The sequence below is a fragment of the Cupressus sempervirens genome, chromosome 8, assembly GCF_028749045.1.
Source record: "Cupressus sempervirens isolate cs-2001-9-10 chromosome 8, ASM2874904v1, whole genome shotgun sequence".
Taxonomy (NCBI): domain Eukaryota; kingdom Viridiplantae; phylum Streptophyta; class Pinopsida; order Cupressales; family Cupressaceae; genus Cupressus; species Cupressus sempervirens.
In genome coordinates, this window is record NC_143125.1 from 621,622,663 (window position 1) to 621,766,841 (window position 144,179).

A 144,179-nucleotide genomic window follows, 5' to 3' on the forward strand; every position below is an offset into this window, starting at 1 on the left:
TTCCCCTAAAAATTAGAGACTAGAACAGAGACCATCTTCTCATGCAAAAGAATATTCACCCACCCAGACTCCACTCAAAATAGATGATGAAGCATCTCTAAGGGAATAGCTGAGGAAAATTAGAGGGGAAGGGGACATTGTGATTACAACTACTGATATTGAAAGAGGAGTACCTGAAGAGCCTCCCATGCCATCTTTTGATCTTACTATTGTTGACTATATAGGTAAGGAAATAAACCTTGTGATTGTATAGGCTTCCAAAAAAATTATTGATGATGAAAACTTTGTAAAGACTAGAGTCGTTGCACAATTTTTGTGGAGAAGAAACATTAGTAATTTTGAGACTAAGTGTAAATCAATAAAAGTAGAGCAACCAGATAGGTTGGACTCTAAAATTGAAGATGAAGTTAAAGCTAACTTCATGGAAGAGTTTGCACAACTAACCCCTGACGGGGGAAGGCAACATTCGAGAGACTCGCGAGTTCTAATTTTACCTGAGTGGGACATAGCCAATGCTATGATTTTTTATTCTTTCAGGAAGGAAAATGATATTCATTTTTAAATTGAGGAGGAAATCATTCAAGCACATAAAGTTTTAAAGTACAAAAATGATCGCCAAGCATTGGTGATATGGTCTATTGAGAAGAGAGACAAAACCAAGCTACAAGAATTTTCAAGTGCTAAACATACTAGTAGTCTCATTGTTTATAGAGAAAATGATGTAGATATTGAAAAGGTATCTAAAATGAGTAGGGAAATGATGGATTTTGGGGTGGTAGTTGTTGAGAAAGATAAAGGTAAATTCTTGGAATTAAATACCAAGTTTGAAGAAATATTAAAGGTATATGAGGAGAGAGGGAATAGGATACATTAGCTAGAAACTCAGGTATTGCAAATGGATAAATGGTTAGGAAAGAGAAAGTGGGAGAATTTAGCAGGCCCCAAATTACTTATCCTTATCCACCAGTGGAGCCTTCTAAATCCACTCCTCATGTTGAAATTCCAAATACTCCCCAAAGGCCCAAATTTTATACTACAGAAGACTTTGAAGAAGAAAAGAGTAAACTATGGGCGTTACAAGTGGAACTAAATGTTCAATATGAGGATAAGCTAAGGAAAGCTATCATGTATTTAGTCAATAAAATTGATTGGCCACCATTTTATGAGCAACTAACAAAGGCAATAAATGTATGGGATGAGATAAAGGCTAATGATGAAGCCTTGAAGCCAATTGTCAACAAGTGGAGTAAAAGGAGCAAAGGAATTACTCTTCTATGTTTTTCTATCATCAATTTGTCCTATGAATATATAGAAAAGACTTATGATATGACCAATGATCTCTCATAATTTGATGATAAAAGAGTTGAGTTAAAAAAGAGGATCATTAATTATCTTGACAAATATAAAAGTGTTAGTTTTGAACTCTTCCCACATGCCATTGATAAAAGGGATAAATTAAAAAATAAAGAAGAATGTGCCTAGGAATTGAATGATTTATTTTTCCTTCAAATGAATAAGGTCATAAATGAGAAAAAAAGTGCATGATAGGTAGCTACAACTGAAGAAATTGTAAAGGTGCAGTTATTTTATGATTCTTTGAGGAGAGATTTTGCTGAAATTGATAGAATTGGGGAATATGTAATTAAAAGGTAGCAGGATATTATAAGTTGTAATTGGCCAAATTACATACCTTTTAACAAGTGGATGGAAAACCTTGTCCATGCTAAACACTTAGAACTTGATGAAACTAATGATGACCTAGATGAAATTCAAATAATTGATACATCGGTACAAGTAGAAGAGGACAAGAATAAACTACTAATTTCAGCTACTAGAATCAAGGTTCAAACTAATAGTATGAAAATAAAAGAATCAGATGTAACTATAATTTTGGCAGTATGTGATGACATGGATGGAGACTCTCGAGTTGAAGTAACCCTGTGAACATCTGAGCCAAATCCATCACGTCCAGTCCCATTGGCTACATCTTCTAAGGTGTTGCAACAGCATCAAAGACAATTATGAAATCTTCAGCAATAGAAGATGTAGCAAAAAGTGGTCCCACCAAATAATATTCATGATGAAAACATTGTGTTGCACCAAATTTTGTTTTTTGTGACAATAGTAATATAAATATCTTTTATGTCTTAAGGACAGCTGTCAATTTCTCTATGCCTAAAGTTTGTTGCATCTCACACTATATAAGTGAGATTTCAAGGCTAGAAAAAGGGTCTGAGTCATTGTACAATTTTTTGTTTTACTAAGCTTTTTTCCGTCCAATTCTTGATGCAACCTTATGATGTACTTTCTTTGCAATAATTTGAGAATACATTAATGTTACAAGATTTGTAGTGTCTTATCTTGAGTTGTTTTGAGTTCTACTTTAGTTGTTATACAATTTTCAAAGAGAATTAATAAAAAGATGAACTATCCCCATATGTTTTCTTTCTGAATTTTGTCTCCATTTGTGTTACCTAGTTATCTTGAGATTACATGAGCAAATCTTGTTCAATTGAATGCAATTAGGATAAATTGTATATCATTTCACTATTTGTTTTGATTCAATGAATTAGGTAAATGCTTCAGTGAATATGACAAGATCTCTAGGTAATAGGAAGGATATATGTAAGAATGAGTTTTAGTGAGGATTGCTAATAACACTGATTGTAATGCAATCAATTAGGTCAAGAAATTGGATAGACTCTAAATCCCAATAGATCAGGCACTGATCAACTAAGTTTAGCCTATGATTGGAGAAACTATGAATAAGCATCAAGCTTGAAATTAAATTAATTTTACTTTAAAGTATGAAGACTGTCAAAGCTGGTCAGCACTTGTTTACATTTAATCTATGAGTCTTAGTTAGCTGCTATTGTCTAGAATTATTTGTAGATCTAAGAAGAATTGTGACCAATATGTTGTAAGGTGATGATTATTATTGTAAATGTTATAGAATGAATGAATTATGAATGTAATGTTAGGTTATGAATCGTTTATCCCTTAGGTGCACCCACCTTCATTTTGCAAAGCCAAAAGTGTAGAAAATCTTTCCATATTTTGTTGAAGTTGGGTCCAGATCTAAATAACATATAGTTGTTTATAGGAAGTAGCTAATCCTTAGGGTATTTGTGATCTTCATCATCTTGGTACTAAGTATTTTGTTGTGTAGTAGTGTACAAACACCAATAAAATCAACTAGTGTATATAGTTGATGAGGTACATACAGAGGATATAGAGACCAGTGATAAATTGTTAAGATGGTCTGAGAAGAGATTTGAGCACAAAGTTTTGGAGAAAGCCTCAATTGAACTTGCAATCAAGTTGGTTGAGCTTTCCAACCTTGTAATGAATTTAGAAGGAATTTTTTCAACTAATCACTCTTTATATATGAAACTTTGTAATGTAGATTTCTTCACATTGGAGAATCAAAACCCTATTGATCAGGTACAAGAAAACATGAAGGCTTGTCCTATTTCTTTGGGCAAGAATGCAAGTTCAAGCTCACATTCTTATAATAAATTGGCATATGATCAAGTAAGATTATCTGAATTGGTGGCTAAGGATAATAGCATTAGACAAATATTGATTTCAATTAAATTCATGCTAATATCTCATCTAGAGATAATTTAGAAGGAACTATCTATGGCTCAACCATAGAGAGCCTAAAGAGATCCACATCTCTCAACCATAGAGAGCCTAATTGATGTAGCTGCTCAACTAGAAATTCAAATTCAAGTCATGGAATCAGTGAGATCCAGATGGCATCAAGGACTTCAAGATATTTTGGATAATCACAAAAATTAGACAAATACCAACTAACTATTAGATTAATTAGATATTTTCTAATTAACTCTAGTCTACTTAAGCTAAATTTTAGGCATATAATAATTAATTCTTTTATTAATAATTAGTATGTAACCTAGGTTAGACCTTTTTAGGGTTTTGATCTCCTTTATAAGGACGATCTCTCTTTATAATTATTTAACTAACTCATTGTTGATTATAGCAATCTACTTTTTTGCTCATCAAGAATGTCTCATCTATGGATTTGGCAATTTCTGCCTCGACAGCTTTTGCTTCTCTCTTTCTATTACAAGTGTTTGCATGTAAGTGATTCTTAGGAGTTGTGGGTTTCTTCATGATCATCAGAGTTCACAGACAAGTATATATGTTGTATAGAAGAGTTAAGTCTTTGAAGACCGAATCACATTCTCAGTGGGACTGCTATTTTTTATATCTATTTTTGATATTTTGTAATTTTGAATGGATTTCGAAGTCATGACAAAGTATTTTTGCCACTAATTTCAAAGGTGGATATTGTTGATCTCTAAGCCTAGTTGCCTATTAGTTTCCAATACCTAGTCATTTTTAGGCAGTTGTGGTCGATTATCACTACAACCGAGTCATCTAGAGAAGGTCAAGCTACATAGACTTTTTTATATTTTATTACATGTCGATCAAGTCAAGGTTGTTGAGCACCCCAATAGAGACCGATCTAGCATACATGCTAAGTAAAATAATGGAGACTGAGCAATGTAATGTTAACTTATGTCAAGTGAGTCAATATATGCCAAGCCTATAGAAGTCAAGAGACAACATTAATGTTAGTTATGATCAAGTGTTAGAACATTCAATTGTTGAGTAAACCAATTTTGGTATATGTGTTTGTAATGGCACAAACACTTATAAAAACATTTTAGATGACTTCTATACAATATTTAAGGATTTTAGATATAGTTAAGGAGAAAATTATGCATTTTTTAAAGAGGCATTAATCCCAAGAAAGACAGTTTAACCAATCAGAAAACTAGAAGGGTTAAATGGTCAAAGGATGAATTATGCATAGTTGATTATGATCTAGAAATTTCTTTGATTGTCTATTTAAGGGATCTAAGCCTAAATTTTTATGGGAGAGTATTGGGAGCATATGTGATCTTTGTGAATGCAGAGAAGAGTGTGAAGGAGCAAACAAGCTAAGGACAAAGAAAGGAAGGTTGAGTTTGATAAGGAGATTAGACAAATAAACCTAGCAATGAAGGGCATAACAAAGAAGATCAGATAAGGACATTGAAGAGAGAAGATCCATAAACAACTTTGTGAAAGCAAACCAAAGGATCAGGTAATGATAGATTCTAACCAATGAATCAAGGAAAATCTCTTAACTTAGTGGTTTTAATAGTCGACCTTGTTTAAATCTCCTAATAGAGTGCTTACTTTTTTGAAAGTTTAAATCTATTAATAAAGGTAGACTTAATAGTCTTATATTTCTTTTAACTGAGTAGACACCTCACAGGGTAGATCATCAAAAGTGATCAAATTGTAGCCCTAACAAGCAAACTTTTTTATTGCAATAGTAAAGATTTGTGGGTCTCGTCCCCACCCCAGTTTTACCTTTAGCTTGGAGAGTTTTTGGGTTACCAAAATCTTTGTGTTATGTGTTTATATTTTCATGGATGTTATGCTTAGATAGATTTTATTTCAGCATTATAGTTTATGATTATATGGTATGAGATCTAAGATATAAGATGGATTAGGAGTGAATGTAGCTAATATGTTATATTTTTTGAGGAACTAAAAGTTTTAAAGATCCTGATCACTAGTCGCATAGAGTCACTAGGGGTTGGAATCTAGAAAGATTGTCGGGGTAACCTTAGAGTTGACTCATTCATGAAAATTCCCCATATGCATCTTAGGTTTTCTATATATTTATATTTGTATTTGTATTTGTATTTGTATTTGTATTTGTATTTGTATTTGTATTTGTATTTGTATTTGCATTTGCATTTGCATTTGCATTTGTATGTGTATCTGTATTTATATTTATATTTATATTTTTGCTTTTTTGTTTTGGGTTGCCTTTGGGATCATCTTTTCATACGAGTAGTACTACTTGTTGTAGAGAGCTTTTAGGATCCTTGCCTAGAATTTGTATTGTTGATTTTTTGGTTTGATTATCTATGTATGGATCATACATTATCTCCCATGTATGGTGGGAGTGGGAGCCTAATTAGGTGACCATGCGTTAGAAGGTAGTGACTTCTTACCATTTGGGTCCCCCTTAGATTGACACTAATATTTGAAGTTCGTTGATACAATTGTGTCATTATTCTCTTATTCTTATCCTAGAGATTTTATTCATTTGATGTATCTACATATCATGTACCTTATATCCTAAGATCCTACAAGATGATGTATTATTTATTAATGTACTTGTATTTGTTATTACATATCCTGTGACATGTGCAGTTGATGTGGTTATTTGGATGTGCTTTATTGTATCAGTTGTACTTGTGTATTTGCTTATGAGATTATTTGTTTGTTATTAATTCATCTTATGGACATTGTGCATAAAACTTTTTTAAATGTGACTCAACGTGAAGGAACCCTTGAGGAATGAAAATTTTATTTGTAATTGCTTGTGTGTACTTGATGTGTATGTGCATATTGCTTCCACACTGTTATTTTGTGTTGTATAAACTTCAAAAAAAATCAATAAAATATTGTAAAATAGTAGGTTAATTTCTCTTGGGTTCCCATGCAAGGTGTTACATGAAGTATTGAGATATTTTATATACTTAATTGTTTTATGTATTGATGTTTCTTAGGGAAAACAAGTTGGCTTTTAGGAATTATGAAACCAAAGGTTTTGAGATTTTTTTTTCTATGTGAAAATGTAATTATCATTCTTTGTATCTCAATTAGTATATCTATAGTTTTGGAGCATATTTGTGGATAATGTCACTTGTCTTGATCATTATATCATTTGACCATAAAAAGGTGATGATCATTATTGTGTTAAGTATGATCCACTTGGTCACCTTATGCTCTTTACTATGTTTGTTCTATATTTTGGATGATTGTCTTTATGGATTAGGTAATTCATGTTAGAGATGGATATTATTGATGTTTTATTATCATTGGTCTCAAGTTGTGAGATTTGGTGAATTATTATTATTATTTTGGGATATCCATTATGGGATGAATGATCTTTGGAAATGATTATATTGAGATGGACAATTGATTCTTGTATGGATGTGATATTATTTCCTTTGCTCCATTACTTAACTTCGATGATTTTCATAATTATATTTTATGACAAGCTTTTGTTACTTATCTTTGTTTTTTATTTTGATTGGAAGATTAGGGTAGGTAATCTAGGTGTGTAGAGGGGAGGTGACTTGAAAAAGGGGTTGGGGCCCTAAGTGGCTATCAGAGTAACTCATTGTAGGTTGACTTAATAAGTGATAACTAAAAATTTAGGTTGGATAAAAAATATTGATAAGATAATTATGTTCCTCACCTATGCCTTGAGTGCTAATACAAGCTAGGATGAGAGGGAAGAAGATACTTGATCGATGTCTTGTGTGCATAATTAATAAGGCTTGTTTGTATGAGAGGTTACCAATGGTAGATAGAGTCACTATGGTGTCGAAGTCCAAGGAGACTATAAATATAACCTTAGAGTTGACTAATGTGATGAAAATTCTCCATATACATATTATATTTTCTACACGCATTGGTTTCCTCTAGGACCATCTTTTTTGTATGTGTAGTGTCACTTTAAATAGAGAGATTTCAAGAGCCCTTGCCTAGGATTTGTGTTGTTGAATTCATTGGTTGTGTGGGGCATGGTGTTATCTCCTCAAAGAAATGGGAGTGAACCTTTGGTTACATGTGGTTGAGTGGTAGTGGTTCTATTACTATTGAAAATCTAATAGACTTGTAATGATGTTGGATGTTTTTGTAGCAATTATACCTTCTTGTTCATTGTTATTGTCCAAAAACTTACTCTTAGATTTTAGTTATTGTACCTTATATCATGTATCATTAGATTAGTTATGAATGTTATGATATCTCGTATTGTATTTGTTCTTGTGTTATATTACATACCTAGTGGCTTGTATAGTAAGCATTAAGTTATTGAGTATACTTTATGCTATTAGTTGTATTTATGTATTCATTTATGAGATGACATATTTAATACTGATTTATGGTTGTGAGAAATCTTGCTTAAGATTGAACTACTTAATTAAATTAACACATACAATTTTCCATTATGGAGCCCTTAAGAAATGTAATTAGTGTTGTATTACATTTATGTGTATGTCATATATTTTCAATTGTATTACTTCCACTATGGTATCATTGATGTTGCATGAAATTTTAAGGAAAAAAATATGTTCAGTAAACTTAGTAACATGTTTAGGTTAATTTCTCTTAGGTTTCCTAGTGGGGTGTTACAAACAAGTTGAATTTCTTCGTATAAAAATGAGTAACAAAATTAATCAAAAGTTTGTTGGGGGCATTGGGATTCAATTTAATCATTATTTTCCTTGATTATTTAAAAAAATTGTATGGTTGGGAATGTTTACTTTCAACCATTACAATCAAATAAAAGTCCTTTTTAACATATTCAACACCTATTTTCTTTAGCTAAGAATTTAAATATCTAACTTCATTGAAATCAAACATTCTTTCAAAATCAAAAGGATCCAAGATCATCATTTTTTCTTCTATACTAAAAGTGTTGGCAATATGTGTATATTTATAATCTTTTCCTAAATTTTACCAAATCTATTGGATCATCAATATCAACAAATCTACTATTGAGATTAAGACTTGAGGCTTTACCAATGATACCTCTAGCTTGCTCCAACTTATTTTTCCAAAACTCCTTTTTCTTTGGATGAATGAGGTTCTCCAATTTCTTTGTTCTCTATGCTCCACAAATCATTTTCTATTAAAGCATTCTTGACTGCAATATTCCAATTTGCAAAACCATTTCCATCAAAGGTAGGAAAAACTTCAATTAAAGAGCCAATGTTAGTGAAAAAAATATATCCTTCAAATTGTATTGCATAAAATGTAACAAAGGAATAAACAATAAACAACTAAAGTCTATTCCTACATATTCATGCAAACCTCAAATATGAAAGACAACATGTAAATCGTGATGACATGAAATCAAAAGAGTTTAAACCATTCAAAATAACACTAATGCAAACCTCATAAAATCACCAAGTTGTTGATGATTTCATTATTGTGGGATGTGGTTGCTCACAAATCTTGCAACATAACAATGGGCTAAATAGTGCTAATGGAGATGAGGAGAGGGTTCTCCTTTTATAGGAAATGAGATGAAACAGACGGTTGAGATTCAATGTAAAATGAAGGGCTAGGATCTCTCAGGATCAATGAGGTGTCCATGAGGTGGAGGCAAAGTGAACTCCATGTGGATTAGGGTTTTTGACTATTCAAAGGGGGAAAGATGCTCACACATGTGTGAGCAACCTTTGATGTGATGGATTACTGAGAGGTGTAAGAGGTGTGAGAAGTGTGAGGGGTGTGGGAAGTGTGAGTTTCCTCACACATGTGTGAGCACACACTTAGGACTAAAAGGGGATTTAGCAATGTGATTAGGAAAAATAAATGGGATTAAGTAGTGGGTAGGCTTAGAAGGATGAGTTAGGTTAGGAAAGTGAGGTTGGGTGAGAGTTAAAGTTAGGAGCCATGTGCTCAAATAGGATTAAATTTAATATTTAATTCCAAGTGGGATTAAAAGGGGTTAATTAAGTAAATGAAGTAATTTACTTAATTAAAGTAAATAGATTAGGATGTAAGTGGGATGAGGGGAAATAGGCTAGGATTAAATAAACCTAAATTTATTTAAGTCAAGGAAAAGTGAATGTAATTAAATAAAAGTAAATTTATTTAATTGAAGGTAGGATAAGACTACAATTAAATAAATAATAAATATCTATTTAATTGGTCAGGAAAAGGGGTATTTGTGCTCAATTGGACAATTTTAGGTGTCTACATTTTTCCCCTCTTTGATATAGCATTAGTAATGTTATATCAAAGAAAAATAAAATATAGTGGATGGAAGGATAAGACTAGTAGCATGATGTCCCAGTCATGGAAGGATGAGGAAGGATGATGAGGTTGGAATGGTATGCCCCCTCGAGAGGACATGTCGGTTAGGAGAACATAGATGTTCTCTTGAAATGGATGGGAGTATGGAAGGGAGTGGGAAATGATACGATTGATAAAGTTATGCTTCAATGGTGTGAACAACCTAAGTTTGATATTGTATTCAACACTATGCACCAAGGTATGAGGAACCAAGATGACAATGTGTCAAGTACGTGATAAAAAGGGGTCTAATACAACCATATGCCTAATGAAACCATGATAAGGAAGACCATGATTCCTTGGGATAATAGGATGCAAACACCATGATAAATGCATAAAATACTAATACATACAAGTAACAAGCAATCATGCACAATAAACCGAAAGCAAACCAACATTTGCCCGTAGTCAAGCTAAAAACTTATTAATGGATTGATTGATGATGATTGATTGAGGATGACAAAGTTAACGATAAGCACAATAGACATCCGAGGATTGGGAAGGAAACATCCCATGATGATGTTCAAATATAGTCAATGGAATATCAACTGATTGGGTCAAATTGATGAATTGATTAAGGATTGATGTACAAGATTGCAAGATTAGATTGATTGGATTAGTATTGATTGCACATTGAGATTTTTATTTTTTCTTGATGTTTTTTATTTTATGGAGATTGTGATGGATAGATTGAATTGAAATGCAAGTGGAAAAATGAACTTGGATGAGATTGGAAGAATGATGTTGATAGGACGAAGAATGATGAGAGTAGAATAGAAATTGATTTGATGTGAAAGGATTAGAAGAAGGGAAAATTAATTGAATCAGAGGATAAATGAAGTTGATTGAATTGAGTGGAAGAATTAGATTGAATGTGATATGAACGAATGTGGGATAGAAGGGATTGGGACCAATGACAAGGGAAAGCCAAGGCATGGTAAATGGAGGAAAAGCAATGTGGCTCAGTGGATGAAAGGAATGGTGAAAGGATATGAGGGGCCAAATGATATGGGATTGGAAAATACGGAGCCAAGGACCATGTTTTGATGGATTCCAAATGCCCCATACCGAGGATAGGAAAATGGAAGAAAATATGGTGGGAAAGGATGCATGAAAATAGAAAGATGGTATGAAGGCTAGCATATGGAAGAGGGAAAGGCATGTGGATGTCCAAAGCATGGATGAACAGTTTGTTATTGTACCTCTAGAATGGATCATGAGCATGGGCATGAAAGGGGAATGAATATGGGATATGGGAGGGAGGGTATGAAACAAGGATAATGATATGAAGGGTATGGATGAAATGTGGGATATGAAGTGGAGGAAAGGTATGGGATAACCAAGACCAAAGACATATGAAAGGAGTATGGAATTATATAGGAGTATGGATGGAGGATGAAGGAAATTAACATGACAAGGACTATGGGATGCAAGACATGGATAGGATGTCAAGATCAAATACATGAAAGTGGATGGAAGTATATAGCATAATGTATGGATAATGTGCAAGGGATATGTCAAATGAGCATAAATGGATGAAAGGAATAGGATAGTCAAGATCAAAGAAGGAAAAGGATGATGAACGGTAGATGGAAGTATGGAAGATATATATGGAAGTGTGGTATGGTTAGAACTTTCCCCCAGTGTAGAGTGCAAGTGGAAGAGGAAAAGTGAATGGATCGATAAGTGGAATTGGAAGGCATTGGATACATAATAGGAAAATGAAGGGAAGAATCACGCATCAAGATATATGGATGGTATCCCTTGATATATTTTTTCTTTTTTTCTTTGTTATTTTCAAGAAATTTTTACTATTTTCTCATAGATGTTGGTAGGATAGTGAATGGAGGACAGTGACTTATGAAAAAGTTTGGATTAAGGGGGTGGAGTGTTTGGGAGGAAGACATGGTTGATGGATGCTAGGTTGGAAGACTTGTGAATGAGTGGATGAAGGAAGTGGAAAGATCATCATTGACACACACCTTGAAAAGTGATGGAGAGGAAATTTTGGAGGATATGTAGGAGAAAGTTTGAATTTTGGGATATAGGAACCCAAAATGGATAAAGGAGATGATGGATTTAGGATGGTGGATTTTGGGGCATAAGGACCCAAAATGGAGTTGGAAGATGGAAGTTTGGATGATTTATGAATGAGGGAAGCCTTTGGATTAGCGAAATTGGATGCCATGTTGTACTTTTCTTTGATATTCATTACTTCATTGAGTAGCTTTGGGATCCACATGATTTTTTCACTTTTTATTTTCAGCCTTTGTGGCCTTCTAATTTTTTCTTTCTTTTGGATCACATTTTTCTTTTCTTGAACATGTCATTTAGAGGGGACATGTTGATCCTAGGATTTTTGTGGATATTTGGCTTGATTCCCTTTATCTTTGGCATCCAATTTTCTTCCCTTGGCCATGTTAGGGGTGTATGAGGATAAATGGTATAGAGAGCTTATGAATGAGATTATGGATGGTGAACATTAGAAGGAATTCAAGGATGTGTTCCTTTGTTGATATTTATTAGGAGCATGAGGGGATGAAGTGGAAAACATGGATATGGTGGATGAATGTATGTAAGGACCCAAAATGGAAGGAAGGGATGAAGGGTTTGAATGTGGAACATAAGGACCCAAAATGGATGGAAATGAGGAAGGAATGGGAATATGGATATAAGGGCCAAAAATGGACTTGGAAGATGAATGATGGGAAGCTTTAGGTTTGGAAGGAGTAATTTTGGATTTTGAAGGAGTGGAAGGCACACCAACATCTTGAGACATTATTTCTTCAATGGGATACTTATTATTTTCAACACAAGATGCGAGTCCATGTATATGGGGTTCATGAGTGGATTGGATAGGTGTGATAGGATCATGTTGAGGATTAGGATTGTAAGGGGGATCATGAGGGATAATAGGATCTTGAGATGGAGTGGGATCATGAAAGGCAAATAAAGGGGTACTTTGATCTTGTCTTAAAAGAGGATCATGTTGTGGAATGATTGGATTATGAGATGGAATAGAATCACATAATGGAGTGGAGGGAATGTGACCATGAGATGGAATGATTTGATCTTGACATGGAGAACTATTAGTGGATGGAGTGGAAGGAACTTCTTCATGAAGTGGAGGATCTACGGATGCTAAGTCTAGAGATGGAGTGGAATCGGTAATGTGTGCAGTACATGGAATGTCTTGATCTTGATGAGGAAGAGGATCATGAGATGGACTAGGAGGGATAAATGGATCTTGAGGGATAAGGGAACAATGGGATGGAGAAATGCTCAGATCTAGAGGAGAAGAGGAATCTATAGTGACATGCTTTGGAGGAAGGTCTTGAGATGGAATTGGGTGTATGGCTTTGGGTGATTGGATCACTTTATTTTGAATTTTGTACTTAGACAAGGTTTCTAGTGAGAAAAAACTATTACGAGGTGGGGATGATGTTTTCGAAGGATTAGGATTGTGTGAAGGTGGAGATATTGGTAGGGGATTGGGGTGATGGTTTTTTACATTAAGCTCAAAGTATAGGGAATTGCATGGAGGATTTAGGCTAGATGGGACATGAGGACTATGGTCTTCGAAACATGGGGGAAGAGGACATATGGCATGGAAGGTGGACTTTTTCTGTTGATTTGCTAGGCTCAAGATAGAATTCTTTAGTTCCTCAATTTCTTTGGCAATGGCATTTATGCTTGAGGCATTGTGTGGGCTATGAATGGAATCATATGTGGTTGAAGGATAATGAGGTGGATTTCCCTCGTCAAAGGTAGAAGAATAATGAACATGAGATGGATTAGAACTGGATATGAAGTTATGAGGATTGATTTGATACATAGGTTGAAAGGGAGGTATAACTCCATATTGCCTTTGAAGATCGTCAACCATTTGATTAAGCCAATTCTTATCCATAGATTAGACAAGGAGTGGTAAGAAATTTGATGATGAATGAAATATGAACTTGGGACTAGGAGCAATTTTGGACTTTGTGTTGATTTGATTTGAATTGGATTGGACTTGATATTGATTGGATTTTATTTGATTTGATTTGATATTGGATGAAGGTTTGAGATAGCTTTGATAAAAATCTTATGATATTGCAAACAAGTGAATGTGGGATTTGAATTAAAGTCTGATGTTTATGATAGTGCTCCTATGTCCAAAGTAGAAGATTTGATGCAAAGTTGAATTAGAGGAAGACGTGAATGAATGAAATTAGAAAGATTGATTATGGATGAATATGTAAATGGATTGAGTTAAGAATTGATTATAAATGACTAAATTTGACAATGAATTGGATTGAGAATCATGAGTATGAAGCATTGGATGAGGGAATTGAAGTGTGATGTGGAGTATGCACCATGACTAGGATGGAGATTAGGAATTAGATTTAATGATTAGGAAGATAAGGAAATGATTTGGACGAATAGAGATGATTAAGACTTCAATGAATGGTTTGAATGATTAAGACAAGAGATGCACGAGGGTGATGAATTTGATGGAAAGAAGAAATTATGTGGAATTGATGTAGACAAATTGACTAAGAGGACTTTAAACTAAGACTTGTTTTTGTTGTTTTCGAGATTTTTTTGATTTTTGAACTTTTATGATGTTTTTTTGGATTTTTATGTTAAATGATGTTTTGGCTTTTTCAAATTTGAGATGCAAAATCAAACAATGAAATATATACAAGACAAGTGTAGATGGTGTGTCCCCTTCAACTAGGGAGGGTTTCAAACACGAGAACGTCAAACACACCAACAATCCTATAAGGTTTCAACTAGGATGTACAAGGATCAACTAGAGGGCGTCCTCAATATATGCATGAGACCCAAATCTATAGATGAAAGAAAATAATGCCACATAGCCTAGAGGAGACAATAAACCAAATCTCCACCTTCACTTCCCAAAGGTATAAAGTTCTTTGGGGCTTAGCCAAGAGTGACAAGATTTTACTTCCAAGAGAGGTGTCTTTCGATTCACCTCTCAATTTTTATACTCTGCTAGAACACTGGAGTTGAGGTCATCCCAAGGGGTGATTAAATCCCCAAGCAGGCCTCCTAAAAAAAAGAAAAACAAGACCACTTATTTATTGTGCACTAAAGATCACCCGAAAGCATGAGAGGAGAGAATACATAAGTGGCCTCAAGGTTCAAAAGAAACTTGTTCTTTCCCAATGAAGCTTTACATTTTGTAATCTACTCTGAAGACACACGTGTTTATAGCACACAATGTTCTTTCCAACTTGACAATGTCATCAACATAAAAATCGAGAGTTCGCCAACATAAGTAAATCAAGCGTCATCAACATAAGAAAAATTGATAAGGAAAGAATCAATTCCCTTTATGCATTCAAGATTGAGTGAGTGTTCATTTTAAGCACCAAATTGAAATATGCATTGCAATGTTCGTTGATCCTTAGACATTCAAGATTGTACTATCATCCATTCCACTAAAATGTTCAATTTCCTTATGACATTCAAGATTGTGTTGAAACATTCATTCCAAATCAAAGGTGTTGTTCAATTAACTGTGCATTCAAGATTGCATTCAATTATTTTAGCTTTAACCATTCACAAGTGTGTTTGAATTTTGAATTTAAGTTCAACATGCATTCAAAGACAAGTGTTTAAGCATACAAGTTTATTCGAAAACAAATTTAAGGAAAAACCTGCAAGAAATATAGTTAGTGATTTCTAGAATTCTCCAACCTTCAATGCATGAGTGAGAAAATATCCCTACAAAACCACAAGTTAGGGCATCGAAAATGTATGAAAAACATGAAATAATCTTGCGAGAAAAATGTTAACAACAAAGTTTAGCATTTGACAAAAAAATAGGTATCTAAATAGCATCAAAATCTAATGAAACCAACACCATCATGACAGGCTCGGAATTAGCTTTTCGAAAATATTTTATTTTCTGAAAACGAAGTCTGAATGCTCAAGTTATGAGCAAAAAATTGAATGTTACTCCTTATGGGTGAGAAGAGCATGTGGGAGGCTTATGCAGTGATGATGTCAGCAACCTAGAAGCTTAAATTTGATGATTAGATGGATGTCACAAGAAAAAAAATTGTTTTAAAAAAAAAAGGAAAAATGCCCTTGCTAATGTGGAATCCACATGTGAGCTGAGTAGGTAAAGTGCCACATGGCAGCACCGAAGGAGGTCGCGTGGACGGAGGTTCAATGGTGGCCCGCAGGTGGAGGCGGACTATAGGAGGTCCGCGGGTGGAGGTGGAGGGACTCGAGTGGTGGATGAGCAGGGGAGCGCAGGTGGAGGGACAGGCGGAGGAGCAGAGGAGAGTGGGCAGAGGGACGAGCGCGAGAGGTAGGGAAAGGCTGCAAGAGGTGGGGAAGGGCGAAGCAGCAACGTGGGTGGTGGAAGGGTTGTGGGCGGTGGTGGGGAGATGCAAGGTTCAGCGGGGGAGGAGCCAGCGGCGGTGGGGGAAAGCAACGACAGTCAGTGAGTGGAAAGTAGCGGCGGGCAGCGGGGAGATACAAGGTTTCGACAACAGAGAGGAGGTTTGAGCGACAGGGAGCAGAGGCCAAGGGTTGAGCAGCAAGGAGCAACGGTTGAGGAAGATGCAAGGCCACGAGAGGAGGTTGCATCGAGTGGAGGTAGGAGCAGGGCATAGGGGCGACGCTCGCGAGCGCCGCCAGTGGTGGTGCCTACGGTGCCTACCAAAAACAAACCAATTTTTTTTTATTTTTTTTTATTTTTTTCTATTTAGGCTTTTGAGAACAGATTTTTTTAACAATTTATATATATATATATATATATATAATGCTATATATTTATATTATATATATATATATATATATATATATATATATATATATATATATATATATATATATATATATATATATATATATATATGTATGTGTGTGTGTGTGTGTGTGTGTGTGTGTGTGTGTGTGTGTGTGTGTGTGTGTGTGTGTGTGTGTGTGTGTGTGTGTGTGTGTGTGTGTGTGTGTGTGTGTGTGTGTGATCAAAAAAAAGCATAAACAAGATAAAATAAAACAAAACAAACCTTTTTTTTTTACTTATCAACAAATATAGATATTTTTTAATTTTCTATTTTCTTATTAACAAAGAAGTATATTCAATGTATATACACTTCTATAACTTGGAAATAGAGAAATAAGAAATATATAGTGTTATATATCAAAAGACTTCTCTTATGTCCTTCAAGCACAATGGTGGGCTTTTTGGCTTGATTTGAGACTCTTCACAAAATTCGATCTCCAAGTGCTTCTTCAACCTACAAGCTTGAAAACTCACAAATAAACTCAAAAACACATTAGATGGTTAGTTGAACCTGTGAAGTGAGTCCCACTGGGCATGCCAAAATGTATTGCATAAAATGTAACAAAAAAATAAACGATAAACAACTAAAGTCTATTCCTACATATTCATGCAAACCTCAAATATGGAAGACAACATGTAAATCGTGATGACATGAAATCAAAAGAGTTTAAACCATTCAAAATATCACTAATGCAAACCTCATAAAATCACCAAGTTGTTGATGATTTCATTGTTGTGGGATGTGGTTGCTCACCAATCCTGTAGCATAACAATGGGCTAAATAGTGCTTATGAAGATGAGGAGAGGGTTCTCCTTTTATAGGAAATGAGATGAAATGGACGGTTGAGATTCAATGTAAGATGAAGGGCTAGGATCTCTCAGGATCAATGAGGTGTACATGAGGTGGAGGCCAAGTGGACTCCATGTGGATTAGGGCTTTTGACCATTCAAAGGGGGAAAGATGCTCCCAAATGTGTGGGAAACCTTTGATGTGATGGATCAATGACAGGTGTAAGAGGTGTGAGAAGTGTGAGGGGTGTGGGAAGTGTGAGTTTCCTCACACGTGTGAGCACACACTTAGGATTAAAAGGGGATTTAGCAAGGTGATTAGGAAAAATAAGTGGGATTAAGTTGTGGGTAGGCTTAGAAGGATGAGTTAGGTTAGGAAAGTGAGGTTGGGTGAGGGTTAAAGTTAGGAGCCATGTGCTCAAATAGGATTAAATTTAATATTTAATTCCAAGTGAGATTAAAAGGGGTTAATTTAAAAAAATGAAGTAATTTACTTAATTAAAGTAAATGGATTAGGATGTAAGTGGGATGAGGGGAAATAAGCTAGGATTAAATAAGCCTAAATTTATTTAAATCAAGGAAAGGTGAATGTAATTAAATAAATGTAAATTTATTTAATTAAAGGTAGGATAAGACTACAATTAAATAAATAATAAATATCTATTTAATTGATCAGGAAAAGGGGTATTTGTGCTCAATTGGACAATTTTAGGTGTCCACAAATATTAAACCCACAATAATTCAACCCTATTAGAATCTCTAAACCAACTCTAGCTTTGAAACCATGTAAAAATAGGTTCAATTATAATATTAAAAAAATTATTATTATTATGAGCAGAGCAAATAAAGTATCAATAATGAATAAATATAGCTTTTGATTATATCCAACTTACATTTACTCCCTCTTTTGACAATAAATAAAGCATCTTCATGAGTACCAATTTGTAAATTTTAATCTACGATTTGTCCCTCTTTGACATTAATATTTTACAAGGCAATGCTCCTCCCAAACATGCACTAAAAATAGAATTAAGAGAGAACAAAAACTTGAGCTTACATCTATCTCAAAGTCTTAAGTTGAGAATTTAAATATGTAACTTCATTGAAATCAAGCATTTTTTTCAAAATCAGAAAGATCCAAGCTCGCCAATTTTCCTTCTATACAAAAAGAGTTGGCAATATGTGTATATTTATAGTCTTTTTCTAAATTTTACCATAATTCTATTGGGGCATCAATATCAATAAATCTTCTATTGAGATTAAGACTTAAGGCTTTACCAATAATACCTATAGTTTTCTCTAATGTGCTTTTCCAAGACTTTTTCTCTGGATGAATGAGGTTCTCCAAATTCTTTGTTCACTATGCTCCACAAAGCCTTTTCTATTAAAGCATTCTTGACTACAATATTCCAATTTTCAAAACCACTTCCATCAAAGATAGGAAAACCTTCAATTAGAGAGCCCATGTTAGTGAAAACAAATATCCTTCAAATATTAAACCCACAATAATTTAACCCTATTAGAATCTCTAAACCAACTCTAGATTTGATACCATGTAAAATAGGCCAAATTATAATGAAAAAACTAAAATAACAATTATGAACAGCGAAAATAGAGTACTCAATAATGAATAAATATAGCTTTTGGTTATATCCAAGATGCATTTACACCCCCTTTCAACAATAAATAAAGCATCTTCACGAGTACCAATTTATAAATTTCAATCTATGATTTGTTCCTCTTTGACATTAGTATTTGACAAGGCAATGCTCCTCCATACATGCACTACAAATAGAATTAAGGAGAAAACAAAACCTTGAGCTTACATCTATTTTGACGCCTACTTTCATCATTTTGCCCAAAGTAACAACATTTACCTTTTACTTCTCTAAGATCATAACATTTCTCTCTATTCATTTCCCCTTAGTAAATCAACTTGTTTGGATTACTAGAGACAACTTTACAAGGTGATGGCTTTCATTGTTGCTTTAGTCAAAATTTATAATTCATCAGTTCTCTTTCAGTCCACATTGGCTCTTCCTTCTTTATGTTAGATGTGTCTCTCCTACATTGGTGTGGTTTGAAAAGCCCATAACTATATTTATCTCTTGTCTTGTTGGCTTGTGTGGCTCTAACCCAAATGTTTGGTCTCACTCATTTGTGTTCGCGAATGGGTCTCAATCAAATCCTACATCGGCAATTTCTCTTGAGCATCTAGTTGCTTCCCCTCCGATGTCAAAAGGGTTTGTGACTATTATTTTTGATAGTCTTGCTACAATGGTAGTTGGTGTTAGTGGTCCCGCCTAAGAAGTCTAATTCTCTTGTTTCTACTCGGGCCTCCCCTTCTACTAAAATGAATGGTGTTGCTATCTCCTTTTTCCCTATTGGTGATATTTTGGTAGTTGTGGATGTTGTTTCTAAAGGTATGGTGGGGCCATTTTCCCCTTCCTCTTTTTCCTTGGCATTTGAAGGGATGTGTCCATATGTAGTGATAGTGAAATATGTTGCTAATTTCAGGGTCTTAATTTTGAAGGCAACTGAGTGAAGGCATGTGCTAATTTCTAAGCCCTTGTCCATTTAGTTGGATTTGGAAACAAAGGCAGAAATAGATCACAACTCTATTTTCCCTTGCAATAATTCAATTTGCCACTTTTGGGGATTTTGGCCTAGCCTTCCAAAGCTGCATGTCTAGATTTTACAGCATTATTAACCCCATCTCATTAGTACCATTCACATCTAAACTTGAAGGATTTTTTTGTAGCTAAACTTTAAGAATCTAAGGACAAAAATAAAATGTTGTGTGACCATTTACTCGGCTGGGAGGACATATTCGTGCTCATGATAAAGCCTCTGTATGTTTTCAACCCATCTTCTAAAACATTCAATAGGATTTTGATATGGGCTCGTTCATCTCATCTTCCTCTTCACTTGTTAGTCGACTCTCTTCTTGTGGAGGTTGGGAATGCTCTTGGGAGATTTGTTATGGTGAAAAATGATTTTTTTGATATTCTTGATTCTACCTATGGACGCATTTGTTCAAGTTGATGAAATATCAACCCCACAGCTCCAAGAATCACCTGCATGCAAACACTAGTCACAGAAAGAGAGAAGCAAAATCTATTGAGGTTGGAATTCCCAGATCCACACATGAGACATTCTTAATGAGAAAAAAGAGAAATTGTTATTATCAGAAGTGAATGAATTATTACAAAGAGATCAATCCTTATAAAGCATATCAAAACCCTAAAAGGGTGAAACCTAGGTTGCATGATAATAATTAATTAATTAATTAATTATTATATGCCTAAAGGCTTAAGAAAACTAGAGATAGTAAGTGACTTAATAATTAAATCAATAATGATTTAATTAATAAGAAAATATCTTATTGCTCTAATAGTATTATGGTTGACATTAATGTCGAAGTGGGGCTTCTTGTGGAAATCTTAATTAAATCTTGTAAAGGTTGTTGGGTCCAATCTCTAGACTACAAGGGGATTCCCTTTAGGTGTAGAATATACTACGGATGGGTCATGTGGTGGATCAATGGGGTTAGAGAAACAAAAGGTTGTTCTTGCATGGTGGAATGTTGCTTCATCTCGTCATTATACAATTGAGAAGAAGAGTTTCTCCCAGGGGGTAGTACGGATTTCCCTGCATTCTCTGACTTTTGAAAATTTGTGTGAGAACAAGGTGAGATCAAGCACAACAAGCATGGAGGCCATGTGCACTAAAATAAAGCTGGCGTTAGGAACACAATTCTAAGTTACAATTTAGGATATCACAAGAATGAGAAAAGATTTCAAAGTACTAGAAGGTTACTTATTGTGTCTTGCAAAATACTTATCTTACAATGTGGCATTGTAGGTCATGATGATAATAAATATCTCCAAATCCAAATTTTAAAATTCTTGGGCAATAGTATTTATACAACTTAACAAGAATGAAGTTAAATATGAACATATATGGAATCACAACCAATTTGATAACATGTCATTCTTGAAGGGACTTACAGACTTCAAGACACGATGAAACATAACCCTAAAATCAAAGGAAAGTAGTTGAGACACATGGTGGAATATCCCATACTAATGATAGAAAAGATTTTTTATTGACGTAGAGCCTCCAATAGGTTCGAGAGACCTAGATCTTAAGGAAAATTGCCAATATGTTTATGGGACATGTTCATATTTTTACTCTAACTATAACCATTTTCGAGTTGATGCGTTAACTTTTTATTTATCAATGGCATCCTTTGCAAGTATGTTAGTATAGAACCTTGTGTGGTCTTTTATTAGATGGTCTAAAACTATTTAGTTCTTTGGCACATTTAAATGGTTTCTAACTTTTCCCTTAGTTTAATTTGCATAAAGTACAAAACAAAAGATGTAAAAATCTATAATTATTTATTCTACTTTCATCAAACAAGGATTTAACCTTTCCTTTTTCTCATTTCAATATCTGTCTCCCAAACAATATGTTAGATATAATATAAATATATTAAATACATATTACAAAATTAGTATATCAATATAATATATTATTGATATTAATATATATTAGTATTGATTTATAATAAGTGTACTCTTATTATAACATTAAATTATTCTCATATACAGATATATTTTTTATTATATCGTTAAATCTTATTCATATTTTAATCATTTGTTCATATAAGAATGTTTTACTATTAAAAATATTTTTTTAACTATAGCATCATTATATTATTTATAAACCTATTACTAAATAAAATTACGTTTATTAGCTCATGCCATGACAACATTATATAAACTAGCAATCGCACCTAAGAGTGCAATGGGTACACCAAATAAATTTTGAAGGTCAATTATGAAAAAGATCATAACCTAAATTATAAACACAACCCTAATCTTAATCATTACATAATCCTAAACCATTAAAACCTAACTATAACTCTAAGTTTAACAAAAAAATTTAAATGTCTTCCAAAGTCTAACTCTAATTGTAACCTTACCCCTACCCCTAACCCATAATACTAAGTATGTTGTAATCCCTTATACTAACCCTAATTATAACCTTACCCTAATCTTAATTATAATCTTGTACAAACATTAAAATCTAATACAAAATAAGATTATAATCCGAACACTAAACCCAATCCTAACTCCAATAATGATATAAATCTAAATCCTTATCCTACCACTAACCCTAATTATGAATCTAAATCAAAACCCTAACCTTAATCATAATTACAACCATAATATAAACTTTAGAGAGAACCATAACCATAATCTTAAAACCAAATCCTAATAAGAATATGAGCTATGATGTAAATCTTAGCCCTAACCATAATAGTAACTATAATCCTAATCTTAAAGTCTAGAACATAATTTTAATTTTAACTTGACAATAACCTTGACCAAAATTTTAGTTCTAGCTATGATAGCAACTAAATTGTTAGAAACTTGATCACACACAATATTGCTTAATATGTACCAAAAACTATAATCAAATATAAAGAATGTTAATAAATAGTAACAAATATAAAATTATTACAATCTTTAACTTGAATTTAATAATGAAATTTTTGAATAACTAAGTTTAGATAATTAAACAATATCTAATATAGTTTGTATGCTTCCACAATTTTATTTAAAAATAGACCAAATATCATTCGTTACACCCTATTTTAAAGCAATACTTCAAAAATATAATTAAAAATAAACTATGCTTATAAAAATTAATTATATTATTCTTATTTTACACTAGATTTAAAATTATAACAAATATTTAATTCATTATATATTATATTATCTTTCATTATACTATATTTAATAATATATTTTTTACACAAATAAAAAATATATAATATTATTTTCAAAATATTTAAATCTAATAGCATTTTATACGAAATTATTTATTTTACATGATTCATTATATTTTTAAATTATTTAGTTTTCTATTAAAAAACCTAAGAAAAACCATCTAAGGTAGACTTTTTAAACATTAATCATAAATGGCGAAAATAAAATAAAATAAATGTCTAAAGAACTAAATTTAAAATTTTAATAAATGTTTAATTCATTATATATTATATTGTCTTCTATTACTCTATTTAATAAAATATAATTTTCACAAATAAAAAATATAGAATATTATTTTCAAAGTAATAAAGTGATAATATTTTATATGAAATTACTTATTTTATGTAGTTCATTATATATTTTTAAATTACTTAATTTTCTATAAAACAAAAACTAAGAAAACCATTAAATTCATTTTCTTAGGTGAGACTTAGAACATAATTTTATCCATTTATAAATTGGCCAAATAAAATCAAATAAAAATGTGTAAGGAAATGCATTACCATTTCAGAAAACTTTCGGTGGATTGCCACAAATACGTGCAATGCACTTCGGAATAGTTATTAACCACCGAAAAAAATCAATCAACGGAGAAATACATTAAGCATCCCTATTTTAAGGGAATAAACAGTCTGGATCATTTCAATCGTCTTGCGCAGTTTATAAGATAAGATAACATTGAACATTGATTTTAAATGGAAATTTTGAGACTTCAAAAAAAGGAACACCTTCAGCGTGCTAATTGCGCCGGGACCTGGAATTATTTGGCGTTTCTTATACTTAAAAACACATTTGGTACACCCACTGGCACGAACAAGCCAATTGTTGGCTTAATCCTTAATTTGTATGACATCAATTCTACACTTGTACGACATGCACAATGAATTTCGTCCTCTTAATTTACATCATCAATCGAGACAAAATAGATGAGAAAAGATCAAACATTAAAATCTAGATGACACGACCATCATTGATTATCAAGGTCCTTCCCAGATTCAGCGGTGGGCACCTCAATGAAACTGACTGGTCGATGTGCCAGATCAGACCATTGATACTAGAAATTGTGGGCTTCCTGATTTCTTCTTTTATTATTAGATCGTACTGGGCTTCCTGATTTCTTCTTTTATTATAAGATTGTATGATTGTATGGTACTTAATTTAATTCTTTGTGGTTAATGAGCCGAAAACTCAACAATGCCCATTTCAAACTACTAGTTCAATTATGTTATGCTGTTTAGTAAACCAGATGACTTATGAAAATGGTACAAAGCTGTCACTAAAAAGTTTGTTCGTTGACTTTACTGCACCTTCATTTTGGCCGTGGATGTTGATCCCTCCGAGTGCTGACAAGAGTAAGTTTACATTAGATATTTAATATCATATAACGTAAAAAAATGTTTGCGAATAATAAACTAAATGTTTATACCAGTACAATTGGTTTTATTATAATAATATTTGATCTAATAACTAATAATCAATATTAACTTTATAAATTCACAAATTATATAAAATTTCTATATCATACTAACGAATAAAAATTCGTTGTGGCAATTTATAATACATATAATTTGAACTTCTAATAAAAATACACAAACCACTATTAAGATAATATTATATGATTTGTAACATTAAAATAAATATAAATAAATTTGTACCTTGCAACTTTTATAATAACTTCAGAAATATTATTTACTGTACTTAACCACCATATCACAGGTATCTTGAATAGAGATAGCTTTTTATATTGGCTATTCATAACATTGCCATGTACAAGAGCACAATTATCACTTGCCCCAAAACCAGAATAAAGAAAGAAATAACTATTTGAAGGAAATAATATTTGAGAACATTATTATCCTACTTTTGATCCAAGGATGCAACCAACACAACTTCGACACTACATTACAATGCTTTAATTCTTTATGCAAATATCAGTCGCCTGTTGGCCAACTAATGGGCGCCAGAATGAACTTCCTCCTGCTTAATTTCTTTTTAGAAAAAGCTGATATAATGAGTCAGTAATGAAGTTTTTTTGGGCGTGAAGATCAAGGTATCCTTATAAGCTTACACATCACTATAAAGGAGAACCAAATCTTTCTTTGAACATGATGACATCTCACCATCTCACAGAGAGACAAAATTTGTAATGCGTTATGCCGCCAACCTAATTATACAATGCATCCAGTAAAGCCTCCTCAGTCGCATGCTTCAGATGACTTCCCACTAAAAGCAATAAGATTATCCAAATAAATGTTTTTAATTGTCACGAGGCATTTGTCCTTGAACTAACCTCTATATAGAATTTTAACATTGGTCCTCAATTCAACCCACCTATGATAGATTACAAGTTACCAATGTAGCAGGATTCCAAATTTTGAGTTTTCAAATTTATTTCTCAATGAATTATGAATCCGTCTGGACAAAGAGCACAAATGTATTAAGCAACCGGTAGAAAATCTTATGTGCACAGTAAGTGGTTGCCAAACGAGCCATTGGAGCCTTCAAATGAGACAACTTAAAACTCGAACTCACCATTTGCCTGTCCATACAAAACTGACAATAAGCAGCATTTATAAATCTCAAAGCATATTCATTAGCAAAATTGATCCAACCAAATACCTTGGCAAAAAGAATATCCTTGCCGTTCAAATGCATTATTCCATCCTTCAATGTACACTTCCATCTGCTTTTGGTTCTTGTAACCTGCTAAATAGAACACAAATAAAAGTAATTTTCTGATATAACACCAAACCCACTAATGAAAACTAAATCGGGTACCTTTTCTACCTTCTCAAACTGAGCAAGTACTAAATGACTAGTGCTTGGTTCCTCTCCTCCCTGATCAAGTTCATCAATTTCATCATCATCGTCCTCATTTAGTGGCGGTTCATCATCATCATTTGCTTCAGCTTTAACTTCCTTGAGAGCATCATTTATGCCAAGCGGATCTGCTCAACATCGCAGAAAAGCCTCTCATATATTAGAGGTTCAAAGAAAATAAATTCTATATAAGATAATGGCATCCTTGAATCATAAGTCTATTGCACTTTAGCCTCACCCTGATCTGTTGCTGCATTGTAGTCCTCATTTGCATCATCAGCATTTTCATCAGTACCATCAACCTGAGAAATTGTTTGAGAATTGCGCTTTGATTTGTGTCTGACAATATCTGCCTTATTTCTTGTCTGGGCATTTGCAATGCCCTTATTAAGCCTTTCATTTGACAGACCTGCATCAAGTTGTAACTGAAACCAAAACGAGTCAGAACAGTCATGAATGGCTATGCAAAACCTGTAAATTTATCTGTATAAACCACAATGACAGCAAAAATTAGTGCCAGTGATTTATAAACAAAAGGTCTAGGGGCATTTTGTAGTAAGAGGAAAGGAGAGGTGCAAACAAGTGGAAGCAAAGCATCTTGCACCAGTTCTTGCAAAAAATCATTACAAGGAATTCATTTTAACAACAGTAACATTGAATTTTGTGCTCAACTCTAGTAATCCCAACATCCCTCCTGCCTGATTTTTCTGAAAAAACAGTTCTCAATTTATTTTGTGTATCTTTACTTTTGGGAAATCGCTTTCATCAAAGAAAAGAAAATAAGGTTAAGGCTAAAGTATTCTAAATTTTTCTAATTTTGTGTTGAAATTTTGAACACTAACATAGTAGGTTGTGTTTGATGATAGCAGTACTTGCATACTATTTTTAAGACCAATCTTATATCTTTAACATAAACCAACTTGTATAAAGGTAAAGATCTTGTTTTTTGCATCACATTTATTTCTAATCTCTATGCACTATATATTTTACGTGACATTAAAAAAAATCTCTGTTTCTATAGTTAAATTTTACATTTCCTTCCAATCAGCCATAACTGTGTAGGATCCTCATCAATTTATGCTGGCTTCTCTAGCTCTACACCGTGAGCTCCTCTACTCGCCTAGATCTCAGCCTATTCCTCTTAAGGTACTGTTGAAGCTAAGTAGACGACTTCCTCTCAACACCTGAAATACCAAAGAAATGGCTAGATAGGTAGTTCACCACAAAATTCAGTTCCCTTCTGCCATAGTTGCCCTATCCATGTTGGTCTCCTCCGTATAACCCCTAAGAGTAGTAACTTTTCTCCACTAGGTACAAATGATGCCAGCCTCTCCAGTATCGTATTGCAGATGGTCCTCATGAACCCTGCATTGACATCAACAATCTATATGAGTGTAATTCTATTATGTCTTTGCACATCCCACTTGAGATTCATTGCATAGTCTATAAATGAGTGTGACTCTACCATGCCTTTGCACATCTCACTTGAGATTCTTTGCGTAGTCTATATGAGTGCGACTCTTCTATGCCTTTGCACATCCCACTTGCGATTCATTGCACATCCCACTTGAGATTCATTGCAACTCTACCATGCCTTTGCACATCTCACTTGAGGTTCATCGAAACTCTATCATGCCTTTTGCACATCTCAAATGAGATTCATTGCATAGTCTATATGAGTGTGACTCTACCATGCCTTTGCACATCCCACTTGAGATTCATTGCATAGTCTATATGAGTGTGACTCTACAATGCCTTAGCACATCCCACTTGAGATTCAATGCAAAGGAGTGTTAAGCATCTCTCATCTTTGATTAATAATTGGTTCAATTTCTCATTTTAGAATGCTAATGGCAGTAGGTTACTTCTAAATGACATCTTTTATTTATTCTAGCATAGAATCAACGCACTCGTACACCTCACCACGGATATTAGAATCGGCATCACCATATTCTAATCACCTAAAAGACTAGAGTACTGATGAAGACATCACATTTTGCATCACCTCGAGAAGCATCACTCTCCACTTCATCTTTCTCTACTTTGTCTTGGACTCAAGCCTTCGAATCCATTTTATTGCCTTAACCATTAGTTGCAATACCTTGTGCAACTCATGGCATCCTATCCAAAAGGATGAAATAGGAGGCATATTTAGTCTCAACATGTTTAAAAAATCCCTATTAGAGGTGGCAATGAAGAATGCATATATTAACATCGCTTTGAACCAACCAATCTTTTCCCATATCCTTGAGTGCATAATGCATTCCATGCACGCAACAAGGCGTCCACAAAATATGCCCATAGGTCACACCAATCACTACTTGTACCGCATTTTTGGCCCAAACTCCATTATAACATCCTTGAGAAACCAAGATGAAAATCAATATCATCATAATATGCTAAACAATCAAGCTGCCTTGAAAATACAAGGCCCTCTAAACATGTAACAATGGCATTGATGAGTGAACAACGTCTAATGTTTGTTCAACCATCCATAGTTACACTACATTCACTCATTCCTTCATTTTCTCCATAACAATGTGATCCCCCCAGTGGCACATAAGGAGGTCGTGCCCATGCTACCTTCATCTTCATTTTCCATAACAATGTGATCCCCCCAGTGGCACATAAGAAGGTCGTGCCCATGCTACCTTCATCATCGCCTCCTTATAATGAGGAGACTAAGCCAAATGGAATAAAATGCCATTGCTAAAGAAGAATTTAGCAATGGCATTATCTACTTCATCTTTCAATCATACATTGAATAATTTTGGTACTAGAACCTTATAAAAGGATAACAAGCAACATGGAATGAAATGCCATGGGCGAAGAAGAATTTTCCAATAACATCCATCATTTGCATCATCCTTCAATTGTACATTGAATAATATTGTTAGTGGATTAGGAGCATCACTTCTCATCATGTGCTTCCCCAACCTCTACCTTATGTAAAAGAAACTACCATATGTGCAATTGCCTCTGCAAAAGTAGATCCTTGCCTCTAATGATTCCTCGATCTTAGGAAAAGGGGTAAAAAAACAAGATAATGTATTGCAGTGCCTTCACCACCTAGGCCACTCCATAACTACATTTTGCTTTTACGTCTTTGGATTATTCCGCATGTTTTCCTTAAAAACAAAAGTGTGCACCCGAATGCCACAAGCTTGACTTGCAATTTCTAGTGAACTGTCTTTAGATGAGACATAGGATCAAATGGACCCTTGAAAATTTATGCCTATACTTCAAAAGGGCTTCATATTTTGTGCATGGTTAGGGGGTCTATAAGCTATAGAACCCTAACTCTAAATTGAAAAAAATGCTTCCAACTTGATGTCACTCCTCTTCTTACTCCTCCTCAATCCTCTTGCACTTCCCTCTCACTCTCATGCTAAAACTATCAGCTTCTTGTTGATTTGTTTTTGTGAGTTGGAAGTACAAGAAGTAAAATGTTTAAAGTTTGAAGGCTTAGCGCAAGGTCAATAGACCATTAGGGTTCAGCCCTATGCGTGATGATCCAAACAACTAGTTTTCAGCCATTTGGTTGTGGTAGATGCCTAGGCATTCCCCTAAGATGGTTGGACTGCATGAAGGGTGTTTCCTCTAAGTTTGCAAGTCCCTTAGATGTCCCCATACCAATATCTTGGGGTTTTGGGCGACAACACATCCCCATAGAACACTAGCACAAAGTGATTGAGTTGGATTTTCTAATGCATCTCTAGCCCGAGGGAGTCAATCTTCGTAAACAAAAATTCAAAAGGCTTCTTTACTCCTTAGCTTGAGAAAGGTAGTAGAAGATTGTGTCCATTTAAACCGTTCCTCACTCGTGAAATTGGACCCCACTTAATGATAATACCAAGGACCCCACCACTAGCTTATCGACGGATAGGAAACAACCATATTCTTACAAACCTTTGTCTACAACATGGGCATCTCGTTCACAAGTACTATCTAGATTTCAAAATTGATGCAAGATTTGTGGCATAATTGCCTACTATGGATTCCAAAAAGTCTAGTAGTTGTATCGAACGTTGTGGGGTCAAACTTTGGTGCAACATCAACCACACTTGATTCGCGAATATCTTCATAACCTTACATAACAATGTTTCTCCTCCCAAGGTCCCATAATTGACCTGCAAAGATACATTTTCCCAACTTTACATTATTTAACAATAGGAAAAACTAGGTTACATAGCAAGAACAAGAAGAAACTTCCAAACTACTAAGATCTTTATCTTATAGATGGTTTCAAAACATTCTATACATTGTAAAGATTTAGGTTCTCATACCAAATGTGTAATGAAACTTAGCAATGTCAAACAAACATGTCAAATGTCAAATGATCTAATATAATTTGAAGCTCTCCATGTGTTATGTTTGCGCTTCTCAATGCTATTTTCAATTACTTGGCCAACCAACTGGCTATAAAGCCTTCGCACGGCTTTTATAAGTAATCTTTTAGGAATAGTAGAGAAGTGGAAGGGATTGTTCATGGGTTACAAAGTTAAATTATTATAATACCCAATGCATTCTTTGAGATTTTTGAACTTTGTTTGCCTAATTGGATATAGGCACCCACCCACCATAATCTCAACCTACAATCAATCCAACAAATTAAGGTATTGCAAGTGGATTTTTGAACTTTGTTTATCCAACTAGATATAGGCACCCACCCACCATATTCTCATCCTCCAAGCAGTCCAACATACTCAAATCAATCATATCTAAACATCCCTTTCAATTTGTGTTGTAATTACTAATAAGTTTTACTCATTGGCACATAGAGAAGTGCATACAAGGATGCAAGTCTATCACAAATCACATCCTTAAAGACTCTTGATGTGGTAGTTTATCTACTTTATACAAGTGCAAATCATTGCATGTTGTAGACCCCCACACAAAATTCAACTACATAGTAACAAACTAAATAGGGGCATACCATCCGTTGGGTATATACCGTGGCAAGGCACGTACTCGTCTTTTGCAATTGCCTCTAAAAGTACCCACTTGGTGAAGCACACCATGTTCTAGCGTTGGTAAAAGTTGAAAAGGTATAACTCGCCTTATTAAATTGATCCAATTAACTTGAATATAATTTCTTAATAAGAACCAAATGTAACTTGAACATGCACAGCACTAGGTATACTTGGATAAGTTTCTTCCAATGTTTGTCCAGACATAGCAAATAGATAGTTGGGGCTAGGAAATCCAATATAATAATCGCCAAGAGAAGTTATATGCCACACTATTTTATAAGGACATTATAACCATAGGTAAAACATTTATTTAATTTAATAGAGTTAATGCGAAATAAAAGTGGTACAGGCCAGAAATGTGCTTGTAATCTCTAGTCTCTTTCCTTCCATTCACACGTCATTGAGAACAATATTTGCTGAAAAAGGATGAAAATACAGAATACTGTTAAAGCTAATACCACTTAAGTCCAAATTAATCCACAGAACCCAAGATACTTCACTGCTTCATGTAAATGTTAAACATTTTATTCTTTCCATTCATTAAATAAACATACACTAATTAAAGAAGGGAGATAAAAACCTCATTTTCCTGAACAATCTCCAAAATAAAATCTCCTGCACCATCCTGCTGTGGAATATAGCCCCCAGAAATATAGTTCGAATTGAAGTCCTCCCGTTTTCTCTTTCCAGCAGACAATGTGAAGAAGTCCTGAGTACATCAAGGGTAATTTTTAGAGCTGCATGAACACAATTTGTCATTTTTATCCACAACAGGATATGATCGCATTTCACAATTCTTAGCTGTTATATTCCACTATGTCCACACATATCTTCAGATAAATGCAGCAATACCATAGATAGCAGAAAAAAAGTTCCTCAAATTTGCAAAACTGAAGTACTAAAACACTGAATATTACTGCCGTGATCTTTCCCACAAAGAGAACAAATGATTGTTTAGGTTCTTTATAACTAGAAATAATAAAATCTACTAATTTGAATGCACAGGTGGTTTGCATTTATCAAAATTGGAAACTGTACTGGCCTGGACAAGAAATCAATAAAATCCAAAGGACATTAAAAACATTTCTAAATAAAAATATTACTAGCTAGGCTGTTCTTTTAATTTCTGCAACCACTCCAATCGAATTATTTGGTCCTACTCGTTACCAGTGGGATCAGGGATACTTCCAACAAGAAATAGATCAACGGGTTCATGCCGGTCTGCCTGAAAATCTAAGTCTATCGGAAGCTTGGTCAAAAATCCTGAAAAACTTGCTTTTCATGATTACATTGGGAATAACCCAGCTAAAGGGGGGTTATTCAGGGCAGGTGCAATGGACAATGGAGATGGAATTGCTGTTGGTTGGTTAGGACACCCTATTTCCAAAGATAAAAAAGGGACATAAGCTTTTTGTACGTCGTATATCTTAACACATGATATGTAAATAGGCTAAATTCCAAGGCCTGATGTTTGGTGTATAGAATCCACATCAAAGAAAACAAAGGCACATATAACTATGAGGGATGTAAAAGATAACTAAAAAACCAATATTGTAAATGACAAGGAAAAAGTAGTAGAAAGAAGTATTAACTAAAATAAATAAATACCCAAAATTCCTACTATCTATTGCAGGCGTAAAAAGAAAGTCATGAAATTTCTATAAATCATGAAAACATCTTCTAAAATCAGATTTATCAAGTTTGCTGTATTATGATAACAAAAAGTAATATTTTTTCTCTAATAGTAATTTGACACGCTCTTAATTGTATCGAGTATAATTTAAGCATAAGAATACTTGACACTTGGATTTATGATTATTATGCATTGCTTATGATAAAAAGTAGAATAGATTCATCATTGAAACAATTAAACTGCATTCAGTTTGACCAAGTTGCTCTCAAGATCTGTCCAGGAACTGTATTTTACCATTAGGAGGCAATGTCTAGAAGACTAGAAATACAACTATGAAAACAAGTGCACAATTGGGACAGAACAATTCCTTATTTAAGCCTTAAGAAATTTTCATGACCCTTGACATCACTGAATCTTCCTTTTGGTTCTTAATGAGCAAGATATTAACAAGCAGGGAATGTATTTGCTTTTAAAGTTCATATCAAATGTTTATAGCACCGTAAGTCTGCTTATGTAATGTGGCCACTATTTATATGATGCTGAATTTTCTTGGACCTTAATCTTCTTGAATGACATTGATAAATAAATACATTATAAACTAACGCCAGCTACTTTCTGAAAACATTCAGCTAAAGTGTACTAAGAACTGAATGAATGCAAGGCATTTCCATCTTGTAAACTCACTTCGGAATTTTCCTAATGCACTTATATGGGTGCTCTTCTGCAGTATCCATGACACAAAGCATAGATTCAAAAACTGCAAGAATAAACTCAATAGTGAAAGATGAGCAAGAATAAGCTACATGAAATAAGAAACAAGGCACCTTTAAAGGATGCAAAGGTACATCTCAAAATGATATTCTGCTAAATTAACATTACTATCCTACTCAGTATCGACTATGATACATGGGTAAAATGCATTGGTATCTCCTAACAGATATAGACAAACGTTCTACATAAACAAGGAAAACATAAAACACCAACCCAAATGTATTAGATGACACGTCTGTTTCAAAAAGCTTATTATAAAGATTATACAAAATGCTGCAGTTGAAGCTAAAAGTTAAAGCTTTCAGAATATTAGAATGAAATAAATGTCTTGGCTGAATTAAACTTTGAAAAACATACAAATGTTAAAACCCGGAAAAATCAACCTATGTCTACTCTAAACTTCATATGCTATTTTAATTTTGATTGAGTGAAAGTAGACACTACTTGCATCTACTCAAGATATTTTTTCGGCACTCTAAAGTCTAGAAGTCATTGACTGAGACGTGTTTAAAATACCTGGACTACCTTCTAAGAAAGCAAATATGTTATTGCAGGGATGTTCATGAGAAGCATCCACGTAGACTCATGAACCATGTCTCTGTGCGCTAAAAACTTCTATACATTGAAATTTTTAAGTTGTGTTTTTATTGTTTTCTCAATCCAACAAATCCTCAAAAAGACTCGCATCTCTGAAGGATTAAAATTTCACCTTTTTTGTCCTTTAATCACCCATGTCAATGAATTGATGATATAAGCAACCTACTAAGGCATGGACTTCGTCTTTAAAACATGATATATGAAATTTTTTTTTACTTCATTGACTGAGACATGTTTAAAAATCCTGGACCTCCTCCTAGAAGCAAATATGTTATTGCACGGAAATTGATGACAAGCATCCATGTAGACTCGTGAGCCATGCCTGTGTGCACTAGAAACTTCTATACATAGAAATTGTAATTTTGTCTGCTTAAGTGTTTTCTCAAACCAACAATTCCCCAAAAGGACTCGCATCTCTGAAAGATTGAAATTTCACCCATTTTGTCCTTTGATCACCCAAGTCAGTGAATTGCTGATAGAAGCATCTTCTTAAGGCATGGACGACATCTTTAAAACATGATATATGAATATTGTATTTACTTCATGCAATGTATTTGTTTGAATTTTTTTAATGTTGTGCATTATAACCTATATGGCATTTTAATATGGTGCTCATGGACTAAATTCCTCTGACGCAGATTGTTTTGGGCTGCAAATAATATATGAATATTTCATTTATTAGATGCAATGACTTTCTGATATTTGTAAATGTTGCATTATATAACCGAAGCTGCATGGATACAGATACAGATATGAAAAGCCATTAACAAAACCTCCAATATGGATGTGGCTGGATACAACCTTCATAAAAAACACATCGAAAATTGTCTATGTTATTAATGTAGATTTACATTGCTTCAAAAGCAATATAAACATCATGAATACATACATAAGTTAAATTAATAATTTACAATATGCAAAAAATAGTGGAGTTGCACTGGAAGATAGTCCAAAAATTGGGTTGCTGAAATAGGCAAACATTTCATTTGCTGTGGGTTTTAATTGATTGACATTTTTCTAAATTAAATTTAGGAAAGTTTCACATCAAAATTTAAAACGTTAAACCAAATCAGAAATTATTCAACACAGTTGGAAAATCAAAGTTTTTTTGGGATGCCTTTGATCTTAAGCTTTAGAAGCTCTGATCTGTGCTGTCTGTTGAAATCCTTTGATTTCTGCCAAGATTGAAGAAACAAATAAAAATGATGCTCCAAATTGGGAGGCTGCTGCCAATATTTCTCCTGCCGCAGATCACCCATTTGGGGCCTTTGAATGTGATGCAGGAGCATCTTGCATGGAAAAATTATTGGGGAAAAAAAAAAAAAAAATTGAAAAAAAAAAAAAAAAAATCTGGAGGAGAGAGAAAGTAACGAAAATTAGAGGAGAAATAATTAAAAATAGAAAATAGGAAAAAAGGGAAAAGAGGAATTTCTATTTTCGAGGTGCATGGGTGGCATAAATAGGAAAATAGTCGTCATACCATTAATCGAGGTGTATAGGTGGAAATTCTAGAAGGTTTTGGATAAATCATGTATTTAGTATTTGTTGGGTGCTTAGTTGTATTTGGGTGGGAATTTAATATTGATTTAAAGATAGTTGTATTTACCTTTTATCCCACATTGGTTGTGTTTGTAATGTCTTGGGGTAGAAGTGCCTATTTAAGCAAGGCTTATTATCATTTGTAATCAAGCTCAAGGAGAAGCTCGAGGAGTAGAAGCTTGAGAAGGAGAAGCTCGAGGAGTAGAAGCTTGAGAAGTAGAAGTTGTGAAAGGAGAAACTCAAGGAGAAGCTTGATATCATCTTATGGGTGTTGTAAGGATCTTCAAGTATAATAAAATTTCTTGTGAAGCATTTTTTTCATCTCTATCTTCGTATTGTTGCTTTCTTGATTGTGAGTGAGTAAGGGTGGTGTGGCCCTCTATCAGTGGTATCAGAGCAAGAGATCCTGAGTGTACAAGCAGATCACCGAAGTGTGAGGCAGTTTGTACCAGGACCTTGGTTGGGTGAAGTTTATTAGAGTGGGAGTTCCTCAGCGTGTAAATGAATCGTCAAAGCTGAGGCAGTTTGCACCAGGACCTTGGGAGGACATGCAAATTGATTGATGGATGCAAAGATGGAAGACTGAACTTGTTGAGGCATGATTGTGGAGAGCTGGTGGATTGCAAATCCATTGTCCTAGACTTGTGATGTGGTTCCTGATTGTTCGTGCGAGGTGGCAGGTTGCGATCTGACTTGCAAACAATTTGGTTGTCACAAGGAGCGTGGAAAGGATTTGTTGTAGAGGGTTTACGAAGATCTTGGGAGATGGCTCCAAGAGGATTGGACCCTAAGATGATTGCAAAAATCCATGATATAGTGGAGAGGAATTTTTCTAAAATGATTTCTCGGTTGGATGCTAGATTGGCTAATCAAGCTAAGAAGGTCAAGGTGGAAGAGGATGGTTTTGTTGATCAGATTGTGGAGTCTGATGCAGAACCTGCAGAGCAACTAGAGGTTGTTGCTGAAGATATTCCTAATGTTGTTGATGTTGGCACAGAGGTTGGTTTTCATGATCAAATGGTTGAGACTGACATGGAGATTGTGGAGCACTCGGTCGTGGATGATCTAGTTGATGTTGGTGGTGACTTGTATGTTGCAGAACACTTGGTCGTGGATGATCCAGTTGTTGGAGGTGAGTTATGTATTGCAGAGCATCTTGTTGTGAGCAATGAGGTTGCTGGTGTTGAGAGTTTGACATGTGTTGATGAAAATCTGCATGTGGCCGCTGATATGGAGTTTGTTATTGCTGGTATGTACTCACTAGTTGTTGATGTGAATGGGAGTTCGGTAATGAAGCATTATGTTCAGTTTGCTCCTGAGAGTGAGCATGCTGATTGGATGGTTGAGATTCTGGTGTTTGATAGAGTGATGCATGTGTGGAGGATTTGCATGGTGGTTTTGTTGTCCCTATTGAGGTGGAAACCTTTGGTAAAGATGAAGATGGTGGTAGATCTTTCTTTTTTTGGTGTCAAAGTGTGGGACACACTTTTCTATCTACCGGGGGAGTTTGATGCAGGAGCATCTTGCATGGAAAAATTATTGGGGAAAAAAAAAAAAAAAACCTGGAGGAGAGAGAAAGTAACGAAAATTAGAGGAGAAATAATTAAAAATAGAAAATAGGAAAAAAGGGAAAAGAGGAATTTCTATTTTCGAGGTGCATGGGTGGCATAAATAGGAAAATAGTCGTCATACCATTAATCGAGGTGTATAGGTGGAAATTCTAGAAGGTTTTGGATAAATCATGTATTTAGTATTTGTTGGGTGCTTAGTTGTATTTGGGTGGGAATTTAATATTGATTTAAAGATAGTTGTATTTACCTTTTATCCCACATTGGTTGTGTTTGTAATGTCTTGGGGTAGAAGTGCCTATTTAAGCAAGGCTTATTATCATTTGTAATCAAGCTCAAGGAGAAGCTCGAGGAGTAGAAGCTTGAGAAGTAGAAGTTGTGGAAGGAGAAACTCAAGGAGAAGCTTGATATCATCTTATGGGTGTTGTAAGGATCTTCAAGTATAATAAAATTTCTTGTGAAGCATTTTTTTCATCTCTATCTTCGTATTGTTGCTTTCTTGATTGTGAGTGAGTAAGGGTGGTGTGGCCCTCTATCAGAATGTGATCGTGTAGCGTGCAGTAACAAGATTATTGGGTCTTGGGATTCTTGATAACCAAACTTGAACACAATGTCTCTTTACAGTTTTTGAATAGCTACTGAGTGATGTATAAAGTTGTGTAATATGATTAAACTGGCCAAATTCAAAGCTGTTTTGGCTTGTTATGTGCAATGCAATGTATGGAAAGCCGATAACAGGATACTTCTGTATTTTATTATACTATTGTCAATGCTCTGATATAGATCTGCAAACTTGATGTGATTATCTATTTGAACTATTTTTAATAGAAAAGGAAAGATGTTTTGGCGTGTGTGGGTATGTAATCTGACATGTATCTGTGTCATATATGTATTTGTATCCGACATGGACATAGGAATATAAGTGCCCAGGGAGGGGAAGAGGTGTATCTGATTTCTCTAATTATTTGATCTTTTTTCTGGGTACATAAGAACTGATTTTTATAATCATAGATTGTTTTGTGCAGCAAATATTTTATTAAAATAATACTTTAGAACTAAGAAATGTACAGAAGTTAAGAAGTAATATAAAACAAAAGCATGGCTACTGAATGGGTTAAGATCTGTAGAAGTTAAATTCAATTTGTAAATGAGGGTCTGCCCTCATCTGGTACTACTCACATGTCTATAAGCGAGATTCGTAAACTAATTATTTAGCAGGAGTTTCGAGTCCCGGGCAGGTGTGGAGGTTTTCTTCACTCTATTCTTTCCTACCAGTACCCACACCAAACATTGTTGTACTTTTATTCTATTTGATTAGTAAAAAATATTACCGGCTATGGCCTCTCACCCATCAAAAAAAAAATGTACACAAGTTATATAATTTGCAATTTGAATTTTTCTAGTTTTTTAGAAAAAACTTATAGGCGTCCCATTAGAAATTCTTTTTGAAGGGTTTTATGTAACTTCTAGGCATGTCTTTTCAGCATTGTTGAATTTCCTCTATTCCATAAAAAATGTTGGTCACTAAAACACAGGATATGTTTTTTGGCCAGTCAAACTGCTTTTGCATTTTAAACAGCATAATTTGTTTAGCAATAGACAGAAATGAACCTGCAACCACCAAAAATTCAACCTAGACCAAAAGGGACACTCTTAATATGTTGCTTTTCAAACTCGGAAAGGTAAAGAAAGAAACAGCAGTAGGGTCAATAAACTAGTAGACAAAACTGAAATGGGCAGAAGTTGAAGACCAAAGAACACACAGCATCCAAAACATAAAATAACATTTCTAGATGGTCGAGAGTGTCTACCTTCCATGCTCCATCTCCAAATGAATTGGAGTAGCAAAGAAGATTGAAGTGATAAAGCATATACTTTACATGTTCAAGTTTTCTCACATAGGGTTTCTATAGAGAATTCTTGGTGTTCCGTCAATGGATGCAACTGTCAGTTTGTTGTAATGTACATATCATTATTCATAGTATGGGAAGTTGTTACAGCATTTGTTGATTCTAATACAAGTTTTTCTGCATCACGCACAGTATAATAATATATTATTACCATCTATGGTTGCATTTCAATCTCATACTAGGTACATGTTAATATTGATTTCTGCAGTATGTACATTACATTTCAATACATTGTATGTTGAATTGATAAAACAATCTATTTGAAGGCAAGTATCCAATTTATCCAATCGGACATAAATCAAGCAATTATAGAAATTTCTTGATGCGAATATAAAGCACATAAAAACCAGCATAAGTACAATAGTGTGGATTCACATTGTCCATCATGAACTGCACAATGCAGTTTATGTATGGGCAAATAAATTAATAACTTTGAACACCAAATGCAAAGACATTTTAGATTCATGATATGAGAAAGGAACTTTAGAAAAAATCCACTATATCATATACAAGTAATTGGAACTTTAGACAATATTCTCTCACATCCTATTACTAAGATGAATATAAGAGAAGTATACACGATCCATTAACTGTAGGTAATTTCATTGGTCCAACTCCATTTAACCACAAAACTAATTTCTTTATAAAGAAATCTACTGGCTGTAATTATTGGCATTCAACTAAACTGCAGCCTAGTAAAGAACTCTTAGAAATTTACCTGATTGAAATATGTAGTAGCTGCACACCCATTGGAAGGAAAACAAAATGTAAAGTAAAACCAAGATCAACCTATGCTCAAATTATCTTATCATGCTCTATAAGATTATAACACATGGTATTTTGTTTAGGTACTGTCATGGATATAGGTTTCAAATCAGATGCTGAAGTGACACCACAGAAAGCATGATAGTGATCAAACAAGGTCAAAGCCAACAGTGTACCTTCGTCATTGGCTGCTGACTGATCCCTGCATCATCTTCATCCCTACCTTCCTCATAGGCTGGCATAACACAAACAGACAATTTTTTTGGCATTTAAAGCATATTGACAGATTGAAAATCAGAAGCATCAACTTAATTTGATATATAATTACTAAACACATATGCTCCAATAGAAAGAGATTTCTAATAAACCCATATTTGGTATTGAAATAACTAATACTCACCAATATTGACATCTACACCAAGTGGTCTTTGATTTATCCAAGTAGAAGGCTGCTGCTGCAGTCATATAAGCAAATGTATTCAATAAAATGAAATCAGAACAAAGTTCCAAGATTACAGATCCCTATGAAACAGAATTCTTAAATTTCTAGCTAAACATATCACTTCCAAATAAATGTATCACTAAGCAAAACGAATGCCCATGCAAAAGCAATCACAAAGACCGTGCCCTAGATTTAAACAAAGATATGTGCATAAACTTATAGATTACACACAACCTCTTACCATATAAGGTGCGGGTCTTCCCAACTTCATCTCCCCTGCCACTCCTGCATCAGACATAGTTGCATAATCACTTGGACCTTGAGGCATGTAGTGATACATAACTTGTTCTGGAATCCCTGGCAATGGTGTCTGCATAGGGGTCTCCGCTGGTGTCTGTGAAACAGTTGTAAGAAATTACAAATGTAAAATAAAAATCATTTGAGCATATCATCAGCTGGTCTGCATAGAGTCTGCTTTAGCAACTTCTCATACCATACAGGCATTTTTACGTAACATTGAAAAAATTGTAGCAAGCTATAGTATGCATAATAATAGATCAGCAAGGAAATGAAGATAGTAAACTTGACAATAGAATGTGACCATACCGGTGGAAAAAGCAGCTCCGCTGTAGGGGTTTCGTATTCTTCTGTTGCTTCATATGGCACATTGAGATCATGCACTGGCGTAGGTACATTTGCTCCTCTGGGAGGAGGGTTAACTGGCCTTTCAAGTACTGCTCCAGTTTGCATCAATTTTAATTCCCAGAGCTAGCAGATTACATTTAGAGTCAAATATCAGCATGTATCATAAGACATATGCCCATATGTCAATTTGTTTACTCATGCTTTCTTCAGAGACTCAAAACACATTCTGATACTTGCATAATTCAAGAACATCCCATAACAGATTTAATTCAAAAAATTCACATTATCATTTTGAATGTCATATCATCAATTCAGTAAAATACTAAAATGTCTAATCAGCTTTCATATTCTACATACCCTCCAATCAATGTACAGCAATAAAACAGGTTAAATTTAAAATATTTGTCATCAAAACACACGAGCTTGAGAACTATGCATTTTCTCTTCTAAAATTAACAATTATCCATCTTACATATTTGAAGCCCTCAACTCCAAATAGATGGAGGATTCAAGTCCAGTACATAACGTACAATGTTTATACCATAGTAACAAAGGGATGCATCCCCGTCGTTTTTAGCTGTCACACCCGAGACGGGGACACACACGGGGGATGACATTCCCTCATCCTAGCGGTACCAACAATTCACCCCCAGGACAGAGACGTACCCACGTCCCCATTTGGGTCTTGGGGATGGTAGAGTGTCCCCGGCCGTCCTCCGTTTTGGGACAAAAGAAGTGCAAATAAAAAATTATTTTAAAAGGTTTTGTTATATTGTTTTTTATTGTTTGCTATCACTAGGGTATGTGGGGCCCATTCAGAGGTTAAAATCCCATTATATCTCTACGCTTTCTCATTTCTATTATTTTCATGGTTTTATAATTTTTGCAACAGCAGCAAGAAGAAGAGTGGAGAGCTCATAGAAGGGTGATTATTTGAGTAAAGAGTGTGTGTGGAAGCCAATGTGGAGTAAAGAGCAAGAAGAAGAGAAGCAAGATTTTTCAGCTTGTTCAAGAAATTTGTGAAGCAAATGGTAGGGTTTTTCATGGTCTTTTAATTTTATTTTCTGATTTTTCAAGTCAAGATCATTGGTTTTTGTTTCTAGTTTGTAGCTTTTAGTTCTTAGTTGAATTTCATTTCTAGAATTTAGTAAAATGTTTCTTGTTTCATTTCCAATTTTTTGTGGCTTAAATTTTACTTCAAAAATTGTGATTTTGAAGAAGGGCATAGGTTGAAAGCATGAATTTATTTTATATATTTTTTCATTTTGTGAAAAGCAATGTGAAAATGAGCTCCCAAGGTCATTATTCAAGTGGGTCAAATCAAAGTGATGATGAGATGGATTTAGAGGCCCATCCTCATAGCAGCCTTGGAAATTATAACCCTAAGGCTGAGCATGATGAAGAGAATGAAGAAATAAATTTAAAATCAACAGATAATTGGCCACCAAGTCCGCCAACTATAGATTACCCCTCCACTCTTATGGCAAAGTGGGCTAGGGGTAGCTACGATCCTATATCTCCTCTCAAACAATTTGCAACAAAGATAACTGCACGAACAGCTACAGGTGGTGATACAAGGAAGTGGAAATGTAACATTTGTAAAACATAAAGGTTTGGGAGCATCACTAGAGTGAAAGCACATTTTCTCTTTTAGACAGGAAAAGGTGTGGGTCCATGCATGTTCTTGACAGAAATGAGAAATTTGCATTACAAAATTGAGTTCACCAAGCTTTAGGGTGTTACAAATGACTTGGGAGTTGAGGTACCCACCAACTTGACTAGTAGGCAACAGGTTCAGAGTCTTCAACAGGCTAATGAGTATGGGCAGCCACGTTTTTCTACTCCTAATCCTAGGGGTAGACCACAGCATGGACCTACATCATTTGGAGGGGCAGCCTCGAGTCCTTTTCTACATCTAGTGCTATGCATGAAGCACAAACTAGCAAGGGGAAAAGAAAGGTATCATTTGAAACTAACCCCACTGCTGATTTATTTAATGCCCGCCTAAAAGTGGAGATAGAAGAAGCTATTGGTACATTTCTTTTTTCCAATGGCATACCTCTTCATTTGACACGATCTCCTTATTATAAGGAGATGATGCAGTTGGTGGCAAGGGGAGGAGGACCGTCATGTGTGCCACCAGGTGAGCACAAATTGCAGACTATGGTCTTCGCTAAAGAGTATGCTAAGATTGCTTTAAAGAAAAACTTGAGACCTGTTTGGGAGTAATATGGTTGCAGCATCATCATGGATGGTTGGACGGACATTAGGAGCCGTCCACTCATCAATATCATCATTACATGCACAAAGGGCCCATTTTTTCTAAGGGCTATTGATTGTTTAGTGCATCGAAAGGTTGTGATTTTCAGTTTAATATACTTTGGGATGCTATTGAGGAGGTTGGGCCACAAAATGTGGTCCAAGTAGTGACAAATGCAACACCTATGTGTAGAGCTGCAAGGAGACTTTTTGAGTCAGCTTACAAACATATTTGGTGGACTCCATGTTGTGTGCATGCCATTAACAATACACTAAAGGACATGGGGGAGATTCCCTGAATCAAGGTAATAGTGAGGAATGCTAGATATGTGCAGATGTTTATCTACTATCACCACACATCACATTCCATTTACAAGAGCTTCGCAAGGAAGGAGTTCCAAAAGCCAGTTGAGACCCAATATGCATCCTACTTCATTCTTTTGGAGAGAATGATTGACTTGCAAGATCCATTGCAACTCATGGTTATGATAAATGAGTGGAATAGGTGGGATGTGTCTAGAACCAAGCACGGGATGAGGGTGAAGGAGATAGTGAAGAGCCATGTATATTGGAGTGATGCAAAATACATTGGGTCTTTCATCACTCCAATTTTCTAGGTCATCAAATATGGGGATGGAGATGCAGCTAGTATTGGAGAGATGTACAAGTGCATTGACGCTATGCATGGCCAGATAAGGGCAATTGTGCGAGAGAGAGAGACCCCAATTTAGTAATTTACACTAAACACATTTGACCTATACACTCCCTTACACATGGCTGGTTATCCATTGAATCTGAAATAGTACATGCCTAGGCCTGGTAGATTTACACCACTAAATGATGATGAGATAATCTCTTATCAATTTAGTCTACTTGTACTTGAGAGTTAGAAGTTAGTCCACTTGCACATATGAAAATTTAATTTTTTAATTTACTGAGTTTAAAATTTTAATTTCAGGTGAAGGAAGGATTCTTCAAGTGCATTGATAGAAATGTATGACATTGAGATAGTAGGGAAGGTTCGTACCGAGTGGACCAAATGTGCTAGTCTTAGGAGCTATCCAACTAGAGCAAAGGCCGACATAAAAACAATGGCACAAGAGGTTCTTATTTTTTGGCGGAATTGTCATGGACTCAAATCAACGACTAGCACACTAGTCATCTCTCTCGTCTCAAGTTTCTTGTTCTTAAACTTTAGAACCTTTATTTTTCAATTTCAATTTCACTTTTACTTTGTCATGAATTTCAATTTCAATTCTCTGATTCTCATACTAGTCATTTGATTGTTATCTTAGGCACCTAGTTCTTAAACTTCTGAGAGGGGTTGGTCTACTTATAGCTTCATCCACTCTCTTAAGAGGAACAAACTTACCTATGAGAAAGTAGAGAAGCTAGTGATTGTATATTGCGTCTTGTGTATCAGAAATCACAAGACACATATGTACAAGGAGAACCCTGCAGCACAATGGGATGTAGAGCCAAAGGAGCCCTCACAGGTTGATGAGGATGTAAATACTTCTGATGCAGGGTTGGTTGGTATTCCTCTCGCAACTCTTACCCTTGAAGAGGTCGAGAGTTCAAAGGATGAGTTTGTTGAGCCTGAGCCTCAAGTTGACATGGATGATTAGAGGCCTCTACTACATTTTGGTAGCCCTTGGGCCTTTGGTACTTGACATTTTGTCTTTTGATTTTGTAGTTTGTACTTGAGACTTGGATATCTAAAGTTTGAAACATTGAACATTGTGATGATGATCATATCATGGTTGATGCAAATTGATGTAATTAAGTTTATGATGCCATTGAATGATTGATGAGATAATGATACTATACTTTTGCTAAATTGATAATAGATATCTATTCTTCATGAAACATTGTTCAATGTTCAATGCAATGGAATAGTAAAACTAAACTAGCAATAGCGGTCTTGATGAACTTAATCTTCATATTTGTCTTATATTGGTATCCATCTTTTCATAATTAGTGTTTTAAAGTTTCATATGTATAGTATATACTATATATCCCCCATCCCCTGTCGTCCTCCCCAAATTGAGGCCTCTTTGTCCCCCGAACCCGAAAACTTGTCCCCCGGTCCCCCAAGCCAGTGTAACTATGTGTACTGACCTACCCCCTTTATTGCTCTTAAAAAAATTATCTTTCAGTAGTTCTGAATTTTGTCAAACAGTTTGTGAGAAATCTGGAAACTTAGTTACAAACTGATTTTGTAAGCTGAAGCAAGAGAGAGTGATGATGTTGGTGTTTACTAAGTAGTTTAGTTCAAGAATCAAGGGAAGTGTCATGTAACAATATTTTCACAAAATAGATACGACATTCAATCCAAATTCATAGACGTTTTTATTTACTGGTAAACAACAATAGTAACTTTTCAGATTAATTAGTCATAAAATCCCTGAATGTTGGAGAAGAATAAATCCTCAGAAGACCCTCTAACCATCCTCATTAGCCTACAAGGATCCAATATTAGGCTAATCCCTGAAATTCTGATGCTAGCAACAAATGGGGAGATTACAATCCTCCCTTCCCGAGATTGCTTGCCCTGAAGCAATCCAACAATCACAGTGAACTCCAACCTCCACTTGGATCCCAAATGAAGTACTATGTGACACCCTTGTTAACATTGAACCAACTGCATACCACTATCATCATCAAGACCAACAACATAACCTGCATTATAGCACTCAAAACTTGTGCTATGATGTAGGAGTTAGAATATCACCAGAAGAATCCCGCATAAGAAATATCTTCATCCTGGTCCTCACCCATATAATATAAACTGGACTGGAATCTTGATCAACAATCTCTTGAAGAGACACAGCTACAAGAGAACCATATGCACTCATGCCAATTGTATCAGCCATCGGTGTAGCCACATCAAAATTTGCGGACACGGGAACATTACCAACTGCCACAACACAAAACTGAATCTTTACATATGTTGTAAACTAAGCCCAACTCCACTCAATTGAGTGATTAACATCAACCTCAAGCAATGGATTGTCATACGACAATGTTGCATCCATGTCAAAATAGGACTATTCATGAAGCGAACATCAACACTTTGTTGATCAATAGTATAACATGACTCTTTACTACATCACTCACCTCATCAACAATAACAAGTGTACTAACATCATAGCACACATATACAACTGCTTGCATATTGTTAAACTCCTCATCTGATGGCTCAACCAACACAGATACAACTGCTTGCATATTGCTGAACTCCTCATTGGATGACTCAACCGACACAGAAGAGGCTGCTGATATGACAGTATCCTCGCATGCTCCTACTCCCACTATCGCTGCATCGCCATCAAATACATGATCTGAGGAACTCATGCCAACAACAGCATCATCTGACTTAACCTGACATAAATCCTCATCACATTCCACCTCAATTGTACCCAACTCATGCAGTGTCTCATAAAAAATGTCCCGCAAATCTGAAGTCGCAACTGTATAATCACATTTCACTCTTAGAAAAGGTGATATCGTTTTTTGTTCAAATCTCGGCTTTGAAATTAGTTGGGTCATTTGTTTGTGATTTTGATTCACCTCATTCACTAGCATATCCAATTGTTTCACAACACCTTGTATCTCAGAATCTCCCTCCATTAGCGGAGTATGCCCTTTGCGAGTGTCACTATCCAAAACGCTAAAAACCAAGTCCTCCACTTGTGGGTCAAAAGAAAAGTGATGAGCACTCCTCACAACGTAATGCCGATAAAAGCTCTCAATCTCTATCAAGGGCTCATCGTCATCAAACTAGAAATCAAAAGATGGCTCCAATCTCTGACTCTAAACTATCAGTGAAGCAGGATCCTGGGCAACCCTCTCAGCAAGCTAAACCACAAAATCCCTATTGGGAAGCACAAGATCCTGGGCAACCCTCTCTACAATCTTCCTCACTAATCGTCGAATAGCATGAGAGCCCCAAATGAGAGCACCCTCAGATATACTGTATGAAACCTCTTGCAAATTCGAGCTCTAGAGAAAATACTCCATGAATGACCCAGTACAATAGAAATTATATGTGGAAGCATCAATCTGCTCCCCCACAATCCACAACTAATCTCTTTGAAATGTGACAATGCCAACTGTCCAATGCTACTGTGAATCACCCAATACAATAGAAATTATATGTAGTTTAGTTCAAGAATCAAGGGAAGTGTCATGTAACAATATTTTCACAAAATAGATACAACATTCAATCCAAATTCACATAAGTTTACTATATTTTATTTACTAGCAAACAACAGTAGTAACTTTTTCGATCAATCAGTCATAGTAATGCCTTTCAAATGAATGTTGGTGCTTATTTCTTACATACCAAAGACAATGATTGATGTTGCAACGCTAGAACAGCTTTAGAACTTCTCTAACATGTGTAGAATCTCTGAACCCTAATTTAGCTACTTCAAGGACTAATTGGAACTTGCACTACACATCATGGCTCTAGTACAACATGATGGCAGCAATATGATGGTTGTAAATGACTCTCAAACAAACTGCAAGTCCAACATTGCAACTGTTATTAATGGTTGCCTTACAACAACTTCCTTATATCCAATTTACGGCTAGAATGGTACTATTGTAACAACTCCAACTTGTACAACATTCTTAGTATCATGTATCACAGCTAATATGCAAGCATACACTTCCAAAAGTTGGTCAACTCGTTAAAATACAATCATAGCCATTGTCTTTCAATCCTAACTTCCAGAAGTTGGTCAACTCATTAAAATACAATCATAGCCATTGCCTTTCCAATCCTAACCCCAATCCTTGTTGTACAATGACACTCAAAATGAATCACAAGCAGATTTTACCTTTGAAGTTTGAACCAAACCAAATCTTCCTGGTTGTGTGGTCTCAAAAGTGTGGATGAGATGCAATTCCTGAGAATGAACGTCCTCAAGAACCCCCGACTTCCACTATCTTGCAGCTATTGATTGCTTGCTCGTGTTGAAGGCTTCAGACCAATAATGACATATTGGATATCAATGTCGCACTCATTTTACTGTCACCTGAAGGTAAACTAACTTTGACCTAAATAACTTCTATTCTTAGTTGCCTCTCAACTGACTATCCTACTATTACTTCAGTTATACTGTAATCATCTACTAATAACTTTGTGCATTGAAGGAGACACTAACATTCTCTATTTCTACGACTGTCACAACAATCCCCACATTCAATACTGAATCGAGGATTGTCCCTATGGCTAGCAAGAGGTTTCACCAATAACCTTTTTCCTACTGGAACAAGCTTGACTGAAACAGTCTATCAAATCTATACATGTGTGCCTGATTCTTGTAATATTCAAAGCGAAACTGGGGTTACGTCCAATCTCCACAATCTTCTTAAGAGTTTTCGTCCTTAAGATAACCAGTCACATTTAAGCAACCATTTTTATTTGATCAATATCACATTTTCATGTTGTCAATCCCAATGTAGCTCCACGCTTTTATAACCTCGATATAAGGGAAAACACAAACAACTACACGATGTGTGATAAAATGCCAATTTCCTCTTTTAGTCACTTAAGTTACTTTTGTCATAAAGTGACTTAAATCATGAAGTAACTTTATATTTGCACTTTATAATATTAAAGTGACTTTATTATTATAAGTTACTTTATAACTTTATAATAACATTAAAATATTTAAATAAATCACTTGAACTTTAATATCTCTTGAAACACTTGTATGATTGCCATGCTGTTTGAAATAGGACTCTGCTCATAATTCCCCATGTAACCAAATACACTTTATAAAAGGGTTCATCTCTATTAAACCTGACTTACTATACATAGTAAGTATGGCATAATGGAGTCCAAATGATATTGAACAAAGGCCAAATCCACAAATCCCTGAATGTTGGAGATGAATAAATCCTCAGGTGACCCTCTAACCATCCTCATTAGCCTACGAGGATCCAATATTAGGCTAATCCCTGAAATTCTGATGCTGGCAACAAATGGGGACATTACACTATGGTTTATATAATAAAGCTTGACAATTTCCATTATTATTAATCTTAGTAGCCATGGATTGATACTAATGCTAAATAGGCTGCCCTCTTGGGTAGCATACTGTTTAAGGAATATTATAATAACTAATTTGATAGTGATTAAAAATAAATTCATTAAGTATCACATCCTATGTATGTAAAGGCTTGCATGGATTATTTTGACACATGTAGTACAAGAAAATCTTGATAATTATACCATTCAAAAGCCAAAATCCTGATTTTTTTATTGCTTCTAACATGATGGATTTAATGTTACGCTATCTCTTTTAAAAATTCAGAAGCGTACTAAAATTTCAGAAGCGTGTCAAATTTATTATTACTCTATTCAAGCACACAAATTGAATCCTCAAGAGCACACTGGATGTTGACCTCAAGATGTTGAATTTCTTAGCCATAAATATAACTTTCATGGATAAAATGCATAAACGTAAGAAAACAAACAAGACTAGCATTTTTATCCTGGGAAGAGTCATCCTCACCGAGGGAAAACACCCAGGCCGCCAAAATATATATCCAATTGTAAATAATTAATTACAAAACTTAGCATCCTTTAATATCTTCCACCCAAACTGATCGAACAGAGATCAGAATAAAATCAACTGAGAATGTCTAAAAATGAAATCCTGATGTATATATATTATTATATATTCTCAGAATATATTCTGCTGCTCACACACACAATACAGAATAAGACAAGATATTGAAATTCATATACAAAGGCCTGAAATAAACACAATACAGCATGCATCATAAATGAATTGCAACAATACAATAAAATATCAGACCACAGGCCTCTCTCCTGAACAGTAAGAAATTGCACAGCACTAAAAAAATGCTTTTTGACCAATTTCTCCAATTGACGATTAAACACTTGTCACCAAAAAGAATATCAATCGAGCATAGTGAATGACTTTCCAACAGCGAAAGGTTGCTGACTACAGAACATGAATCAATGAATCATAAAAGACGCCCAATCATCTTCAAATTATAAATGTGTCAAGTCTGAGCCAGCTCGAAGCCAAGAGCAGTGTAGAGAAGTTGCGACTTCAAAATGATATAAATGTGCCAAATCATTCATGATCTAAGCTGAGAAGAGGAGAACATCTTACAATCTAAAGGAGACAACATTGCAGCTACAACCAGAGAACACATCCAAAATATGAAGAAATATAATAGTCCCAAACAGTTACAAACTGAGACCAGTGAGCTTAAGAGGTAAGAACAGAACTTGCATAAGTTGAATGAGCAGGAATATAATGACTGAAGATCTATATCAATGCTACGACATTCAATACTCACCCTTGGCATAAGAGAGATATTCAGAAAAACATCTAATGGCAAGTGCACATAGCTGCAACCAAAAATAATGTCAACACAAAATCTCATCATAGAATCTTCTCAATAAAATTGTTATCTCGGCATAACAATATTCACCATAGCTGCTCCTAGAGAGTTAACCATAAAAACATAAAATACCTACTCGCAGAGGGTGGATCCACCATACCTCCTCACTAAGGGTGGAACGAGGACTCTCACTAAGAGCACATTTCCACCATGCCTACTCACAGAGGGTGGATCACGAGATTTCACTTCAAACTTCTTTCGCAAAGAACTTATTAACAAGGGATTGCACCTCAAATTTCTCTTGCAGAGAAGAATTCATTAATCATAAGCAAAGAATCACTAAAGTTGAGATTCTTGCTCAACAAGAGCATCATTCCCCACCATACCAAGCTTATTCCAGAAGTAGCAAAACTTTACTGTCGAAAGTGGCTTGGTGAGAATATCGGCACGCTACTCCTCTGTAGAAATATAATTTAGTTCAATGGCTTTCCTTTGAATCATATCCCTCATTTAATGGTATTTATTTTCCAAATAATCCACCTATCATGGACTGGATTAACTGAAAGCTTCACAAAATTTTGGTCATCGCAAATAATCATAGCATGCTCCAAGGGCTGCCCAAATGGTCTGCAAGTAATTTACGAAGCCACACAACTTCTTTTGCAATCATACATGCTGCAACATGCTCTACTATAGATATACTCCGGGCCACACAAGGTTGCTTCATGTTGCACCAAGAAACCATGGCTGAACTTAAGCTGAAACAACAACCTGAAGTACATTTTCTATCAAGTTCACACCCTACCCAATCTGAATTAGAGAACCCATGTAACTTCAACTCACCATCTGAGGAATATTTTAATCCATATCTTATCATACCAGGAACATATCTCAATATATGTTTGGCTGCAACAAGATGAATATGCCTTGGTTCCAACATAAGTGAATGCATTGTCTGCATAACATATATCTAGCATTCCAAATCTTTTCAAAATATCTATTGCATATTTACCTTGACTTAATATAATTTCATTTGATCTTTACCATACCTCAAACACAAGGAAATAATGCAACAAACTAAGATCTAGCATTTCAAATTCTGAAGTAAGCTCTTTCTTGCACTTAGAACAAGATCATCATCACCTGTGAGAAACAAGTCATGGACATAGAGCACAAGAATTAGCACCTTGTCATCATTTACCTTGAAAACCCAAACTTAGAAGATAGTGATCATTCTTTCATACCAAGCATGAGGAGGTTGCTTAAGACCATATACTATCTTTTTCAGCTTGCATACATGAGACTCTATCATGAATCACAAAACCTTCTCACTACTCAATGTATACTTCTCGGTGAAGTTTTCAGCGCTTTATTGCTGCAATAGCTATGATTGTTTTAATGGAAGTGGAGCGGGCTACTAGTCCAAAGGTTTCTACATAGTCTATGCCTTCCTTTTGTGAAAAAATCTCTGGCAACAAGTCTGGGTTTATAATTTCTATACTACCATCGATATGTTAAATCTTAAACAACTATTTAGAAGAAATTATTGATTTATCTTTTAAACTTTACTATATCCCATACATATTTTTAAAAATTGACTGATACTCTTCCATCATGGCATTTTTCCATACTTGTTGATTCAAAGCTTCTTCAACACGAGACAGTTCAAATACAATAATGTGGTTCATTAACACTATATAACCAGCAAACTTAAGAGGCCTTTCAATTTCTCTGAAACTGTCACACTTATCTAAATATGGTTCAGCTTTGTCGAAAATATTTTTAGCCCACAAAGGTCTTTTCTTGTTGGATGTAGTGTTGCTAGGACTTTTTGAAGTATCAATACAATACGATAAATTGACTCAATTAAATCATTTAAATCTACATTCTCCCGCTCAAATTCTGAAGATGGAGCTGGATCAGCCATCACCGAATCTTGAGGATGCTCAAAATCTTCCCCCTCATTTTCAATATTAGACTCATTGGATATCTTGCAAGCTACATCTTCATCAAAAGTAACATCCTTGCTTATTTCAATTTGTTTTTGATCTGGAATATAAATCCCGACAGCTTTTGAAGAATCACTTCATCCAACAAAGATAACTTTCCTTCTTGAAGGTTCTAATTTTGATCTTTTCTCTTTTGGAATATGAATATAAACTGGACATCCGAAAATATTGAAGTAACTAATGCCTAGAGCGCATCCCTTGCAAACTCCTCCATAATTTTGGTTCAGCTTCGGAAGACCGACTACAAGCTTCTCCACAATGGCTGAAGTTCTGAAATTTAAATGCCCAAATCTCTTGACCCAACATTTATTTGAATTTGAAGCATTATGTGCAGGTGCATGGATAGGATGAGCTGAAAGTTTGTAAAGAATATCATGGTAGACTCCAATCTCAAGAGTTGATTGAATACTGAAGTTTTTTTTTTTCCATCCCAAGACTTTAACATCAGCAATAGCAACACAATACCCCAAATTTCTCCTTAATGCCAGGTACAAAGAGATACATCACTTAAATGAAGAGGAATACCAGAATCTAATTTGAAGGAAGTGGAGTCAGCAACATTTATTGAAAAACTTGCATCATCACCAATTATAACTTGTGGATGAGAATCTTTTTCCTTCAAATTAAGGTGTTCTTTGTAACCAGCAATATGACAAGATGCACCCTATCAATCAGTAATGTGTCACTATTTCTAGAAATAAGCTAGAAAGTGCAAATATAAATAAGAATCCCTTAGAATTTTCACCTTACTCCTTTTGGAATTTTCTACACTTGCACCAGTAGATTGAGTGTTTGGTCTACAATAACATCTCTAGCAAAGTGCCCATACTTGTCACATCTGAAGCACTGGACTATGGAAAGATATTTTTCCCTTTCTTGGAGTCAGGAGTTGACTTGAAGATTTTATCTCTAAATCTCTAGAAGTTTCCTTTTTTCCCTTTCCTTTTAAAGTGTAAGTTGCAAGAACATGATCATCTCTGTAATGATTTCTACAACCATTTCCTCATGCTTCTAATCTGCACCATTCCTGAATGCAATTTACCCTTAATCTGTCAAATTTTGGAAGCTCATCTCTTCCACTAACACCCTGAATGAAGGATTCCCAAGAATGGGGAAGTCCATTCATAGCAAGCAACTAGATCTTTGTCTAAATGTGTTTCACTAATTGCACTAAGTATATCCTTCAATTCCGTTTCATAAACTATGACTACAAAATTGCCCCTTGTCATCTTTACATGCAACAGTTGATGCCTCGATGCAAGGACCCTACTGCTATCATTTAAATTATAAAAATACTAATTAGACTTGATCATCTCCTTGGCTGATTCAAATTTTGAAATGACAGGATTCAAATGATCCTTTATATCAATCATGATCCTTTTAGCCATAATCTTGTCCTTCCAGCGAGCTCTTTCAGCTTCATCAAATGGCTTTACAACATCAAAGTTGACATTATCCAAAAGGTCGTTCTCTTCAAAAGCAACCAGAACCCTGGGATTCCATGAAGCAAAATTTAAAGAGTCATCTAACCTATCTTCAACTTTCAAACCATTCACCATTTTCACACATTGAGGAAGACTAATTGAAAGAGAAACAAAGAACACAAATTGCATTAAACTTTTGGTTCTGGATCAAATTTCTTCAGACCCACTCTGATGCCATGATAAATTTTTCAACCAGAAATATTTTCATGAATGAAATACATAAACTTAAGAAGACAAACAAAACAGGTATTTTTATCCTAGGAAAAACACTGCTCACCAAGAAAAATAACCCAGTCCACCAAAATACATATCCTTTATCTGAATTGACAAAAAACAATTACAAAACTCTATATCCTTTAATATCTTCCAAACAAATTGATTGAACAGAGATCACGATAAAATCAACTGAGAATGTCTAAAATTAAATCACGATGCAAATATATATACAATCTGAAAATATCCTGCTGCTCACACACACAACACAGAATAAGCTTAGTTGCCGATTCGGGCACAGGAATCAGATCCATGGATTTGGGATTTTATTTTTCCCAATTATGATTCATGAAAGATTCAAGCACACGCGCACGCACACACACACTAGAAAAGAAGAGAAATATACATAGTCTAAAACTAAATCATTTCATAGTATGAATCTATGATTCTAGTATGGATCTATGAATACTTGATTATTGATCTATTTTCACGATTATAAAGAAAATCAACATATTAACTTTGAATTACTCATTACAAAATGCGCTTATGACCCTTGAAGATCCAGGCAAGATCCTTGATTCTGCCTGTGGATCCTCGGGCTGTGGCTTGGATCCTTGAGGATCCAGGCCGGATCCTCAATTCTGCTTGTGGATCCGTCAGGATCCGCGGCCCACAGGCAGAATCAAGGACCTGGGCCCGAATGTGGATCCAGATCTGGATCCAGGTTGTGTAGGACGAATCCGGCAACTAAGAGAATAAGTCAAGGTATTGAAAGTTCCTATACAAAGGCCAGAGAAAAATACATTACAGCATGTATCGTCTATGAATTGCAACAATACAATAGATATCAGATCGAGGCTTCTCTCCTGAACATATGAAATCACAGAACATTAAAAAAAAAAACTTTTTGACCAAATTCTCTGATTAACGAAAACAGACCCATCACCAAAAAGAATACCAATTGAGCATAGTGAATGGTTTTCCAAAAATAAAAGGATATTGGTTACAGAATATGAACCGATGAGCCATAAAAGAGTCGTTGATGAGAACCAATGATCATAAAATAAATTGGTGCTTATAATAATATAGCAAACCACAATACATGAAACTTAAATGGCTCCACCAAATAATAATCGTTCGCATACACACTCGAAGAATAATATAAAGATACCCAGTCATCAGCAAATAATACATGTGACAAGTCTGAGTCAGCACAAAGCTAAGAGAAATGGAGAGAAGTTGCAACTTCAGAAAGATATAAATGTTGCAAGTCATTAACAATATAAGCTGAGATGAGGAAACAAACGTCAGATAATCTGAAGGAGACAACAGAGCTGCTACAACAAGAGAACATGTCCAAAATATGAAGAAATGTAATATTCACGAACGATCACAAACTGAGACTAGCCAGCTTAATAGGTACAAACAGAACTTGCATAAGTTGAAGAAGCAGGACTAATTTGACTAAAGATCTATATCACTGCTACAACATTCAACAGAAAAAGACTCTAGAGTAGTAATCTATTCTTCACATACATGAAACCTGCTATTGATGGCTAGATTTGTTCCTATTGTTTTCTATAATAACTAATAGAAATATAATTTGAGCATTTGGTAAGCAGTCAAAAATTGAAACATCATAGTGATCTCAAAGGGTATGTGGAAGAAAGCTCTTGCCCAAGAGAAAAAGACTGCTAAAATTTTGTATTTTAGACATCAAATGCCCATTTGTGTTTTCAAAAATATTTGCAAAGCAGCAAGTCAAATATGATTGAAATGTTTTCCAAAATTATTTAATTAGACATTGTTTATCTTTTTCTAGAGGATGGTAAACGTATCATTTGAATCTGGTCATCAGCACAAAATCTATTTCTATTAGCATATTTTATATAGTTTGATGATATAGTTGAATAAATTTAGGCACATCTTAGATATGGTAGGTGGGATTTCTAGTTGTGTAATTTTATTTTTCCTGTCCTGTATAATTAAGGTACCATGTCATCCCTGTCATACACAGATCCAGAATCAGTTCATACCGAGACCATGTTTGGAAGCTGGTATATCAGTGAATCTGCACAGATTGCAGAAAAATCATGAAAGGAATATCTCGGACAAACCCAGGAAGAACCTTGATGAATCCAGCTAGATCCATAAAAAACTCACGTGAAAAAAATAATCAATTTAAAGTTTTGACGGTTCAGTTTTTTACTTCGACTTTACAGCATATTTGTTGTAAGATTCTGTAAATAACTGAAGACAAATCATCGCGAATCTTGCACAAAAACAATTCATATATTGTTTGTTGAAGATGATGCTGCCACCCATGACCATTGGCTCATCACCATAAGACTGATCACTTGGTATGGTGTCCTTTCTCAGCTTGGCTTGGTAGCCATACAAAGGAGATCATTCACTGTCACCCTCCATCATTCATCATCTTCCGGTTTCAGAATTCACCCAACCAGTACCCCCCATTTTTAACAGATAGTGGAAAATAAAAATACTAAAAGCCTATTATTTAATATTTCTTTCAATCTTTCAATTCATTAAAATTTAAAAACTACCATTTAATAAATTCTGAAGTATTAAATACATAAAGGACTCTATTATTAAATTGTGAAGGATTTATTTTCAATGAATATTATAAAAGTTAGTGAAAAGGGGGTTTTTTTCTTTAGTATTTAACTTTTATCATGGAAAGTCTTTTACAGTTTACCATTTATATAACATATTTACAAATTTCATATTATTTTATACATATAAATCCAACCCCAAAAAAATTGCCACGCCCACTATCTAAACCTGAACTGGCCACTTAGCTGTATTACCATCTTTATTGTCAGTGTTTAGTCTTTTCAACTTTGTTTATTTAGGGTCATGGACTACATGGGCTAGACTACTTTTGTTTCTTAAAGATTGCCTCTACTCTTATACGATTCTCAAGTTTAGTTCCTTTAGACTCGTCTCCATTAACATTTATCTCTGTTAACATTTGTATTTAACTTCTTAACCAATAAGTGAGAAAATAAATCTCTGACCAAAGGCAGGATTATTTTCTCTTGCTGTTAAATTAAAGAAAAGCTTTGGTGCAAGTTATATTTTAGCTTTGTAAGGATTTAATAGGTGATTTCCACGACGCAATGTTTTCCAAAGCATTTAAAATTGACATATCTGGTCTAAGATGTTTTCTGTTAACTCAACTTCCATTTTAGATAGTTGAGCTAACAATTCTCAAATATCATATTGTGTTTTAAACCAATGAAAAACTAGTATACACAAATTACAGATCATGCCAATAATCAATGTTTTGCTCCAACACAGCCACACTGAAGATCTGGCCAATCCCAAAAAAATTGTTGCACCCACAAACTGAACGTAACTGTCTACTTGTATATATTACCATCTCTTTATTATCAATGTTTAGTCTTTCAAGCTATGTTTTTTAGAGTCATGGACTCCATGGGCTATACTACTTTGATTTCTTAAAGATTGCATCTACCCTGATATGAATCTCAAGTATAGTTCCTTTAGGCTCATCTCTGTTAACATTTGTTTCTATACAATACTGTCATATTTAAACTTCTTTACCAATAAATGAGGAAATAAATTAATGGACGAAGAAGGGATTATTTTCTCTTGCTGTTAAATTAAAGAAAAGCTTTGGTGCAAATTATATTCTAACTTTGTAAGGATTTGATAGGTGATTTCCATCATTCAAATTTTTTCAAAGCATTTAAAATTGACAGATTTAAAGATGTTTCCTTTCAACTCCACTCCCTTTTTAGATAGTTGAGGTAACAATTCTCAAATATCATATTGTGTTTGAAACCAATGATAAACTAGTATACACAAATTACAAATGGCCGTGCCAATTGTGACCCAACTTGTAATAATCAATGTTTTCCTCCAACTCAGCCAAACTAAAGATCTGGCTGCCAAATTTGGTCTAATCAAGTATATGATCAAATCAATCTCAGATTTTGAAAAAAACTGACGTAAGCAAAATGTTGTGTAAAATATATCAAAGTAAATGATGTTTCACTGACTAAATAGACTTAAAATATTATCAATGGCACTACAATCTTAGAGCAATAATAAGGGAAAAACAGATCTATAAAAGTAACCCAATTAAAGTGAAAGAAGCAAAAAATTGTAACAACAATTCGAGTTCACAGAACCTCGTATGTAATCTTCAGCCAATTTGCAGGGCACTAACAGTCTCTGATCTAGGTGCCGTTAGCCAGTGGGGCTTACAGTTGGCATAAATTCCACGAGAAAGGAATTCCAATTGTATTCATCAATTTATTTAGCTTTGCAAGGTCCTGTTGCTTTGATTCGCTGTTAATTGGTAAATCTAAATAGCTGGAACTGGAGCCCCGGTGTTACACTCAGCGATGGGGTTGATAGACAAAACTGACGTATATTTCCTCTTCAATCAGAATTTGACGTGTTATATTACTCAATATTACACATGAAAATGCTTTACGGTATTCAAAATTGAGGCTTGTGTAGCAAAAGACAGGGTTGCATAATTCCCAGCCAATATTTGGGTAAACATTTAGGCAGAGCGTGTAAACTATTTAACTTCAGTTCGTATGAACTAAAACTAACGAAAAACAATGTTAGCCAAAATGAGTTCAAGTAATAAACCGCGGGGAACTCCATAGCGCAACCCCTTGTTCAAAAGCACCCGTAACACGATTAAGTATTAAAATCGCATCCAACTAGCTCTGTGTGGGTGAGTGGGGAATGGGGTGTGCAGTATATCCCAATCGTAGTATGCAGGCAAATTTTTACACAGCACTACAATTTTATAAAATCAAGAAAGGAAAAATCAAGACTACAGACATCTATTTCTTTACGAACGAGAAATCAAAACAAACCAGGTGCTATCAAAACAAAAGTTTATTTCGTTTTCCACGGTAAAGCGAGTAAGAAAAAAGAAAGAACCTCTTGGACTTCAGTGAGAACACTGTCATCGACACCCTCGCTTCGGAATTGATCTCGCAATTTTTTGACAACATCTTCCACCACGTTCACATACACGGTGGAAGTAGACATTACACCAGATTTATTTTCCCTAAATAAATCTTTCGACGGCAATGACTTCTAACCAGGGCTTTCTACACTGCAATGCGTTCCAATTAGGGTTTTTAGGGTTTCCAGAATCCTGTAAGCAGCGAGTGAAGGGAACAGAGGATGAAATGAGAAATGAATTGAGTAGAAAGATATGGGGTCATAAGGAGAAGAGGGTAGAGAGAGAGAAATTATATGAGAATTAAGAATGAATATAAATACGTTTGCATCCTTTTAAAGGAAGACCCGGAGGCGACATTGGGTCACATGCCCTAGATTTATACCCGCTAATTATGACGTGGCACGTGCCCCACACTCAGGCACCGATTGCACATTTCAAGGTTTTTTTATAGTGTGCAGATATTTATACGCCCGCACCTCTGTTTCTTTGTATAAGTATTTGTACCTAGCTTAGGTATTTTCAAAATAAATAGTCGGTAACCTTGATTGGGGTACACGCTCCTTCTTGTTGTCTTTATGGAACCACGGCAGATTGGAATTTCCAAAGCCTTTTGGGTGCAGAAGTGGTTGAGAATTTATTTGTTAAATATATAATTATTATTATTACTATTTTTTTTTATTTGTATTTGTTTTGATCGCATTGTTTTCAATTTAATGGATATAGTTTAAGTGGTGTTTTTCACATAAAAGTTGGTAAATTAATGTAATTAAAATAGTATAAATTATATGCTTTTATATAAAAATTGATAAATAATTTAAATCTAATTCAATGAATATATGTTTTTATTGATATGAGTTAGTTTGAATCTTTAATTGATCTAGAAACTTATCAAGATTGAATTGACTTGTATGATATTGACATTAGTTTACTTTTGTATCAAAATGATGATCCTAGAACTTCCAAATTTAAATCTAAATCTAAATTTGGATCTAAAGTTTAACTCTTCTCAACTAATTGGTATATATCAACTCAAGTCCAAAATGTATTAACTTGTGAGGTAGAGGGTTGTATTAAAAAAAGACTTAAATCTTATTTCATCTAGTAGGGAGTTATTACTTGAAAGCAAGATTCGCTCATGAAAAATATTGCATCACCATCTATATTAGGAACAAATTGGGGCTTTTAAAAAGTTGGTTGTTATTTTGTATTTTTGTTACAAACTTGTAAATTAGCTCATGTGGGGATTTAACCAAAAGAGAATATCATTGCCTAACAAACTTCCTGAGGTGTTCGTTAATACTTTCTATTCTGTAAACTCAAATTTGAGGAGATGGCAAACAAATTCCAAGTGACTAGAAAGATTATCTTCATTTTTAAATGTTGTACTTCATCAATTGTAAGCACCTATAATTTGATGCTTGATTTAGCCTCATTTTATATGTATGGGCTCTCACATTGATTCCACGTTCTCTCAATGCTCGTTGAACCTTTATATTAGTATTATAAGTCTTTTATTAATTCAAATTAATAGAAATCAATGAGAGTGATTAGTTTTAGGCATGCTCCTTGGTTATTTCTCCAATTCCGTCATTTGTTAGCCTACATAGGCACTATGTTAATATTTTGTGCCCTTTGCACTTCTTCTCAAGCTCGAAATTAATTGAGCCTCCAAGTCCAGCATCTTTCCACCTTCCCCAACTTCCTATTTAATTATGGGTGTAGAACACCTTGGGCATTTTGTACCCTGATATTTGAGCCCAAATTTAAATTGGTGGCACATTGTGGTGTTTTGGTGGAAAATTAGAGTCAGTGGTCATCTCTCCCAAGTTGTTACCCCCAAAATGTTGAGTGAGGTATATAATCACCCTATCTCTCCTTATTTTGGTACAAATCCATCAATATATCAAACATTTTAACCAAGATTCAAGTGTTCTTTTACAATTGCATCGTAACATTCTCAAACAAGATCTCAAGCATTCAAGGTGTTTTCATGGCAACCTTATCTATAGTTCAAGCATATTTACCTCATTTAAAGCCGAACAAAGGAGTTCATCATCAAGAGAGAAGACACCACATTCAAGCATTCATTTAATCAAGTCTTCAAATTTGTATTGTCCCTCTTTTATCAACCAATTTAGAAAATTGCAACTCCATTACACAAGGTTTTGCCTTTCGTGGTTTTCTTTTGGTCTTTTGGGTTATATCAAATCTATTGCATCAACATACTTGATCACATTCATAGAAGCATTTACATTGCCAAGGTATGATATACTTTATTTCTCAGAACTAGACTATATGCTATATGATAATATGTTGTTATTTTCTATATTTTATTTTAAGTTTGATTTCAAATTGAGACTTGATTGAGGAAAACCCCTTTCTACAAAGTTCTTCCCCATTTTTTTATATGCAATAATAGGTGACAAAACTACTAGAGTAAATTTGAAAACTACGAGATCAAGAGAATTATCCCAAAAAGTTTTAGAAAATGGTGTGGGTATATGGTGGTTGAGGTATTATATACATGGGTACTGTAACCACCCATTTTTGGTCTATCAAACTACAAGCCACATTTTTGAATAATTGATTCATATATTAGACCATTATTTTGCATTAGCTCAAATTTTCATAATTATTTAATCAATAATCCTTGATCAAATTATCACATAATCATTTATTTAATTAGATTCTAAAGTTTGACCATTTTATCCTTAGTTTATTTAATTAAAAGAACATGTTCCCTTTTAATTAAATAAAAATCCCCTTTATCCTAAGTGCACATGAAAGGCACTTAAAAAAATCCCACCCACTTGGAGTGCAATTTCCAATGAGTGGAATCTCTTACTTTTGTAAAAAGTTTTTTTGCCTCTTTATCTCAACCACTCATTATTTCATCTCTTAATCTTAGCCTTTATGTTTGCCTTTTAACACATGAGCACATAGATCAATCTAGATTTAATCTTGACCATTGCTCATTCTTTTGTCTTTTAATCTTAACCATCTACTCATTTCTAAATTTCTTTAAAATGAGTCTCCCTCTTCAGTTCCTCATCTTAGTTACCCTTGCATCTTAAATATATTAATTTGTGCTAACAATTTCTTAAGCTCTTGCATTGTCATCTAGCTTAGTTTGGTGTTTCCTTTCTTAACATAGACTAATCTAACTTAATTAGAATGGCATAGTAATCTTTTCATTCGTGTTAGATTAGTTCTTACTTGCATTTCTTGAATTGCATCTAGCTTACTTTGGTTGATCATGCATTCATTCATTGAGCTCTCTTAATGCTTACAAATTCATTACTTGACATCCTTTGAAACTCCCATTTCATAGTGCACCTTGCAGGGGTCTGGCTTGCTCTATTTGAGAGTCATTTTTTTGCACTCTTGGATTATTTTATGCTATGACTAGGGAGCTATAAATCACCTTCCAAGACTTCAAATTCATTGAATATCTTGGGTATGAGGCTTTATAGAAGTGGCCATATTTTTTTCTCACATTTTTTAGCACACTTTGTGGGGCTTACCCACGAATTTGGGATACTCTCTTTGTTTTTTCAAGGCTAACCCCTGTGTAGGTTGAGTTGAAGGGAAAAGCCCTAGGTTTTTGAAAGATTTGGTCATATCTTCCAAATGGATTGGTGTTTTCATCTTAAATGTTTTTTACAGGTTGGTGATGGATAGATGATGCCTCAATTCAAAAATCATAAATTTTTCTCATTTTTCAATGAGTTATAATTTTTTATTGGTTTTTCATAAAAAAATCATTTATAGTCACAGATCAGCAAAATTTTAAAAACAAACTATAGTTTTGGAAATTTCTAAGAATTATACAGGGAGTTACTTCTTTGTGTTTTTTATTTAGATAAAAGATCATAGCTCAAATAGTCAATTCATGAAACCTAGTATGTTTTGGTAAAATATGTTTGTAGGGCACAAATTAAGGGATATTTCTTTAAAAAAAATACATTTTTGGAAAGCTATCCGATTTTTAGTAGGGATCTTTGTTGGAATATTTAGGAAAGGCAAGATGTTGAGAGGGAGGTGAATCATTATCCTTAAAAACTTTAAATTGTTTGCAATCAATTTAGCCCTCATGATTTCTATACTCTGTAAACATGCATGTTCATAACTTCATAAACTAACATGAAAGTAAATATAGCTAATCTACTTCATCATGAGCACATGACCATAAACCATTAACTCAAGAACGTGACACAAAGATCTTGGTCACGCAGAAATACTAGGTTAGAGGGAAAATTGAGGTGGAGATGACACCCACAAATTCTTCACTACTATAGCGAGAGGTTGCCTGTTAGGGCTTACAAATGTGTCACTTCTAGTGACTTACTTTGTTAAGAGTAATACAATAGGATATGTCAAAATCCACCTTTCTCGTGGATTTTGCAACACTTATACAAAATGTGCACTCAATTAAGAGATTTACAATAAAGACTATTAGGTTTACCTTATTAAGGGATTTTGTCTACTACAATGGTAAGAAAGTAACAGTGATATGTCTGATTGAATTCAACTTACCTTGATGTTTAGATCCCTCTTCTGCTCAACACTATATCACCTCCTATGAGTGGTATATCCAATTCATCCTTAGTTATTGTATTGTAACTTTGCTCTGCAATAGGTTAATCACTTCTTTGTTTCATCAACATTATACCCCCTTCTCAACATAACAAAAGCAACAATAACCTTAAACTATTATACATAGATCCTTATAAATAAATATTTTTATCTATATAATACATGACCTAGTTAGGATTTTAGAAACTTTTGGAGTACACGTGTAATCAAGATCAATGATCTAAATCCATCCTCATCATTTCATTCATCTTCATTGTATTCCATTGGTTTACAATTTGTCTTGGGATCATCACCAATCACATCTCTCTTCCTAATAAATCTTTCTAGATATTCTTCTTGATCTTGAAAATATTTTTTCCTACTCAGTGGAATTTAAATACATTAAATTCACAAACTTTTATGCCTCGCCTATTCAGCTTAGTAACCTCCATCTTCTAGCTTAGTAAAGGTGCTGACATTCAATAATACTATAGCTCGGTATTGCTTGTCTATGCTTGGTGTATACATCACTCAATAACCATTCCCTTGGTATCCAGTCCAACTTAGTTAACATGTAAATACTCCACTTGGTATCTTCATGTGCTTGATCATCATACTATGACTTGGTGACTATGCTCATCGACCAATGTCTTCAATATACACTAACTATCCTTTTTGCACAAATGAAAACATTTGAATACACATAGGAGTAACAATCTCTTCTTTGTGTTTCTATTTTTGGGGACAAAATCATAACAAATAAATCAGATCTTGTTGACTATGTCAAAAGAAAATAAATAAAAAGGAGCATTTTGTGAGTAAATTGGACTTCATACACTTGATTGGAAGACAACTTAGATTTTTGAGGCAACTAACAACTTGGTCTTGTGGGTTTTTCTTAACTATGGTTTCTACAAATTGGTTGTGTATAACGATTGACTAAGACAAATAAGATAAGACTAATAGTGCATTTGTGGTTACAAGTTGCCTTGGTTGCAAATTGAAATGTTGTGCTTGTATTAGTCTCTTTTTCTAGGCACATGGTCTAATTAGGACTTGTTAAAATATTTTTTGTCTCTTGATAGAAAGTAGAGAAGTATGCTCTTTCTCTTTGAGAGAATTAGAGACCTTGACCTTATTAGAAGATAAACACTTTTAGGAGCAAGGAAAGATAGTTTGTTTCACTACTTGTTCATAGGTGAGGGGAGTATGTTCTTCCCTCTTTGAGTTAATCATAAACCTAGAATCTTGCACTCTTGTGGAAATGACATCTATCTTAGTGATGAACATGCTTGGTGTATTTGGGTGAAGTGAAGAGGTAGAGGAGTATGTTCTTTTCCCCTACTTGGACCCTTAGATCTGATCCACAATTAGTGAGTCACCCTTAGACTTGGGCATGTTAGTTTAAGAGCTCCAACTCATGGGAATGACCCACGTGGTAACACACCTTTAACTGATGATTCCACCCTACATTAATCAATAAGTTTTATAGAGTCCAAAGACTCTAAAGACACAACTGCATTACTCTTTAACATTAATGACATCGCATATCTTGAGGGTACCATATTTATTGTATCGAGCAGAGCCACTCCTAGCCTTTCTTTCCAAGGGTGTATACTTTTAGGTGTTGGTAGAGTAATGAGGCCTCAATCTCAAATTAAGACTGCCAGGGGTTGGTGTGAATGGAAGCCCTTACTACACACCTTTAGTTAGTTGTCACTCAGTTCACCTCTGAAGGTGTCATAATCCTTATGCAAAGACCAATCCAAGTGGACTACCTAAATTGCCTAAAGATTTTACACTCGCCATTTGAACTCCACAATGTGCAAACGTGAATGGGGATTATTTGGACATGAGGTCCACTCAATCTCCAACATGTTAGTACTCATGAGATACTTAGCATGGACAAGGGTTATGGTCTCAAGCCATTTTCTTCCTAACGCTAGGCTTTGTTTTTTAGTTACATTCTTATTGAGTCTCTCCTTGACACCATTGTCCTTCTAAGTTGTTATGTCCTCAGTTGGATTGTTTATGACTACTATTTATAGCATGTCTTCAAATCATAAGAAGAGAGTCCAAACTAAATGATGGAAACTTATACATATCCAAACAAACAAACAAACTATTATTGAGTGGTGAGGAAATAACTTTGTGTCTTATGTAAGTGTCTTGCCAAAACAATTTTTTTTTGCAAAATATGTTGAAATGCTGTAAAAATTGATCCAAACATTATCAAAAATGAGTTTAAACACTACCAAAATTGATCTTAAAAGTTGTCAAAATAACTTTTCTCATTTTTCATTCTTAGCTATCATTTGTCCTTTAGTATGTAACAAATCAAGTTCGGATCGCCTTTTGCTGAAAAGTAAACTTGAGTTACTTGACTAGAAGTCTTGGTTAATAAATTGTACCACTTGTCCACTCTCTTCATCATCTCTAGATTGTCTTGTCTTACCTTTGCTTATCCACAAGTGTCTTGTATTGGGCATTTAGTCCCTCAACTTAGACTCCTTGTAGCAAGTTATCTTATCTTTTCTTGTTTACGAGTCTCACGCATTAGGCATTTATGCCCTCATATTGGAAATCTCATAGCAAATTATAATTTTCTCTTTTACATCATCACTTGGACAAGTTTAATCTTTGCTCATCGTATTAGGAGATCAAGAACACTCTAATTCCCCTCTTAGCATCTTGCATATTCTTTCATTCTTGTGCAAACTAGAAGTTGTATGCTAAAAATGTGAGCACACTTCTATAAAGCCTTATTTTCCAAGAATCTCATGGATTAGGAATTCTGGGAGGTGGCTTATAGCTCTCTATCCATGATGTGCAAGAATCTAAATGATATGTTTGTGGCTCTCAAATGGACCTAAAGATGGAGACCCTTATAAGGTGCACTGTAGAATGAGAGATTCAAATGAAGATGCAAGGTAAAGTAAACAAGAATGAAGATGCAAGATTAAGCTACTGCAAAATGCAAGAACAAGAAAGAAAACTAAGATAAATGTTACCAATTTAACATGCCTTTTAAATTGTTAATGTTTTATGCTAAACTGATTATGTTTTAAACTGTTCACTGAATGTGTTTAGTTATTGATAGTATATAGTACAGAACGAAAAGAATGCAGCAAACAAAGTACAGTAAGCATAAGAAAGAGAATTGATCACTTTTTCAGGATACGAGTACCAAAAAAATAATACTTTTACTCAAGTATTCAAAATAATTTTACAAAGTGTTCATATTTACACAGTACTTGAATACAATGCATTCAGATATTGTCTCAGTGCTCTTAGCTCCTAACATAAATATCTGAATTAAACACATTGTACAAACAGAAAAGTATTGAAAAAGAGATAGAAAAGAAAGGCATCCATTGCCTGAATGGAAAGTTGTTGCGTTGAACGCTGGAGGGCTGATCCCGCATCTCCATCTGGGAGTAAAACCTGCAAAAAATGAGTAAAGAAATGGATCAGTTCATATGAACTAAGCAATGGAAGACTTTCCTATCATCTATACTCTGTTATTTATACAACATGGTTATCCAGATAACTATGCTAAAAGGCAAGAAGGCAAGAACAATCCGAAGAAGATAAAACATGTTTTTATTAATGAGTTTGTTCCATGTGCAGAAACAGGTATGAAGATTAGAGGTTATAGAAGGATCATGTGTAAGTTACATGCATGAAGCCTTTTGGCTGAGATTGTTCGGGCAAAGACATAAGATATTGGGGAGGCTGTTGAGGGGGCATACATAAATTACAAGTATGGGACCTTCCAGTTGAACCAATGAAGCTAATTGAAGACTTTGAGGAGATCATTGAAGGAACACGCATACATTACAGGTGTGGAACCTTTTGGTTGAATCATGTAGCGATAAAGGACGAGAGGAGGCCGTCGAGGGGGCATACATAAATTTAGGTATGGGACCTTCCAGTCAAATCATGGAGGATGTGTATAGTTTCAAAGTCTGAAGATAAAGGAATTTTAAGTATCTCTTAGTAAGTTTTAGCATATGTCAAAGAAAGTACAGATGCAATCAATTACAAGAACAATCAGAAATAATTATCATTGCCAAATCAATAGGAAAAGAAAGGACATCCACTACAAGAAAATATAATACAGATAAATAGGAGTATTAACATTCATGCTGCATTTCTTTGTTAATACATGATATATCAAATTGCTATGATCAGAGACAAGGATTATGGTATTCATCTTATTCACATTTTGCATGATTGTCAAGTAATAGTCAACTTTATAGAGGAACAGAGCAGTAACTAATATTCCGCTGTGACAGTTAAGAAATCAGGGTTTGAATGTGAAGGAAGATAATATTTAATGCAAATGGCATATTCAGGCACAACAACATATGGAAGGAGAGCCACTTTCAGATACGCTACAACAGTTCATACAATGAAGCAAAGAGTATTAACAAGTTGAATTTCACATAAGAATCTGATCACGAAAGATCACTTGTACATAATAGCATATTCAAGAAAAAGACAAAGAAGTATGAGGATTAAATGATTTACATGTTCATTACACTTATTCAAGTCTAAAAATGCAGGTAGAGATTAAACTTCACATCCAATGTAAGTGCCAGAATCATAAATTATAGCAGAACCATTTCCACGAGAAGTAAATTCAAGATCACAGCTGTAGCCAAAGGTGCAATGGTTTAAAGGAACATCAATTATATTGAAACATTATAATTGCAGAGGTAACTTGCTATGTTTAAACTCAAACAAAAGCTCCATATTAGCATTCAGATGACAAAGAAGGTTAAAGTATTTAACAAATAAAAACAAAGCATCATGGCATCAAAAAACCCGTAGCTGGAAGCATTGAATGTATCAAATCATGGAGATTCAGCGACATGTGTTATCCCGCCAAACATAATTTAAAGATAAGCCATTATATAATGGAGGTTTTAGCAGGGTTTACAAGAATACAACATACTAGATATAAAAGAAAATCACTTTCTTTTTCACATTTTTTTTTAATACCCATGACACGAATCCAGTTGTTTTCCAGCTTAACTAGCATTTTCAGTTATTCATAGCATGAGAAAGGAAATACAACAAACAGTATGAGTGCTATTACGAAGCCCAGATGTTCATGGTGATTATTTCATATTTATTTATTGGTAAATGCATAAAACGAATTTATAAAAATTTTTGCTATATACTCATAGCTTGCGCATGAAGAAGACCCATAATGGCTCATTTCCAATAGTCAAACAGTGATGCCATTCACACATGATTCCATGTGCAAAAGAAATGGTGTGCACAAAAGAAACCTCGGCCAAAACCCACATGAACCCTCAGCAAATAGTAAATGCCCAGATCAGATCTTAAAGTATAGCGTCCAAAATTGCCTTCATGCATAAATAATGAGAAGAAGAAAATGGCACATTCAAAGCTAAAAACACTGCCCAAATAAAAAATGGTGTCTCAGCTCGATATACGGGCGTCTAGCAAGAAATATGGTGTAGATCAGTCATCAATAAAACCCACATAACTCAAGACAAAATGCCATCCAAGCTCACGTATAGGAGAAGATCTCCGCAGTTGTCCAACATTTTTAGCTCCAGCAAGCATAAAATGGCGTCCATAAGCAAAATATGGAACCTCACAGCAAGGTAAATGCACCCAACAAGTATAATATGGTGTCCATCAGCACATAGCAAAACATAAATACACCCAGATGCAAATAATGGCGCCCAAATCTGCAGACATTCATCCACGGCGGCTAGGGTTTGTAGGAAACTCTTCATCTCTTCCTCTCACGTGAATGAGCAAACATTGAAACAAGACTAATGCCTTCCAAAGTTGCCTTTCATACATTGAACTAATATTTCGCCTTTGCTATTTTTAATAAGATTTCGGGTCCATTACTCCATAATGGAGTTCAATTTTTATAAACTCTATTTTTATTAATTAATATGTATATAATGAAAGATATTTTATATAAATCATTTTATACATATTCAACTAATAAAAAATTGTACTCCATTAATTTTTAATACTAATATTAATACGTTTTAAAATTAACCAAGAACATGTTAATTATTAAAACATATTAGTATTAATATTAAAGAAAATAATAAAAGAATAGTTTCCATTATAATATTAATATTAACGTGTTCATTTTTATAAATAAAAATAAAAATGATTAAAATAAACACGATAATATTAAATTAATATAATGAGCTTAAATTGTAAAATTGATATGTCAAGTGGTCGTAATTATAAGGCCATTGATTTTATTAATTATTTAATGGAAATTATAAGAGTTTTAAATGTTTTAATACCTAAATGCAAGGAGAGGAAATAGGAAGGCTAATTTGGAGGGATATTTTTAGAAGGAACATTCAGTTAACAACAGGTATTATAAGGCCAGGATCAGCTCCAGTTACATATGCAGGTTTGTGAGTTATTGGATGATATTTTTAGCATACTATGGGGCAGTTAAAATCAATTATCTAGCAGTTGGACAAATGGTTGAGTACAGTTTTCAGAGGCTCTTTCATTGTTTTCATCATTTTGGTGAATTTTCCTAGGCATGATTTTGGAACCCAAGTTAGGGTTACTCTTCTATATATTGTACTTTCACCTCATTATGAGGGACCTTTTTTTTGGATTCAGATTTTTGCAGATTGCAGATTTTGAGTTGATTGTAAGGGCACTTGTGACAGAGATTTTTTCAGCATTGATTATAGAGATACAATTGTTCCTTATCATAGATTCTTGTGCGATTTTGTGAATTTCTTGCTTTAATGTTGTGTTCGCCTTCATTATAGTTACATTCCTAGTTGCAGATTTGAATCGTGATACATGTGATTGTAGGTCTATGTTTGTGATTATTGTTTCCTTGCAGAAAATTGGTGAAACTTAGGTATCCCTTTCAAAGCAGGAGATCTCGATCCTTATATAAAAACACTTTTGTGATTACATGATTGTCTGATATTGTGAATCAATTATCTTTTTTCGTAGTTTGTGCTGAAGTAATCAAAATTACATTCATAACCATTGGTGTATCACCTCACTTAGATTAGTTTTAATCGTTCATTATTTCATTTCTTACCCTCATCTCAAGTACAATTTAGGATTAGGTGATCACAACTTAGGAACCGACCTAGCTTTCAGAGATTCTTCTCTCGTTTTAAGACAACCCACCACCCGAGAGAGTTTCCGCTGTTTCACAGGATAGCTTGATTCTACATCTTGCTATAGGCGTAAATCCTACATGACAACAATAACAAGATGAAATATTACTTCCTCCTAGTCAAGATATGTGAGGTAACCTAAATACAATGAAACAAAATGCTAATATATAATCAAATTATGAAAGAGTGCGAGTGAGTGCTGAAGTGTTCAAGAAATTAAGAATAAAAATGACAACATAACACTACCATGAAGACATGGGATATGAAAGAGTGAGGAGAGAGCCTTTCTTTTAATGAGATTTGGACAGTCAAGAATAGGAGGTAAAATCAATGGTGGAGTTTCGTTCTTTAGTTGATCCATGTGCTCAAGATTATCAAGAGACAAATGGGATGGATGAGATTAAGAGGCAAAAGATGAGTGGTGGAGATAAAAAACTTTTTAAAAAAGTCAAGAGATTCCACTCAACTTGGAAAGTGTGCATTTAAGTTGTAGATAAATTGCTTTTCTTTTTATTTTTAGATTAGGAAATGTCTTTTCATGTGCACATAGAATAAAGGGGATTTTATTTACTTAAAAGGAAGCATATTCTTCTAATTAAATATAACTTAGGATAAGATGGTCAAACCATGTGATAAAATTGAATAAATAATTAATTGATGATTTCATTAAGGATTAATGATTATGTAAAATTGATTAAGTTCATAAGGTGGTCTAGCACAGATATTAAAAATGTTGAAAAGGGGGCTTATAGTTTACTAGACCAATTTTAGGCGATTATGTTTGACCCTCTTTGAGTCAATATGCAAGTGATCTAAGTAAGCACATTATTGATTCAAAGAATGACTATGTCAAGATGACTAATAAGATATTTGACTCTGAACTAGCAATGAATGATGTGTAGTGAGATAACTAACCCTATATAACTAATCCTAAATTGGTTGTGGACAAAGACTAGCAAAGAGTTGATAATCATAAATGCACAATAAAACAATAAAACTAAACATTGGGACAAGGTTGATAAGACAATATCATAACTAATGAGAAGGGATAAGAATTGATATGTCTAAGAGTGAATAGATAGATCAAATATCTACCTCAAGAAGAGAGTTTGAGAGACCTCAACTTGATGTGAACTGATGAAGTTGAGATGCCCCTAGTGATGATAGCATAACATAATCAATTTAAAATGGTGAAAGATCAATGATAGATTATTCATGCCCCGTTATGATTAAAATCATAATGATATAGAGGAGATGCAAAAGCAAGATAGGTTTGATCAAATCAAGCAAAGAGAAGGTCCATGATGATAGATAAGCAATTCAAAAAGCATAAAACTGAGTTTGACCACCAAACGATGAGAGTATGTCATAGTTTGATCAAAATAGATAAAGCATTAAAATTAGGTTTAACGAAGAAGAAATGTGATGGAAATTGTTAGAGTAAAGGGTTAATTTAATTTAATTTATTCAATTACCTTTACTCCCTTCTTAATATTTCACTTTATGCACTTACGTTTCCATTTAATAATTAAATATTAATTATTAAATATCATTTACCTCTTAAGGTTTTACGATCTCCTTCTATAAGGATTGATCAATTGTAAATTTCATTCATTTTTCTTTTTAGCTTGATAATATATTCTTCCATATTTTTAGAGCCAAACCCTTGCCTCTTCTTTGTCTTTTCTTCTCTGCGATAGGTTCTTGCATGCAAGTGTTCTTCGAGTTTTGTGGATTTGTATTGCTCAAATCCTTCATGGTATTAGAGCCAAATCTACTGTAGCTTATTAAAAAAATTTAAGAAAGTGGGAATGAGGGTTTGTTGGATCAATTCTAGAATTTTTTTTATATTTTTTGTGCAAAGAGGGGGGTCTCTAAAAATTGGAGTTGTTTGAGTCCAAGTGAACATCATGATTGGATTTGAAAGATGTCAAAACCCCTATTTTCATATAAAATTTTGTCAATTTTGGAAAACATTGATTAGAGAGGCAAATGTTTTTGCATACTAGGGTCGTACGGCCCTAACACACATCCAAACACATGTACAATTTTTTATTTAAAAAAAAAAAACAAACACCACCCCTTTTACAAAAAAAGTGGCATTGAAAAATTCATTAGTTTACAAATTTAAAAAGGTGCATGCAAAAGTATGCCTACATCAACAAGTACATAGGTACTGACAGACCTGCACAAATGTTGATGTCAGTAGGGTGCAAGTGTTGACATTAACAATTTTGGCCCAAAATTTGATGGCCTTCAAGTTGTCATGTGTTTGATTTGTTTTGTTCTAAAGACCTATTGGTGGTTTTTGGCTCTAACTGGAGCATACCATATCGTTTTTTAGAAAATGAAATATCGTCGGAAAGATGATTCCAAGACAAACATAATAATGAAGGTATTTTTTGGATTTTTTTCTCCAATTTGGTATCTTTTTTTTCACTTGAACTCAAATGATGCTTTCTATCTTCCAAGGTGCATAACTTGCTCATTTTAACTTCATTTTCCAATTTGAAAAAAAGCATCAAAAAGCGCTTCTTGAGCACTTTCCAAATTCTCTATTATTTCACCAATATTTTTTACCAAGTATTTGTGAAACTCAATTGAAGTGTTTTTTTTCTCTTTTCTTGTATACGCATTCCTTCTAGCAGTTGGGGTTCAATAGTGTTGAAAGAAGGAGACTGTTAAAAATAGATTGATACATATATGATAAATATGTTTCAGTAATTGTTTTGTCACTGATGTCAAACCTACTATTTGATGGTAAGACAACTGCTTATATGATTTAAGTATTATCACTTGTTTGATTGATGAAGATTATTTGATCGAAAAGATGTAACCAAAGCACCTAGAGGAAAGGTTGAGTTATGTTATACAAAGGAGTACAAGAATCAACTAAAATAGTGATATCATAGTGCATTGATAATGTACTTAAGGTTGCAAAGGTTGGCTACACTAAGAAAATTCAGAAGAACAAGTTAAACAAAGTTTGTCTGCAAAGCTTGACCGAGTGGATAGTAGGTGCCAAGCAAAGTCAGTGCAAGCCGAGTAGAAAATTAGTTGGAACCAAGTAAAAGTTCATTTTAGTGCAAGCTGAGCAAAATAGTGGATGTCGAGTAAAGTTTAGTTAATGCTGAGCACTAGTAAACTTTAGTTCGTGCCAAGTGATTTTTTAGTGGATGTCGAGCAATGCAGTATGTGCCGAGCATCAGAAGCAAGTTAATGCTGAGTGGCTGCATTACTTGAAATATCGTGAATTCAATGGATCTGAGCTAACAAGTTTGTTTTCTTGGATTACGTAAACTAGGTGGAAGATACGACTGATGAGCTAGTGGCATATAATTCATGGTAAATTTTTTTGAGGCAAATTCAAAGAGGAATGAAGGAGAAGTTTCTAGAAGTGATATGGAATTAGGGGTAGATTCATTGAATCCTACCTAATCTATCCTAAACCGTAAATTAGACGAAGGAGAATGAACGAAAAAAGATCTTTATTTCCTATTTATAGGGATGGTTGGTTAGAAGTAAGGGTTGTCATGTGTGAAAACCTAAAGGAGACAAGGAGTCGCATACATTGCTTCATGAAGTGACCTAAGTGAAGAGTCTGCATTGGCATGTTAAGCAAGAAGGATTAAGGGTATGAATGCTTGAAGGGTGGACAAGTTATCAGAGTTGAAGAGTGTGAAAGCCAAGCAGAATGGAGGACTCAAATAGAGATCTATAATTTGCAATGGAGTTGTAAGTTATTATCAAATCAAACCTTACTATTACTCTTTGACAATTGTATCAGACTAGGGTAAATCCTTTGGATTAAGGTTGACCTAACAGTCATTTGTAAAATCCTTTAATCAGGTGACATTCCAAGTGAATGGTCTAAAGTCCTCTAACATGGCTCACTCCTAATAGGGTGATTGAAATCCTTTAACAGGGTCACTAATAGTGTGTATTGCAACCTTTAACAGGGTTGGCCTTTCACAGAACATCACTTTAGAAGAGTGAAAAAGAGTAGCATGTTACTGGTGGTTTTTCCCAATTTGAGTTTCCACATAAATCATTATGTCAAGTGTGTTGCTAAATCTACTATGTTTCCTGTTTACATTTATGCAAATTGATTTGACAGTAACCTACAAGTTTTAAATGATTGCATGACCTTATAGATACATGCATGATGATAAATGTTTTATGGGTTCACTAAGCTATGAAAAGTTTTATTTATTCATCTGGACCTTAGATAACTAATTCAGCCTCCCCGCCTCTCAGTTATTCTAAAGAATTCCAACAATTGGTATTAGATTCATCTGCTTAAGAGGACTAGTTTGAAGGTACTAGAAGCACAGAGATCAAGATGTCAAAAAGAGAAGTACCTAAGCTTAATAGAGATAACTTTCCTGCATGGAAATTATGATGAAGCTACACCTTGGAGGACTTGGAGATCATGCATAATCCAAAATCACTATTGAGCATGTTGATCTTGTTGGAGCCCTAATTGCTAAAGATATGAAAAAGAAGAAAGATTACAACCAGGCAACGTTGGAGATTGCCTCTGCCCTAAGCTACACTGAGTTTGATGATATAAAAAATCTTGATAATGAAAAGAAAATGTGGGATGCCTTTTTTACTATCTATGGTGGAGACACCAATGTTCTAAGAGCCAAAGCTAAAAGTCTCAGAGGTAAGTTTGATGATATGAGAATGCAAGAAGGTGAAAATATTGCTCAATATTGCTCAAGGATAAAAGATGTTGTTAATGCAATAAGAGGGCTAATGGAAAAATAGATGATGATATTGTACTAAGCAAATCTTTAAGAATACTACTGCCTATATATGTTGTTAGAGTTTCTGCAATACAAGAACTGAGATGTATCCAAAGAATAATCTATCTCTTGAAGGTTTGGTAGGTAGGATCACTACTTTTGAGCTATCTAAATTTGATAATTATAAACCTGAGAATATTGAATCTACTTTTAAAGCTAAGGTGTCACTGAAGGAACCTGGTGAGAAGAAGAAGAAGAAAAAGATAAAGTATGTGTCTAGTGATAGTGATATAGACGAGGAGGGTGCAGATCAACTTGAAGCACTACTAGCAAGAAAATTCCACAAAGATAAAGGCAAGTTCAAAGGTAAATTACCTATCATTTGTTTCAATTACAATGAGGTTGGTCATATTGCTGCTAGATGTCCAGAGAAGAAGAACTACAAAGGCAGTGACAAGTACAAAAGTAGAGGGGATGAAGACAACAAAGATTACAAAGACAAAGGCAAGAAGTCTTTCTACATTGTTGAAGAAGAAACAAGAGATGGATCTAATGAACATGATGATAAAGTGGTGTATGTTCCAATGAAGGACGAATCTGATGAAGATGAGGCAACTGCACTAGTGACCTATGTGAACAAGAATGACAGGTGGATCATTAACAATGGGTGTTCACATCACATGACTGGAGATAAAAGTAAGTTCATTACCTTGAATTGTTATGATGGAAATAGTGTAAGATTTGGTAATGATGCACCATGCTTGATAAAAGGAAAAGGTTCTATCAAACTCACATATAAGATTTTATGTAAAAATGCATACTATGTTGAAGGACTTAACTATAATATGTTGAGTATGTCACAATTGAATAATTTGGGATGCAAGGTTGAGTTTGAAAACAAAATTGCTAAAATATATGATACTGATGGAAAATTAATTGGAAAAGGTGATCAAACTAGGAGTAATCTATTCTACCTTGACATAGAGGATGCTACTTGTCTAATTGTAAAGTTTGATGATGTGTGGCTATGACACAAAAGGTTACGCCATGTTAATTTTGATAACTTGGTTAGTATTAGTAACATGATAAAAGGTAGATGTTTGCCTAAGTTGAAGAAGCATGATAACATAATGTGCAAACAATTTTAGTTAGGCAAAATGACTAAGTCAAGTTTTAAGAGTAAAAATCTTACCTCTAAAGAAATACTAGAGATTGTTCATACTGACTTATATGGACCAATTGAATTATATATGATACTCTAGTTGCATAGAAAATTCTGTTTTAAAGATATTGTAACCGCACCGACTTCTATTGAAAAGAAAGAAAAAACAAAAATCGATAAACATTATTCAAAATGGTAACATATTTTTTTTTTCTCTCAAATTATTCTTCGTCTTCTTCCTTATAAATAAAATCATCCATCATTGTAGAATCCAATTCCTCTAATTGATTCCTTACTAGCTGTAAGTAAAGAATGTTTGTTATTAGCTTTTGTATAACAAGGCTTAGTGGTTTTAATTTAAATGAGTTATTTCGGTACCTTATATCATCTTGAAGTACAAAGCTACAAAGGAGATACGTACATTATGTTATTTGTTGATGATTATTCTAGAATGATGACAGTTATGTTTTTGAAATAGAAATCTAATGCTTTCTAAATGTTTAAGTGGTACTTAAAAAGAGTTGAGAAGGAAATAGGTAAAAGTCTGAAATGTTTGATATCTGACAGAGTAGGAAAATTTACATCAAATGAGTTTGAGATAATCTGTAATGACAAAGGTACCAATATGCTCCTAAAACCCCTCCACAAAATGGAATTGCTGAAAGGAGGAACAAATCTATAATGGACTGTGCTAGAGCACTCATGATGGAGAAAAATGTTGCTTTGAAATACTTGAGAGAAGCTATAAGTACAATTGTTTTTATCTTGAACCATGTACAAGATGAGAAAGGTACGCATTCAACACCTTTTGAACTATGGTATGGATACTCACCCAATGTAAAATATTTTAAGGTATTTGGAAGCAAATGTTATATTCTCAAAGACTTCAGGAATGGTAAACTAGATGCAAAAAGTGAAGAAGGTATATTCCTAGGCTATTATACAAGAAGCAAAGCTTACAAGTATTTAAATACTAACACTAACAAAGTTGTGGAAAGTGCAGATGTAAACTTTGATGAATATACACAAGTATGTGAGGCTAAACCTATGAAAGAACCAGAAGAATACAAATCATTTGTATACTTTTATGAAGGAACATCTGCTGAAGAAGATGTTGCAAACCAACAACAAGTTTCAGTGACTGTCAAGTCACATACTATGAATGTCGAGTTGTATTAAGGGACCGAGTCACATTCATATGTCGAGTTACAGAGTGAAGTTGAGGTACATTTTGATTCTAAGATTAGTGTATATGAGAGAGATGCGGAGCTACCTGACAGAGATGTACATAGTGACTCTAAATTTGAAAGACCAAATGAAGAAACTGGAGTTGAACTAAGATTACCCATAAATGTCAAGAGACATCATCGGCTACACAAATGATTGGAGATAAAGATGTTAGACCAATGAAAAAAAACAAATTGAGACATGATACATGTTTGCTGAGCATGAAAGAACCTAAAATAGTGAAAGATGTGTTGGAAGATGTGGACTAGAGTAAAGCCATTGAAGAAGAGATTGAACAAATTGAGAAAAATAAAACATGGACTCTAGTTCCTAGACTAGAAGACAAAAATGTGATTGGCACCGAGTGGGTATTCAAAAACAAGCTAGATGAAAATGGTGAAGTCACAAGGAAGAAGGCAAGGTTAGTCTACAAAGGTTATGCACAAGAAGAAGGTGACTATGGAAAAACGTTTGCTCCTATTGCTAGATTAGAAGGAGTAAGAACTCTACTTGCTTATTTTGCATATAAAGGTTTCAAAGTTTATCAAATGGATGTTAAATATGCATTTCTAAATGGCATACTAGAGGAAGATGTTTACATAGAGCAACCAGAAGGATTTCTTGATATCAATAATAAGAATATGGTATGTAGATTACACAAAGCTCTATATGGTTTGAAACAAGCACCAAGAACATGGTATGAAAGACTTCATTAATATCAAGTGAAGATTGGATTTGAAAGGACTGATGATAACAACAACATGTACATGAAAATAGAGAAAGGCAAAGGTATTTTGTTATTTGAAATTTTTGTTGATGATATCATATTTTGAGGTTAAGATGCTTTATGTAAGTCTTTGACAAACGAAATGAAGCAAGAATTTGAAATGTCTATGCTTGGAGAGATCAAATTCTTTGTGGGTTTGCAAGTATATCAAATGAAATATGGTATATTCATCACTCAATCAAAATATGTCAAGGAGATACTGATTTTTTTTTGGATTGGAGGATTCCAAACCAATAAGTACACTTATGGTGATAGGACTTAAATTGTCAAAGAATGACGATTCAGTTGAGGTGAACTAAACATTGTACAGGTCTATGATTGGTAAATTACAATAGGTAGTACATAGCAGACTCAACATTGCATTATCTATAGGGATAGTTGTAAGATTTTTTGCTAATCCCAGGGAGAATCATTTAATGGTTCTAAAGAGAATAATAAGATATCTGAAAGGAATAGAGGAATATGGTCTATACTATAAGAAAAATGAGAAAATTGAATTAAGAGCCTATACTGATGCTGATTGGGTTGACAACATTGATGACAGAAAAAACACCAATGGTGGAGCATTTTTTTTAGGCAAGAGGTTGGTTACATGGACTAGCAAGAAACAAAATTGCACTTCACAATCTATTGCTAAAGCTGAATATGTTACTACTACTATAAATTGTACAAATATTGTATGGATCAAACAACTACTTAAAGGCATGAAGGAAGAGATCACAGAACTAGTGATAGTTTATTGTGACAATACAAGTGCTATAAACATACCAAAGAATCATGTGATGCACGTAAAGACTAAGCACATTGCAATTAAGTATCGTTACTTGAGATAATTAGTTCAAGAGAAAGAGGTGAAGATAAGATATGTTAACACAAAAGAGTAAATTGTTGCTATCTTCACAAAAGCTCTACCTAAGGATGCTCATGAGTATCTAAGAGCTAAACTAGGGGTGATACCCCTATCAAAGGCTATGCAAGTAACGAAAGGAGTGCCCTACATCAAACAAGTTGATTTTCATATGTTACAAATTGATGCAGTGGATCTTACTTTATGAGCTGCCTAAAGTAATCAAAGAACCAAAACTACAAGTCAGTTGCAAGCAAGGTGATAGAGGGAGAAACTGAAGAAGTTTATATATACATGTTAAGATGATGATTCTTTGGCATTGTTGTTAAAGAGGGAGAAATACAAGAATTAAACTAATCCTAGAGGGAGAGATTTACTGATCAAAGGGAAAAATAGGAAAGAGGAAGATATTTACTGATCAAGAGAAATACAAGAGGTTGGAGATTGAACATAGAGGGAGAAATCCTAACACATCTACCTAGTAAGAGGGAGATATTGTATCTACTAATAACATCTACCTAGCAAGAGGGAGATAATTGTAGAAGGGAGATATAAGAAGTAATTCAGAGGGAGTTATATGAATGAAACAAAAAAGTTTTCTAACCTATTTAGAAAATGACAGTTGTTGATAGAGGGAGAGATTTCAATATAAGGAATTATTTTCTTTTTGGTATTTTGTTGGTCTTACTATTCTAACCTAGGCAGTTTAGTTGATCAGTTTGGTTTGCCATCAATGTTAAAGAGGGAGATTGTTGAAAGAATGAGACTATTGAAAATAGACTGATACAAGTATGATAAATATGTTTCAATAATTATTTTATCACTAATGTCAAACCTGCTATTTTTTGGTAAGACAACTGCTTATATGATTTAAGTACTATCACTTGTTTGATTGATGAAGAGGATTTGATCAAAAAATTGTAACAAAAGCACCTAGAGGAAAGGTTGAGTTATGCTATACAAAGGAGTACAAGAATCAACTAAGACAGTGATATCATAGTGCATTGATAATCTACTTAAGGTTACAAAGGTTGGCTACACTAAGCAAATTTAGAAGAACAAATTAAACAAAGTTTGTTTTCAAAGCTTGATCGAATGGATAGTAGGTGCCAAGCAAAGTCAGTGCACGCCAAGCAACAAATTAGTTGGAACTGAGTAAAAGTTTATTTTAGTGCAAGTTGAGTGAAATAGTGGATGTTGAATAAATTTTAGTTGATGCCAAGCACTAGTAAACTTTAGTTCATGTCGAGTGATTTTTTAGTGGATGCCGAGCAATGCAGTATGTGCCAAGCATTAGAAGCAAGTTAATGTCGAGTGGCTGCATTACTTGAAAGATCATGAATTCAATGGATCTAATCTGACAAGTTTGTTTTCTTCGATTATGTGAACCAGGTGGAAGATAAGATTGATGAATTCGTGACACAGGATTTATGGTAAACCATTTTGAGGTGAATTCAAAAAGGAACGAAGGAGAAGTTTCTAGAAGTGATATGGAATTAGGGGTAGATTCATTGAATCCTACCTAATCTTTCCTAAACCCTAAATTGGATAATGGAGAATGAACATAAAAAGATCTTAATTTCCTATTTATAGGGATGGTTGGTCAGAAGTGAGGGTTGTCATGTGCGAGAACATAAGGGAGACAAGGGTCAAGAACATTGCTTCATCAAGTGACCTAAGTGAAGAGTCTGCATTATCATGTTAAGAAAGAAGGCTTAATGGTATAAATGCTTGAAGGATGAACAAGCTATCTGAGCTAAAGAGTGTGAAAGCCAAACAAAATGGAGGACTGAAACAAAGATCTATCTGCAAATGGAGTTGTAAGTTGTTATCAGATCAAGTCTTACTGTTACTCTCTAACAATTGTAGTAGTCTAGGGTAAATCTTTTTGATTAAGGTTGACCTAACGGTCATTTGTAAAATCCTTTAATCAGGTGACATTCCAAGTGAATGGTATAAAGTCCTCTAACAAGGCTCACTCTTAACAACGTGATTGAAATCCTTTAGAAGGGTCACATTTAACAGTGTGTATTGTAACCTTTAATAGAGTTGGCCTTTCATAGGGCATCACTTCAGAAGAGTGAAAAAGAGTAGCATGATACTGGTGGTTTTTCCCAAATTGGATTTCCATGTAAATAATTGTGTCAAGTGTGTTGGTAAATTTTCTATGTTTCATGTTTACATTTCTACAAATTGATTTGATAGTAACCTACAAGTTTTACATGATTGCATAATCTTATAGATGCATGCATAGTGATAAATGCTCTATGGGTTCACTAAGTTGTGAAAAGTTTTATATATACATTTGAACCTTGGATAATTGATTCACCCCCACCCCCCCTCCCTCTTAGTTATTCTAAAGAATTCCAACAATGAGGTGTGTTTTTTTATTACTTTTTGTTACAATATCAATATATCAGAAAAATTCAAACACTTTCTTAAAACAATGGTCAAGACCTCTTCTTTTCTAGTTCTTCTAAACCCACATAACTATCACACATGGAAATCTGCTATGCAATGACTTCTTTGTTCAAAGGGTCTGTAGTCTTGTTTAGATACAGTGCAACCAATTTTTTATAGTCAATACCAGACTTTCCAACATAGGAATAAGATGGAAGAAGCCATTGGTCTAATTTCTTTAAGTGTTTCAAACAGCTTATAGTTTCAACTTGATGAGTGTACCACTCCTCAAGAAATGTGGGACAAGTTCAAGGACTTGTTTGGTACCATCAATGAGTTTAAAGCACTTCAAATTGAGGCAAAGATTACTTCACTTATACCAGATGATTTTCCCTCTATTGAGGACTTTCTCATGATGTTTAAACAATAAAGAACTTTTCTACACTAGTGTAGGAAAGTGAAGATAGATAAGTAGTGCATCTATATGATTCTATCAAAGCTTCAAGGAATCTTTCAAATTTTCTCTTCTACGTTCCATTCCACTATGGATGCTTTGGGTCCTATATTTACCATGCCCACTTTTGAAGTTTTTTGTGATCAATTGACTAGAGAGTAGTCCAAGCTTACACAATTGGATACTATCACAAGATCAAAGACCCAAACATTGGTTGCTCTAACATCTCCAAGGAAGCTAAAGCCCAAGATAGATTCAATAGGCATTGAGAGTTCATCCAAGCCTACTCCTAAATCAGATGCTTAGAAATACACTCTGAAGGGTAAATATTTTAAATCTAGTGAGTCTTCCTCCAAGACTAAGAAGTTTACAAGTGTTCCTTGCAATTTTTGTGGTAAGGAAGAACATCTAGTTTCCAGGTGTTAGAAATGTTAGGAATAAGGTGTCTCAACCTTGGATAATTCCTATTCTTATTATTTGTTTTGTAAATGTATTTTTTATAAATAATGTAATTAAGTGTGAGTGTACATGTCTAGTTGACATGTTTATTTGTCACTCCACTTGTATGTGTCAACATCTTGAATTACGTGCAAGGAGATCATGGTTGAAATGGTTATGATAGATTCCTATGATGCGCAAGAGCTATTTTTGTAAGATTTGATGATGGATTAAGACGTGAAGACATGTGGCAATTGATCAATGAGTACTAAACACTCGAGTCTGCAACTCACGTGCAGGGTTTAGGGCATCGACCCAAAAATTTGTTTGGGTTCCTATTTTTTTGAAGAATGGTAAAAACCTAATACGGTTATTCTTTGGAAGTTTCCCTACAAGGGAAAGTGCATGATATAAGAATTTTTAGGGTTGCAGATATGAGAGAGAGAAAGTGTATTGTTGGTATGGTACATTGCTACTAGATTGGTCTTCTGTGTCCTGAAAGAACTTGTATTGCAAGTGTCCTATAACCTTCTATGTTGAAGATAATACATTGTGTAGGTTTGGGAGGGGTGGGGTTGTTTTACTGAAAGGTATTTCCCCACTAACATATCTTTGTGTTTATGTGTTTTCTTTCTTCATTTTTTTTTGTATTCATGGTTGACTATAATATTATTGTTTACATAATATCGAATCTAAAATTGTAAGGATTTAATGAGAATTTGCACAATACTTTCCTTAAGGGATTAGTGTAGGAAGTTGTTTCTTCACCTGAGTTTCCTTACAGGAAATGTTTTGAGGCTTTAGAGGAGGCCATGCAATAACATAGTATTGCTTCTCTAAAGCCACCACCTCCTCCTTTAGGGAAAGGACATGCTCTTTCTGCATGAGCATTATCTTCTACAATTACTTGGATTCTTGATTCAGGTGCTTCCCACCATATGAAACACCCGCCTGATTTGGTCACTTCACTTGCTTAGAATGTTACAACACATATTCTCATTGGTGACTCCACACAACTTTCAATTTTAGGTTCAATCACTATCTCTTTAGAGGGTGGTTCACTACAAGATGTTCTCTTGGTTCTAACCATTTCTATGTACCTCTTGTCTATCTTTTAGATTTTTCATTCTAGCTCTGGTAAGACAATTGAGTTCTCACCACATCATGTGGTTCTTCAAGACCTCCATGATCCTGACTCGGTTGTTGCTACTGGGAGTGTTCATCTTCAGTCTTACTTATATTAGTTTGATGGCTTTGAGAGCTCTAATTCTACAAGTGTTTCTCTTATTACTCATGTTGACACCGTGAGCAAGCTTTGGCATGAGCATTTTGACCATGTCACCTACAAATATCTACAACAGATGAGTACATAGGAGCTAGTGATTGGGCTACCTTAGATCTCTTGTACTAATGATGTTTGTCAAGGTTGTGCACTTGGAAAACATCATAGGGATCCATTTCTAATAGGTAGATTCACACGTGCTAAGGAACCATTGGAGTTGATACACAGTGATCTTATGTCATTCCCCACTCCATCCTTTTTAGGTGCTTGATATGTGCTTACCTTCATAGATGAATTCTCTAGACACACATGGGTGTAATTTTTAAAGTACAAGTCTAATGTCTTTGATTCATTTTGAATCAATCTTTAAGACATTTATGAAGGAATCTGGTCTTTCTATCAGGTCTATACACACTGATCATGATAGGGAATATGTGAATCAAATTTTCAGAGATTTTTACACTGAGCATGGTTTAAAAAATCAGTTCACAGTTTCCCATACCCCTCAACAAAATGGGGTTGCAAAGTGAAAGAATAGGACATTATGGGAGATGGCCAATTATATAAAATAGTCTTGAGCTATGAGTTCTTCATTTTGGGCTAAGGCTATCAATTGTGCCAACTATATTCAGAATCGGATGCCTCACAAGGCATTGAGACATTTGACTCTTGAGGATGCTTGGACTCATGTCAAGCCCAATGTTTCTACATTTTGCATTTTGGTAGTGAGGCTTGGGCATTTATTCCAGATGTTCAATAGAAATCCATGGAGAGGAAGAGTCAATCACTTATCTTTATTGGCTATTGTGAGGATGTGAAGGCATATAGGTTGTTTGATCTTAATTCCAGAGATGTCTTTTTTTGGTGAGATTTCTAGTTTGATGACCGTTATCCTCAAATGGAGCCTCCATCACCAACTTCTCCCTCACTACCTAGTACTTCCTCTACTCCTCCATAGGATTATGTATCTTTTGAGGAAGATCTTGATGTTGATCCCTCTTCACCATCTCCACCAGTTGTTCAACGAGTGTCCAAGTGGGCTTATGATACTGTTGATGCAGCAGGACCTATGGTAGGTGATCCTTTAGATTCTCGCTGCACTCGTGCTTGAACTTTTGGTACTGGACTATCGAGTCATGTCATTTTAGATGATCCACATAGTTTTTCACATGTGGCAAAACACTTAGAGTGGGATAAGGCTATGGATGAGGAGTACTCTTCTTTGATGAAGAACCACACATGGGATCTGTGTCCTCTTCCGAAAGTAAGAAAGTTGGTTTGGTTCCAATGTGTTTACCATACCAAGTATGTTGTAGATGGTTCTATTGATTGGTACACCGTATGTCTTGTTGTAAATGGATTTTCACAGGTTGAGGGTATTGCTTACTCTGAGACCTTTTCTTCTGTTGCCAAGATGAATTCTATTCACCTTGTACTCTCTTTTGCAACTTCACAGGGATGGACAATTTATCAGATGGATGTGAAGAGTGATTTTTTGCATGGAGACCTACATGATGAGATCTATATGGAGCAACCTCATGGTTTTGTGTAGGACTCTTCTTTGGTATGCATGCTTTAGATGTCTTTATATGGTCTCAAACAAGCCCCTCAAGCTTTGTATGAGAAGATGGATTCCTTCTTGCTTGCTTCATAGTTCACTTGGTTTCATTTTGATCTTATGGTATACATTCAACGTCATGGGGTTGACTTGTTGATAATTATTCTTTATGTAGATGATCTCGTAATTAGAGGTAGCTCATCCTCCATGACTGAGAGTGTTCAACGAGCTTTGAGAAAGTAATTTGAGATGACAGACCTTGGAATTTTGCACTATTTTTTGGGCCTACAGGTTGTTCAGTCTTTGGACGGGATAGCCATACTTTAGCATAAGTATGCTCTTGATATGATTCATAGATTCAACATGCTTGATTGCAAGCTTGCTCCCACACCTTTTCAATTGGGTGTTTCTTATCTACCACTTGCACTACTCCTATAGTGGCTTCCACTTTATACAAACAACTTATGGGTAGTTTATTATACCTAACATACACATGTCTTGATATTTCCTTTATGATTGGACTTGTCTCTAGGTTCTCACATGATCCACATGAGAGTCATTGTAAGATTCCAAATGTATCTTGAGATACATCTGGGTACTACATGTTATGACATTCACTACACATTAGGGGATCCTCATATTTTTGGCTACACAGACTCAGATTAGGTTGGTGATATTCATGATCACAAGTCTACTTCTAGATTATTATTTTTTTCTTGGTTCTAGTCCTATCACATGGTCTTACAAGAAGCAACATGCTCATGCATTATCATCTACAAAGGCAGAGTATAGGGCAGTTGTGCTAGCTAGTTAGAAGGTTTTATGGGTTCGACAGTTGATGACAGAGTTTAGATTTCCTCCTAATAGTTCCACCTTTCTTTGGTGTGATAATCACAGTGTTATACACATTTCCTAGAACCTAGTTGAGCATCAAAGAACCAAGAACATTGAGCTTCACATGCACTTCATAAGGCATCTAATCCAGGATGGCTCTCTTAGCTTGGAGTACATGTTAGAAATGATAATCCACCAAGATAACTAAGAGGGCGGGGGGCGGGGGGTGGTGAATCAATTATTCAAAAATCAAAACCCTTATCTTCTTTAAATAGACTTAATCATTCAACCAAAGTAAATAGCAACCATACAAAGATGCACATAAACAATTACACTGGATATGTTGACTAGGGAAACCCTTTATCAAAGGGAAAACCCTGATGGGAATGATGCCCACAAGATGATGTACTAATATAAATATTCCTCATTAGAGGATGGACTCTGTTAGGAGTCTCTTACAACATTTAGTATAATGAGTCCCTATTAGGAGACTTTGAATCCCTATTAGGAGATTCCAACCATGTTAGGAATTGTGTTACAATGTATGCAAGAAGAACCCACTACCCAAACATGCAATTTCAACTACAAGAAGAGCTCACTACTCAAACAAGTAATTTCATGTTATTTGTCTTCCTTGCTTTTTCTTTCCTCTATCCTGTCAACTGGACCAATCACTATCAGACCTTGTAGACTAGGTCACAAAGCTCAGATCCAAAAATCAAACCTTGGATCACTCAACAAAACCTCAACAATGAAGTTTCCTTCACTTCCGCACTGCTCATCTTAACTTAGCATTCCACACTCTCTACTGCTCTCTAAATATTCATACTTTGCATGTATCCATACCATGATAAAGGAAAATATCCTTCCTTTATACCAAGTCCATAAAACAATTCCTTGAGTCGGTTGTTAGTCCTTCTCAATTAATTATTATAGGACCACATTAAGAATATGTTACACTTAGCGATAACACAAATCTTCTACCTTGCAACTTGAATAACTTTTTGTACATGCCATATTATGACGAGTGAGATTAGCCATGTCATCCTCAACACGTCTTCTCTATTTCCTCAACCTTGATCCTCAAGATATCAACTCTGTTGAGAGATATAACAAGTTTACCAGAACATGCCTCTGTAAACTTTATCTCAAAACAGACATCACTAAAACTTACATAACTTGTTCTAGACTTATCCTCTCTGCTTTTGATGTTAACTACACTTGCCAAATACTCAAAAGTATCTCCAATAACCTCGAGTGGTTATCATGCTGAACTAGCCATCCATACCAACTTGATCTTTTCATTGTTCTTCTGTCAGATACCGCAAAAGACATCAATAATGCTATGTTGACATCAATGACAAACTTAGTTATGAATGTAACATATCATCATCAAACCAATCTTCCAAAAATCTCTCCAATCTTCCAACAATGTCCTCCTTTGGCATTGATGGCAACATAGATGAAAAACATCTAGTTCCAAGAATACCAACAAAAGACTATTCATCTTTAAATCCTCTTCATCAATTATACTTCCCCATTGATGTACTTCAATGTGCTCTATGCCAAACTATTATTCCTCATATTGTGCTTATGTCGAACATATTTCTCAGCATACTACCAAACTTCTCTTCTTAGTATAATATTTTTCTGCAATACTTCTCCCTTTTTAGCATAATGTTTTTCATGTCAAACTTCTCCCCCATTGACATCAATGTCAAGGTTTCTGTAACCAATATCTTTGCATCAAACTTTGCAATAGCTAATACTTATTCATCTCGAGTGTCAAAAGAAATTGTTCACAACAATATCAACAAGAGTCCTAGAGGACTCTATCCATTATAGATACTCCCCCATATAGGAAGCATCAACATCCAGTCTAGCCAAACAATGGTGCTTAGCTACCCTGGACCGATGCATTCTTGCATCTTCTTACTCTAATATAGGAAGGGGCATAACCCCAAGCATACCTCGCAAATACTCAAAAGTTTCTTTGGGAAGAGGCTTAGTGAATATATCTGCAATCTGCTCTTTTGTGCTTACATACTCTAATTTGATTTCTTTTTCTCTCAACATATGATACTTAATAGAGATGCGCTTAGTCTTCAAATGCAACACTAGATTCTTAGAAATATTTACCATGCTTGTGTTGTCACAATGTATAACAACAGGTTCACTGATTTCTATCCTTATATCCTTTAGCATCTGCTTCATCCAAATAAATTGATTGCAATTATTTGCTACTACAACATACTCTACTTCTGTTGTACTTTGAGATGTACAATCTTGCTTCTTGCTTAGCCAAGAAACCAATCTTCCTCCAAGAAAGAAGGCTCCTCCACTAGTGCTCTTTTTGTCATCCATACTGCCTACCCAATCTACATCAGTATAAGCACTTAGAGTAAAATCATTAGATATGTCATACCATAATCCAAATTATGAAGTTCCTTTCAGATATCTAAATACCCTTTTTACTATTGCATAGTGTGCTTCTCTAGGATTAGCTTGGAATCTTGCAACAATTCTAACTGCATTTGCTATATCTGACCTTGTGTGAGTTAGATATTGCAAATCTCTAATCGTTGATTTGTACTTCTTCTACTCAATGGTAGATGTCTCATCCTTTGTAGATAACTTGTGTCTAGTTACCATAGGTGTTCCAATAGGTTTACATGTTTCCAAACCAAAACCTTTTTAGTAAGTCCTTCAAGTACTTAGTCTGAGAAATAAAGATTCCTTCTTTGTTCTATATTATCTGTAATCCTAGGAAATATTTCATCTCTCCTATCATACTTATTTCAAATTCTTTCTTCATTTCTTCTACAAACTTCTTGCTTTCTTTATCATTACCTCCAAATATAATGTCATCAACAAATATTACCAAAATCATCAAACCATCATTAGTTTCTTTCCAATACAGATTGTTATAGATGTCATACCTTTGTTATATCTGAGCTTTGTCAAATTCTTGTCTAACCTTGCATACCAGGTTCTGGGTGCTTGCTTTAATCCATACAATGTTTCCTCAGTCTGCATACTATGTCCTTGTCATCTATCAAAGGATATCCTTCAGGCTGCTCAATGTATACCTCTTCTTCAAGTTCTCCATTTAGAAATGCTGACTTGGCATCCATCTGATATACTTTGAATTTTTTCTATGCTACATGGGCTAAAAATAGTCATACTGCTTCTATTCTAGCCATTGGAGCATAAGGCTCCTCGTAGTCTATTCCTTCTTGCTGTGAGTAAACTTTGCATACCAATCTTGCTTTGTTTCTTACAACTTCTCCTTGTTCATTCATCTTGTTCCTAAATACCCATTTGGTTCCTATCACATTCTTGTCTGCTATTCTAGGGACCAATTCCCATGTTCCATTCTTTTCTATCTGATCCAATTCCTCTTTCATAGCTTGTTTCTTGTAGTCATCTTTGCATGCTTCATTTGCATTCTTTGGTTCAACGTGAGATATCAAACATAGTTCTTTATTCACTTTGCTTCCCGTCCTCACACTTTTGTCTTTGCTTCCAATGATCTGTTCAGATGGGTGATTCTTTATCATGTTCTTTCCTGAAGTAGGAGTTGCCATCTCAACTCTTGGTTCTACTAAAGGTTCTGAGCTTTGTCCCTGACTTGGCTCTCCTTCATCCTACAAATCATTGTTAGTTTCAAGAAATGTCTCATCATTTCTTAGCTTAGTAACAACATCATTATCTGAATTGTAATAAACTATTCTCTCTTGTATTATGAATTTCTCATCAATTCTTACATTTGCACTTTCCATAATAGTCACCAAAGCTATTTCTTTTGATACGTGCTTTTCATTAACCAATCTGGACTCATTAGCACAATCTTTCAAGGATCTTTCCATACTTTCTCTAAATTCCTCAACTTTATCAGAAAGTAGACTCTTTCTAGCTTTCCTCAATCTCTTAGGACATTTACTTAAAAAATGACCAAACTCTTTACATGTCCAACAAACAAAATTTTTCATACCTTTAGGTTCTCTCTTTGTGAGTAGATCAATACATTCCTTTATCTTTATATCATCTTCTGTTCTGGATCTATCTTTTCTTGTGCTACTATTCCTTTGTATACAATAGAAGGATTCTGGATCTATAAACTCAATACTCTGCTCTTTACACAAATCTGATAACTCACCAGGAATTTCCATAACTCGTGTGTTGAAATTTCTTCTATCAGATGTAGGACTATCTTTCCTGAACATATTCATCATGGATCTCCCAAAGCTATTAAATTTTTTCTTCAAGGACCTGATGCTTTAATACCAAATGTTAGAAACAATAGTCCACCAAGACAACTAGGGTGGGGGTGGAATCAGTTATCCAACAATTAAAACCCTTATCTTCTTTAAACAGACTTAACCATTTAACCAAAGTAAATAGCAACCATAAAAAGATGCACATAAACAATTACACCAGATATGTTGACTAGGGAAACCCTTGATCAGAGGGAAAACCCCAGTGGGAATGATGCTCACAAGATGATGTACTAATATAAATATTCTTTGTTAGAGGATGGACCTTGTTAGGAGTCAATTACAACATCTAGTACAATGAGTTCTTGTTAGGAGACTTTGAATCCCTGTTAGGAGATTCTAACCCTATTAGGAGTTGTAGTACAATGTATGCAAGAAGAGACCACTGCCAAAACATGCGATTTCAACTAGAAGAAGAGCTCATTGCTCAAATAAGTAATTTACTATTATTTGTCTTCCTTGCTTGCTCTTTCTGCTATCCTATCAACCAAACCAATCACTGTCAAACCTTGTAGACTAGGTCATGAACCTTGGATCCAAATACCAAACCTCGGATCACTCAACAAAACCTCGACAATGAAGTTTCCTTCATTTCTACACTGCTCAGCTTAACTTCGCATTCCACACTCTTTGGTACTTTCTAAATATTCATACTTCACATATATCCATACCATGATAAAGGAAAATATCCTTCCTTTATATCAAGTCCATAAAATAATTCCTTGAGTCACTTTTTAGTCCTTCTCAATTAATTATTATAGGACCACATTAAGAACATGTTACACTTAGTGATAACACAAATCTTCTGCCCTGCAACTTGAATAAATTTTTGTACATGCCATATTGTGATGAGGGATCTTAGCCATGTCATACTCAACATGTCTTCTCTATGTCCTCGGCCTCAATCCTCAAGTTATCAACTTTGCTAAGAGATATAACAAATTTACTAAAACATGCCTTTGTAAACTCTATCTCAGAACATACATCACCAAAACTTACATAACTTCTTCTAGACTTATCCTCTCTGCTTCCGACATAAACTACATTTTCTAGATAGTCAGAAGTATCTCCCATAACCTCGAATGGTTATCATGCTCAACTAGCCATCTGCACCAACTTGATCTTTCTGTTGTTCTTCTGTCAGATACCATAGAAGACATCAAACATGCTATGTTGACATCAACGACAAACTCAGTCATGAATGTAACATATCATCATCAAACCAATCTCCCAACAATCTTTGCAATCTTCCAACAGTACATTCCCATTGGTAAGCAAGTTGTAGACATTTTCACTAACATTTTGCATCCCAGCGATATCTTCAGTTGATATCTCAGTGATGAGTCCTTGCTTCCTTCTTTTCTTTCTTTTTAGCTTCTTCTATCTCTTTTTGGAGTAGGGTTTTTCCCATGTGATTTTCCCTATTTATTTGTTTCATAGAGATTTGGTTGTGATTGGGTACCTCAATAGGTCTTGTTGTTGGGACCCAAGTTTACTTTCAACATTTTAGTTTCCTTTCTTTTTCATGCATTGTTTATAGTTGCATTGTTGCTCATCTTAAGGGGGGTGTTAGAGTAAAGGGTTAATTTAATTTAATTTATTAAATTACCTTTACTCCTTTCTTAAGATTTCACTTTATGCACTTGCATTTCCATTTAATAATTAAATGTCATTTACCTCTTAGGGTTTCCCTTTTAGGTTTTATGATCTCCTTTTATAAGGATTGATCAATTATAAATTTCATTCATTTTTCTTTTCAGACTAATAATATATTCTTCCATATTTTTAGACCCAAACCTTTACCTCTTCTTTGTCTTTTATTCTCTGTGACAAGTTCTTGCATGTAGGTGTTCTTTGAGTTTTGTAGATTTGTATTGCTCAAATTCTCCAGAAATGATAATAGAAAAGAGATAAAAATGATGAAAAAATGTGAATGAAGTGTGCCTCAAAAAGATAGGAAAGGTTTGCCTCAAAATTTTGGTTAACTACACATAGAAGAAATAAATTTTAAATTGCAAGTTTGATAAGTAAGATGAATCTGGATTATAATTTGATCTCAAAAAATGGATCTAGGACATCAAAATTAGGTAAAGTTATGATTTTTATGGTAATCTAAGATAGTCAAAAATTAGGTCAAAGTCTATATAAGTGGTCCCAAAGGATAGATTAATGTAATGTAAGACTAACCCCTTGATTAAAGGATAGAAGAAAGATAAAAGATGGTGAATGAAAGACTAAGAGACAGTGAAGACAAGATCAAGAAGAGAAGGGATGATATGAAGATGAGCACAATTGACTAAAAAAATTTTTCTCCTCACTCAAGTGCAAATGCAAAACCTAATATGTAAGCAAGAATAAAATGAAAAGTGTAATTTGTAAGGATCATTTTAAGTAGGTCCTTGTTTTTATCATCGAGCCTTATTAAGGGACATCACAAGACCAAGCAATCATTCCTAGTGCACATCCAACTATGAAGATGTGAATTTATCATCTATGCCAGTTTGGGTGTAGGAACCTAGTATAAACATCAAAGACATAGAGGCCAAGATGAATCATTGTTAGATTCCCAGTTAATATGACAAGATTTTGCTAATTTGAGACATAAGTGTCAATATGACCATAAGCACAGTCTTGTGAAACAAACATGATGTAATAGTTAAGGACATAATTCTAATTTTCACCTAAGTGTCCAAATGAATCAGGTTGAGGTATATGCAATGTTATAGCCAAGATGAGGCACTTATCATACACTCCTGATGCATTGAGAAAAAAAGGATTATCAAAATTACAGCCATGAGAAGAAGACAAAGGAAATATGTCCTATGCCCCCCTATCCTCTAATCAAGTGACATCTCAGAGAGACTAAAGAAGGAACATCAATGAAAATCATTAAGTACTGACAACATACAAAGAAAATACCATTAATCATAACTCAATCATTTTATTTTAAGCATATGTGTAAAGATCTTCAATTATATTTCTATGGCTTATGCTTGCAAGTGTGATATATTGCACAATCCTAGACTGCTAATAAGATGTTGGCTCAAAGGAAATTATCTAATAAGTGTTGAGAAATATTCGATTTCAAGGTGGGAAGTGTTGAGAAACACAATTGGAGTGGTGTTAAGAAATATTTTCACTTCCTAGAGACCAAAGATAATGTGATTCATTCCCCCTAGACCTAGACGAAGACTAATTCCAAACCAAGGAAACAAGTATGCATGATGGAAGCCAAGTGGTTCGTGGCAAAGGCGACGAGCTAATAGATGAAAGCACAAAGGTCTCAAGTAGGGCTTGTTTCTAGGTTTTCACCACTTGGCATTTAAAAAAAAAAAAATTTAAGGACTTTTTATGATTTTTTTCTATTTTTTTTATATTTTGATTTTTTTGGTGATAGATCAAAGTTCCTATTGCTAGTTTTTCACTAAGATGATCATTGTTAAGACATTTTAAGATTTTTTGGATTTTTTCAAGATCATATGCCATATATAAGAGCTTTGGATGCAAAGAGTGTCAAGCATATAACTTCTTGAGATGGATTATATTGACAAGCTTGGGGAGTTGGTCTCCCTCTGGTGTTGAGAACCGATACACACTGTATTCAAAAGTAGTAGTAATGAGATAAGGACACATCTATTGCGATGTGGAGCCTTATTAGAATTAGAGGTTTATTTGGTGCAATTTCTCCCCAAATTATTTTTACGGGGTTTTGGGGATAGTGCCCCCAATATGGGGTCTTAGGGCAATGCCCCTACAAAAAATGACCTTATATTGTAATAGGCATCAACTTCAATTTTTCTATTGGATGACTTATTCTACCCTAATTTTGTAACTGATAAAAAGCTTGTATAAAAAGGCTTGGGGTTAGGGATTTTCATAATGTATGGTGATATTGTAGCTTCTTGCTACGGTATTGAGCTGTAAGGGATTGTGGATTGTAATCGCTAGATAATAATAATATTGGACTTGTTGTTGGTGAATGTAGCCCTGGGATTGGGTGAACCATGCTAAATCTTTATGTCTTGTATTCTTTTCTGTGCAATCTATTATTTTCTGATTTTGGTTATGTTTGCATGTAACTATTATTTCTGTTTGAGGTTAATCCTAACAAGTGGTATCAAAGTCAAACGGTCATCATTTTTTTATTTTTTTATTTTTATTTTAGCTAGACCATTTTATTTTTATTTTTTTAAGCTATCCTCTATAGGAATGTCTCACGGTTGAGTGGAAGTGATGATAGATGAGGGTGAGCTGAAGGTTGAGAAGTTTAATGGGCAAAACTTTCAATTATGAAAGAAGCAAATGGAGGACTATCTTTATCTGAAGGGTTTATGGAAGCCATTGCAAGGAAAAGCCAAGAAATAGGGAACTATGATAGATGAAAATTGGAAGATTTTAGACAAAAAGGCACTTGGAAGTATTGGATTATGCTTGGCACCATCAGTGACATTTAACATTACAAAGGCAAAGACGATGGAAGAGTTAATGCAAACCCTAGCAAAACTATATGAAAAGCCCTCCACTTCAAACAAGGTATTTCTCATGAAGCATTTATTTAATATGAAGATGGTAGAAGGTTGATCTATTGTAGATCATTTAAATGGGTTTAATACTGTTACTAGTTAGTTACCTTCTATGAATGTCAATTTTGATGAAGAGATTAGGGCTCTCTTGATTTTTTGTTCTTTGTCTAAAAGCTAGAATGGCTACGAGTAATTCAGTTTCTGGATTCAATACCCTAAAATTTGATGATGTGATTGGTGTTATTCTAAGTGAGGAAACTTGTAGGAAAAACTTAGGTGGATCTACATCAAGAAGTTCTTTGAACGCATAAAGTAGAGCCAAAATGACTAAGAGATGAAATAATTTTGGAAATTGAGGGAAATCAAGAGGAAAGTCAAAAGGGAAGAGGTCTCAATCCAGAGGACCAAGAGATTTTTGGTACTGTGGTAAACTAGGGCATAAGAAGAAAGATTACTGGACTTGAAAGAATAATGAAGGAGATAAACTAGAAGGGAACAAGGAGGCAAATGTGGTAAGTAACAAATTTGAAGAGAATGTTTTATTGTTTTCTTTAGAAAGTATTGATGATTCATGGTTTTAGATTTTAGGGCTTCATTTCATGCCACACCTCATAGAGGTTATTTTATTGATTATATCCAAGGAGATTTTGGGCTCGTTTATTTGGGGGATAATGAACCCTATCAAATTGTTGAAAAGATAAAAGTTAATATTAAGTTATAGAATGAGAATCATTGGCTATTACATGAGGTAAGACATGTTCCAAGGCTGAGTAGGAATTTAATTTCAGCAAGGCAACTCAGTGATAAGGGTTGTGTAGTTACTTTTAATGATAAAAAGTGGAAGGTTTCAAAAGGTTCCCTTGTATTAGCAAAAGGTGTGAAAGTAGGCACCTTATATCTTTGTACAAATCATATTGTTCCTTCTACTTTAATTATTTCAAAGAAAAATGAATATTCAGGAATAGTTGTTGCAATTGAGCAGGGATAACAAACAAATGTTGCAGACTTTGATATGATGCTATGTCACCATGAACTTGAGCACATGAGTGAGAAAGGTATGAAATTACATCATTCAAATAAAGTTATACCAGGTCTGAAATGTGTTAAGATAGATTTATGTGAGAGTTGTGTATATGAAAATAAAAGAGAGTGAGTTTTGTGAAGAGTGAGGAGGAAAAGAAAAAAGAGAAATTAGAGCTTGTGCATATAGATGTATGGGGACTAGGTTAGGTATTTTCTCTTGGTGGCTCTCATTATTATGTTACATTTATTGATGATGCAACTAGAAAAGTATGGAGTTATTTCTTTAGATAGAAAATGCTTGGTTGAAAATGAGACTGGTAAGAGATTAAAATATCTCAAACCTGATAATGGTGGTGAGTATTACAATCATGAATTTGAAGATTATTGCTCCACTAATGGTATTTGTAGACAAAAAATTGTTCTAAGCACTCCATGGGAAAATGAAGTGGCTGAATGCATGAATAGGCCAATAGTGGAGCATGTAAGGAGCATGAAGTTACATACTGGGTTGCCCTTAAACATGTGGGTAGATGATATAAATATTATTGTATATTTGATTAATAAAGGCCCCTCTACTCCTTTGAGCTGTGGTATTCCAGAGGAAGCATGGACTGGTATGAAGGTGAGTTATTCTTTTCCTCAAAACCTTTTGTTGTGAAGCATTGGCACATATAGATTATGAAAATACAACCAAACTGGAAGCTAAGTCAAAGAAATTTGTATTTTTTGGATATGACATTGATGAATTTGGTTATAGGCTTTGGGATTATGAAAATCATAAAATTGTAAGAAGCAGAGATGTCATATTCAATGAGAAAGTGTTGTGCAAAGATTTGTTGCAACAACATGAGAATAAAGAAAATGGTTATGTAGTGCTCGATGATACTCCAAAAGATCATATTCCAACAGTTCCTCATGACCTACAACAACTGCAATAGTAAATATCACACACCCTAGTGAATGTTGGACAGTCAACAAGGCTAAGTAAACCTCTAGAAAGATTTTTCCCTCTTTGTACTCTATTTTATTAATGATGCTGGTGAACCTGGATGTTATGATGAATTTGTGTAGGTAGATATAAAGATTTAGTGGAATTCTACAATGAAATAAGAAATGGACTCTTTGCTAAAAAATAAGACATGGGATTTATGCAAGTTGCCTGCGGGTAAAAGGGCTTTACAGAATAAATGGGTTTACATGTTGAAAAAAGATGATGGAAGTAAGAAAATATTTAAAGCCAGGTTAGTTGTAAAACAATTTGCATAGAAAAAGGGTATTAATTTAATGCAATATTTCTCCTATTGTTAAAATGACTTCTATTTGTGGGTATGTACAGGATCATGGTGTGCCAAATAGTGGCGATGTGAAAAAAGTGGAGTTTGAAAATGTCTAAAAGCATTTCAAAATCTACTCTGACTTTTTTCTACCCATCCTGATACCAAGGCTAAAAGGTTAGGACCAAGCCTTTTTTAGGCATCTAATCGGTAATTAAATACTTGAAACCTATAACATAGATTAAAAAAAAAACCCCTAGAGCTCTTTATACATTGCATTTTTTTGTTTGATTGTTGACCTCCATTCATGTATCAGATAAGGGTAAGGTTTTTTTATTTTTGTTTTGTTTTGTTTCAAATGAATATTATTATAAATTAGTTATTTTAAATTGAATTTGTTAAAAATTAGGTTTTTTTAATAGAATTTTTTGAAATTTAGGTTATTTTTAATAGAAACTATGTTTTGCAAATTAATAAGTATGGTTGACCCAAATGATGATACTAAGGCAAGAGACAAAGTTCCTTGTAACCCTCCACCAAATGATCTAGTACCCCTCAAAATCATCCACCAAATGATCCCCTATCCCCTCAAAACCCTCCTCAAATTGAAGATTTGATATTTGAAAATCTTGCTGAACTGAGGGTTTTGCGAACCACATATAACACTATACTAGCATTGGCTCCCATGTTATCCATGTGAAACACCATAGTGGATAATATTGAAACACTTACCAATGAACAAAATGCCGCTCTTCACTGGTATGACCAAATGCATGCCATGTTTGATGATGGGTTGGACTATGATGAGGTTGAAACCCTAAATATAACTAAAGATGATATAGTTATCCTTTTTGTGGACCCAAAAACTGGTAAACATGTAGAACACACAAAGCCCAAACTACCAATTAAATGGTGCATAAATGAGGCTACGCGTGCAAACTTTTGGGATCGTTGGTGGATGGTTTTTGACATCCCTCCACACAACAATTTAGAGGTGCCATAGATTGAGTAGCCTATTGATATCCCAGGCTAGGTCAATGTTGCCTCCCCGTGTTGATGATACTGACGCAAGTTCATCATTGATGAGCTCCTCACATGTTTGTGTGCCCAATACTTGCATAATGTGCAAGAATATTTGTCTGGGTCCCACAAGGGATCTTTTTGAGTATCAGTTTGTATTTGAGGAGGATAACCAGATGCATGAATAGAAGCTATACACCTTGAAGGGAAAGATAATTAGGTGCTTTTAAAGTGAGTAAATATCGATGCATTCTTGTAAAATGTTTGTGGTAATGAAATTTCATTACATTCTTTATTGTATAGGGCGTGGCTATTGGTGACGAGTCTAGGCAGATTCCACGTCACAGACCCTCTGGTGTTTCCATTCGTAGTGAGAGCCCCCTTGTATGTATAAGTATCATTTATTTTTTATTTTCTTTATTTTCATAAATAAACTCAAAACTGATTTCCATGATATTAACAACTAGTATTTTGTATCTCATAGGAAACACCTAGTGCACAAGAGGTTGGATGCCAGAGTTTTGTATCTTTGCTAACACAACCATTATATCTAGAGAATAAGTTGATAGAGGTAAGTTGTAGTTTGAATTCTTGATTATATGTTATAAATTTAGCATGCTATGAATTATAATGTTATAGTTTAAGTTTTAGATTCATCTAACTAATATACTTGAATATACACAGGCCACAATCAACGAGGTTCAAGCATTGTCGAGGACATACGAGAGGACTCCTGACCAATACAAGAGGTTGACAAGAGAGGTATTTATGATGAAAGTTTAATACTATAAATCTTTACTAAAAAAAGGATCATTATGCATTTCAGTAATTCAATGTTACATACATAAAATCATATAAATTTAGTAGTCTAACTTTGGGTTTTCTTTTTTTTTGTTTATGTAGGAGTCATTCGATCCATCTAGTGCAGTGATGAGGCTACATTTTGATCATCCACTAGCAACATAGGATAATATAATTGTCATAGGATGCGTCATGAGACATTTTGAGATGGCATATGCCACATTGTATACAAAAACATTGATATTATACACATTTCGATGGCATGATAAGCCACTTTTTGTATATGGATCTATGTATTTCGATATATATTTGCATAATTTTTCTATGGATACATGAACTTTGATATATATTTGTGTAATTTGTCTATTTTAGTATAGTATTGCTCAATTTACAATGGATCATGTGTATTGTTCATGTTTATGGAATATCATTCATTTTGATCATGTTTGTTAGATTCGATTCAAATGCAATAATCTGTGAATAACATTGTAACAAACTTTATTATCAAATTTTGATGCAATGTTTAATTTGAAATGCTATCATATATGTTTAATTTGAAATAATCTCTACAATCCCTTAAGATGTCACTATGGTTCACCTGACCAAATGCACTTAGAGCACCTTGGAAATGAGATAGATTATTGTAGGCCTTGACATGACCATCCTATAGCAATTCAACATTTAATCGGTAGCCCCCACAAGCTCTGAGTTACAACCCTTGGAAGATCAACTTCAAAACACACTTAGAACACCTTGGGGACTCTTGATACAAGGTGGCCACGAATGATGGAGGCTCTTTGCGGATGGAATAAGGGTGTCACTAGGGTTCATGCCCATTTAGAGATAATGACATTGATGATTCAATGCCAAGGTTAGCAGTTTCAAAGTTACGCTGTGATGCACCTATGAATTGAGGCACATTGCGAGTTTTGGCATCGAGTGAGATCGTTGTGCCGAATCCAAAAAGAATGTGATCTCTTGAAAATGAGATAGGTTATTATAGGCCCTAGCATGACCATCATATAGCATTTGACATTTCATTGATAGCCTCCATGAGCTTTGAGTAATGACCCTCATAAAATTGACCTCAAAATGCACTTAGAGAACCTTGGAGACTCTTCGGTATGGGGTGGCTGTGAATGATGGAAGCTCTCTACAGCCAAAAAAAGGGTGTCACTAGTGTTCACCTACCCATCTGTAGCTAATGGCACTAACGATTCGATGCCAAGATCAGTGGTTTCAAAGTTATGTTGTGATGCACCTATGAAATGCGACACACTTCAATTTTTAGTATCGAGCGAGATCACTATGCCGAATCCAAACAGAATGTGATCTCTAAAAAATGAGATAGGTTATTTTTAGCCTTGACATGATCATCTTTTAGCATTTGACATTTCATCGATAGCCCCCACGAGCTTTGAGTTATGACCCTCAGAAGATCAACCTTGAAAGCACTTAGAGCACCTTGGAGACTCTTTGGTACGGGGTGGCCACAAATGATAGAAGCTCTCTACATCTAGAACAAGGGTGTCATTGAGGTTCACCTACCCATCTAGAGCTAATGATACTAATGATTTGATGCCAAGGTTAGCAGTTTTAGAGTTACGCTATGATGCACCTATGAAATAAGGCACACTATGAGTTTTGGCATCAAGTGAGATTGCTTTGCCGAATCCAAAAATAATGTAATCTCTCAAAAATGAGATAGGTTATTTTAGGCCTTGGTATGAATATCCTATAGTATTTGACATTTCATCAATAGTTCCCATGAGCTTTGAGTTACGACCCTCGGAAGATCAACCTTGAAACACACTTAGAGCACCTTGGAGACTCTTCAGTATAGGTGGCCACAAATGATGGAGGTTCTCCATGGCTAGAACAAGGGTTTCACTAGGGTTCACACACCCATCTGGAGCTAGTGGCACTAACAATTTGATGCTAAGATCAATGATTTCAAAGTTACACTATGATGCACCCATGAACTAAGGCATATTGCGAGTTTTGGCATCAAGCAAGATTGCTGTGCCAAATCTAAACAAAATATGATCTCTTAAAAATGAGATAGGTTATTTTAGGCCTTGACATGACTATCTTGTAGCATTTAATGTTTTTTTGATACCCCCCATGAGTTTCAAGTTAAAACCCTCAGAAAATTAACCTTGAAATGCACTTAGAGCACCTTGGAGACTCTTCGGTACGGGGTGGCCACGAATGATGGAGGCTCTATGTGGCAAAAACAAGGGTGTCACTAGGGTTCACCTGTCTATTTGGAGCTAATGACACTAAAGATTTGATTCCAAGGTCAATGGTTTCAAAGTTACGCTATGATGCACTTACAAACTAAGACACACTGCTAGTTTTGGCATCGAGTGAGATTGTTGTGTTGAATCCAAACTAAATGTGATCTCTAAAAAATGAGATAGGTTATTTTAGGCCTTAGCATGAAATCATGTAGCAATTAAAATTTCATTGATAGCCCCATCAGCTCTGAGTTACAACCCTTGGAAGATCGACCTCAAAAAACACTTAAAGCACCTTGGAGACTCTTCAGTACAGGGTGGCTGTGAATGATGGAGGCTCTTTGTAGTTAGAACAAGGGTGTCACTAGGTTTCATTTGCCCATATAAAGATAATGGTGCTTATTATTTGATGCTAAGATCAACAGTTTCAAAGTTATGTTGTGATGCACCTATGAACTAAGGTACACTATGAGTTTTGGCATCGAGCGAGATCGCTATGCCGAATCCAAAAAAAATGTAATCTAAAAAATGAGATAGGTTATTTTAGACCTCTACATGATCGTCTTGTAGCATTTGAAATTTCATCGATATACCCACGAGCTTTGAGTTACGACCCTTAGAAGATTGACCTCGAAACACTTAGAGCACCTTGGAGACTCTTCGGTAGGGGGTGGCCGTGAATGATGTAGGCTCTCTATGGCTAGAAAAAGGGTGTCACTAGGGTTCAACCACCAATATGACACTAATGGAATTGATGATTTGATGCCAAGATCAACAGTTTCAAAGTTACGCTGTGATGCACCTATGAACTGAGGCACACTGTGAGTTTTGGCATCAAGCGAGATCATTGTATTGAATCCAAACAAAATTTGATCTCTAAAAAATGAGATAGGTTATTTTAGGCCTCAACATTAACATCCTATAGCATTTTACATTTCATTGATAGCCCCCACGAGCTCTGAGTTACAACCCTCAAAAGATCAACCTCGAAACACACTCAAAGCACCTTGGACACTCTTTGGTATGAGGTGGCCGTGAACGATGGAAACTATCTGTGGCTAAAACAAGGGTGTCACTAGGGTTAGTATTAAGTAAAAACATTATTTTTTTACCTCTCTCAAGTTTTTGGCATTGGGCACAATGCAAGTTTGGTGTTAGTATGTATTAAAATCATCATTTTTAGGTCCCTCCACATAAATTGCATTAAGTAAAATAATCTTTGTTTCTAACATTGAATCAACAAGTTTACATGTACAAATCTTAAGTGTTTCATCATTGTAAGAATTTTCCTTAGGGAAAAATTCACCCAAGACCAAGGAGCTCAAGCACAAGCACAATTGTAGACCAAAAGAGTATATAATTAGAATGACAATATAATATTCATTCAATATAGATGTAAGTACACTAGGAGTGTCTATATATAAAGGCCTCTGGAATGGTTTTAGAATGCATATGAATCAACAACATGATAAGTCATACAACCAGGCACATGTCCACCAGATATGGGTTATCCTCCATTAAGCACATGAGTCAGTGTGGTGATGAGAGGATGAGCCTACAAAGGTGTAGCATGCAAAATAATGTTGTAGACACCATGTGCTAAATTAAGAGTGCAAATAACTATGTTGTCTACATGAAAAATTAGTTAATTATGCAAACTCTAGTGTTGTAGACACCATGTGCTGAATTAGAGTTGCTTACTCCAGTGTTGTCAACATGATAACTCATAAGAGTACGCAAACTCCTAAGTGTCTCACCTAAGAAATAGTAAAATAATGTATAATAATAAAATAATGCATTAACCTAAGTAAACTTAAGTAAAGTGCAAATAGTAAATATGTATTTACACCAACACCTCCCCTTAAGTGCAACTTAGGGGAATGCACTTAAGCTTACGAAAGCTAGAATGAAATGCATGATGGGTCCTGGCTACTAGGCCATGTTAGGTACCCATGTACATAATGAAATGCAATCTCTCATAAGGTGGAGAAAGAGAGAAAATCTCATGGGAAAAAATCTCTCCCAAAAAGAGAGATAAAAAAACAAGATGCATGGATGGATGGAGTAATCAAGACCACCCCCAATTATGACATACATCAAGTATGTACAATAGAGAAATATGAGAAGAACACAATCCCAAAAGAGGAAAAGGTCCCCCTCCCCACAAGAGAGAAGAAAAAGAGAGACAAGATAGTCCCCCCTCCCCCCCCCACCAAATGTAGTGTGTTGATCAGTGATAGGTGCTTCTATGTAGAAGCTAATTCAGGACTGTAGAATAATGTTCTTCCCCTCTGGAAGAAACAATATCATAGGTACATAAGAGATGATTCCCCTATGTGTAGAAAGAATCCCAATGATCAATGATGCTTCTATAACCTGCTCAACTATGTCTGTATCGATACTGACTGTTGCCCATTCCAATGCTACTGAAAAGAACAATGTTCGATCTAGCAAGGATGTATGTAGAACCATCTCCTCAAATGATAAAGAGACCTCTTACAATTGTTGTACATAAGGATCCACAATCACATCAACCTGTGAAGATTGATCATGTAGAGAATGGACATGAGGGTTAGAGTGAGCCCTCGAAACAATTGAAGAAGGATCTTCTCCATCAAAGAGAAGATGTATATCATCAATGATGTCTCCCAAATCTGCTATATATGACTCCACAAACAAACGTAAAATATCTACTATGTAGTCATCCTTTGATGTTGGAGCTAGAAGACAAGGTGTACATTGTTGTGTTGGACCTATCACTATGGCAATATATGCATGTGGAATATGCTGATGTCATGACCTCTCATTGCAATTGTCGATAGAACCCCACATATCTGAATCTGTTGAAGCACTATCACTGGTGTCACTATTAGTTTCCACAATGTATGAAGTGCAGAGATGATTAGAGGATAACCTGGGTGAAATTTCCTCAAAGTGTACATTCCTCTCTACAAAAATCTCACGTGTCTCAGGATCCATAAGTCTATATTCCTTAACATTGTCTTCATATCCAATGAAAATACAAGGCCTAGGTGTTGGTGCCTTGCATCCCCTGGAAGATATGTTTGCCCATGCTGGACAACTGAAGACTCTGAAGTGACTCATAACTAGTTTTCTGCCACACCATGCCTCAAAAGGAGTCTTTCCATCTAAGGCATTATGAGCAGACCTATTAAGTATGTGATTGGTACTACTAATTACTTCAACTTCAAGTGATGGATCTAGAGACTTGGCTTGTATCATGCAACTTGCCATAGACTTAAGAGTTCATATCCTCAATGTTGCAATATCTGTCTTATGTGGACTAAATGCTGGTGGATTCTGAAGATCAATACCCTCAAGTTTTCAAAAGTCTTTAAGTCTTTTGTTCACATATCTGCTTTCATTGTCCATCCTTAGAACTTTGATGGCTTTCCTTGATTGCTTTTCAACATGACTCTTGAAGGCTAGGAATTTGTCCAACACTTGTGATGAAGAAATTAGACCCATGTGTAGCGTGAAAATTCATTAATGAAAGTGAGTATGTAGCGACCCTAGCTAACTGATGTCACTGCAAAAGGACCTGCTAGTACCATGTGAACCAACTAAAGAACAACTGGTGCTCTTGAAGACTTCCCTCTAGTAAACTTCTCCTCTAGATGCATATCCACTGAACATGTTGAACATTCACCTTTGGAAAAGTTGATTGTAGGTAGAACTTTGACCATATTGTTTGAGAAAAGTTGCTAAAGATAGCAGAAGGCTAGATGGCCATACCACTCATGCCATAATTTGATTTGTGGATGAGATTGAGTCAACAAGGCATGTGAAGGAGATTTAAGCACAAAGTGAGAGAGAATACAACCTTGTGTCATGATTAACTTTCTCGACCGCAACCAATGAATCATCTTTGAGAGTGCGCACCATTACTGCATCTAGAAGGAACTCAACTTTATTTCCATCTCCAAGGTGAGTGATTTGATAAATTGAGAGGAGATTAGAGCTTAGGTTAGGAATATAGAGAACATCTTTGAACTCTCCATTTTACATTTCCACATTTCCTTTCCCTTCAACTTCCATTTTTGTATTATCTCCTACAAAGATGTGCGGTACCTTTGACTACTTCAATGAAGAAAAATCTCCTTTTGAAAAACCCATATGATATGAGGCACCTGAGTCAAGAATCCATTCCTTTGAAGAGCTTGAGTTTGCCATGAGTGTTTTCCCTTTGCCCTTTGAATATGAAGATGAGGATCCTTTCTCCTTATAAGCATTAGGCAATGGAACATTGTGTTTCTTTATGATGTTCGTTAACTCATCAATCTTTTTATGATAACACTCATGTTCATCATGACCCATTTTCTTGCAATAAGCACACTTTTTCTTGTCCTTATTATTGTCTCCCTTCTTATTTAAATTTGAGGAAGACTTGCCTTGTTGATTTGATTGTGGTGTTGTCTTTTCTGCATCCTCTGATTTGTTATTCTTACACTTCTTATTCTTGCCCTTTTCTTTATTTAAAGATTGACTATCTGAATTTTGAGAACCCTCATTATTTTCCACCAATGCCTTAGGTGAATTGAGAATCCCCATTGATTTCAACTTGTTTTCTTTTTCATCTAACAGTATAGCATAGTGATCAAAAGAGACTTTCTGATAGGTAGACCCTAATGTAGTCTTTGAGGTGTTATTAGAAGAAACAAATGTGGAGTACTCAGATGGTAGCTTACTATGAATGAGATAGATCAACCTATCATCTTTAATAAGACTCCCACAATAATCAAGCTTCATTCTTAATTCATTCACCTTTATGATAAAATCCTGTATGGAATCAAATGTCTATGGATCTAAGGAGACAAGTTCATCTTCAATTTTGAAAATATCTTCCTTAGACACTTTACCATATAGGTTTTGGAGGGTACCCCAAGCTTCCTTGGATGTACGAGACTTCACAATTTGATATATGATCTTGTCTTCAACCCCCAAACAAATATCACCTAGGGCTTTCCTATCCATTGTTTCCTAAGCTAACATTTTAGTTGTAGATACTTGATCACCTATTGGTTTAGGAAGGGTACCATCTACATATTGAGAAATTCCTTTATGCATTAAATGACACCAAATTTTAATGGACCATGTAGCATAGTTATGTGGAGTTAATTTTGGAAACTTAAAATTTTCCAGGATGCAAGAATTGAAAGAAAACAGTAGAAAAAGAGGAACACAACACCAAGAACACACCCCTTTCCACTTAATCAAGAAACCCCCCAAAAAAGGATGGTTTTGGTACTTTATATGTAGTGCGTTTACAATGGCCACTTGGCAATTTTGGCCTTAGTGGACTTCTAATTTTGCCTTTTTACAACCTCCTTATGTAGTTCAAAACTAGAACATTACAATCTATCTCAGATATACAATAGTTCTGAAGATATATCAAAGTATTACAATGTAGAAAATGACCTAATTTTGAAAGTGACAGTTTTGTCCACACAACCATATAATCTAATTATAGATATGGAAAGTAGACAAAAAATAACACACTTTCAAAAAAAAATGAAACCTATTTTCATGTCCAAATGAGCCCATACGGAGCATTTGAAGTTGCAAAATGTAGGATTGGATAGGTACAATTGGTAAAAGATGCAAATTGTGACAAATCCTTGCACCAAAACTAGAAAAGAGCTACACCACTAAAAAGTTTAAGAAATTCTACCCAAAATAAAAAAAGCTGCACTTGATTTGGAGTCTAGATGACTGAGCTATGGCCTCCCAAAGTTGGACTGCAAAATCAAAAAACAATCTCAAGAGGGGTTGGATCAGCAAAAGATAGGGTTAAATTTGACAGTCATACGACTATATTAGTAGTTCTAATTTTTCTCTTGATGATGGTCAAATGGTCATCAAATTTAAGATATCGATATGATGATGTCAACATACTCGAGCCCTTGGAAGATGTCATGCTAACGTGTCCTATACAAATGATGACATCAACTTGTATGGAACCATACAGATGAAGGTGACATGGTCGATTGACTTAGCATACAAAAAATGATGCACAATCAGGTTGGCGATTTGACACATGTCCTTGTCGCTAACAGGGCACTAATTGTACTTGTTACTGATTGAGAAAATTTGATGATGTGGCAGGTTTAACATGTCCACCTATGGTGATGCCATGTGGCATTAAGGTGTTGATAGGGCTCCACTAAGGCTAGCACATGGGCGAATCTAATTTTTGCCATGTGTTGGCCTAGATTCTGTGCTGTCACTTGAACAAGGTTTTACAAGTGCCACATTTTCAAAAGTTGGCAGAGTGTTTAGGGATGTTTAATCCCACATTGAGTGGGTGAACAGTCCATTATTCAAATAACAAAGCTGCCAAGAAACTGTCGGGGTTGAGGCTTGTGGTCGCGCCAAGAATAAGGAATATGCGCTAGGATGTTCACTGGATTTAAATGCCATTGGGTAGGTATTAAACCACTGAATAAAATAAATAATATTATATGAATATTCTCTACAGGGGCTAGGGTGTCACTGCCCAGTACCTACAAAAAAAATTATCTGCAGCCCTTGATGGGCTAAAAAAAAATTCAAAAAAATACTTCAATTTTTTTTTGCAGAGAATAATTAAAATTCAGATTGGAACAATAAATTAGTAGATCAAATAAATGACCATAATTAGTTTACAAATTGAGCCTTCAGGTGCCAGTTTGCAATTTTTTTTTGCCTAAAAAATGACTTTGACCCAATATAGGCGAATTTATAGCTCATTTTCACTGGATTGACATTCTAGATGCAATGGCAAGGTCTAATTTGGCTCTAGACACTCCCAATGTCTACAAATTCTCTGGATTTAGGCTGAGGTGCTAGAGCAAGAATGGTCTTGAATGACTATGTGAAGGGAATATCCCCGAGCTATGATACCATGTAAGAATTTGCCTTAGGGCAAAATTCACCCAAGACCAAGGAACTCAAGCACAAGCACAACAATAGACCAAAAGAGTATGATTAAAATGACAATATAATATTCATTCAATATGAATGTAAGTACACTAAGAGTGCCTATATATAAAGGCCTCTGGAATGCTTCTAGAATGCATAGGAATCAACAACATGATAAGTCATACAACCAGGCACATGTCCACTAGATATGGGTTATCCTCCATTAAGCACAGAAGTAAGTGCGATGATGAGAGGATAAGCCTACAAAGGTGTAGCATGAAAAATAATGTTGTGGAGACCACGTGCTAAATTAAGAGTGTGAATAGCTATGTTGTCTACATGACAACTCAGTTAATTATGCAGACTCTAGTGTTGTAGACACCATGTGCTAAATTAGAGTTGCTTACTCCAGTGTTGCTAACATGACAATTCATAATAGTACACAAACTCCTAAGTGTCTCACCTAAGAAATAATAAAATAATGTATAATAATAAAATAATGCATTAACCTAAGTAAACTTAAGTAAAGTGTAAATAGTAAATATGTATTTACACCAACAATCATTATTACATCAATACACATCTATCAAAAATTGTACTATCAAAAATAGTTATGTCAAAAATCATAGTGTCAAAAATAGAATAGATTTTTCTTCATTCTACTCCTTATTTAGTTTTTCATCTTCATGCATGAATACTCTTCATGATGTACCTACATTCCAATATCATAAAAAATATTAGTAACTTATTGCATTAAACAAGATAATCATCAATTCACCAAATCATTATGAACAAAATAACATAAGAAGTAAATATACCTAATCGAGTGTTCTAGTAGGGTCCCCTCTTTGTTTTAGGGTCTCCAATAGGGCTTCATGATCGAAATTACTAATAGTAAAAAAAATTTTGGTCTTCCTTGATGCTTCAACAACTTCAATTTTTTTGCTATAATAAGATGTGAATATATGAGAATTATTTTGTGCTTTTGATAGTCTTTGAATGCAGGAATTCCATTCCTTCTAAGCATGTATGTTTGCAGCCATGTTCAAGCAACATCCACTCAACCAATAGGATATGTGAATTCATCATCATCTATGATTGATTGTGCAAGATTTTGTTTACCTCTTACACAATGTGCTAACCAATAATCTGATTTCTCATCATTCACCTGTGGTGCAACCAATGCAAAGACATGTCCTGGTTGAAGAAGATTTGATAGATGATAATGCTCAAGTGAACTTTTCATGTCATCATTTTTGATAGAGGGTATAATAGAAAATGGAGTAAGATAATGTGGAGCCCATGTGTCCACTCACTCACTTGACTCACAGTGATCCCAATCACGCTGAAAACAACTAGGACAAAAGCAAGCTAGCTATCGTGTCCAAATGGTCCATGTACTAGAATTAGAGTTCCAAAATGAATACATTTTTGATGAGTCTCCTACTATAGCACAATATGATCTATCACCTATGGACCCTTCCTCAACCAACCAAAAGAACTTGCGTACTATTGAATCAAGAGTCCCCCCTGTGATAATGTTGAACTACACCAATCAACAATGCTATGAGCATGAAGAAGCTCAGCTCCTGAAATCTTCAATTGCTCCTTAACTAGAGATCTCTTCACACATGCCTCTACTCCATCATGTTTCCCATGGCTGGAATCAAAAAAATTTCAAATATGAGGCACCCCCCTCTTTATGTGCATCATACACAACTAATAAAATATGTGAGCATTTTTTAATTGACCTAGTACAATTATCTGACCAAATGATATGTCTATCCATAGAAATGTCACGCTCCTCTAAGAAATCAAAATAATTCTCAAAAAAATGTTGCACAAACTTGTGAGAGTGAGATCTATCATCACTCATATAAAAATGGTACTCTCTAATAATATTCTGATTATCTTTCGCACTATCAGGGGTATGTCTATATGTTATGTGGACAAAAATAACAATATGAATGGAGTTGTAATACATAGATTTTCTCATTTTGAGGTTGCAATGTGTAGTTTTCAGAAAAGTCAGCAACTGATATAATACTGCCAATGGGAAGTCTCCTTACACATTCTAAATTGTTGATCCAAACATTGAGACCTGTGACTATGTCTTGCATACTTGTAGAAAAGATTTGTCTTGAAATTTGAAATAAAACTAGCCATATTAATTTATTTTGCAACCAATTCACATATAGAGCCCTCACCCCCACTCTTCAATGTGTATTTCACCATTTCTTATACCATTTTTTTACTATTGTCTTCCCAAGATCTTGTTCACACTCCTCATGGAAACATGTGTCAGACTTGGATAAGCCACCATATTTTGAACACTTCTCATTTAAGCAAGTGTTTCTATAAAAGAAACAACCACCAACTCTATGACATAAAAATTGATCTAGCAAGTCTCTTGATGATTTTGGAAGCCCACTAGCACCACAATTCTCCAACATTTCTTTACTATGCAAAGTAGAATAGATGGAGCGTAACAGTTCATGGTGCATAGAAAACTCGGCATGATATTCGCAACAATATGTATTTCAAATTTTAAGTGGCACACAATAAAATGGCTTCAAAGATTCAAAAGTCCTTTGTGATATATGCAATCTTGGATGACTCTTTATAAATTCTTTGAACAACACAGTGTGACTTACCTCCAAATAATATTTAGGATGTGGCGTGCAGTCTTTGATGCCAATTCTCAACTTTAACACATCTTTAGCATTGGGTGATACTCTTGAGCTAGAATACAAAAAATGTGTAATTTCTTCCTTCACATCATTGGATAGCTTCTTATCAAAACGTAGAAGTCTCACACCAAAAGCCCATGTTTTATTTTGAAGAGGATCATCAATTCTCTCTCATCTACTAAATGCTATTCTCAAAGTAGTATGATTTAGGTTCAAGTCAATATAAGTTTGTCTCGTATATCTACCTTTTCTCAAATGATGACTTGCCAAAGAGGTTGTAATTACCCTTTGAGAAACTCTCTTATCCTTCTCCTTGCTATTTTTTCCAATGTTATTGAGAGTACTAAAAAGATTCTTCACAATAATGACATTTTTTTTCAATTTTTTAGTGACACAAATCTTCAATTTGGAAAGCATAGGTCTCATCTTTTGCATCTTTAATAAGTGCATAAAAAGTTGACATTGCTCCACCACTGTCGTGTTGTCGAAAAACATCTTATATAGTCTTGAAGCCCATAACCGAATAGTTCTTTGTGATTTTTAACCTTCCAAATTGGTAATAATCATTCATCAATTTCAATTATGTATTTTGGTGTTCTAGAACCTTCATGTCAATTATAATTAGGAGATATGTAACGTTCTTGTGCATTGTCATTTTTGACATGGTCAATCATACAATTTACATTATGAACTCGTAAAATTTCATTCTTCAAATTTTCATTCTCTAAATTTTCAATCCTGACATTATCATTATCAATTGGTACATTTTCATTCCTCAACTGTACATATTCATTATCTGACTCTATGATTTCACCTTCGATCAATACAACGTCAACTTGACTCACATTTAACATACCTTGTCTCTTCCTTTGGTGATTTACCTTGTCCCTTTCCCTATATATTGCAATGTCTTCATTTGATTCCTTCATTTTGCATTTAGCCTTTCGACAACTACTGCTCCCCATTCAGAAAACAAAACAATATCGAACATCTAATCGTACATTATAGAACCTTTTTCAATCACATGGCCCTCAAGAAATCATTTTTTCTCCAAATCCATGAAAATGGCCTCCAAAAATCGTGATTGTTGGGTCTATAGTGATAGAATATTGTAGAAAAAGTATGTCAGTATTTTGGGTACCCAATCTCATATCGGGTACTCGAAATGGATGCCCAAATTTTAGAGGGAAGTCAAAATTTGAGAAGTGTGGGCAATGTGAACAAATTTGTACATTATTATTTATGAGTATTTTATTAAATATAATATTTGTATATAATAATTATTATGAATATTATTATTAAATATAATATAGTAATATATATTATTATTGTTATTATTATTAAAATTAATTATAATATTATTATGACCTATAAATATAATATATTAATATATATATGATTACTATTATTATATTTAATTGGATTTTATATATGATTTGATCGAATGCGTTGAAAGGGGTCATGACATTTCATGATAACATATGCCCCTAAGGGCCCTAGGACCCCTAGGGACCTATTTGGTTGGACCCCTTTGATGCATTTGAACCAACCAAATAGGTCCCTAGGGGTCCTAACCTATGACCCCACCCTAGGGCCCCTAAGGACTTATTTGGATGGTTTGAATGCATCGAAAGGGGTCATAAAATGCGTCAAAAGGTATTTTATGACCCCTTTCAACACATTCAAACTAGCCAAATAGGTCCCTAGGGTTCGTAGGGTGGGGTCATAGGTTTAGGACCCCTAGGAAACTATTTGGTTGGTTCGAATGTGTTGAAAGGGGTCATAGGATAACCTATGACCCTTTTCAATGCATTTCATGACAACATATGTCTCTAGGGGCCCTAGGACCCTTAGAAAGACCTATTTGGTTAGTTCAAATGCGTCAATCCTATGATCCCTTTCAATGCATTTCATGACAACATAAGATTTGGTTGGTTCAAATGTGTTATCCTATGACCCCTTTCGACGCATTTCATGACAACATATGTCCCTAGGGGCCCTAGGACCTTTAAGAAACTATCTGATTGGTTCGAATGTGTTGAAATGGGTCATATGATAACCTATGACCCCTTTCAATTAATTTTATAACAACATATGTCCCTAGGGACCCTAGGATGTCTAAGGACTTATTTGGTTGGTTCAAATGTGATGAAAGGGGTCATAAGTTAACCTACAACCCCTTTTAATGCATTTCATGAGAATATATGTCACCAGGGTCCCTAAGACCCCCTAGGGACCTATTTGGTTGGTAGGAACATATGTTCTCATGAAATGTGTCGAAAGGGGTCATAGGTTATCCTATGACCTCTTTTGACGTATTATAACCTATGAACCTATGTTCCCTGAGGATGCGTACTTGGCCTAAAACTTGACATTTTAGGGATGAGGTGATGGGTATGGGACGTCCCCCAGCCATCCGCAAAAATCCATTTTTTGTCGGGGACATTTCAAAAACTCGGGGATGTGGGGGGGGGGAAGGGGACGACCAGCCGTACCCGGTACAGAAAGGGGATGTCTAGCCATCCCTCGACCGTACCAAGTATGAACAACCGTCCCCCTTTTTTGTGTGCATGAAACTTAAAAAAAAAAATATTAAAAAATGTTTAAAAGCCTCGATCTTGGTTGGCTAGTGGGCCCCACTCCTCCAAAAACCCTAAAATGTTAATACTCCACACATTTAAGTTGTTTTAACATATGTTTGGTTTTCATTTTATGTTGCAGTCGGCTGGAGTTTTCATTTTGGAAGTAGAGGAGGTAATATTTTTGCTTGCAAGAGCTTGACCAAGGGTTTGATCTTCTATTTTGTCCACCAAGTAAGTATAAAACTCTTTATGCTTCCATCTATCATTTTTTAAATAGTACAAGTAGTAGTAGTGAAGAAGAAAATGTAGGGGTTGATGTTGCTAGTAGTGACACTAGGCAAAAACTCAATCCTAAAGCTGATTTGTTTAAATGCCCTTCTGCCATTATGAAAATTTTTGCAAAGGGTCCTTTCAACAGGAAAAAAACCTCTTCTCCAATATATCACACCTCGGCCAAAAGATAAAAAGAATTTGGGAGGGACTAGGGTGTAGAATTGCCATGTTTGTCTTGATGATTTTAGGGGCAACTATACAAGAGTGAAGTCACATTTTTTAGGTGTTTCATGCCAAGGAGTGAAAGCTTGTCCTAACTTGACTGATGAACAAAAATTAGAATGCCAAAGATTGCACTTAAAGGCTAAAATGGAGGGGAAAAATTTGACAGTGACATCACCATCTATTCCCTCACAATCATCTAGGCATATATCATTTGCCATTGGTACTAGTGGCAACCCTACTAGATCTAGAGGGAAGAGAAAGATGAGTAGTGGTGAGAAGGGCTCGGTGGAAAGTATGTTTAATGCATAGGCAAAGGAAAAGTGTGAGGCATCCATTGGTAGATTCTTTGTTGCTAATGGTATCTCATATAATGCAACCCGTTCCACTTATTATAAAAAAATGGTGAAAGATATTTTGAGCATGAATTCCTCATTTGTACCCTCTGGTGAGCATAAGCTACGAATTGCTATCATAGATGAAGAGTACTCAAAAGTTGCTTTATTATTTGAGGATATGAAACACACTTGGGTTAGGACGGGCTTCTCTATTGTGATGGATGGGTGGATCGATGTTAGACATCAGCCACTCATCAATATCATTGTCACATCCCCTGCCGGCTCTTATTTTTTGAGAGCCATAGATTGCTCAGGAAAGAAGAAGGATGCAAAATTTCAATTCACCATTTTGCGTGATGCCATAGAGGAGATTGGGTCATCTAGTGTTGTATACATTATCACAGATTCTACATATGTGTGCAAATTAGCTGGTTTGATGATAGAGGGTGCTTATAGGCACATATTTTGGACCCCTTGTTGTGTTCATTACTTGAACAATGCATTGAAAGACACAGGAAAGATTGAATGGGTGAAACATGCGATGCTAGAAGCTAGAGAAGTGCAAATATTTATTTGAAACCACCACACTTCACTTGCTCTATTCAGGTCCTTCTCTAAGAAGGAGTTCCTCAAACCAATTGAGACAAGGTATGTCAATTATAATTATAGTTTACTTTTAGTTTGTTTTAACTTTATCTAAAAAAATTATTTATAATTTTACTTATATGTGATGCTTTTAGTTTTAAATTTTAATCATTAATGTTTAAGTTTAAATTTATAATTTATAATTGTTGCTATAGGTATTGCACATATTTCATCTTGATGGAGAGGATGATTGAGGTGTATGAGGCCCTTCAATTGATGGTGGTGAATCTAGAGTGAGGATGATGTCCTTATTCTAAGTCCTTTGAAGGAAAAGTGGTGAGGCAAATGATCCTTGATGAGAGTTGGTGGTCCACAATGAAGTAAGTTGCTGATTTTTAAATTTACTATTAGTATTTTACTCGCTAATTTTCTTAGTAATAGTCTTAAAATTCTTAAAATTCTAATTTTGATTTTGATTTTTGTTGGAATCTTGATTTTGTAGATATATTTTCTCTATCATAGCAACTATTGTTGATGTCATTAGATATGTTGATACTGATGCTCTTAGTTTGGGAGAGATCTATGAGACTATTGACAACATGTTGGGTAAGATGAAGATAATTGTTGTAACAAAGGATCCTACATTGGGCTTTTATGAGGAGCATATTAGGTCTATTGTGATGTAGAGGTAGAACATGATGAATGCCCCACTTCATATGGCAACCTTTGCTCTAAATCCCAAATGGTATGAACAGTTGGGTGGAAGGAGCCTCCTAGGTGATGATCCTAAGGTTTTGGATGGCTTCACAAGAGCAATTGATAAGATGTATTCAACTCAAGATGCCTCTACTCTTCGTGCACAATTCCTTGACTTCACCAACCTTCATGGCCTAAACTTGGGTAAGCCACAAGCAAGGTTGGATAGAATTGTTTTGGCACAAAAAGATCCTATTGGATGGTGGACCTAGCATGGGAGAGATACACTTGAGTTAAAAATACTTGCCAGTTGCCTCCTTTCATAGGTTGCTAGTTCCTCAGCTGTAGAGAGGAATTGATCCACATATTCATATATCCACTCTATCAAGAGGAATAGACTTACTTCTAAAAGAGCAGAGAAGCTAGTGACAGTGCATCATGCTCTTCAACTTGCCGATCGCTAGACTCCAAAGTATAGGCAGATATCAGCTCTGTGATGAGATGTTGAGCCTAAGGATGTGGCCCAGATAGATGAGGATGACACAACACTAGGATTGGTTGGGGTTCCATTAGATGAGACTATGCTTCTTGTGGAGGATGATAGTGAGGAGGACTCTAATTTTGATGCCATAACAGTAGAGGTAGAATAGGAGCAGCAATTTGCTTCATTTTTCTATGTTTTTCTTTTTATGTTGAACATGAACATAATTATGATACATTGATAATTTGATACTTATTACTTTATGGCAGCCCTCTACCCTTTGGGCCTATAGCTTTGGGCATATTTTGATTTTGATTTTTATATTTATCATGCTTATCATTATGACATTAAGATATTGACAATTGTTAATGTTCATTGTTCAATGTTCATTGATATTGATATGCATTTTGACAATTGGGTACTAAAATTGGATATTATTTCTTAGATGGCATTCAAATGTTGCATGTTATGGTTCTATAATGTTTAAATGACATGCTTTGTGCTTAGTTTCATATGAATGACATGTATATTTGCAAATTTCAATGTATATTTTATAATCCCCCCCCCCCCCTCTCTCTCTCTCTCTCTCTCTCTCTCTCTCTATATATATATATATATATATATATATATAACTATCCCCTTTGCCGTTCCCCCCGTCTCCAAAATCACCAAAAAAAAATACCGTCTTAGAAACCTATCCCACCGTCCCTTGCCGTCCCCATACTAGAAACTTGGGGGAACATAGTTATGAACTTATGACCCCTTTTGACGCATTATAACCTATGATCCCTTTCGATGCATTTCATGACAACATATGTCCCTAGGGACCCTAAGACCCCTAAGGACCTATTTGGTTGGTTCAAATACATCGATTGAAACATTTCATGACAACATATGTCCCTAGGGGCTCGAGGACCCTTAGGGACCTATTTGGTTGGTTCAAATGTGTCAAAAAGGGTCATAGGATAACCTATGACCCCTTTTGACGCATTTCATGATAAAAAAAAGTCCCTAAGGGCCCTAGGACCCCTAGGGACCTATTTGGTTGGTTCGAATGTGTTGAAAGGGGTCATAAACTGTGACCCCTTTTGATGCATTTCATGAAAACATATGTCCCTAAGGGCCCTAGGACCCATAGGGACCTATTTGGTTGGTTTGAATGCGTCAAAAGAGACCTATTTGGTTAGTTTGAATGTGTCAAAAGGGGTCATAGGATAACTTATGACCCTTTTGATGCACTTCATGACAACATATGTCCCTAGGGTAGGGCCCTATTTGGTTGGTTCGAACGTGTCGAAAGAGGTCATAGGATAACCTATGACCCCTTTTGATGCATTTCATGACAACATATGTCCCTAGGGGCCTAGGATCTGTAGGGACCTATTTGGTTGGTTTGAATGCATTGAAAGGGGTCATAGGTTAACCTATGACCCCTTTTGACACATTTCATGACAATATTATATTTAATAATAGTAAGATAATACTATATATTTTAATCTAGTAATAATATATTACTAGATTATATAACAATACTAATCATATATATTACTATATTAATGTAATAGTAATAATAATCATATATACTACTATATATAATAATAATCATATAATATTATTATATATATTTAATAATAATAATAATTATCATATATATTACTATATTATATTTAGTTATAATGATAATCATATTAATAATAATTATATATTACTATATTATATTTAATAGCAATAATCATAATAATCATATATATTACTATATATAATAATAATAATATAATATTACTATCTATAATGATAATAATAATAATAATCATAATAATCATAATCACATATAATAATAATAGTTAATAATAATAGTAATAGTTAATAATAATAATGCCCACACTTCCCAAATTTTGGTTTCTCTCCAAAATTTTCAAAATTCGGGTTGGGCTATGAATGTTTGAAAGAATTTTGGCTGCCACTTTTTGGGTTACCGATTTCATATCGATTACTTGATCTAGTAGCGGGTACTTGATTTGAAATTGAGTACTCAATTAGGCTTGGTATTTACCAAACTTGTTTTGTCAACTCAAAAAACGTGTTTGAGAAAGGTTTCACTGACATTCAGACTTTGAGTAGCCATCTGGCAAAATTATTTTCACTAAAATTCAATGAAACAAAAAGGGTTTTTCTATAACACTCTCAAGATTCCATCGATATAATTGCTGTCAAATTTTGAGTTCAATAAGTATTTATTAGTCGATTTTTAATGAAGATGTCTATAAAGTGCTAATTAAAAAATAACTATAACTTTCAAACGGTATAACATTTTTGAAATTCAAAAGCTATGTCACATTCTATGCTTTGCCTAGTATAAGAAAAATTTAAAAAAATTAATTTGGTAAAGTTTTCAATTAGTTAAGGTGGTTAGTCACGATATTTTTTTATTCTGGAAAAGTTATAGTAGAAAATTCATATTTAATTATTTATTTGGAATAAAAATACCCAAAAATATGTGTCACATCTGGCCATGAGTCTAATTTTCTTAAATCTATAATTGTACTAAAAAATATTATCATTTGATTTTGATTAAGGTGGTTAGACATATGCCTACTTTTCATTTTCGCCTCGAAATTTTTGTAATACTACACTAAAATCCAAAATTTTGACAAATCAAATTATTTTTTCTTCAGATAAGGCCTAGTAGTTTAGAAATTACATTCAATTTCCTATAGATTCTTTTCTTACAAAATTTTGATATAAAGCCCATAACTACTTTAAAATTACCTGTCAAATTAACATAACCTTAATTTGCTATTTTTCACTACCACTTAAGGCCATAATTTGGTTGACCATGATATTACACATACCCGTGTACTATTTTTAAGTATTGTGGTTACTGAAGATTTGCATTTGAAGAAACTTGATGTTAAAATAACCTTTCTTCATGGTGATTTGGATGAAGAGATATATATGGCACAACCACATGGATTTGAGGTCCAAGGTAAGAAGAATCTAGTGTGTAGATTGAAGAAAAGTTTACATGGCTTGAAGTAAGCACCTCGACAATGGTATTTGAAATTTGACAGTTTTATGCATGAGCATAGATATAGTAGGTGTCATTCTGATCATTGTATTTACTTTAAGAGGTTAGATGATGATAACTACATTATTTTATGTTTATATGTTGTTGATATGCTTGTAGTTGGGTCTAACATGGATCACATTAAGGGGTTAAAAGAAAAGTTATCACATTTATTTGTTATGAAGGGTTTAGGGAAGCAAAGAAAATCCTTGATATAAAAATTTAGAGAGATAGGAAAAACAAAAAATTAACATTATCTTAGGCTGATTATATTGCGAAGGTGTTGCAATGTTTCTCTATGGAGAATGCTAAAGTTGTCAGTATACCTTTACCTAGTCATTTGAAATTGACTAAGGAGATGTGTCTAAAGACACAAGAAGAGGAGGCTAAGATGTCCAAGGTACCTTATGCTTTAGTTGTAAGAAGCTCAATGTATGCTATGGTATGTACTAGGCCAGATATTGTACATGCAGTGGGAGTTGTTAGCAGGTATATGAGTTATCCAAGAATTGAGCATTGGAATGTAGTTAAATGGATTCTCAAATATTTGAGAGGAACATCTAGTAAGTGTTTACATTTGGAGGGCTCTACTACTAATTTATAGGGCTATGTTAACTCAAATTTTGCAGGGGATATTGATACCAGGTGAAGTACCATAGTTTGTGTATTTAGTATTAGTGGGGCAATAATGAGATGTATTTCTCAGTTACAGAAGGTTAATGCTTCATCCACTACAAAGGTAGAGTATGTTGTTGCTGCAAAAACAACCAAGGAGATGTTATGGCTTCAGTTCTCCATGGAAGAATTGGGACACCCACAAAGGGATAATTATTTGTTCAAGATCACCAGAGTGTCATTCATCTTGCAAATAATTTTTCTTTACATTCAAACACAAAATACATATAGTTGTGGTACCATTTCATTCAGTCAGTTTTGGATAACGGACATTAAAAGCTAGAGAAGATAAATATAGATGATAATCCAAAATATATGTTGATCAAGATAGTAACAAGGGAGAAGCTAAACTCCTCTTCAAATTTGGTTGGTCTTTTAGACTAAAAAGAATAAAGGAACAACAGAGTCTAGGGCGGTTTGATATTCTAGTGGAAGCTGCAAGTTTAGTAGTGCTATGATTAGTCTCCAAGTGGGAGGTTATTGTTGTGTAGTCTAATTAGTCTCCAAGTGGGAGATTGTTGTGATGTGGATCCTAACTAAATTCAAAGGTTTATTTGGTGTAGTATCTCCCCATATTATTTTTACAAGGGATTCAGGGTAGTGCCCCTGTGGGGTCCTGGGGCAACACCCCATGTGCGCTCCCTATCACAATATAGGGTGGGGTCGAGGGCCAACACCCCTGTGGGGGTATTTGGGGGTAGCACCCCCAAAGCCAAAAATGACCTTATATTATAAAAGGTGTCAACTTATATTTTTATATTGGATGACTTATTCTAGCCCTAATTGTGTAAGTGGTAAAAAGCTTGTATAAAAAGGCTTAGGGTTAGGGATTTCATAATGTATGGTGATATTGTAGCTTCTTGCGGCAGTATTGAGCTATAAGGGATTGTGGATTGTAATCACTAGATAATAATAATATTAGACTTTTTTTTGGTGGACGTAGCCTAAGGATTGGGTGAACCACATTAAATCTTTTTGTCTTGTGTTCTCTTTTGTGCGATCTATTATTTTCTGATAGTGGTTATATTTGCATGTTACTATTATTTCTGTCTGAGGTTAATCCTAACAATATCCAATTAGGTTCAAATTTTCATTTCTGTTATCACTTTTGTTGATTCTTAGAGTTCTTTCTCAAAACCAAGCCACAAACCTCAAAAGCTTTGTGATGAACTTTCTTGTTGTAACTCTTAGACATTCATTTTTGGTAGACTCTCATGTGATCAAAGGAGGATTGTCTACATTCATCCAATAGTTCTAGTTCTTGCATGTAGGATATGCGATAGTCCTCATAGGTGATAAGTCCTTTGAGGGAGACTCAAAGTGATGGTATGTCAACTTCAATAGATAAAACAACATCATCTCCATAGACAAGGGTGAAAGGAGCAACTCCCATAGGTGTGTGTATGCTTGTTTCGTAGGCCCGTAAAGTGAGATTGATTTGAAGATGCTAATCCCTACTAGATCTACCAAAATTTCTATGTAATATCTTAAGAAAAGTTTTATTTGAAGCTTCAACCTACCTACTTCCTTTAGGGTAGTAGATAGAGGATAAGTGTTGCTTAATCTTGAACTTCTTGCACAGTTGTTTCAACTCTTTTTTCTTGAATTAACCTCCACTATCAATAACTATAAAGGATAGCACATCATATTGACAAATAATATAAGTTATAATGAAAAGTGGCACTTTCTTTCTTGTAACAACTGAAAGAGGTACAACCTCAACCCATTTAATAAAGTACTCAATAGCAGTGGTGATGAACTTATATCCTCCTGATGAGTTGGGATATATTTGGTCTACTGGATGAAAGGCCCACTGCTAAAAAGGAAAATATGAGATAGAAGAAATGAGGTTCCTTCCTAAAGCATAGATTAAGTTACCATGCATCTAACATTTCTTATAAGACTTGACATATCTAACAACCTCTATCTACATAGTACGCTAGTAGTAACCAACCCTAAGTAGTTTTTGAGTTAGTACAAGACCATGTTAGAGTGAGACCCACATATGTCTTCACAGACTTCAACTAACACAAGACCATGTTAGAGTGAGACCCACATACACCCTCATAGAATTTAGCTAACACACATTCAAATTCTTCTCTTTCTAAGTGCCTAAGAAGCATTCCATTTTTTGACAATTTTCTAAGTAGAGCTATCATAACTAAATCTTCATGATCTGTCCTCTTTACATAAATGATATGTTGCCATAAATGACAACATCAAATGTATACCTTAGACAAATTTTCAACAATCTCCCCCTTTGGCATTGATGACAACATGTGGGAAAATTGGTGAAGTTCCAAAAACTTACAACTTCAAAAACTTTATAAAACTGGCCTTATCAATATTTTCAAAATTCAAGAGTAATACAATTTTGACTTGTAAATAAATTTTGGCACCTTTGTCATTGATGTCAAAGTAGGAGAGAAAGGTAAGGAAAATTGTATATGTATAAAGGAGAAATAAGGTATAAGATAGGGGGAATAATGTATCAACTAGAACTATATTCAAAGGGGGATTTATGAAATGTAATTAGGAGATACAAAGAAAGATGATTAAAATGCAATGATCCACAAGTTTTGAATTTTGAAATGTTTGATAAGGCCAGTTTTGTAAAGTTTTTGAAGTTGTAAGTTTTTGGGACTTAGCCAATTTTCCCACATGTTTCCATCAATGAAAAAGGTGGAGATTGTTGACAATTTGGCTAAGGTATACATTTTATTTTGTCATTTATGACAACACAACAATTATGTGAAGAGGGAAAATCATGAAGATTTAGTTATGATAGCTATACTTAGAAAATTGTCTAAGTGCCACATAGTTTATTTGGCAGAACAAATAGAGTTTTGGTTAGAATAGTTATTTGAGGTACACTGGACACATATAGAGTTAGGTATGACTACCTAACATCATGGTCATGATATATGCAAGCCCGTAGGTCAGTATAGACAATACAAAAAAAGTTATGGGTAAATTACCAGTTATGACAGTGTACATGCAGAACAAAGCATAATAGGGAATTGGATATTTTGGGTTAAGGTTACTTAGCTAATTAGGTATGAAATCCTAGATGTTAACCCTAACAGGGCAAGAGTTAAGTATGTATTTCATAAAGCGTATAAAAGGTTGTAAGCTGTCTGGACAAGAATAACTTAATTGTAAAGGTATATAAGAAGATTACAATATGCAAAGTTATGTGTGCTTCTAAGGAAGACAATGTGAACTATATGTGATGAGAGGAATTAGAATATTGTGAACAACCAAGGAGATATAAGATATTGAAGATATCAACAATAGTGAAAGAGGTTTTTGTATCTATCTTTTTATATCAAGAAACTACATCGTATATTGCATGTTTGGGTAGTGGGCTCTTCTTGCATACATTTTGTATTTGTATATAACAACTCCTAATAGGGTTGAGGCTTCTAGCAGGTCTTAATTCCTCTAATAAGGATTGAAACACTATACAGATGTAATAGACTCCTAACAAGGTTAATATCTTTAACCAGATATTTTTGATTAGTGGATCATTTTGTGGGTACGTTTTCCCTTGGCTAGAGTTTCCCTAGTTAACAAAATATGGTGTTATGAGTTCTCTTATTGCATGGTTATTTTACTATTTAGAATAATTAGTTTTTTTTAATGTAAGATATACTGTAATTAATAATATCTAGTTTTGGTCTAAAGTTTGTAGAATGCTGATTTACCCCACACCCCCCCACCCCTAGTAATCTATGTTTCTAACACCATCTAGACCCCTCATAAATAGGTCAGTAGAGATGAGGGATAGTGAGAGACATTGTGGATAAGTTGTTATTTTACATTGCAAGTAAGGTTGTCAAGAATGATTTGATCATGAAGGTGAGAATAGATGTTAGCACAGGGGGATAAATCATGACCAGTGATGGTGCAAATAACATGGTTGTCAGAGGAGTCATATGCGGGATAACATAAATCTTTCACCAAAAATTCATAACTTGATTCATGTTCATGTAATTGAAGGATAGAATCCAATGTAGCCATAACATTATCTACTTTGTTCTCAGCTCGAGGGATACATTGAAAATCCACAAAGGTGAAATAATTTTTAAGGTCATCAACCATCTTTTTACAAGGTATTAGATTTTTATCTTTAGTTTGATATTCATTATTTTCTTGATTGATGATGAGATGAGAATCTCCAAAGATATGTAGTTAAATAATGTTCCACTCAATAACTAATTTGATTCTATTAGTGAGAGCCTTGTACTCAACTATATCATTAGTGTAAGGGAACAAAAACTTGTAAGACTTTGGTATAGTGTACCCTTGAGTACTAGTGAAGGAGATTCCAACACTAATGCCATTATGTGTATATGAACCATCAAAGAATATTTTCTAGGTGTGCCCAGTCATGTAAATAATGGAAGAGTCAGGAAAGTCTATCTGCATTGACACATTGTCTTGTAAAAGAATATCTACTAGCTAACCAACAATAGAAAGGATCATCATCCATTTTTCTAATAGACCAGTAAGAGGTCGCTTTTCTTAGTAGACATTTTGGTGGATAAATCTTAGCAACAAGTTATATGGTATGAGCCAACATATAGTGTCTGAGTTTTTGGGATGGAAACACTACTGTAAGACAAGCTTTCTTAATGTTATTATAGTTGATTTCATAAACCACAAGTATTTTGCTGATATAATAAATCACTCTCTCTTTTCCCATCTTATCTTGTCATGTCACTAATGTCCCTAGGGATGTAATTATAGCTAAGATGTATAATATAAGAGGTTTCCCTTAAATAAGGGGTATTAGAATAGGAGGATTAACCAACTATGCTTTAATCTGGTTTAGGCTCTTTTCATATTCTTTATTTCATACACAAATAGCTAATTTATGCAAGTTCTTATTAAATGGCTATGATCTATCAATAAGTTGACATATTAATGCCAAAAAGAATTGTAGATGTACTCAAAGACTTCTTGTTTGACTAATGTTACGAGGAGGTGGCATATCCATGATAACTTGAAACTTTTTGGGGTCAACCTTAATTCCTTTTGGTGAAATGATATATCCAAGTAGTTTTTCTAAGGTGACTCCAAATGCACATTTATTTGGATTATATCTAAGCTCAAATTGTTTCTTTTGATCTAGGATTAAACCCAAATCTTCAAGATTTGTGTTTCTTTTCATAGATTTTTCCAGGGTATCATCCACATAATCTTCTATGGATTTATGCATCATGTCATGAAAGATAGTCGTTGTATCTCTTTGGTATGTAGCTCCAACATTTTTGAGTCCACATGGAATGACATTACAACAAAAGGTTCCCCATGCACATCTGAAAACAGTCTTTTCTTTATCTTCAAGAGCTATTTTGATTTGATCGTAACCCAACAATCTACCATCATTTCATAGTCCAATGTCATGTCCACTATCATATTAATTTTTGGGAGTAGAAAATCATCCTTTGGGCAATCTTTATTAAGATGTCAGAAGTTAATGCAAATGTGAATGGATTTATCATGTTTTGAGATATGTACAATGTTTGAGATCCATTCAACATAGTCAATAGCTCATATCAATCTAGCATTGAGAAACTTTACTAATTTTTCTTGGATTCAACTGAGAGCTATGTGTGCATGCATTTTTCACAAATTTTGCTCAACAAGTTTTTGTGAAATTTGACTGAAAAGATCATTGATTAGAAAGATTTTTATATGGGAGATTGTTATGTGTTTCAATCATTGCTTTGTCACTGATGTCAAACCTCTTATTTGCTAGTGAGACAATTGCTTATATATTTCAAGTACTATCACTTAGTTGATTGATGAGGAGGATTTGATCAACAAGATGCAACAAAAGTACGTAGAGGAAAGGTTGAGCTATGATTATGTAATGAAGTACAAGGATTAGTTAAGACAATGATAACATGATGTATTGATGATCTACTTAAGGCTAGCTACACTTAGAAAGTTTAGATGAATAAGTTAAACAAAGTTTAGCTGCCAAGCTTGACAGAGTGGATAGTAGGTGCCAAGCAAAGTTAGTTCAAGCCAAGAAAAAAGTTAGTTGAAGCCGAGTGAAAGGAAATTCTAGTGGATGTTGAGCACTAGTAAAATCCAATTAATGCCGAGTGATTTTATAGTTAATGCCAAGTGACGTAGTATGTGCCAAGCATCAGAAGATTGATAATGCCGAGCTGTTGCATTGTGACAAAGATCAAAGATTCACCAAATAAAAGCTAACAAATTTGTTTTCTTGGAACTTGTGAACCTGGAGGAAGATAAGATTGATGAGCTGGTGGCACAAAACCTTATGTAAACCATTTTGGAGATGAATTCAAATGGATTCTAAGAGAAGTTTCTAGAGAAGACAAGATATGGGGTAGATACATTGTATCCTACTTAATCCATCCAAAACCCTAATTTAGTTGATGGATAATGAGCGGGAAAATGTTCTAATTTCTTGTATATAGGAATCTATGGTTATGAAGCAAAAGAGTTAGAGAGTTTTTTGTGCAAAAACCTAAGAAGGAGAAGGAGAAAGTGGTTTTGCTTCATCAAGTGACCCAAGAGAAGTGTCTGCAATGGTGTACTAAGCAAGAAGGCTTAAGAAGATGAACACTTGAAGGGTGAACAAGCTGTTAGAACTGCAAAGAATGGAAGCCAAGTAGAATTGAGGACTAAAGAGAGATCTATAATTTTCAAGTGAAGTTGTAAGTTGTATCAGATCAAAGCTCTACTGTTACTTTCTAACAATTGTATTAGTCTAGGGTAAATCCTTTGGAGTAAGGTTGACTTAACAATCATTGGAAAATCCTTTAACAGGGTGGCATTCCAAGTGAATGACCTAAAGTCCTCTAATAAGGCTCACTCTTAATAGGGTGATTGAAATCCCTTAACTGTGTCATATTTAACAGTGTGCATTGTAACCTTTAATAGGGTTGGCCTTTCATTGGGTATCACTTTAGAAGAGTGAAAATGAAGTAGCATATTATTGGTGTTTTTTTCCAAATTCGGTTTCCACATTAAATCATTGTGTCAAATGTGCTGATGAATGTTTTTTATTTTTTATTTTATATTTTTTCAAGTTGATTTGACAGTAACATATAAGTCTTAGTTGATACACAATGAATGCATGCATGGGTATGAATGTTTTATGGGTTCACTGAATTGTGAGAAAAGTTTTATTTGTACATCTAGACCTTGAATAACTGATTCAACCCCCTCTTAGTTATTCTAAAAGATTTCCAATAGTTTTTCACTAGGAGCATAGATAAATAATGCATATTGAGATTAGTGTCAAGCCTTGGCATGTTTGAATATGTCCAAGAAAAGTTAATTTTCCTTTGCACAAAGAAATCTATAAATTGTTTCTTCTCTTCTTGTGATAATGATTGACCTAAGTGAATGATATGTGGAGTCTCTTACATTCCAATGCTAATTAGTTGTGTTGTCTTTATCAAAAGTGAAGACATTTCTTGAAAATAGTTGGGTAGACTATCAAGTATCTTATCCTTGGGCACCTTTGGCAGGTTTTCACCCTTGTATACATCTTTTATTTTTACTATTTTAGGCCTTGACATAGCCACAAAGTGGTTTTTGCCACCAGATCCCTTATTATATTTCTTTTTTATTTTTATTTTTGACTAATATACTTGATGTTAGAGTCATTCATGTTTATAGTAGGTTCACTGGTGGAAGATATTTTAGTCTTAATGACATTTAGGTAGCAGGTGATTTCATAATCATTTTGGAAAGTTGGTATCTTAGGTTGTTAGTTTTGCTATGGCCAATCAATGAGGTTGGGATGCATGAGAGAAAGAAATGTAGAGGGCTCCAAAGTATTGATGTGATATGGATCATCTCTAGTAACAAAAAAATTGGGGCCTATAAGTTCCTATTTAAAGATGCCTACTTTGACCAGTCACCTAGTGTGATCAATGTGGTCAACAAGAGCAATACGTAGGTTTGAATCATTTAACTCTACTAATGAGTCATCTTCTACCTTGGTTTGGTTAGCATAGATATGTATGAAATCAACTCCAAGTTCACATGAGAGGGAATCCCATTCATATTTTGTTGAATCAATACTATCTTCTTTGCCTTCTCTTTCTATCATGCATGTCATGTTTTTGTGGAGTTCTCTTTCTAGCAAGTGTGTCATGTTTTTGCAAAATTTTTCTCTATTAAGCTCCTCAATATCCAAATCATTATTTTGGTGTGATGTAGAATCTTCTACACTATGGTCAATCATTGTTCATTTTCATCCCAAAGGAGAGAAGTTGAAGGGACAAAGTCTTCCTCTTCTTGAGTTATAACATTAATATGTAGAGTTTCTTACTCAAATTCATCTATGCTATCAGGTTCTTGATCAAAGATAGGTTTATTATCAACATTAGAAAATCCTAAACCAATATTATCTCTAGACTTGCATCTATTAGTATGACTTAAGGGCTCAACAAGAGCATGCTTTCTATCACTTAAAGTACCATGACTTGGATAACCCATCTTAGTGAGAAATTCATATCCTTTCCATACTTCTTAGGGTATATTTCAGTAATAAGTGTGACCTCTTTAGGAACTTCTTCTCTATAGATGTTCTTGGCTTCTGATTTGATAGAATTTTAACAACCTCTTAAAAAGATAAAAAAACTTAGGAGTTAGCTAGAAACCATAATGGGTATTTTGAGGAACACAATAAGAGGACCAACTGATAAGACTCTAATGTCTTCTCCACTTTGAACTCTGCAAAATTTAGGTGGGTATACCTAGGAATTCACTCTTTACCTATCAAAATTTACAATCTCAACATGAATTCCAAAATAAAAGATGATTGCCTTAATTCATCTAATTATAGGACTACAAAATAGATGATAAAATGGCTATTCTATCAAACCCTAAAACTCCATGAATCAAGTATAGGCTCACACTTTAGTTCTTCAACAATAGAATAGTAAAATGATTTATTTATAAAAGATTTGTACTGTAGAAACATTCCAAGTAGATCAACTTTTATGGATGGTCTATGCTTTATCCATTGGGTTATTAACTCCATAGGAATTTGACATCTATTATTAGATCTATTCTAACACTTTGTGGTAAGAACATCAATATTCATTTTTAGATCTCATTCTTATCAAAATCTTCAATGACACCAAAAAAATTCTTCTAATTTACATTAAGCATTTACATAACCCATTAGATTATTAACAAAAGTAAATTGAAATATAATTCAAAACAAATTACAATTGAAATTTAATAAACTTTTCTATTAAACCTTAGAGAATTAAATGGTAAGAAAGGAAGAGACAAGATCAAAAAATGAACAACAAATTATCCCCATCTTTGTATTAATTTCTTTGAAAATATACACTTAGATGACACTTCCAATAAGAAAACAACTCCAATAGATCAACAATTGTTGACTTTCTTTTTTCATTCTATCTTTGAAAAAGACATATACAATATATTTAGACCAACTCGAGAATGAACACAACTTAGTTCAACAAAATGAAACTTAGACCCTTCCTCTAGCCTTGGCAACTCATTTATATAGCATGACTTGCAACAAGCTTCAGGCCTAAAGGGAAAATGATAGCTATCCTTAAAGCAAAACAAAAGGTTTACAAACAAGACAAAAATATCACTTTCTTTATTGCATAAGGAAACTGAAAACACTCGTGGCACTTTATTTGATAACAAAGTAGTTTTCTTCTAACTACTTTATGGTGGGGCCTATTTTGTTTTGTCTATTTTTTGTTCCTCCAAAATATATGATGGTTGTTCTTCATCTTTTTACTCTTCTTTAGGTTGTGGGGCCACCTATTCTTCTTCTACTCTACTTGGATTTGATTCTGTAGTGTTTACAACAAGTAAGTGGCTTTCTTTTTCTTCAACCAGCTCTGATATCCTGTCATTAACTTCCTGTGATGGTTGAGGGCTCATCTCATCTAGCTCTGCCACGGTTACCTCGATAGCCTTGTTAGAAATTTCTCTCTCCTCAATAGTAGTGGATTTATCAATGAATTTATCCTTAGATGCTAGTTGTAAGAGTTTTGAAGCTAAAGCACATTTTTCCACCCATTTGTTGAAAACAATGTCATCTGGCCAATTGAAATTGAGAATTTCATGTTTTCTCTTTAATATATCTTTTCCCAACTTCTTTATTTCTTCAAAATCTTGTTGGAAAGAATCAAAGAATATTTGGTCATTAATCACTTCCTCAATAGTTCTTGAAAATCAAATATAATTGTCCTTATTAACAATATTATTCATCATGATACTCATTATTTCTTTCAATTCATTTCCCCATTCCTCTTTATCTTTTATAATGCCAAGGCCCTTTAGCACTGGAGGGAAAAGATCAAAATTCATATCGAGATATTTAAAAAAACATGTTCTCAATTTTCTCTGTAATAACTCTCTCTTTAGATCAAAATCTAGTATGTGACTTGCTTGATCATATGTTTTCTCAATATGATTATCAATCTTGTCATTGATATTAAAACATAAAGTAGTGATATTATCCTCCCTACCTTGACATCTCCAAATAGAGTAGAGGCAAATTTATTCTATCTACTAGAAAAAAAATTGTATCTCTAACCCTGTCTTCATATTAGATTTGCACCTCTACTTGTGCTACTTTGAGTTTAGTCTTTTCCTCATTCAATTCATCTAAAGTGTAAAACTCTTGATGTTGAGGAGTATCATGGATTTCAATGATTGGCCTAGTGGGAGGTGGTGGAGTAGGGGAGGTTGCAATCACAAGCTAGTCAGGTCCTTCCCCTACCTTTCTCTTACCTTGTTGCTTCTAAATTTTTGAAATGATTTTCTCCATTTCATAAATATTCCTTCTCCTTTCATCATAAGCTTCTAATACCTTTTCAAACCTAGAATTTAACTCTAGAAACTTATTTTGTCTTTCATAGAGATCTCCACACCAAAATCAGCTACCTTGTTATTTATGCGGGCAACTTTCTCATAGTCTACTTCCCCTGCTTTGTACACTACTAGGCTCCCTATGTGTTCTGCATCTAAAAATTCCTGGAGTCTAGATTTATTCCTTTTTTGAATAGACCATATTACTAAGGCCTTATGATAATTATTGTATTTAACTCCTTTGTGGACTTCTTTGACCTCTTCTTTTGTATTAAACTCTCTTTGACCTCTTCTTTTGTATTAAACTCTCTCTCTCTCTCTCTCTCTCTCTCTCTCTCTCTCTCTCTCCCCCCCCCCCCCTCTCTCTCTCTCTCTCTCTCTCTCTCTCTCTCTCTCTCTCTCTCTCTCTCTCTCTCTCTCTCTCTCTCCTTCCTAATGACATTATAAACCATTGCATTAGCAATGTCCCATTCTGGGAGTATAAATACACTTGAATCCTTTAGCAATTGCCTTCCCCCTTCAGAGATTATTTTATTGAAATCCTGCATTAACTCAACTTTTATTTCTTCCTCTATCTCAGAGTCTTGTTTGTTGGGTTCCTTTGCCTTTACCTTTTTTCACTTTGCCTCAAAATTGGATATATTGCTTCTCCATAAAAGATTAATAAAAGACCTAGAATTTACAAAGTCATCATAATTCAAAAATTTCTTATCATCCTATTCTACTACAAGATCCATCTCTTTCCCTTTTAAATCTTCAATAGTGAGGGCTCAGAGTGGCATTGGGGTTTCTTCAGGCATTCCCTTTTCTACTTCTAATGTTGTTATTAGTACATCATCTTAGCCTCCATCTACTTCAATTTCTCCCTCCAGGAGTCTTTATTGTCAAAATGAAAGTGGGTCTGGGAAGAAGAATACTCTTCCACCTTTGATGAAGATCCCTCTTCTAGCTTCTGTCTTTTTGATGTTGGTTCTTAGGGTGGGCTTTCTAAATGTTGTCTCTTATAAAATGGTACAGGATGTGCCCCCACATTCTTAGCAACTACATACCCAACCTTCCTCTAGAGGTATTCACTATTCTCCTTTCTACTTCCTTGGCTTGGTATGGGTATGCTTTTATCAATGATCTTTCTTTTAGCACCTCTTGTGACTAATGAGTCTTTACTGCTCCTTGTAGACCTTGCTGAATATTCTGCTCTTCTGCTGATTCACATTTACACTTCAAAACATTACATGCCTCTCTTAGTACTCTCATGCATGCATTGTAAATGATATAATACATTACATATATATCATTCCAATAATTACAATTGCAAGGTCAGCTAAAACACAAGTGAACAAAACATTACTAAGTCGGCCAAATAGTAGAAAACTTGGGTTCACTGAACTGACTCGGTGACCTTCTAATACTCAGTGTCCATTGCATTACTCGACATCATCATGCACTTGGTAGAAGTGAAGGCTCGGTCCATACTAATCACTTAACATAGTTTTGAACTCGATAACCATTGGAGACTCAATAGATATAGTATCACTGTTAGAATTCTTTAGAATAACTGAGAGGGGGGGGGGGGGGTGGTGAATCAGTTATCCAATGTCCAAATGCCCTATTAATATTTTTTTACTACTTTTAATGAATCCATACACTTTTAATCCATCTAAACTTAAATCAATCATATAAGCAAGTTACAGTAAATCAATATGCAAAGATAAAACATCCAAGATCAACACATGACACAATGATTTACGAGGAAACCCAATTTGGGAAAAACCACTAGTAACATGCTACTTGATTCTCACTCTTCTGAAGTGATGCCCTATTAAAAGCCTACCCTGTTAAAGGCTTACAACACACTGTTAAATGTGACCCTGTTAGAGGATTTCACCAAACTATTAGGAATGGGCTTGGTTAAAGGTCTTTAGAACATTCACTTGGAATGCCACCCTGTTAAAGGATTTATCTTATAGATATTAAACCAACCTAAGTCCATAGGATTTAAACTTACTGCTACAATTTCTAGAAAGTAACAATAATGGTCTTTTGATCTGATATAACTTACAACATACTTTGCAGATTTCATATCACACTTTCAGTTCAATCCTTATGCTTGGCTTCAATCACTCCAGCTCTGACTACTTGTCTTCCTCTCAAGCTTCGTCTCCTTGAGTCTTCTTACTCATTCTACCAATGCAATCATCCTTGTGGTCATCTATCCAAAGAGAGTTCACGTGCTTTCTTCTCCTTAGCACCTTCTTCAGTACTTCATGCTTTTATGCTTGACCACCTCTCTCCTTTTTTTCATTAACTTATGTCTTCTTAAATAGAAATCTGATTTTCCTTTACCACTCAATTCTCCCTCTCCAATTTTAGGGTTTCAAAATGGATTAGGTAGGATACAATGTATCTACCCCATATCTTTTTCTTTTCTAGGAACTTCTCCATTTGTATCCTTAAAAATGTTTTACATGGTGTTTTGTGCCACCAGCTCATCATTCTTATCTTCCTTTTAATTCACAAATTTCTAGATAACAACCTTGTTGGCTTAGATCTGGTGAATCTTCTATTTCCAAAATAATGCAGCAACTCGGCATTATTGAGTTACTGGTGCTTGACACCTCTGTGTTACTCAGCACCTATACTTGCTCGGCACTTGATTCTACTCAGCACTTGATAAACTTTGTGTCACTCGACATCTGAACTTGCTCGGCATTTGAAGTTTACTCGGCATCTAAAGTTTACTCGGCATCTGAAGTTTACTCGGCATCTGAAGTTTACTCGGCATTAACTAGGAATTTTCTCGACTCTTACTAGCTTGCTCAGCTCCTTCTCTCTAATGAACTTAGTTGAGCTTTACAAAAGACTTAGCTAAAACCTTAAATCTTTGATATGTTTCAGTGTGCCCATTCTTTGTATCTTATAGTATGTCATCAAATACACTTTTTTAATCAATGGCTTAGCTGATCCTTGTACTTCATTACAACATCATAACTCCAACCTTTCTCTAGGTGTTCTAGTTACATCTTATTGATTGCCTCCTCCTTGACAATCAACTAATTGATAGTATTTGGATCACTAAAGCAATTGTCATTCCTGCAAGTAGCAAGTTTGACATCAATGAAAAAACAATGATTGAGGACATTCTTTACCAGTTCCATATATTATTCCAACAACTTTCTTATGATCATTTCAATCATTTCCAACACTCAGTAAAAACTGAATCCTTTGTTTACCTTGCTTTCACTCGGTAAACACTAAACTTTCATTACTCGATAAACATTGCGCTTCCATCACTCAGTATACATTACACTTTCATTACTCGATAAATACTGCACTTCTATCTCTTGGTAAACATTGTGAAGCTCGGTGAACACTGGAATGCTTGATGTGAACTGCAAAGCTCGGTATGAACTACTTAAGTGATGAACCTATAAGGTAACCACTGAATGCTCGATATACACTGTAGATGCTCAGTGTAAACTGTGAAGCTCAGTTAGTGTAGGAAACTGAGTGCTGAGCTCGGTAGCTATACTGATATAGATAATTGTTGTCACTAATGGCAATAATAACTTAATGCCAACAATCTCCCCCTTTGGCATTAGTGACAAAACACTTATAAGCCAAAACATATGTACATTACCTGACTCAATGAATTTTGGTTTTTCAAAATTGATCTTTGTAGAACTGCTGCATATACATTTCTATATACCTTCTTGATGACTTATAATGTATATACAACAATACTTATGTACACATGCTAATTCTAATGAGTGCTAACTCCCCCTATCACTTATAGTGATAACTCTCCTCATTTATTATGCTGAATCTTTGAATCACTACCCCTTTTTGACAACAATGCCAAAGGACTGCATATATACAATTTATATGGCTACACTAAAGTGAGATAGAAATTCTTGATGTACCTTAAGGATAGTTGCAAAAGTACTATCCCAAGTTTACTGCAAAATTTGACAGGTGAAGAGAGCAATTTGAACTTTTGCTGATAATTGGATCAAGTGATCAACCACTGAGAAGTTTTAATCTTGGACCAATGTTTTGCAATGAACAAGATGTTTCTACATTGTGTCCATGATAGGAAGGATCATATTTTGGATGTCTATGAGTGTAGACCAGATCCTAGCTTCCTCTCTCAATAGTTCTGCCTATACATCTGCCAATTATCTAATCTTGGTGTGATGGGAGGTTGTGGAGGAGGAGTCCACCTTCAACTTGGATGCACTTTATTGCATATCAATGTCAATCTTATTTAACTTATCCTTTATTTCTTTGGTAAAACCAGAAACATCACAAAGCTTAGCAAAAAGTGATGCTGCATTATTAAAAGAATTTTCAAAATTTCCCAAAAAAGTTGATAATTCAACTTGCTTTATTGCTATCTTTTGAGCAATATGCTCTAGCACCTTATTATCAAATTTCTTTTCAACTTTCTCAATAAGTTTCTCTTGTCCGGAAGAATCCTCATTAAATTTCTGTACAACCTCTTCTAACTGAATCAAAATGTGTTGAGTAGAATCTACTTCAACACCTATGGCATGTATAATTATATTCTTGGCATTTTCAATTATTCTATATTCCTTATCCCTTTCTGATCTTAACTGTTTCTGCGTAGCTTTCATCTCTATGAGTTGACTAGCTAACCTCATCTCTTCAATGGTAGCATTTTCATAATCAATCTTTGGAATCACTATCTCTGTGTCTAAGTCAATATCTTTTGCAATTTCCTTTTCAGTGATCAAAAGTTTTAATGGATGCTTTTTTTTTAATTCTGTGATGACTGGTTTGACCTTAGGGATAGACACAATAGTGGAGATAGAAGGGCTAGCAATGAAAACTGGGATAGGACTTGAGGATTGAATGCCAATAGAAGTATTAACCAGATCAAAAACACTTCCCAAAAATGGTATCATACTTGCTAAAGTACCCATAGTAGAATCTGAGCTAATTGTAGTGGAAGTGGATACAGATGATGCTAACAAAAACAAAATTGTAGAACTTATTGGAATTGACGGAGACAAAATTGTGGAACTTACTGGTACACTCATTGATGGTGAAGGAACTGAGGAGGTTGGCTCGGTAGCTGAAGAAGTGATAGACAGATCAGTAGATGAAGTGCTTGGCACATCTGTTTTAGATACTTGGAGCTGGGAGGTGGCCGGTAAAGATTGAGCAATTGATGTGGCAATTGTGCTCACAATCTTGCTTGCAGAAGCTATCTCCATAATGTATGTAACAGTCTTTGGTGGAGAGTGAGGAAGGGATGCAATCACTTCTACTACAATTTTAACCATATCCTCTTCATATTTTCCTTCCTCATGTGCTTCTTCCTCCTTGTCTTTTTCCTCTTTTTCTTTCATTAGTGCATGCAGCTCTCCTGGAGTAACTGTGATGGATGGAGTGCTATCAAAATCATCACTGTCACTACTATCATCATCCTTGATTTCAATAGGGTCATCACTTGGCTTTTGCAGATGATAGATTTTCTTCCACATGTTTGTTGCATCATTTACAACATGCTCAATGTCCTTAATTAAAATCAAACATGTGTGAAATCTGATCATCATTTTACCTTCATGTTTCTTCATTGCTACCTTTAATTCTGCTTCAGTAAGACTCGGTAGAAGATTCCTTAAGGATTGCTCATATATGTCTTTGGCCGTTTGGGTGGCTAACTCCCATCTTTGTTGCAATCTCTCCAACATCTCTTTGGATATTTGAGGGGCGAGTTTGTTCGGGGAGTATTTCCATTTACCCATCTTATTGAGTACCAATTCCTTAATTTGCATTTTCTCAGCATCAGTTCTTGTTTCAAATTTCAATTCCTTGAAATTTGTGATGCCAGCTCCCTCTTCCAATTGTTTAAGCCTTTCCTCAAATGTGAGTGGAGGCCTAACAAGTATAGGTTCCTGCTTGCCTTTTCTGGTTCTTCTAGAGAATACTGCAGTAGGCTTCTTCTTAGGTTTAGTAATAATTGCCTTACCTTTCTTCTTTGGCGGTTCCTCTTCAGATTCATGTTCTTCTTTTTCTTCACCTCCTTCTTCTTCTTCATCATCTTCTTCATCCTCACCTTTTCCTTCTGTAAGCATAAGAGGGCCGCTAGTAGTTTTCAACTTAGCTATCTTCCTCTTGCCTTTGCTTATAGCCTGGGGTAGCTTGATTTCAAGCTCAATTCTGGCCTTTGCCTCATCATATGTTCCAAAAATTGGTTGCTTTGGGTCTACTAGCTCATTCACCAGTGCTTCAATAATGTCCCTGGCCTCATCGATATTAACCTCATAAGGAAGAGGTTTCACCCATGCAACTCGGGGTTTGACTGCCTGAATGTATACTTTATCACAATCAAACATAAAGCATACATCATCTTTGTAGTCTTCAACCAATTTTGGTGGAATTCGAAACCTATTATTCATCCTTTCCTTAAAATCTTCAAAATAATTATCCATGATGCTATCAAAATTTTCACCCATTTTTGCTACAAACTCATTTATTTGATAAAGAATGGGAATATCTTTTCTCCATACTACAATTCCTTTAGACAAAAAGAATTTCTGAATATAGAAGAATAAACAAGTCAACAGAGAACCAAATTTATAGGGATTGTTCTTTGAAATCCATATGCTATCCATGTTCTTGTTTAATTTTTTTAATTAATTTTTCTGACAGGTTAAATTCAAGGTTCTTCTTTACAATTTTGAAGGCCAAATCCATAGCCTCATAGGGTACACTATTCAGTCAAATAGAGCTATAGATTTTGTGGGCAATGACATGAGTGCCAAATCTTAGTTCGACATCAGATACAGTGCTAACCTTCAAACCTCTATCATCCCATTCAGCTAGGGTTTTCTTTTGTAACTCATCCCATCCTAAGGTTTTGGTAACCTTCACTTTATTAAGCATAGGGAGACCCGTGATTTTGTGAATCATCTTCTTTTTGATTAACACTGGCTGCTCTAACCATAGTTGCCCATTGTGCACCTGACTCAAAATATATCTAATCCACTTGGTTTGGAAGCTTCTTGGCATATGCGAGATATGAGTCAAGCCTTTGGTTTCAAGATGCTTATGCTCGGGTTTCAAAGAGCCATCAACACTCATTTCTCCTAGGGCATTGTCCATCTCTAGGTTTCCAATCTCTTGAACAGAACATTTAAAATGTGTACGAATATCATTTATAAGGAGTACCTTTGGTGGAATTTGAGATTGAGCACCATTAGGGTCAAGTGATTCTGCAATGGTCGAAACAATTTTGAAGTTGGGCGCTTTCCATTCTGTAGCCTTTACCAGCATCTCTAAACCCTTCTTTGCCTTGGTGCCACTGTTGCTCCTGGATGCCATTGATGCTCGGTAAAAGATAGAATTTTTTTGAACAAATATGTCGCTAGAAAATCACTTGGAATTGCTCGAAATTTCTTGAATTGCACCTGAAAATTTCTTAGCTCTGAAATCGAGATGAAGAATGAAATCAAATTCTGCTCTTTTGATGAAAATTTTGTCATTAATGCTTGGTATGAAGGCAATTGAGATGACATAGTGGTTGACAAGTTGTCATTCACTTGCTTAGTAGAAGCTTGTAACCCAATGATTTGAAAAAAACTTTTAGTTACTCTTGACCTAGCTCGGTAAGGTCTTCAACTGACTTTCCTCGGTAGATGCAACTTGGCAAAAGATATTCTTTTTTTAATCCTTTTGTATTTGGAATACTGATTTGATCATTTTTCTTTCTTTTGTTTTGGAACTACTTGAGATATTACTAGAAGATGTAGTTCCATATCCTTATTTATGGATCTAACTGGAGATGGTGGAGTCACCCACTTCTTGAGTGACATTGCCATCATTTGAACTATTTTGCTTGGTAGATTTTAGAATCCACTGTTGCCTCATCTACTTTCAAATGTTATCAGCTTTAGTTTTCTTTTCATCTTCGATTCTTCCTATGTTCATGCAGTTTTTAGCTATATGACTGAGTTCAGTGCATGTAAAACACCTTACAGTAGTATCCTTCTTCCTTAGGTGATGTCTTGCACAGTCTTTTCCAATGTGTCCATATTCTCCACAATAATGACATTTGCACCAATTATTGTAGTCCCATCCAAATATTGCTTTAACAAGTTGTTTAGTCGGATTGAATGATTTGGATCTGCATTGGAATGCCTTGTGACCATGCTTCTTGCATTTGTGACAATTTCCTTCAAATTTTGGTTTCTCCTTGCATTCATTAGCTTTATGACCATGCTGACTGCAATTATAGCATTTATCATTGAATTTAGCTTTTCCATTACTCCATCATTTGTTTGATGTATGCCCTAACTTACCACAATGATTGCAAGTAGGTCTTTGATTCCTTTGGGCACCTTCTTTGGAGGTTTCACCTTCTTCCTTATAACCAAGTCCATCTTTACCTTTTTGTCTATGAAGATTATGCTCACTTTGTTGATTTAATTGAGTCATGTTTGCTTTAGATTTCATCATTCTCTCATTGATTTGTTTTTTAGTGATTAAGTCATTTTCCAAACTTTCATTGATTTGTCTTTCAGATCTCAAGTCGCTTTGTAAGCTTTCATTGATTTGTCTTTCAATGATCAGATCATTCCTCAGGCTTTCATTTTCAGATCTCAGATTCATAATTTTTTCATTTGCATTAGATAGTTGATCCACAAGATTTTCATGCTGAAGGGATTGATTATTTCTTGCTTCTAAGTCTTTAGTTGCGCTGTTTCTTTGTTCCAAAGCTTCACATAGCCTGATTGATTGAATTTCTTGTTCTCTTTTAAGCTTTCTTACCTCTTCCTGCAAAGAGCCATTCTTTGCTAGGAGTTCCTTGATAGCCTCATTTGCATCATTTGAGCTACTTGATGGTAAAAGGTCTTCAATCTTTTCTTCAGCATATTGATGGTCATTCATTTGTCTTGCAAGTTCCTTTCTTCTCTTTAGGGATTGAGAAAGATGCTCCTTTGCTTCTTTGAGTTGAGCCATGGCTATTTCCAGATCTAGATTTTCATTTTCAATAGCTTTGTCAAGTTTGAATATCTCCATTGTCCTTGTTCTTTGCTCAAGCTGTTAAACTTTATCCTAAGAACCACAAAGCTCTGATACCAATTGTTGGAAATATTCAAGATATGATATGTTACTGAGAGGGGAGGGGTGAATTAGTAACTTCAATACTTCAAAACAATTCAACACTTTAACCATATATACTATTCTCAATTCATTCATCTAATCTACTGCATATATGAGAGAACAAACATTTATAACACATGTACATAGTGATTTGGTGACCCAAAAACTTTCCAAATAGAAAGTAAAATTGGGGTGGGGATGATACCCACAAAACTTCATTCCTACAGTATGAAGTTGGTTTGTTAAGGCTTACATTGACCACTTCTAGTGATCTTCCCTATTAGGAGCACAAAGGACTGCTAGGTCCACCTTGTTAGAGGATTTACAAACATACACTGAATTATGCACTCTATTAGGAGATTTATACAAAGACTGTTAAGTCTACCTTGTTAAAGGATTTACAAAACTGATTCACCTGTTAGGATGAAATAGTGGATCTACTTACAAACTTGATTTTCTGATTAGATCCTTGAATTATAGATCACCTCTTGTGACTGATGAATCTTTACTGCTCCTTGTAGACCTTGCTGAATATTTTGCTCTTCTGCTGATTCACATTTACACTTCAAAACATTACATGCCTCTCTTAGTACTCTCATGCATGCATTGTAAATGATATAATACATTACATTTATCATTCCAATAATTACAATTGCAAGGTCGGCTAAAACACAAGTGAACAAAACATTACTGAGTCAGCCAAACAGTAGAAAACTCGAGTTCACTGAACTGACTCGGTGACCTTTTGATATTCGGTGTCCACTACATTACTCGACATCGTCATGCACTAGGTAGAAGTGAAGGCTCGATCCATACTAATCACTTGACATAGTTCTGAACTCAATAACCATTGGAGACTTGGTAGATATAGTATCACTCGATAAAAGATGAATCCTTTGTCTACCTTGCTTTCACTCGGTAAACACTACACTTTCATTACTCGGTAAACACTGTGCTTCCATCACTCAGTAAACACTGCACTTTCATTACTCGATAAGTATTGCACTTTCATCACTCGGTAAACATTGTGAAGCTAATGCTCGGTGTGAACTGCGAAGCTCGGTATGAACTACTTAAGTGATGAACCTATAAGGTAACCACTAAATGCTCGGTATACACTGTAGATGCTCGGTATAAATTGTGAAGCTCGGTTAGTGTAGGAAACTGAGTGTTGAGCTCGGTAGCTATACTAATATAGATAAGTGTTGTCACTAATGGAAATAATAACTTAATGCCAACAAGATCTTCCCACCAACTCCTTGTTGGCAATATTGCTAGGTAGATATATGAGTGTTGCCATTTATGTTAGACAATTTGGTAGCAATGCATAGACATATATAGTATGTACCAATGACAGACTTTGAGTTAGCTCATGCGTAGTTGAGGAATGATAGATGATAATGTCATGATGACATATGTTAATGTGCAGATCTGTATAGATAGTACGACGCAAGTTATAGAAGGATTACCAACACAGGTAATTAACAAAGCAAAATAGAGCATGTCAGTGAATTGAAGTGTACGACTTAAATAATTATTTTGGAAACAAAATAATTACTTAATCATGATGGATTGACATCCTAGATGTTTACATTTTATAATTAGTCAAGCATGTGAAAGCATCAAGGTCGACTGATCAAGAATTTTTATTATTTGCAAGGTATAAGTAAAGATCATATCTTGCATAGCTAAGATGTAATATGATGTGAAGCAATCAAGTGAATGTGAAATGTATGCAAACTGTTATGAAGGATATATATGTGATATTTTTATGATGTGAGCAAGTGTGAAGTACAATAGTAAAACACTATTGTATGTATATCTATTCTTGTAAAGAAACTGAATTGTATATTGCATGTTAGGGAAGTGGTCTCTTCTTGCATTCATTGTATTTTCTCTAACAACTCCTAATAGGGTTGAAGCTTTTAAAAGGCGTAGTTCTCTAATAAGGACTCCAGACATTGTATGTATTTCATAGACTCCTAACAGGGTCAATATCCTTAACATGATTCTTTTATTTAGTGGATCATCTCATGGGTATCATCCCCACTGGGGTTTTCCCTTGGCCAAGGTTTCCCTAGTTAATAAATAATGGTGCTATGAGTTCTCTCTATGTATGGTTATGTTTACTATTCAGTATGGTCAGTTTACTTTCATATGCAAGTTATAAAGTAATTAACAATATCTAATTGTGGGAAAAAGTTTGTAGAATATTGATTCAACACCCCCCCCAATATTATCTATTTCTAATTATTGGTATCAGAGAACAATTACTTAGAGGAGGATTAACAACTTGAGTAAGATCCCTACGAATATGGAGCAGTTGAAGAGAAACCTTGAAGAAGCTCTTGAGAAAATTGATCTTCTTACTAAAGAAAGAGATAACTTGAAAGATAGGTATGAGGATGCAAAAGTTTACATTGGAAAACTGAAAGACAAGATTGATGATCTGATATCTAGAAAGGAATAAAAAGAGTAGACTAGTGACAATGATGAAGTGGTAAGCCTAAAGAAAGAAAATGAGATTTTGAAGCACGAGTTGAAAATTGTTGAACTTAAGTTAGGTCTTAAGAAAGATGATAGCAAAATTGAACCTGATCTAAAATTTGAGAATGCAAACCTTAGATCCCAGTTAAGTCAAGTAACATCTAAACTAGATTCTATCAAGATAGAACATGTAGAATTAGAAAAGTACAACACTATTATAAAAGGAGAATCAAAACAAGATAAACAATAGTTAGAGAAGCTTTATACCAATAGTGAGAAAATTGATGAACATATATTTCACCAGAGACCCTCTTATGATAAGCTAGGCCTTGGATATCTTATTGGAGAAAAATCAGCCAAGAAAGTTGAAATTAGAAAAGAACTAGATCCAATAGTTGAGTCCCCTAAAGAATCCGATCTCAATAAAATTGAATCAAGCATAACTATAGAAGTATCTAAAGAAGTTGAACTAGTTGATCTATTTGCAAAACATGAAGAACCAAAGAAAATAAAGCATTGATGAACCTAAGAAACTTGAATCATCTAAGGAAGTTAGACATTAATTTAGAGGTAGATGTTTCATATGCAATGAAGTTGGTCATATGGAGAGAGATTGCACAAGTAAGTATTTTAAACCTATTATTAATTTCTATTGTTATAATTGTCATGGTTATGGACATAAAGCAGTAGATTGTAAGAAACCTAATTTTGATAATAATAATGCAAATAAAAGAATGTTTAGGAATACTAACCCTATAGGTGATGAGAGAGGAAGATCACAAAGCAGATCTAATGATGGAGATAAATCTAATGGTGAAAGGAAACAATTTGTATGTTTATAAATATAATAATCTTGGAGATTTTGCAAGGAATTTTAGAGCACCTGAAAGTTAGAATGGAACCAATCAGAGAAGCAACACACCTGTATGTCACTTATGCAATGATTTTGGACACACAACAAGATTTTGTAGAATGGATAGAAGGAACTTCAACATGAATCCTAATTATAGAAGGAACAATAATATAAATTATAGAATAAATGATAATGGTACAAATAATAGTCAGAAGGAAGCAATTAAAGAATATGTTGATGAATTCAAGGAAGCATTTGTGAAAGATATTAATCCAAAAAGTTCTCATATAGTTTTGGAAGAGCAGTATTTTGATGC

General features: G+C 34.7%; 1 protein-coding gene across 2 annotated transcripts; it reads right to left on the reverse strand.

Moving 5' to 3' along the window:
- Nucleotides 1-25,157: 25,157 nt before the first annotated feature.
- Nucleotides 25,158-59,655, reverse strand: LOC149543980 (transcription initiation factor IIA large subunit-like). 2 transcript variants are annotated; one of them, XM_089798626.1, is made up of 10 exons: nt 59,326-59,655; nt 40,977-41,138; nt 40,612-40,764; nt 40,329-40,380; nt 40,105-40,163; nt 31,726-31,854; nt 26,411-26,597; nt 26,140-26,300; nt 25,972-26,055; nt 25,158-25,891 (listed from the first exon to the last, which is right to left on the reverse strand). In XM_089798626.1, the coding sequence occupies exons 1-10, from the start codon at nt 59,434-59,436 to the stop codon at nt 25,868-25,870; spliced, it is 1,122 nt and encodes a 373-aa protein (XP_089654752.1). In that variant the 5' UTR covers nt 59,437-59,655; the 3' UTR covers nt 25,158-25,867. The 2 variants fall into 2 exon arrangements, with proteins under 2 accessions (XP_089654752.1, XP_089654751.1); XM_089798625.1 differs by having other exon boundaries at nt 40,329-40,383.
- Nucleotides 59,656-144,179: the final 84,524 nt, after the last annotated feature.

Coding starts and splice junctions, on each gene's coding strand:
- LOC149543980 (XM_089798625.1), bottom strand. CDS start 59,436: ATGTCTACTTCCACCGTGTATGTGAACGTGGTGGAAGATGTTGTCAAA. Junction 41,139..59,325: donor TTCTCACTGAAGTCCAAGAG/GTTCTTTCTTTT, acceptor GTAATCTGCTAG/CTCTGGGAATTAAAATTGAT. Junction 26,056..26,139: donor TACTTGCTCAGTTTGAGAAG/GTAGAAAAGGTA, acceptor TCTATTTAGCAG/GTTACAAGAACCAAAAGCAG.